The 105,019-nt window shown below is 43.8% G+C and overlaps 2 protein-coding genes across 3 annotated transcripts; both read right to left on the bottom strand.

The window, feature by feature from the left end:
• Window positions 1-12,961: 12,961 nt before the first annotated feature.
• On the bottom strand, window positions 12,962-72,342 carry Ap1s3 (adaptor related protein complex 1 subunit sigma 3). 2 transcript variants are annotated; one of them, XM_032901443.1, is made up of 6 exons: window positions 72,135-72,342; window positions 31,857-32,035; window positions 30,454-30,562; window positions 19,693-19,830; window positions 18,423-18,614; window positions 14,842-14,951 (listed from the first exon to the last, which is right to left on the bottom strand). In XM_032901443.1, exons 1-5 carry the CDS (start codon window positions 72,135-72,137, stop codon window positions 18,570-18,572), a joined length of 474 nt encoding a protein of 157 aa, XP_032757334.1. In that variant the 5' UTR covers window positions 72,138-72,342; the 3' UTR covers window positions 14,842-14,951; window positions 18,423-18,569. The 2 variants fall into 2 exon arrangements, with proteins under 2 accessions (XP_032757335.1, XP_032757334.1); XM_032901444.1 differs by lacking the exon at window positions 18,423-18,614 and having other exon boundaries at window positions 12,962-14,951; window positions 72,135-72,334.
• A 2,728-nt stretch (window positions 72,343-75,070) lies between these two features.
• Window positions 75,071-75,447, bottom strand: LOC116898240 (60S ribosomal protein L37a). The gene has a single exon (XM_032899591.1). It carries the CDS (start codon window positions 75,411-75,413, stop codon window positions 75,135-75,137), a length of 279 nt encoding a protein of 92 aa, XP_032755482.1. The 5' UTR covers window positions 75,414-75,447; the 3' UTR covers window positions 75,071-75,134.
• Between the last annotated feature and the right edge of the window lie 29,572 nt (window positions 75,448-105,019).

The following is a 105,019-nucleotide window of genomic DNA, read 5'->3' on the forward strand; positions in this document are numbered from 1 at the left end:
TAGCTATTACATAGGAATGGCGCTTATTAGCTTATAGAGTGGGGTCTCCGATACAGCAGGCATTTCATAGCGGGAGCTCAGAGGTCATCCAATCATGACACGGCTATACAGCGTGGTGTCCCTGAGGTATGTTGAGGATTTAATGCATTCATGTAGGTTCCCAATATCACATGAGAATCCTTCATGTGAGATGTTGAGGGTCCCTGCCCCAAGCTGGTTCTGATTGGCAAATAAGGTTTGTGATGGTTAATGGCTGGGCCAGGAGACAGAGGCAGGACTTTAGAATTTGTGGGCAAGGGGGTGAGGAGAAGGCAGGATAGCCATGCTTAAAAGGAATAAGACCTGGGCTTGAGAGCTGCAGGAAGAGAGACATACCAATCATGTAATATACTGGGAAGAGTGACCCCAGAGCACCATCCCAATTGGTTCTAGGATAGCAGAGATGGAATATAGATTTTAGTAAGTAATGACTCAGGAGTATCAGAGGGGAGGCGTTAGCAACATGGGAGTTTGGGAGTGGCCCAACCATTGAGGAGGTGATTAAGGCGTATTAACTATAAGGGTGTGTGTGTGTGTGTGTGTGTGTGTGAGAGAGAGAGAGAGAGAGAGAGAGAGAGAGAGAGAGAGAGAGAGAGAGAGAGAGAGAGAGAGTTTCATGGAGAATTCAGAGCATTGGGTGGGTAGCAAGGAACTCGAGCCACAGATGATGGAGAGATTAGAGTGAATTGATCAACTACTGCTGCAGAGGGATGTCTGGAAAGGGAATTCTGGCAAACAGCTGCACAACAGCAGCCGCGTCAATAAGCACAGATCTTTCCAATACAAGACCACATTTCATGTGGAATCTATGTTTTTAGCACCAAGTGGATGCTTAGTTCTCTGTTCAACCTCATCCATGATCTAATGTCTTTTTTCTCCTAACTCTGCCTCATCATCTAGAAAGAGGTGAAGCGAACAATGACTTTATACTCATTTCTTGAGGACTAACTTTGGCCTGAACTCTCTTGCCCCAAGCTGGTTGCTTTGTTAAAAGCTCATCCAGTCTTGTCTGGCAGTATGTCTCATCTCCAGTCCCTTCATATCCAAGTGAGGTCCTACTGGAGGAGACATGTCTGAACAAGCAAAGGGATGAAACGATGAATGAATGAATGAATGAATGAATGAATGAATGGTCTGTCCATCTTCCTTCAGCTTTCTACTCTGAATGTCTGAATAAAGTACCACTTAACTTTTAACTTATGGCGACACTAACCAGCTATGGTTCCAGTTAACTCTAATTTCTCTGTGCGGTATCTGGCCTGAACATAATCTCATCTCCTACAATCACGAACTTCGTTAATGCTTTGAAGATGTTTTAATTGCCATGTGTGCCACCAATAAAAGAGGAAAGGGGTAGGTTCAGCAGTGTAATGGCCAGGAGGTTTATTCCCTCCACATGATTTCTAGAGGTTTTGTCTTTCTATTATTAGAGAAAAATAAGGAAGAGAAAGAGACAAAAAGGAAAAAGAGGAGGAGAGAGCAGAGGAGGAAGAATTGGGTAACATTAATACAAACCAAACGTTGTCTGAGAAGCACAGATCTTCTAACTTGAAAAAAATCACTTCCTGGAGGATTTTCATGCTTGTCCCTTCTCTTTAAGAAAAGGACCCAAAATTGTAGATGTAAAGCAATTCAGCATAATAAATATACGTTGGTAACAACTATGGATTTACTCATTTATCCATGCATGCATTAAGACATCTGCCTCTACCATGTGCCAACCTGTGCCAGTTGTGGATACAGAAGGGCCAGGCCTTGCTTTCTGGGGCCATTTGCTGTGCAAAGTGGTCTACAGCGCCTCCAGGGATAGCAACAGCAGCTGTATAGAGACAGTGAGAGAGAAGGAGGAGGAGGAGGAGGGTCTGCCTCTACCTGGAAGGGTCAGGAGAGCAATGACGGAGGAAAGATAGTTTCAGAGCTGGTGGTTAGACATTCCCAAGAAGTACCCTAGGAGTTAAAAACACATTATCTCTGACTTCAAAAGAACAGCAACCACAAAAAGATATGGAAAATGAGACAATGTCCGGAGTTAAATAAATAGCTAATCTGCTAATAAGAAGTCAATAGGATTATTTCAGACAATGTAACTGCCATGAAGAAAATGAGACAGGCTCAGGAACGGGAGAGAAACCACGGGGATGATAGGTTGCTGTTTTATGTTGGTGACCAAGCAATGACTCTGAACGGTGATGATGGGTAAATAAGTTCAATATTATAAACAAGCAAAATTGAAGAAGCCAGCAAGCACATCCTGTGTTGGGGGGATGGACTGAATCAGCAACAGTGAGGCAGGACACATCATGAAGAGGCCAGCCTCCACACCAAGGAGTGGGGTGAGGGAGTGCTCTCTCTAAAGGAACAGATAACCACTCCTGGGTTCAGAGCCACAGACAGGATGGATCTAACTTCTCTTAGCTATGTTGCCTTCTGAGGAAATCACTGGCCAAGGGCCTGGGTTCAAAGATTCTTCTCAAACTCTTCTTCATTTGAGAGACTTGTAACAGGTAATGAGTCAACAATGTAAACTGAATCTGTATGCCTATCAACAAAATGTAATGCATATCTGATTTCATTCCTGGCCAGTGCTCAGAAACTAAGCATTAAAAAAAAGTCACAATGTGATTGGCAGTGATGTCTATGGAAAATACCTCCTAGTGCATAGCTTCCAAACATCAACAAATGGAGTATGGAGATAACCCACATACACCATGTTATGCAGAACTGCAGAACGTGGAAGAAGGAACCCTAAGGAACAGAGACACTTTCTTGACAAAGAGAAATGGGTGCTCAAAGATAAATCAAACCTCCAAGTGGACATCGCCCAGTTACATCTCTAGTAAAGTACAGGCTTCAGAAATTGTCAAGCTCTTTTAAGCAAAGGGGTCATCTTATTCCAGGATGTTTTATAACACATGGTCTAACACACAGTAGGGTGACCATAAAGTTCACGCACCATGCGTTTTAAAATGTTAAAGGATTGAGGTTTTCACTATAGAGAATTGATGCATGTTTGAGAATGTAAGTGTAGCTAGCCTGACTTCAATAATACATAAGGAATGCTTTGATAAAACATGTGATACACCGCTAATATGTACAACTTTTATGTTGCTAAGTACGTTTGAATTGATGAATCAATGAAGTAATGAAATGAGTAGTTTTTTCCACATCGACATCAGACATTGAGAGTTTGAACATGTCTGTGAGTCTAAGTGTCTGTAAGGCTTCAGGGAGAGGTGAGATACAGACTGAGACTCACAGGACTTTACCACCGTCTTTGCTAGGCATCACTTTATTGGTGGAGAAATAGCCTCTTGCATGACAAAGAACACACAATCAATTGTCCATCCTAGAAGTTTAGCTCACTCTCAGTTTTTAAATGATTATTAAAGTATTGGAAAGCCTGACCTACATCATGACATTCTAAGGATTCTCCACATTTGAGACCCCACCCCCAGGTAAAATCACAAGTCAGAAGATTAACCGTACAAGGAAGCAGAGAGTAGGAATTTCTTCCTCCTTCACCTGCATACTCCATTCTTCTCCTTCCTCGTCTATTTACCCTTTCAAAATGCACGAGCGCTCTTACCTTATAAGATAGCCATATACCTTGTTGGGGCACCAGTGGAAGGGGAAGCCCTTGGTCCTGCCAAGGTTGGACCCCCAGTGCAGGGGAATATGGGGGAGGTCAGTAAGGAGGATGTAAGGAGGGGGAATACCCATATGAGGGAGGGGGAGGGGAGGGGATGGGGGTTTATGGACAGGAAACCGGGAAGGGGAATAACATTTGAAATGTAAGTAAAGAAATATATCTAATAAAAAATTATTAAAAAAAAATACTCTCGACAGGGTAGATTTGGAACTTGGTCACAGTTGGATGACCCGAGTTAGATTCTCATCATCCCTGGCCAGCAGGTATGTTCATTTTAATGTTTTCACATATACCAACATGCTCTCCTTCAGCAACATATGTCCTTTACATCTCATAATGACTGTTATGTTTATTTCGTTTTTAGCTAATTGCTATTTTAATTTTGTTAATGACATATATATGTATGCATACATATATACACACACACATATGTGTTACTGTCAGATATATGAATATATATATTCATGTAAATTTTCTTCCATTGAAAACATGGAGATAACTTTTAGATCAAAGCACACACACACGCACACACACATACACACACACACCCCTGAAGTCTATTCATGCAAATGTTGGCCGATAGTCTTTACCTCAGTCATGTCCATTCTAGTTCCCCACATGATCCCCAGTAGAACGTGAAGCTATTGCACTCAGATTTTAGAGCGTTCTCCCAGACTCTCCCATAAATCCTTCCCCTCTTGGTTTCCCTCGTTATTTGCATTCATATACTGTGTTACTGAGCATTAGTGTCTGAGTAGGGTTGGGCGAGGGAGCGCCCAAGGCAATCTTGAGTCTCCGAAATTCATTAAAGGAGCTCAGGAGACGCTGAAGCTGTGGGAGTGAGAGTTAAACAAGGCAATGGAAGGACCGAGCTCAGAATCAGTAAAGGGTATGAGCGTGGAGGGCAGAGTCCTAGAGAAACCAGCTCCAGGGTGCTCAATGTCCACTGTCAACAGTATCCTATAAGGGTGCGTTTAATACACCAACGATGACAATAACCCAAGCTTTCTATTGCCTTTGACTCTAAAACTTAGTCGTGAAACAGTGGCTTGCAGGAGCCCACAGAGACTGATCAGCACTCACGCCTCCTTTACCATTTTCACTCTAAATTTTTATTTTACTGAATTTCCGGCAACAAACAAGATGATGAAATGGAGCATCAAGTAAACTGGGAATTTTTACATGTATCAGTATGAAATTTTATCTCTTTTACTAGTGTCCATATTTCCCCGATTGCTCAACTACTATAAATTTGAAAAGGGGAAAACAGAGACAAAGACAACACCTTTTTTGTCCCTTGTGAATAACGGCTTAGCTCCGGCTAGTGTAATCGGCAGTCAATCATTTCCATGGCAACTACCACTCCGAGCTACACTCAAGCTTCCTGTTTACAAAGGTGCTTTCCCAGGCTTTGCTGGTTTCTCACTTGCATTTGTACAGATCTCACAGGGGGTCCGAAGAGAATGCCAACTCATTTGTGCAGCCGAAAGCCAAAGGAAGACTGGTGAGAAAGAGGAACTAGCACCCCACCACTGCCCACTCTGTGACTCAGAAAACAGTAATCATACCAAAGGAGGCCCCACTTTAAAACAACGCTATCCCTGCCACAACTGTGCTAAACTCATAATCCACAGGAAGAGCTAAACACAGCAAGCGCTTTGGGAGACGTGAATTGTGTAATTTTTTTTAGGAGTTTACTCTTCCCCATATAACCAGAAACCGTCAGGGGCTCATCCATCTTGAGGACAAAAGTTGACAATGGATTTGCCACCAGGACGAATGGCTTTCTGTAAACAGTGTTGAATTAAAGCTGACCAGAAAATGTGAGATTCTAGTACTAGTATGCTTCTTTCTTTCACAAAATAAACAAATGAATAAAATAAAAATCCTTAAGGTCCCGTTTTAGTTTTGATCACTTCGCAAAATAAACAAATAAAATACAAGTTCTTAAGGGGCCGCCATTGTGTTCGATCTAGTTTTGATCCTTCCGTCACGGAGCACCCAACATTCACCTGTCACTCAGGGCTTGCTTATTAACCCTTACTGTGCCAGGGTCCGATAGGGGCAGTAAAGTCCTTTTGCAATAGGCAAAAGAGAGGGAAAAAATATCCTGGATAATAGAGTCAAAAGCACTGTCCTGAAGGTTTGAGATCCCATCATGCTTTGGGAATATAACAATGTTTTAAAGCTAAGATAAAAGATAATGAGAAGCCGTGTGACCAAAAATGACGCTGCTTGCAGTTTTTATGATCATGTTGTGCTTCCTTAAAGATGTTCAAGCCTGAAGCCAGGGGGTGGTGGTGCACACCTTTCTTCCCAGCACTTGGCAGGCAGAGGCAAGCAGATGTTGGAGCTCAAGGGCAACCAAGTCTACAAAGCGAGCCCCACGACAGTCAGGGCTACACGGGCTACACAGAGAAACCTGTCTCCAAAAAGAAAAAGGTTCCAACCTGAGAATGCTAAGAAAAACTTACTTGCTATTTATAGACCATTTATCAAAAATCTCTCTCCATTTCTTATCCCCTTTCTTTTACACACACACACACACACACACACACACACACACACAAAATCAAAACCATCTTGATTATTGTGCATGCTTTGTCATGGAACAACACATAAGATACACATTTAAAAGACATTAAAGGAGACATAGTTGAAAGGGCTTTTAGAAGGGGCAAGAAGAATGGACCAAGGAGATTTATAAAGACAGTGGCATTTAAGTTGTATATTTACGAATCTGGATGAAGAGGGCTGGCAAGATGGCTCGGTGTAGAAGGGTGCTTGCTGATAAACCCGGTGACCTAAATTTGATCCTGGGAATGCAAAGGGTAGAGGGAGAGAACCAATCCCCACAAGTTGTCCTCTGATCTCTACCCGTGTGCTGAGGCATCCGTAAGAGGACACTCACAAGTAAGTAAATAAAATATTTATGCATGTGTATACATCCAAGAAAAGTGGAACTCATGCACCAGGCATAAGAGAAAAAGATTTGTAGCCTGTTTGATCAGAAGTGGTTAAGACCAAGGCAGAGGTCCAGGGCTAGGCAAGCATGCAAACTGGTGACATGGGCAAGCACAGCGCTGGGACCCAGGACACAGTCTCTCAGTTCCACAACCTCAAAATCCCAATATTGCCAGTCATTACCATTTTCCAAAAGTCTTAAAATTATATCTAATTTTTATGTGAAACAAAACGATCTTTACAAAATGATAGGCAAAAAAAAAAAAAAAAAAAAAAAAAAAACATTGTGTGTAGGCTCAGGGCGTTCCTGGGACTCACATCCATGGTGTACAAATGACACCATAATCCCATCTTTGCTAATACAGGTTGACATCTCTATCTTAGGAGCTGTCTTAGTTCTGTCTGTATTGCTGCTGCCAAAATCCTGACAGAAATAACTTGACACAGGAAAGAATTTGGCTTGTGGTTCAGTCCATCTTGGCAGGAAAAGACTAGCAATTTCTTTCTAAAGATTTGTTTCTTTATTTTTATTTATTTATGTGACCTGTTATAAGACCTGTTACTGTAGCTGTCTTCAGACACACCAGAAGAGGGCTTTAGATTTCATTGCAGATGGTTGTGACCCACCATGTAGTTGCTGGGATTTGAACTCAGGACCTCAAGCAGCTCTTAATCACTGAGCCCTCTCTCCAGCCCATGGACTTGCAACTTTTAAGGGCCACCATGACTGAGACATGTTGTAAGGATCCTCACAGGCATGATCTGCTATGCAGAGAGAACAGGACCAGAAGCATGCAGCAGGTTAGAACCTTTAAAGGCCAACTCCTAAGTTACTGCAGCTAGGCCCTACCTCTTCAAGAATCCAGTGTCCCAAACAGTGCCATCCTCTGGGGAACAGGTGTTTAAAACATAAGCCTATGAGGGGCATGTATATTTCAACCGTAACTGTAGCTGCTTCCACAATCATGAAATAAACATTTTGGGTGGGTTCACTGTAACAGGTCTTGTAGTGTCTATGACCTGAGAAGGCACTTGAGATCCCAGTGCTGATGATTCTTCTGGTAACAGCCCAGGGTTGCTTTGTGCATTACATAGGACAGATTCAGTGTGACAAATAGCTGGAGTTCAGTGACTTCAGACAATAGAAGGTAGAAGTCCCTTTCTATCACTTAAGATAGATCAAATGGCTGGCTTTCCTGACAGCATAGTTTTAAACTCTTGACATGACTCTGCTTTCTCTAAATCATGGACTGTAACTGGGAGAAACAGAAAAGGAAAGGGCTCACATCAGAGTTCTAGGACTCAGGCTTGCAATGGGAACATTCCTTTGACCTACATTCCATTGGTAATTATTATGCCCATGAATATAACCTGACCTGCAAGAGGCTGGGGAACAAATTCTAGCAGCGCGCACGCACGCGCGCACACACACACACACACACACACACACACACACACACACACACAAGAGCACCAGGAGGAGACCTCGTACACGAACGCCAGCGCCTCTCCATCACTCTTTAAGCTTCATCGTTAGCATCCAATACTGACTCCTCAGCTCAGAACCCAAATGTGAAGTTTTCAGCCATGGTTAGCTGTAAACAAAGTTAAACTGAAGCCTTAGCTAAGTGTGGTAAGCAGTCATCAGACTCTGCTATTTCAGAGTCTTCTCTGGTGCCAGGAAAAACACATTTCCTTCCCAAACTGAAAGACCCCCGGAGTAGGGAGACCCGCACTCAAGTCTCGGGATGATGCAACTCCCCAAGAACTCACACAAGACCATCCTTGCTGTAATCACATGAGGTTTATCGATAGGAACCAGTGCACTGGGGTCGAGACTCATATCCCACGCAGGGGCAGTGGAGTTCGACCACCAGTAGCTAAGAGAAGGGGAATTTAAAGGAAGAAACCACAACCCAAGAGGGTAGGGAGGGCGTCATTGGAAAATGTCGAGAATACCAGTGAAAAATCACAAGGAGGAGCTTCCTGTTTCTCAAGATTGTTTAACTTTATGGTCCGCTAGTTCCTGGGAGAAGCTTCCTGCTTCTCAAGATTGTTCTCTAGGATTTTAATCTAACTTTATGGTCAGCTAGTCCCTAGGAGAGAGTTGTCGAACCAGCCGATGCAATTACCCATTCTATGGTCCTAGAAGAAGCTTCCTGGAACATACAATCCCAAGGCCTAACCGGTTTTTTTCTTCTACTCTGAACCTTTGTCTAGGTGGGGAGGGTGAGAACTTCCACCTGCAGAACTCACCAACACAAGAACTAGGCAGTTCACTTCTTGCTTGTATTCCAGGACAGGCTTTTTCTCTACTCCTGTACTGATGCCAGTCATTCAGAATGCAATATACTTGACCCACACCAGTTAAAGGAATGAAAACCACAGCTCTGAAAGCCATTAGCCTCTGTTGCTCACCCAGTAAAGAGGCTCATCAAATACCTTCTTATGGTAATGCCTTTGGTGAAAGGAGGGTTAATTCAACAAAGGGCTAGCACCAAGGACCCTATCAAAGTCTGAGCAATAGTGTTCTCAATTCCTTTCTTCTGGTGCATAATCAGTTGTTGGTCTGGCTCACCCGTCATCCTGTCATACTCCCATAATCTACCTCTCTAAAGAGCAAGTACATGAGTCCCATCAGTAACACTCAGGACTAGCATCGAGGTTCCCAAGTTCTAGTTTATTGTCTAAGTTCTACATTAATACAAATAGGGCTCAGAGTCTCAGGGTGCTGTGGCTTACTTGCTTTCAGAGACTGGTTTTGGGAAATCATTTGTGTGTACACGGAGATGAAAAAAAATTTAAGCTTTATTTCCTATGGCTTGAAAGTTCATAAAAATTGAAATTCTGTTTATTGGCGTTTGGATGGTGTCCTCAGAAACATTCTTAACTTCTGCACTTACACATTCAGCAAGAAGGCTAGGCTGACTCCATGACAGGCTTCAATTCGGCAGTTTAGGATCAACCAGGCAAGTCAGTTGCTAGGAAAAAAACAAAACAAAACAAAAAACCCCAAAAACCCAGGTTTCTGGCAGCTAGTCAGAAACTGCCCTGCCCTCAGAAGCTGCACCACTACCTGGCCTGAGGCAAAGACAATGGGTCAGCAGCAGTTTCCAGACTTCCTCAGCAACAGTTTCCAGACCTCAATGTCCAGCCCCCAAGACCAGGTAATGGAATGTCCCTAGAGATGGAGCAGGATATAGGTCACCTACCCCAGAATCCTCTAATGTGCTTTAAATCAGGTCTGTGCACTCACTTGGTTGTCTTTCTAGCTTGGTAATGGGAGGCCCCAGCATGCTGGACTTCTGCAAAATAAAACACTCTTTTCGCTTATATACTATTTGAGTCTGGGGTGTTATTCTTCAGTGAATCAGGGACCCTTACAACAGCATTTTAAACACGGACTCCAGGAGTACAGTGTCTTAGTCTGATTTCTATTGCTGTAGTAAAACAACATGACCAAAAGCAATTTAGGGAGGAAGCAGCATAGTTGGAGCCGATGTTCAAGGCAGGAACTGGAGCAGAGACCATGGAAGAACACTGCTTACCGACTTGTTTTTCATGGCTTGCTCAACCTGCTTTCTCATACCACCAAAGGCCACCTGCCCAGGGGTAACATGGCCCCCATGGGCTGGGCCTTCCTTTAGCAATTAAGAACCAAGAAACACTCTCATAGACTTTCCTTACAGGCCATCTGATGAACAAATTTTCTCAGCTGAAGTTCTTCACAAATAATTCTAGCTTTGTGTCAAGCTGACAAAACACCAACCAGGACACAGAGTGATGAAGGCTAATTTCTCACAGGAAGCATCCCCTAAAATCACCAGTGATTTATTATATTTTGGTTTGTTGCATATGTAAAAGGTTTGCACTTCCTTCAAGCTATGCTTTTATAATTTTAGTAAATTTTTCAACTAATAGTCTAAAATTGTTTTCTTTGTTGGTACTGTTATTACCTGTGATTACTGCTCCAAGTAAAACATGCAACTGATTTTAGTCTTTTTTTCTCATTAATTTTCCTTGGTTTGTTCATTTTTCCATCAGTTTGGTCTTAGCCTTTAATCTTACAATTACTCAAAAATCAACTAGACAAAACGCCATTGAGCATTGTTTCTTCAAAGTGCCCGTTTCTAATAATAGGAAAATGTAATTTCATTAAGTCAATTCATTATAGAAGATAAATTTTCCAAAATGTATTTAATCCCACATAATTGAAACTAATATTTATAGTTTAAGACCTTTATGGAAGCTCATTTTCTTTAACCAAAATTAATATTTCAGGCATTCAAATTTAAACTGCATTAATTGAAAATTTATCACACTTTCACTTCTCAGCTTATTTGATTCCACTCTAATGAATGCAAATGATCTAACTTTTGCTTTAATTTTTTTCCTTTTAAATAATTTATTTGAGAATTTCACAGTTTATTTATCGTATTCTTTCTCAAACCCCAACTCCTCCCATATCTTCCCCCCTCTCTAACCATTTAACTTTAGGTACTTTCTCTCTCTTAGAAAAAATAGAAAGAAAAGAAAAAAAACTAAAAAACATGGAGTCTGATTTGTTCTGGTCAACTATTCCGGCGAATGCGTTTGCCCTGGACTAAGGCTGATATATCCAATGTCACTCCCTTGAAGAACATGATGGAGTCATAAATGTATATCAAATTAATTGGCTTTTCTTACTTAAGAGAGAGATGCTCTCAGAAGAACATGTTCCAAAACACACTAGAAAGAAAAACAGTAAGTGGACAACACCCAGAACTGATGTCAGGATGGGAACAGCATATGCTATAGACAGACGCCCCATATCCAAGAGGACCCTAAGATTCAGTAAGCCTGTGAATTCACTCATAGAGAACTTACAAAAAATCCTGCAGGCCTGAACTGCATACCAAATAATTCATCAAAATGTGACTCTCAGGTAGGTGTCGTATTTTAGGCTTATAATCTCAGCAGTTTGGAGGCAGTGGCAAGAAGGTTACAAGCTGGAAGCCAGCTTGGACTACACAGTGAGATCCTGTGCAGAAAAAAAAAAAAATGAGAGTATGCTGGCTAGTTTTTTGTCAACGTGACACAAATTTGAATCACCTAGGGAGAGGGAATCTTTTGTGGGGCACTGATTAATGACTCATGTGGGCAGGGCCAGCTAATGGTAGGTAGGTAGTGCCACCCTAGGCAGACAGTCCTGAGAGGCATAAAGAAGCTATAGGAGCAAGCCAGTGTGCAGCATCCGGTATGGTCCCTGCTTTAGCTCCTGCCTCCAGCTTCCTGTCTTGAGTTCCTGCCCTGACTTTCCTTCATGATAGACTATAGGCTGAAATAAACCCATTCTTCTACAAAGTGCCTTGATGATGGTGTATTATCACAGCAATAGGAAGCTAATTAAGTCAGAGAGGTGGAGAGGAGAAAAAAAGGGGGGAAGGAAACAGGAGGAGGTATTAAGTAGGGGAGGGAAGGGAAGAGGAAGGGCAAAGAAGAAAGAAGGTGTTAGAAGGAAGAAGGGAATGGAGATGAAGGAGGAGAGAGTGGATGGGAAAGGGAAGAAAGAGGCCACTTTAATAAAGCCCTAGATGTTATTAGATGCTTCTGGTTTTAACTGTGACAAAGCAGATTGTTATTGTGCAATAACACATATTGCACAATATGTGCATATTGTCTACGTGAGTTTCATCAAACCTTTATAATAAGTCAAAAAAAAAAAAAGATTGAAACAATGTAATGGCCATCCATTTACAAATTGTTGGACACTTGTCTTTGGCTCCCTTTAAACAACCCAGAACATCTGAATGTATTGTATCAAAAACCAATGTGGAGAGGTACACTAGCATTTTCATTTATTTACGAAGCCTTGGAAAGGTGAAATTCAAGGCCATTAATCAATGATATCTTATAGGTTGATAATAAGCATCTTGGAAGAATTTTCAGGTTTCAGAGCGTGGTGTATTTGTTGAGAGCTTTACTACTATTTTAAGAGATTTCAGGATGAGAAGATTCACTCACTTTATTATTTTTTTTCACTTTATTATTTTTAAAAAAAGTCTTTACATTTGTTAAAGAAAGATTGATCGCTTTCTCAACATCTGGTAAAGAAATCTTGTTATCACACTGTGAGGGAATAGTGGAACATTTGGAGGGGGACAAGAGAGTTTCTTCTCCCAGGTGCTGCCACCTTGTGAGTTTCTCTTTATTGGCAAGTAGCAAGAAATTCCAAAGGGATTTTACCAGAAACCAAGGTTGGAATTGCAAGAATCAAAAGGTCATTGAAAAAATATGTATTACATACACAGTCATGAAAGCACACTCAAGTTCATCATTAACATATTTTTAACCTTTTATTTGGATGTTTTATACAAATTCAGTATATTTTTTCCTCTCATTTGGTACTTTTTCTTAGAATCTTATAATAAGGAAAATATATCATGATTTTTTACTAAAGCTCATGTAAGCTGTTCCCCAAGTCCCCTGTATTTACTTCAGTGTATCACATAAATATGATCTCTCTCTATGAATAGACTGACAGGAAGAATCCTTGTGCAAGCTAGACAAGATCAAATATGGAATTATCCAGAATATAAGTAGTACATTTAATGAAGCTCAAAAGATACTTTCCTTCAAAAACAATGGAAAGGAACTGGAAAACCTCTGAAGTTACAGAAAGTTCAGTTTTACAAAAATGTTTGAAAAACAACATTTTTTACCATACTTTTTTAAAAAGTTAACACACAAAACTGAAGACTGCCCAGACAAAGATGTTCAGAAAGAACAAACCTTACCAAAATTATATTAAGCTGAAGACAAATCAACTATTAAAAGCCTTGTTATTAGCTCATATGAAATCTGAATTATTGCTTTTAAATAAATGGTCATAGTAAGGAACGGGTCAGTTTGTCTATCTGTTCTTCTGCACTGGTTTTGCCATCTTCCCTTAAATATGCCTGATGAGATGAACCAAAGAGAACAACCACATTCTCTAAGGGTCCGCTGTATGAGAGCTCTCTCCGAATACAAAATCAAGTACACTATTGTCTTAGGAAAACCACAAGAGTCTGCAGCACTGTAATGCAAAGGACAGCAAACCTCGACACTAACACTGAAAACACATATGCAGAACTACAGACAGAAGACAGACATCAGGAACAAAGGCTCCAAGAAGCTTCCCACTTCACATCAGCTCAGGGCCTGGGTGCTCAGAACTTTTGTTTTGGAAGCATGAAGGTGGCATGGTCACAATAATTACAGTCAGCAGAAAATATTTTTCTGGGTAAGAGGGGGGGAAAAAAAGGAAATAGAGTCACTTCCCATGAAGGTCACAATGAAAATACATGTGAGCTAAGGAAGCCTTAAACAGTCACCCTACATTAAAATTATTTTTTAAGTCTCACAAAAAAATGAGATATCTGAAAATAAAATATCTTTAAAAAAAAAAACCCACAAGGAACACGAGATATAAAATCATAGAAGAGATCACAATTACTGCTATATAAATATTGATATAGCTCTTCCATTCAGTATTATGGTAATAACAGGAGATGCTGTAACGTTTCATCTCCAGAGCTCTAGACACCTTAATAAATAGTTCATAGAAACGATAACCTTACTGAAATGTCCCTTATATTCAATTGGAAGCAAAGTAGAAACCTTGATCTAGCACCTTCTAAAACATTAAAATCCCAATTAGTTTTATCCCAATTCTAAAAAAAAAAAAAAAAAAAGGTTGAATTCAAGACATTAAAGTCATATACATTGTATCTGACCTGAAATTATAGTAGCATTGAACATATTAAAAAAAAATACCTAGCATCATGTATGAAATCTGAGCTATGAACATAAACTTAACGTATGTACATTTTTAAACATTTAGGAAAGGCATTTATTATATAAAATATACTTTACATTGAAAATTGTATGTTATCACAAAGCAGTTGTCGGTCTACAGGTAGAAGGTCAAATGGCAACAAAAATTATCATATTGCAACTAATATTTGAAATTGCCTTTAAAAAATACTACAAGGATTTAAAGCAAGACAAGCAACTATTGCGTCTGCAGCCATTAATCGGAATTGCCTGGAGCCACCGTGGGTATTGCCACACAGTATCATACAGACATGGAGCAACAACTTGACATTTGCTAGCTAGCACAGAATCCCTTTAAGTCATTTTTGGCGTTGTGCCAGAGGCCGTGTGGAGACCGGATGCGAGGAGTTGCTTGTTTGTAGGATCACAGCATGAAGCGCTCAGAATCTTCAAGTAGGCTGTACACTTAAAATGTCGGCTTGCTCATGTATTCTTCCATTGTCTGAAAGAGAGCGGTGACTAAGAGCAGTGTTCCCTTCGAGCCACATGCATTCTGTTTTGTTCTCTTTCGCAATATTGAAATTCAAAAACATACACGGACGCAAGCTTTTGCACTCTGCAAAGTCTGAATCTCATTTGTCTCCTTGTACGCGTGGAGGTAAATATATCACTTTTAATCGAGAGAGGGCTGAGCTTGATCAGGAAGTGGATGTTTGAAAAGAGAGATGTGAAAGCAGTAACTGTGGAGAAACCAAGGCTGTGGAGAAACCATGGGTCTAAAATTGTTGTGAGGACATAGGCAGGCCTGTGTGTGCTACAGAAGCCCCAAGCATACAGTGTAACAGATACCTTGTTTCCTATACTGTGCAGAACCTCTTCCTTAAACCTACAACCCAATCAGAGGGGACAAGCATCTCATGATTCTGGAGGCTTTCTGCCATGCTTTTTGGAAGAGTTCCTCCAAAGCACCCAGACCTCTTTCAGTTCCCAGGGTTGCTAATAAACCCCAAAGTTTTCCTTTCCTGTCTTCATCTTTTCTTTAAGTGTTTTGAGTTTGTAACTCCTGGATACAAGTAGAACTCCACAGCCATAGCGGTACTGCAAGCTCCCTCCTACTGATACACATGTGTGAAGCACCATGGCCCAGGTTAAGAGGGGAAGAAGGGGGCAGCAAGTAATTCAATACCTTAAGTCTCTGTGAGTCACTCACTGTTAACCTGCTTAGCAATCAATGCTTAACTATCCACCCCAACATGTGTACCCCCTTTGAACATTCCAGGAAAGAATATCAGCATGGGCCAAAGAGATCAAGGCTAGTGGCCAACAAGACTGTCTTGAGCAGCTCAACCTGTGGGTCATGACCCTCCCAAGGATCACAGGGCCGATCTCCTACATATCACAGATTTTGATTATGATTCATAACAGTAGCAAAATTACAGTAGTGAAGTGAAATACCTTTATGGTTGAGGGGGTCACGACAACATGAGGGACTGTGTTAAAAGTCACAGCATTGGAAAGGTTGAGAACCACTGAGCTAGAGGAGGCCCAAATCAGAAATCAGGGTTTCTAACGGCATCCTGTGTCTCTTTAGAATTCCAGTGCGGTGCTGCTGAAATTACTTATGCTCAGTCAGCCACACTTCCCCCAAAGCCTGCCAGCCTCCTAACTGAGCACTGGCCAAGAAAGGCCCAGACCCCAAGGCATTTGCTCAGAATCTCCTTGGGAGCAGTCCATCCTTCTCTTTTAACTTGACTGACTGGGGTATCAAACCTGGCCCACACCTCGGTGGGTTTTGTAGGGCTGATTGAATGTGGTCCCATTTAGAAAGATCCAAAACACGTTGAGTCTAAAATTTACTTAGAGTAAGAGATTATCAATGTTAAAAATCTAGAATAGCATAATCTTCTATGTGCTATAGCCATATAGTCTTTGCAGTTGAAATGCCTTACTTTTGCGAATCTGACTAAACTGAATTGGCTGCATGAACGCATTGCCTGGCCCTTTCATGCTATTTGTCCTTTGATGAGAACGGCCAAGGGCATGAAATGGACACCTCCCGGACTCTAGGGTCCACTGGGCTCTGGTTATCTGCCCTGCGTTAGCATGAGGTGACTCAGGGCCTGAACTCTGTCCTACCTGCCCTGTCTGAGTCCTGCTATCGCTCCAGGAGCATAAGGAAGCCATGTGAGGGTTTGTTACTTTCTTGAACTTGCCACTGAAAAGGGTTGGAACCGACTTAAAACTGGGACAGCATCAGATCTTTGTCCTCCCGTGCCTTCATGAGACTTTGCCTCGAGTCAGATTGTGGGACCCACACCATGGTGTGGCATTTGTACCTTACACTCAGCCCTTTCCCACTGTACTGTAGTTTTGGTTTATGCTTTGAAGGTAGAAGTGTTGGAGCTCACCAAGCGGTACCTCATGCATCACGGATGTGTGAGATGGCCTGCTGCTGGAACTTCATTTGACCTTCCCCTCTCGACAGGGTATGGTCTATAGAGATTATCCACTAATGGCTGCCCCCCTACTGGTAATTTTGAGAATTACAATGTCTACTCTTGAGTCTATGTTTCTGTCTCTATCAGACTACCCACATTGCAGCTGCTCCCTCCCATATAAATCACCCTCATGGGATAATCAACATCTAACCTGAATACACTCAGACTAAGCTTTGAGCACCTGGGGCTTTGAGCCTATTGGGTCTTCTTAGGAAATATGTGAAAATAACTTTGGTTTTCCTCCCCTGCCCTATGAAACCTTCACTAAGTGTAATTGGGGGAAGGGGGTTCTAAGAGCTACTTCAGCTACTTTAGTTGTTCTAAACCAATATTTCTCAACTGTGGATCACAACCCTTTTAAGAGGTGGAATATCAGACATCCTGTGTATCAAATATTTAAATTATGATTCATAAGGGTAACAAAATTATAGTTATCAAGTACTAACAAAATAGTTTATTTTGTGGCTGGGGGAGGGGTGTCACCATAACATGAGGAACTGTATTTAAAGTTCACTCCATTAGGAAGCTTTCGAACCACTGTTCTAAAGGGAAGACAATGCCATAATGGCCTTCCTTGGCCTCTATGGATATGTGTTTAGGACATATTTATTCCTGAAGGTCAAGAAATAAAGGGGCCATCTTTCTCCTTTGTACAATCTTAACATTTTCTCCTATACATTTCCTACTTCCTGAAGCAGAACAGACATGTATAGTCAACTTCTCAACAAGCCCCCCCACCCTCCAAAAAAAGGTCCTTGACATCTCTGGAGGGGATCCCAGAACCCATGAGGACACTAGCAACACTCTCATTGGCTGGCTCTGTGCATTCAACAAGTGACATTTAAGGTCAGCCACAACCTTGCCTGCTCTCTGGGGCACAATGTTTAAGCCAGGGTCTCTGAGGAAACCTTTCACACTGCCCATTCAAATCACCAGGGACAGGAACGAAGCCATTAGTGCCTCACTGAAAAAGGGCTCACTCCTGAAAATGCCTGGTCCCAAGATTTAAATGTAACTTGAAACACGGATTCACTGAAATCCCGTAAAAAATCTGTTTTCTGCAGTTAGAGGACTTTGAAATAACCTAGGTATGCCTTGACCTCAGTTCATGAAGCTTTAATTACTGAAGTGCCAAAGTCCCCGTGGAAACTCTATAAGGAGTTCCCCCTTCTATAAGGAGTTTCCATCTCAAAGAGCAAGAGGAGAGCCTCAGAAACAATCCCCACTTCTTACTCCCTGCTTCCCTGCCCCAGCATATTTTAATAAATGCTCTTTTGTGGAATTTCCAAACCACTGATTTCTTCGGTACCTCATAAAATCCCACTTCTTGTGGCATTTGAAAAAGTCAAGTAATACTCAGAGAGGTTCAATATGTTTCTTTGAGGGGACAACACCTCTAGCAATAAATGCATTAGCCTAAGGAACGCAGAGCTGCTTATGAGAGCCCACCCTTCGCTTCCTTCACTTCTACTCACCTGAGGATGGAGTCCCTCCATGGGCAGAAGTAAGTAATCAGCTCACAGTACTGCCAAGACAGCTGCTGGGAAATCAGGCCTAATGTCTTATTAACTTAACCAGTCTCTTAGCTCCAAATAGCAGGAAGAATGACTTTAGCACCAGTTTTAAAAGGGTGCTTTATAATTCTTGAAATCCTCTTGACTCTTGACCTGTTATGAAAACAGGAAGATGGAAAACCCACTGAGGCCAGGGGTGGTACATGCCTGTCATCCCAGCAAAATGGGAGGTTGGCAGGAGGATCGTGAGTTCAAACCCAGCCTGGGTTACACAGTAAGACTCTGTCTTTAAAAAAAAAAAAAAAAAAAAAAGAAAAAGAAAAAAAAAAGAAAAGAAATAAAACATAGAGTGGAGGAGACAGGGAAAAGAAATGTCCCTTTTCCCACCGACATTGTTGGCCAGGTGGGACAGAATCTAGGCACGCTTGGCTTAGGACTAGTCAGAAGTTCCTCATTTTAGAAAGCAAGGGTTGGTGGAAAACCGTGATCTTTTTGACTGTCCTTGTAGACGCTGATGTAGGTTATGTTCCCCTATTAGGTCTGATTCAAATCTGGGATGCTTCTAAAAAGTCCCAGGATATTTTATGAGCAATCACGGAGTCAGAAGGAGCACCAAGCACGGGCTTCAAGACCCATTTATACTTGTGTAATCCAGCTACCAAAGCTCCTGATTTATTTATGCAAACAAGAGTGCACAGACCTAAGGCCTTCCCAAGAGAGGTAGGAAATTTCAATTAAAATGACAAATGCCATCTCCGATGACGCAGCTCTAATATTCCCAGCAAATGAAATAACTAGGTGCTGCTCTTCTCCCTTCCCAGGGCAGAGCAGGTATTTTAATGAAAGTCTTTTTATGCATCTCATAAAATTACATTTGCAAAGAATAGCACCAAGCATTTCATACACTTCAGAGGGTAAGATATTTTTCAGACCCCGAAGTTCAGCCGAACAGGGCAAGCAAAGATTCAAGACCAAACTGGGAGGGCCCAAAGCTCTGCTTCAGATTTATTAACTACAAAAACGAGCAGGACATTTCAACGCAAGTCTCTATTCGCTTGCTATAAAACAGGCTAACACCTAGTTAGAACTGCTGAGATAATTGACTAAGCTAACACAGGTATATTATTTAAAGTAGAAGCTATGCTCAGAACAAATTGTGGGTGTAGTCCCCAGTGTTAACTCTATGATAATTAGTCCTGGAATCATCCCACACACAGAAAACCATACTGACCTCTTGTAACATATCAGAGTCTTCAATGGCCTTGACCGCTGTTTTCTTGGATGTTTCCTGAATTTCTCCACCTATTATAAACTCATCAAGGATAAAATATGCCTTTTCAAAATTAAAGATAATGTCCAGCTCACAGACCTGGTAAGGGGGAAAAAAAAGTTTAGATAAATTTGTAGTAGAATCAGGAAGGCCCCTGCCACTGTCCCCCAGTTTGCCAACATGGCCACGCGATTCAGGTATATCCAAACGCAAAGCATCACATGGCATTTCAAGGGCATAAAGATGGGAGCAGGGAAATCCAGACCTTAACAAAGGTACAACCAGATCCTATTGAAGTAGCGTGTGTCTTTAAATATTAAGGTTTGTGGTGGTTCAAAAGAGAAACGTCCCCTATAGTCTCAAGTATTTGAACACTTGGTCACCCAGCAGGGGGCGCTGGGGTGGTCATGGAACATTTGGGGTTTCGGTCTTGCTGGGGCAGGCCAGCTGGGGCAGGCTTTGGGGTTTGAAGCCTCATCCCTCTTCTAGTTCACACTCTCCAGATCTCTGCTTCCTGTGTGAGACGGAGATGTGATCCGTCAGTCTCTTGCTCCTGCCACACTAGCACATCTCCCCTGCCTTTATGAACTCCTCCTCTGGAACTTTAAGTCAAAAGAAACTGCCCACAATAAGTTGCTTTTGGTCACAGTATTTCAGCATACTATGGGAGAGTTAAATGATCGATGTTTTGTGTTATAACAGAAACTATGAGACTCACTGGGGAAGGGAGACCTCTAGATGCTGTGTTTACACACAGAGAAGTGGAAGCTGGGTCCCTGCTGCTCTTTAAACACAGGTCCACAACCTCAATTCTCCTGCACTCTTGGCCATCAGGTTTGTGAACTGCCAGTTTTTGAATATTTCAAGCTCAACTGTTAAGGCTCCTAAAAATTCTTCCCACAAGCCCTGCTTCCGGAACTACTGGGCCAGTGGGCCTGGGTCAGGTCTAAACCCTATACTGCTATCCAACATGATACCGAAGCTTCCAGTTAGCAAAACTGCACATGAACTGGGGTCAAAACCAACAGAGAGGCCGATAAGGTCTCAATAAGCAAGTAAGGCCATCCGCATAATCCAGATGCTTCCACCCTGATCTTGCTGTCTTCCTCACTGCTTACTCCACACTTCACTGAAGACGACTCTTTGTGCGCCCACACCCTACGTGCCCAATTGAAGCTGCGCTCTTTAAACCACTGAAATCTCCATTCTGAAAGTCCTCCATCCTCCTTTGAGCTCACCTCAGAAGCATCTGATACCCCTGTCAATCTGCTTCTTTCTCTTTTTTTAAGATTTATTTATTTATTATGTGTAACATTAGCTATCTTCAGACACACCAGAAGAGGGCATCGGACCCCATGACAGATGGTTGTGAGCCACCATGTGGCTGCTGGGAATTGAACTCAGGACCTCTAGAAGAGTAGTCAGTGTGCTTAATTGCTGAGCCATCTCTCCGGCCCCTGTCAATGTTTCTTGATTACAAGATTTCTTCTTCCTTGCTCGCCTAGGCTTGGCTATGTCATTTAATGGTCCGCCTCTGACACTGATGATTCCTTTTCAGACCTGGATGATTCTGTCTTACTCCTCCCCCACAACCCTGTGTTTCATGGGTAAGTACTGGTGGATCAGGCAAGTTTATCAGCTCAAGAGATAAAAGTGCTTGCTGCCAATCCTGAGATTTGAGGTTGATCACCAAGAACCACAAGATGTAAGGAGAGAACCTGACCCCACAAGTTTTCCTCAGACCTCTACAAACAGGCCCTAGCAAGCATGCAATCCCCCACCAAAATCAATTAATATATGTGATTTTAATAAATGTTAAAATAATTATGCATAGCATGCTTAGGACATATCGACTTGCGGAACAGCTAATGTGTCCTCCCCATGAGGCTTTTCACTGGCCATTCATCGTCTTCAACCCTGGTGTTCTTCTGCACAGCTCCTTCTCTTCACAACACATGTCATCTTCTGGATGACTTCAGTGGGTCTCAAGGCGAGAGCTCCTTTCTCTCATTCCCTGCCATCCATTGGTTCTGCCCTGTTGATTTGGTCATCAATCCCTGTTGATTCTAGCATCCAAATACAACCCTTCCCATTGCTCCCCTTCACCAGCTGCTCCAGCCGGCAAATGGTACAACAAAACACGTGTTCTCCATCCACCCGACGTCTTCACCTGCTGACCGCATGTTTACTTGGGCATTCTTCATTCTTCGTCACTGAGTCCCAAATGGATCTCGGGTGGGCTTATGCTTTCTTCCTTTCCTCCCTAATTTTGTCTATTATTTCATCTAATTCATGTGCCAGCTCGTTAATCTTCCCCCTCTAGCATTCTTCTTGTCCTAATGAGTTTTATGTCAACTTGACATAAGCTAGAGTCATAAGGAAGGAGGAATCTTCAATTGAGAAGACACTCCAAGATTGGGCAAGCCTGTAGGGCGTTTTCTTAATTACTAATTGAGAGGGGGAGGGTCCAGCCCATTGTGGATGGTGCCATCCCTGGACTGATGGTGCTGAGTTCTGTAAGAGAGCGGGCTGAGCAAGCCAGGAGGAGCAAGCCAGTGAGCAGCACTCCTCCATGGCCTCTGCCATTAGTTTCTGCTTCCAGGTCCCTGCCCAGCTTGAGTTCCTGTCCTGATGACTTATGATATGGAAGTGTAAGACAAATAAACCCTTTCCTCCCCAACCTTCACTGTGTTTCCTCACTGTCATAGTAACCCTAAGTAAGGCACCGCTTCTTCCCTTGGTCTTTGCCTTGGTTACCAATCCTATTGATTCTTCCATCTGAACAAAACCCCAGCCTCCCATCCTTCCACTTCACAGCTGCAACCCCTCCCAGCAGGTTTACCATAATGACCTTTGCTAAGGTAATCTCCTTGCCCATTCAAAACCATAGTCGCACTTGGCTAAAATGCTCCTTTCGCCTCCTTGTATGAGGTCTAGGATTCAAGAGAGATCTTAATTCTCCCATGTGACATAGAGGGTTTCGCCATCCCAATCGCACCTCTCTGATTTCCTATGCCTGTCTTTATCACCTGCCATAGTCATACAAGCTACCTGCCACCATGTTTGATCATGCCCTTACCCTGACACACACCATCAAGAATTGAACCATTCCTCCAAATGCCTTTTATTCTCCTACTGACAAAACCATATACATTTCTCAATGCGGAAAGAATTTTCGCAAATACCTACTTAAGATAAATAAAATGTAGAAACATACTATAAAACTAGGCGTGGTGACACACACTTTTAACCCCAGCACTCAGAAGGCAGAGGAAGGTGGATCTTAAAGGTGACTTCAAGGCCAGCCTGTTCTACAAAGTGAGTTCCAGAACAACAAGAGTTCAAAGAACCAAAACAGGCAAACAAAACAAAGGCAAAATAATAAACCATTCATAGACAAAGCAAGATGGGGAAGGGTAATACATGTATAATAATAATGATAACTTCAAGAAGTCAAGAGAAAGGCAAACTGAATCCATACTCACAAGGAAATTTAGTGAAAATATCCATTGCTGGTAATGCTATGAATAAGCACATACAGCCGCTGTCAGTGGAATTTATAAACCTTGTATGCAGGTTTTGCTTGACTGGTCAAACTGCAAAAATGCTTGTACCCACATCTGGTAGAATTGGTCAACTGGTCAAGCCCATAGGAGCCTGACTATAACAGGGCCCCAGACATTTGAACAACTGCCATTCGGAGATAGAACCACCATTCAAGCCATAAACCTCAGCATGTAGACAGTACTGCCTGCCAAAATGAAAACAAAGGCCTACTCCATCACAGGCCATAGTTCTGAGAAAGCCTTGCTTTTTGGCATTTCTGTAGTTCTGCCTCTGGATAACTCTTCTTCTTAACCTAAGTATGTCAACCCAGAAAATGGTATTTGTGCTTAAAAAGCTCACCCTGACAAACCCTCAGTGCTACACTGGGATTCCAAACACCCATTGTAGTCACTGGTCAGCTAATAAAGACTTTTTAATGGCTTAAATTCATGTCTGGGTAGTTTTCTCTGGTAGATACCCTACAAGAATGACAACCTGAGTTCTAAGCCCAGAGCCCATATAAAGATAAAAGGACCTCCAAAATCGTCCTCTGACTTCCACATGTGCAATGGACCTTGCATGCACTGGTATACATACACACATACATACAAATCACAAACACACACACACATACACAGAGAGAGACAGACAGAGAGAGAGAGAGAGAGACCAGGGATATATACATTCACATAGATAATAATAATAATAAGTAATAATAATAATTACCCCTAAATATTTTTTTTTAATTCCCGAACCCAACAGTTCCATACCAGGCTCAGTTAGCCCCATGATATACTAAAATCAGTGCCCAATAAGATATAAAAGCAACAGTGGTTATAGGGGCTTCATTTATAAGAATAATTGGGAACAATCCAAAGTCTACTGATAAAGAACCATTCAAGTCATGCATGTACATCTCTACAATGGCATAAGTATTGTATGTATCTATGTACATACATACATACATACATACATACATACATAGGGTAGTTTTATATGGAAAAATGTAGAAAAATCTCTAATAGACCCGGAAGAATAATAAAGTTACAGAAAATATGCATATTGCAGTCCATTTGTTTAAGTTTAAAAGATTATATGTCTAAAAGGGCATGAAAATGCATTTTCTTATAATTCTGAACAATGCAAACAGAAAGAAATTACAGTAAATTAGACATCGTATACAAGAAAGTACCAAAAGAAATCAGTTACCAGAGGCCAGGAGAGGCAGAAGTCAGGGGTTAGAGTAGCGACAGCAGAGAAAGCTCAGCAGGTACAGACTAGAAATCCAAGCAGACAGGAGCCTTGTTAAGACGAAGCCCTGCGAGGCAACCTGACAAACATTCCCACCAATCCACTAGGAACCTCCCGTGGCCCCCTCAGAGCTCAGTCACCTGTCCCCAGACCTGAATGAAGGCTTCCTCAACAGGCATGGGACAATCAGTTCACTGCATCTAATTTCTGGGAATAAGGTGAGGAGGTGTGCAGAGTTGAATACACACAACACACACCCCTTTACAGCAAATGCTGTGAGTGAGCAAGTCCTTCGTATATGGCAACTCCAAAGTGCTACTGTACAGCCCAACTCCGTCTAAGGCTAAGTAGAGGTGACGAAGGGCTGCAAAGTGCAAGTTCTTTCAGCTATCGCTTAAATACTTCTAAATTCTACCTAAAGGTCCTGTATACAAGTATATGCAGAACTGTGTGTGTAAGGTGTGTGTGTGTGTGTGTGTGTGTGTGTACACCCATCAAGTGATATACATTATACCCTATGTAATAACCAAGAAACCTTGCCTTTTCCCATTTCTCCTCATGTATGTAGATTCTGGCATACAACTTTACAGCTTACGAATGGCAAAAAATGACGATTTCGTTTTATTTTATACTTCCTAATTTTTCGGTCTGTTTTGTTTTACTATGGTATGGCTTAAAGCTCTTCTCTTACAGCAGAATATATACTACTTGTGGTACCGTTTCTGACAGTTTGTCCACTAAATCCTTTGAGAAAAGTCTAAGAAGCTTCTGCCCTTGAACTCCTCTTTAAGTGAATACATGAAGTTTCAAGTTACACAAAGGAAATGTCTCAGCTAATAACGCTACAGTTAGATATGAAAACCAACTGCAGCATAACACAGGACCAACAATCAACAGTTTATATGCTTTTCCTGACCACTGTCCTCACCCTCACAGTAGCCCATGTATTTAGCAAAGCCAATGTTTTTATCAGCATTTTTAACGTCATATCTTCATCAGTAAGATGGAGATTGGTGAAGGTCCGAAATCTTGGGTCTGGTTACAAAGTGAGCAGACACCAGGGTCAGGACACTTAATGCCCCTCCTCTCACGATAGAAAACTTTCCTAGGTCAGATTCAAAAGCTTCTGTCCCAGGAAAGCATCCGCACACTTGAAATATATCAATCAGAATTCATGCTGCAATGCAGAATGGAAATATGGCAAATGTCTAAATCCCTTTATCTACTGTGAGACCCTGAGGCATTTCTTTTTAGCATCTGTAAATTGGGGTTAATGCTACTTACTGAAGATTGAAAGATTAACTGCTCAATCCTTGATAATCTCCTTAGAATTGAAAGGCACTATAAAATACATCACTCAAATTAGGAACTAGAGATTTCAATCTGTCTGTCTTCAAAATACAGTATTTTCAAGGTATAAGTTTCCCCTTACATAATGTAAGGGCAGAATTTAAAGAAGTCTTTGGTATTCGCATGAGAAGAAAATAAACCCAAATAGAAATATCTTATTTCTGAGATGATGTCAATTGAGGATCACTGCCAGAAGCCTTTGGTCATCACCGTTAATTAATAAGAATTGAACACCTATTGGGCATAGAGCCCTGAAGTGCTCTTAGCTTAATGAAAAATTCATTGAATGTTTTAGTGAATTAAAATTTTGATTCATGACAAAGATAGAGGTGTCCCAGAATTGGATGGAGAATCAACGCTAGAGATGCAGGAAATTATTGTGAACCTCTCTATGCTCTCTCTGGGCCTAGAGATATTTTGAAATTCTTCTAAGAACTGATGTAGTCTGAAATATCTGGTTGAATTTCAGTTAAGAGCAGAGAGATCAAAATTCAGCCTCAAGTCACATGATTACAGTTGGTTTAAACCACAGAAACAGGTCAAACCAGAGTTCAGAAATGAGGAAGAGAAGGGAACATACACAAAAGCTCAGACTTCAAGAAACACCTTCAGGCCCTTTGCAAAGACCCCGTCTGCAGTTCATTTCAAAGGGAAGCACCAAAAAAGTCAGAATGCGCTAGAATAAAAGAAAGCATGAAGTTAAATGACCCCATGTCTTAAAACATGTTACTATATATATATGGACTGCTTTGAAAAAATAAAACTTATTGAGGCAGGAAGACATGGTATTACTCTCTTATTATTCCTGAATAACAATAACTGAACTCTCCCAAGCAACATGTGATGACATCATTTACACGGGGAAGAAGAGGAAGAAAATTCACTTAGGAGCTCACCCAACACTTGTTATTGTGAAGCCTGTTGGGAAAAAAAAAGGGTGGGTGGGTGGGGGAAGCTGGCCATATTAGCACATGCCTTTAATCCCACAAGAGACAGGAGGATCTCTGAATTCAAATCCATTTCTACAACTGCCAAGGCTATACAGAGACCCTATCTCAGAAACTATCCCCCACTGTCCCCCCCCCAAAAAAAAGAGAGAAGAAAAAAGGAAAGAAAAGTAGGTAAGACCCAACCAACGATCCAATGATAAAAATGTTGCCGTTCAGTTTCAGAGAAAGAATACTAATCAGCTATTAAAAATAAGGACATCGGGGGCTGGAGAGATGGCTCAGTGGTTAAGAGCACCCAACTGCTCTTCCAGAGGTCCTGAGTTCAATTCCCAGCAACCACATGGTGGCTCACAACCATCTGTAAAGAGATCCAATGCCCTCTTCTGGTGTATCTGAAGACAGCTACAGTGGACTTATATATAATAAACGAATAAATCTTAAAAAAAAAAAAATAAGGACATCATGAATTTTTTCAGGCAAATGGATGGAACTAGAAAATATCGTCCTGAGTGAGGGTAATCGAGAAGACCCAAGATGACATGTACTCACTCTATGTATTCGCTGATAAATGGATATTAGTCATAAAGTACAGAACACCCCTGGTACGTCCCACAGACCCAAAGAAGTTAAATGAAGGAAGGCCTAAGTGAGGATACTTGAATCCCACTTAGAAGGGGGAATAAAACAGCCATAGGAGGCAGAGGAAGGGAGGGACTTGGGCAGGAGAGGGGTAAGGGGGGAAATAGTGGGGGCTGGATCAGGATCAGGTGTGGAAAGAGACAGGAGGGGAGAGTGAATGGAAATCTGCAGTTGGCAGGGGTGGCGAGTTGGGAGGAATTTCTAGAACATGCCAGAGACCTAGGATAAGGGAGGCTCTCAGGAGTCGATGCAGGTGACCTTAGCTGAGACACATAGCAGTGGGGGTATAGAACCTGAAGAGGCCACCTCCTGTGGCCATGCAGGACCCCCACTGTTGGCATAAGGACACCAACCCACTCAGAAAACTTTTGACCAGAAATTTGTCTACAAGAAATACAGGGACAGAGATGGCACAGAGACTGAGGGAATGGCCAACTAATAACTGGCCCAACTTGAGACCTATTCATGGGCAAACACCAATCTGTAACACTATTAATGGTAGTCTGTTATGCTTGCAGACAGGAGCATGTTGTCCTACGAGAGGCTCCGCCCAGCAGCTGACTCAGATTCAGATATGCAGAGCCAAACATTGGATGAAGGACAGGGACTCTCAGGGAAGAATTGGGGGGAGGACTGAAGGCCCTGAAGGGGATGGGAAACCCACAGGAAGACCAACCGAGTCAACTAGCCTGGACCCCTTGGGAGCTCTCAGAGACTGAGCCACCAACCAAAGACCAAACGCAGTCTTGAGAGAGGTCCCTGGTACATTTGTAGCAGAGGGCTACCTTGTCCTGCCTCAGAAGGAAAGATGCACCCAATCCTACAGAGACTTGATGCACCAGGGGGACACCCAGGGGAGCTCTACCCTCTCAGGGGCAAAAGGGAGAGGGATTAGAGGAGGGACTCTGGAGGGGGACCAGAAGGAAGGGACAGCGTTGGGATGTAGATGATAGATAGATAGATAGATAGATAGATAGATAGATAGATAGATAAATTAATTAATTAATTAATTAATTGAGGTAAGTATGTAGAAAGCATAAAACTCCCAATCAAAAGAAAAAAATCTCTGGAAGCAAATTCTCCCAACATCACTTGATAAACACCCATGACCAAGGGAATGTACTGAGAACATTGCTGGAGGAACCTTTTCCAGCTCTGATGGCTTTCTTTCCTGCAACAGTGTATTTTATTGGTGTCTAGAGAGCATTTGTTAAAATCTGGCCCAGATATATTAGTGAGTAGTGAGGTGTGGGCAGGCATCAAAGGTCAGGACCTCAAGGAAGGGCTGGGTTTGCATTGCACCAGCTCTTGCACCGGGTGGGATGCTGCCCTAGGTACTGCACGACCTGCAATGCAGGCAGGGACAGGAACCCAAAGGAAAGATCACAGCAAGGGTGGAGGAGTTATCCGTTATCACTGTTCTGAAAGCTTGCATTAGAGTCTAGGAGTTGTGGAGGGTTTTGGTGATGAGGAGTAACGTCCCACCTAGGTCTATGTTTTATAAAAAACCACAAGGCCAAGCGGAGAAGCCAAGGAGGGTATGGGGTAGAAAGGACCAAATAAGAAGGTAAAAGTAAAACCTCAAGTACGTCAACTACATTAGTGCGCTGCTGGTTTTGGGTCAGCTTGACACAAGATAGGGTCATCAGAGAGGAAGAAGCCTCGGTTGAGGAAATGCTTCCGTGAGATCCAGTTGTAGGGCATTTATTTTCAATTAGTGATCAATGGGGAAGGGCCCAGCCCACGGTGAGTGGTGCTATCCTTGGGCTGGTAGTCCTGGGTTGTATAAGAAAGTCGGCCAAGAAACCAGGAGCATCAGTTCCTGCCTCCTGTGTGAGTTCCTGTCCCGGCTTCCTTCAATAATGAACAGTAATATGTACATGGAAGCCTAGTAAACCCTTTCCTCTTCAATTCGTTTTTACGTCACGGTGTTTTGTTACAGCAATGGAAACCCTAAGACAGCTAATGAGAAGGAGACGAAGGAGATGAGCTCTAAGTTTAAATTGAGGTGTCAGGAAAGTCCTAGTAATGGGCAGAGAAAGGTAAAAGAACCCTATCCTTTGTGTTGAAGGATTCTGGGAAATCGCAAACTCCATCCAGCAGACGCAGGGCAGGCACAGCACTGAGCCACAGCAGGTCAGTGAAGGGCATCACCGTGTAAGCAAAGAAGCATCACTTGGCAATAGATTCTTAGAGAAAGAATCTGAGGACACACTAGGCAGGTGGAAAAAGAGGCACAGCGTTTAGAAAATGAGGAGGAGGAATGAGGGGTCGGAGTTAGGAGAAGAAAATCAAGGTGGGGCCTCCCAAAAGCAATGCCAGGGCGGGTGGGGTGGGATTTAAAGGATGACTAAACGTCCTCTGCCGCAGAGATAAGACTTAAGAACCATGAGTGGTGCATGGTGGTGTAGAGGAATCAGTGGTAACTTCAAGACCCCCTTGAAGTAGTGAGATGGGGCCCTGCTGCAAGCTGGCACGGACTGAATGAGTCTGAAAACGGGAGCAGCTGTGAGAGACCGCTGCATCTGTTACTGAAACAAATGCAAATGGGGTTTTGGAAAAGCAAAGTGACAGGATCAGGCATGTTTGTCTGTTTGGGTTGTTGTTATTGGTTGTTGTTATTGTTCCTCGTGTACTAATAACATTATAACTTTAAACAATGCCAGAGAAGGAGCAAAACATCAAACAGAAAAGAAATGGCAAAGCCAATAAGGAATAAGGGACCAGAGAGCATTCACAATTAAATTCAAGGTCCCTGAAACAAGGTCTTTTCGACGTGAAGGTAAAGACACCCACCTCTTTTGGAGTGGTTCGTATACTAAGACACACAGGTAGGGAGGAACCTGTGATTCTGAACCAAGGTGAGGTGGTGCCATCCTCAGTACAATGCGATTGATGGTTTAGACTTGAGAGAGAGAAAAGGGATACAGGAGATGAGCAAAAGCGAGAACCCAGACGGATGCTAACGGGCCAGGAGGACACTTACATTTCCAAAGTACTTATCCAGCAACTCCACATAACGATGAACAATCTCTAGTGTCAAGAGCTCATTGTCTTGGTTTTCTATTGCACAGCAAAAATATAAACTAGCATACCTTGAAAAGAAAAAAACAATAAGGAAAAGCAAAATTGAACGAGACAATAAACAAGCCAAAGTGGGTTTCCCCTAGGGGCGTGCGTCCTCCTGCTCTCTCGAGATTCTCCCCATACAAGGGTAAAAATCATTGCTCATGGCACACACTACACTCCTCAAATAGAAACCAGAGTATATAAAAAATGCTGCAGCACCTAGATGACGTCTGTTAATGGCGTCAACAGGCGCTCTCAACAGAACTTTACCTTGAAGAGCTGCAATCAGAGGCATGGTCCTTCAGCATGGTGATCAGGGTGTTTGCGTAAGCTCCTCTCCAGTTTGTAAATTGTCTCTAACATACAATCCCTCAGCGATGCTCTTGGGGGCCCATGCTCCCATATGTGGCTTCACACAGTGACTCACGCTATGTCTCTCACCCTCAGCCACAGAAGCTCTAGAGGCTGCTTTGCCAAAGCACTCCTTGGTAGCGGACTCCATTAAATACCAGTCCATCCCAGACTGGTTTTTAAAACACCCTCCATATTTCCAGTGCTCGTTTCCCATTCTGGAAACTGTAGTTTGATGTAGGACATGGGGGTCAGACTGGCACTGTCCATGTCCTAACTTAGGCATCCATTTCCTCAGTCTTCATGGAAAAGCTGGCTTTACCTCTCAAGCCTCAGATTTCTCAAATTAGGATTCCTCACTCGGACACTTCAAACAGGTGCCATCAAAGCAAATCTAGGCACTAAAGGAAGAAAGGGCTGGACTGAGCCTGGCTCTACTGATTATCACTCATCTACTGGGATGAGGTAGTAATTACTTACACTGTGCGTCCTCAGTTTACCCATCTGCGAATAGGAACAATTATAGTATGAGCAATCCACTGGAAATGGTTCTCATTTCTCTACCACATTTACTTGCATTTTCCCATAGCATTTGTAACTGTGGTTTGCTTTAAAAATGTGCTTCTTGAGGATCTGAACATAATCTGTCTCATTCACTTGCTACTGTATCTACAGCCGTTGAAAGGAGGCTGCGAATGCAACAGGTGCTCACAAAAAAAAAAAAAAAAAAAAGTTACCCAGCACCACCTGCGTGCAAATTCAGCACACAGCTTAAGCGTTCGGAATCCAGCGAACACTTGGAAACTGACACGTGCCTATGGGAGAGCCTCACCAGCAATCACTCTTTGTTACAAATATTTAGACTCTACCCATGAAAGATTTCAGAAAGCACTGAGCTTGGCATTGTGATCTAAAAACATTTGGAACTAAAAGACGGCAAAGCGATCATGAGAAGTTTGGTCCTCACACCTTTTATAAACAAGTTTCAGCTCCTTCCAGTCAATGAAACTGCTGGTCCTGTGTCCACGAGAGAGGACGGTCTGGATGATCTCCCGGGTGATCTTCTTCCTCTCTTTGTCAGGGAGCGTGGTGTACCATTTCTGCAGCCGCAGCTTCCCTTGTCGACTGAAGAGCAAGATGAAATGTATCTGGAACAAGAAGGCAAAGAGAAGCCCCCGTCTCATTCAAGCACGTCACTGCACGGAGCGGGGCGTTCCGGGAAGCCCCCGTCTCATTCAAGCATGTCACTGCACAGAGCGGGGTGTTCCGGGGCTGGGTGGGGCCAGGAATGTATAAAGCGAGGATATTAGCTGGCCTGAGAATGATCCCATCTGATAAGTTACATTTACCCACCAGGGGGCCAAACATGAACCATCACACACAATCCTTACCCCTGTTCAAGAAGACCATGCTGGAAAAAAAATGTTTCATTCCTCTCAAGGGTTCTAAGTTCCTTAAGGATCAAAAACCTGTCAAAGGAATTAGTGGGGCTCTCTGATGCAAATTTGTCCTTGGCAAGTAAAGCAAACAAAGAAAATGTTTTGAATGGTGGAAGGATTTACTTTAGAGTTACAGCCATCCACCATGGTCTGTATCGCAACTGGGAAAGCACAGGAATGGGGAGAGGACAGTGGAAAGGGAAGTGATTTAAAAAAATTAAAAAATTAAAAAAAAAAGGAGGAAGAGGAGGAGGAGAAAGCAAGGGAAAGAGCAAGAAAGAACAAAAGGACCAGGCCTACGCATGACAGCTCCACCAGCTGTGTGCGCGCACCGGTGCGCGCATGGGCTGACCCTGGCATTTCCTAGCTCAGGCCAGGGCTGCCTCCTCAGCATGGAAGATGGGTAACGATTTAGACGGTGAGTTGGCTACACTAGGAAGTCACCTCATTTTGTTACCAGGTATTTCTGTAAATTTTAAGATTTATTTATTTATTATGTATACAGCATTCTGCCTGCATGTACACTTACATGCCAGAAGAGGGCACCAGATCCCATTACAGATGGTTGTGAGCCACCATGTGGTTCCTGGGAATTGAACTCAGGACCTCTGGAAGTGCAGCCAGTGTTCTTAACCACTGAGCCATCTCTCCAGCCTCATTTTTAAAAACTTTAAGTGAAGGATGACAATCTAAGTTCAGTACCTTAAGAAAAGGGTAGACCTCATTTACAAAGACTGTCCAGTAGCCTCATCTTTTATTTTACCAAAGATCACATTTTCCCAGCCTATCATATTAGAAGATAAGAAATAAAGTCATGATTAATTTATTTATTGTTTATCAATTAAACAATAAGAGAAACGTGGAGCTGGAGAGATGGTCCAGTGATTAGGAGCACTTGTTCCTCTTGCAGAAGACCTGGGTGTGGTTTCCAAGCACCCACACGGTGGCTCACAACCATCTATAACTCTGGTTCCAGGAATGCAGTTCCCTCTTCTGAACTTCTGAGGGCATCGGGCATTCATGTGATGCACATACATACATGCAGGCAAAAGACACTTACATATAAAATAAAACTAATAAATCTAAAAATAAATTATAAGTAAAATGCATTATTACTACTTTTATTAATGCATACGCTCCATCCAAACCAAGAACAATGACAGTTAAAAAATAAAACACAACAAACCAACAGTCTGCTCTTTCTACTGAAGAGGTTTCTCCTCTAATGACATGGCACAGACCTAACAGCTCACTAGGCGGTGACATCTGAACTCAATGGACACCAGGATCTTCCTCTAGAACTTTCTCTAACCTACAGAATTTGTGGGCTTCTTTTTGTAATTAATTTTACCTATTATTGGCGTGTGTGCGTCTCTTTCTCTTTGTCCCTCTGTGTGTGAACATCTGTTTGTGAATGTGAATGTGAGTGTGTGTGTGTGTGTGTGTGTGTGTGTGTGTGTGTGTGTGTGTGTGTGTGTGTGTGTCGGGAGGCGGTTGGTGACTCCCAAAGCATGCTTATGTCAGACAAACAACTCTATGGAGTTGACTCCCTCCTACCTGTACACGGGTTTCAGGGATGGGACTTGGGTAACGGCCACCAGGTTTGTGCACCTTTGTTTTTCTTTTCGCTTTCTTTCCTTCTTTCTTTCTTTTTAAGTAAAGCAAATGTAGTTTTGCTTTGCTTTGTTTTTTAAGTGACAACAAGCTCCTGGTCTGAAGAGCAGACTTCACACACCATGAACACAACTTAAAACTCCTGCTCAGTAAACCGGGATGTTCTTCGAGCACTCGTTGTGAGGGTCAGGGAGATGGCTCAGTGAGCACCAGCACTTCCCACAACCCCAGCCATCTGGGTTCTAGCCTCAGGACTCACACGGTAGAAGGAGAGAACCAAGTTCTGAAAGTCATTCTCTGAAATGGAAGAGAACACTGCATTGCCTTAAACACTATTTTCTGTTAGATCAGTAACTCAGAAATGGACCCCGTTAGCCTTTCCCAGGAATTGTACGTTTGCCTCCCATCCTGGTTAGTTTTTATTATTAACACAACCAAGTGTCAACTGGGAGGAGGGAACCTCATTTAAAGAGTCGTCTCAGTCAGACTGGCCTATGGCCATGTCTGAAATTGTCTTGACTGATGATTGAGGAGAGCCCAGTCTACTGTGGGTGGCACCATTCCTAGAAAGGTGGGCCTGTGGTGTATAAGAAAGCTAGATGAGCGAACGAATGAACTGGTGAGCAGCATTCCTCTATGCTTCCTGCCATGTATTCCTGCCCGGACATCCCCTCAATGATGAGTTATGTACTGGAAATGTAAGGTAGAACAAACTCCTTCCTCCCTAAAGTTGGCTTTGATTAGAATGTTTTCTCATAGCGACAGAGACAATGTAGAATACCATTCTAACAGCAGAAAATCGGATGTCTCTGAAATGTAAAATAATAAATTTATTTATTTATCTATGTATTTATTCAAAGACGGCCCACAACTCAGGATGTGAAGAACAAGGATCAGTTGGGGATTACCACCAGATGACACTGTTCAATCCAAAGTCTACCAAGGGGTCGTACTTCTGTCTGCTCGAGAGATTAAATCTACAAATTCAGAGGGTGTTTGCTCCCATTGCCTATGAGAAATTACTATTTCCTTCCCCTCTAACCTAAATCTCTTCTGCTTCAACATAAACAGTTTCTCCTGATTTTATCCCAGAGCACACACAAAGACTGGCCCCTACCTTAGAGTAATAACTAACTGTTCATGCTCACATAGTTAAGACAGCCCTGCAGGTTTCCCTCGGCCATTTCCTTCCAAAGAAACACTCTGGGCTTACCGTCCATTCCTTATCTAGTGACTGGTCTCATAACTCTTACTCTAGACAGCCCCTTGGGATTTTCCATAGACTAAGTGTTACTGTCAACCCAGGTTAGCTCTGAGTTCTCTACAAGGCTGTAACTATTGGAGGGATGTCTCCCCTTTCACCTTTTCCTTGTTGAATAAATATCTCAGAATGAATCGTCGACGCTAACATGGATCGATAATCCAGAACAATGAACAGGGAGTATTTTAAAAAAAATCCATCGATGAATTCAAAGTGAAAAGGATGAAAAGAACAAGAACATGTACACACACAGAGAGTTCATGTGAAATACAAAACTATGTTCTCTGTTCAAAAGAAACAATGGATCGATTCAGGTCGACCCACAGTGCATGCCTAGCTGCAATGCGTAAGTCATGGCTAGAAGGCTCATTCCTGGCAAGTTCTGTGATTTGTGTGAGGGAACCAGTTTCCTCCTTCGATTTAACCTCAGAGGTTGGGCAAGCTAGCAGCATGAATTGTAGTGATTTTGCAAGCTTACTGCTTCCTACACTAATTTTATTTAATTTATTGATGCAGTCATTCAGGGCACATTTGGCTAATTCATTTCAAGAGGTTAATCAAATAGAGTCTTGTATTAGCATTATCTTGACCCAAGATTTAAAACAAAAAATTAAAACGAAAAATTAAAAGACAAATGAAGGGTTTCCTTTTTTTCAGGATTTGTAGAGTCAACCTGGACTTGATGCCCAAAAGAAACTTCAGCTGACTTCAGAAAGCAAGACCTAACCATACCACCACCAGTGTCACTGGGACGAAAGAAAAAAGAGAGACTAGTAACACTCTCACTACATAAAATACAATAAAGAGTGATCAGGGGTGTATATGTGACCCAATACTTAGCCTGGGTTATCCCTTCATAATCCAGAACTGTCACCTCTTCTCAAGAGGGGCCACTTTATTGGCCCATTTTAGGAGTCTAGTTTGGGCACAGATAGTCTCTCAAATGCAAAGATGAATTGTCAGATTAATTCCCTGTCCTACTAGCGTCTACTAGAGTAACACTCGACCCTATTGGGCAACCCCAGAGCTTGGATAGTTTTGGTTTTTTTCCTGTGACAGATCTGCATGCAGGGACAAAGTGCTACCCAGGCTTTGAGGGAAACACAAAGCAGACTATGCCAATCTATCTGTTCTGTGATTTTGAACCAGGGCTGTCATCTTACTTCTAAGTTCACTATGTATCTAGTTCTTCATGGTTGCAATGTTACCAACTCTTAACTTCCATTCATAAACTGGACCCATGACCAGCTTCTAAGACAAAAGGCAGCCAGGGCTTCCCCTGTCCTGGACATCTCTATGTCATGAACAGAGTCTATCCAGATTTCAGGATGCGGGCCACAAGATCAATGCTCAGAACATGTTCCTCCTAGTCAAACAACCAGACAGGCCTCTATCCTGTTGACCCAGGTCACATGGCTTATCATTTAAGCAGCACCGTTCCTCTGACCTACCTTTATAACAATGCTGCAAATTCCCAGCCCAGATCAGCCCACCCGTTCCTATCTTCCTTCTATTTGGAGATGTCAGCTACCCCTAAATAAAACCAGAAAGGACTTCTTAGATTGGTACTACCATGATTGGATAATCAGCTAACCCATGAGTCCCCAGTGGTGCTTGGAAACTATCTGGGTACTTCCTAATGTAAAGGACTTTCAAATGTCCCTCCCTCCTTCCATTTTCCATGTCAGTCATTCCAATTCATCCCCATGTCCTTCATAGTTCCTGCTTCTAGCCTCACTTCCTAAACCTGGAGAAAAAGAGAAAGACCAGTCTGAGGGTTGTCTCAGCTCCTCCCATATCCACATACCCAGCTCTAACCCAGTATGCTTCCTTCATTGCTGAGGAACACGTGTCCCTTAGTCCTTGACTTTCAATCTTTTCTTACCTCCTAGGAAGTCCGCCCCATCCTTCCTACATGGCCTGTCTTCTGGAACTCTGTACATACAGATGCTGGATAAACATACCTTTCTCTTCCTTAAAAACATAGCGTCCATTTGAGAAAATCCCCGACCTTCAGTGAAAGTGACACAGCAGTGTCAAAGCCCCGTGAGTCCACTTTTAAAAGTTCTACCTTTAAAATGTGCTTTAAAATGAGAGTAAATGAAACTGGGCAGGATGTATGCCTTCAATCCCAGCTCTCAAGTGGCAGAAACAGGAGGATCAAGAGTTTCAGGCTAGCCTCTCTTAGAAAAGCAAAAAGCAAGTGAAAAATAAGAGATAGGTGTTCAGAATTAGATGCTCACAGTACTAACACACACAGAACTGGAAAAAATACCTTAATGTCTAAAAATAGATAGTCTTGGATGATACTTATTAACCAATAATAATTCTGTTGATAAACTACAAAAACATGAAGTTGGATATGTACTGTTATAGCCAAAGGTAGATCGATTATACTTGCAAAGAAATTACCCAATGGAAACATACTAAACTATTAACAGTGGTTGTCTTGGAACAGCAGAATTATAAATGTTATTTTCCTCTCTGTACTCCATTGAGTTTATGTGTAATAAAATTTCTTAGTGGGTTCAGCAGAAAGCAGTTAGCATTCTATCCAAAGCCTAACACAGAGTGAATACTGAGGTTCTCTCTCTGCCTCCCAGCACGGCACCCCACGCAGAGCAGCGCGCCACAGTGCTGAGTTGCTGCCAGTGCACAGAGGGCGGGAGAAGCAGATATGATCTTTTGGGATAGTGAAAATGCTTGGTATGGTATCATTATTGAAGAAACCTGTCATTATATATTTGTGAAAATGGATACAATGCCCAACCCCAACATAGACCTTACTATAAACTGTGGATTTATGTCACAATTAAATATCAACAGGGGGCATAGGTGAGAGGCCCCATCACCTTGAGCTGGCTCCAAGGTCATGAGAACTGGAAGTTCAGTCCTGTCCTCACCAGCTGCAGCACTCACTCGGGAGAGCAGGTCCTGTATCTTGCCTGGCCAACACAGTGGGACTGGCTCGGGTGGAGTGGGTCCCGGTGAGTTGGCCCTGAGGGCATAAAAGCAAGCGTGGTGGCACCGGGTGGTCTAGCTGGGGCAGTCACCCTGGTGATGCAGATAAAAGCGTGCCAGAGGGCTGATCAGCTCAGCTACGACCCAAGCCCAGATCCAGGGCTTTGAGTTGGTCCACCTCAGAATCTACAACATCTGTGCTGTTGGAGTGCATGAAAGGGCCGGTCCTACTGATCAAAAGCTGCAGGACCTCCAGGACGCAGGGCAACAGAAGGATAACTGGGAAGAATCCCAGTGAGGATCCAATATTGATGGTGTGGCAGAAGCCAGAGACCTCGCACCAGATCAATGACTCAATGCAGTGAACGTTCGCCAAGTGAAGATGTGTGGACAGAGGGGTATAGTGTGGGACAGGGTGTGAACGTACAACAGCTTCCACGATGAGATGTTTTCTGTGCTTTGCTTTGTTTATGTTTTTTTGTTTGTTTGTTTATTTGGGGGGAGGAGATTGCAAGGGCGGAGGAAGGATGCAAGGAAGATGAGTGGGACTGGGGTGCACGATGTGAAACTCACAAAGACTCAATAAGAAGTCGAAAGAATCAACGAAGTTCATCGATTGTAACAGGTGTGCCATTTGGCACAGAACATTGATAACGAGGGAGGCTGTGTCTACTGGAGGATGCCTTCGTACAGCCTGCTCACCTGTGCTCTGGAGCTAAAAGTGCTGGATAATAATGTATGTTTTAAAAGAGAGAACTGTGTAACAAGATTGAATGTCTCTTAGCCACATGGCTAAGATGTAAGCTGGACATGAATAAGAAAAAGACACCAGCTAAGGTGTGCGTGTGCGGGGAAGAGGGGTCTACAAAACCCATCATTATTGCCTTATTAGCAGGAGAGACCCCTAATACTCATTCCTTTCCATTTCAAGCCAATGCTATGGAATCGTAGCAACGACGTGAAGCTGGAGAAGAAGTGAGGAGATATGTCTGACATTCATAAAAGCAGTGTTTCTACAACAGCAGGCGACAGTGCAGTAGGTTGTGAAACAAACTGAACGGGCGCATTCCCATCGCCACGGTTTAGCGAAACAGAGTGTTGTGTCTCGGCAAGGGTAAGTATAAGATCCTCGTCCCAGCTGCATATGCTTGTGTGAGTCGTGACAGAAGTGAACTTCTTGCTGTTAGCTGTGGCTTTAAAAAAGAGCCAAAGAATGAGGAATGGTATCGAACCAGGAGGGGGCAGATGGGGACACCAAGTGCTTTGGTGAGGTCATTCATGCAGTGCAGAAGCAACACAACTGTTTAAACACGAGGCTGACAGTAAGGAAAGATTAACAGAAAAGCAATTTTCACTTACTGCTAATATTTAACTCTTAGAGACTATTGAGTACCAGGAGTGTGTGTGTGTGTGTCTGTGTGTGTGTGTGTGTGTGTGTATAAAAATATACATATATATAATTTTTTTCTCAGTGTGTTGGAAGCAGCTGTTTGGGTGAGACTTGCCTCGCTCAAACCACTGCACTCCAAGAAGGGGAATATAGACAGATAGCCATGGTTCCCTGTGAAAGCACAGCTACTTCCTTTGAATGAAGAAAGATGCTCAATTCTCTTTCTTAATACCGACAAACTAAAAAAAGCAAGCAACCTGGAGAAAAAAAAAATTCCATCCTTCATCCCCAGGTGTCAGTTCAAAAGCCCTCCACCTGGCAGCCAGCCCTCATTTCCAGACTAACTGGAGACAGTCTCCAGGGAAGTAATCCCATCAATAACTAAAGTAATTGTGTTTCAGACGGACCTGTCAGCACAGATCATTAATTCATTTGGCCAGTGTTTACCAGTGCCTATGGTGTGTGAAACTAAGCACACAGATGGACATCGTACCCCGTGCCTTGGGGAGTTTATAATGGTGAAAAGAAATCCAAAGAAACTCCGGGGCCAACACTGAATTCGCCACCGACTTTTATTGCCTCTCCCTCCCAATATGCCACTAAAATGCCAGTAGCGGAAGTTTCAGAAATGTCTTAAGACCCAAAGACGAAAAGACAAATGGGGGGATAATAGCAGCCCAGAGATTTCAACCAATCTTTGAAATATGGAAAGGAGACAGAAACGTGACCTGTGGGGCATATTTAGCAAACTGGGGAAGGCCAGACAGGAAGATGAGAAACAGCAGCTAGGCCTGTGTACATATTCACGGCTGAAACTTCCTTTATGGTCCAGCACAATGACTTGACAGGTAAAGTCCGTCTTCAGAAACTAGGTCAAAAAGCCAGATGTGATGACACGGACCTTCACGAGGTACCCCAGATGAGTAGGCAGGAGGGACAGTATCACTGGGAGGCATGGAAGTCAGTTACCCTGAAGGACACATCAGGGCAGAATGAGAGCCATCGCCCCAACAAGGGGGAAGGAGAGAAGCAACTCCCAAAAGCTCTGACCTCTACACACATGCAGTGGCACACACACACACACACACACACACACACACACACACACACACACACTCACTCTCACAAGCACAACACCTCTCTCTCACATTAGTAAGGATAATGATGATGATAATAATGTAAAACTCCTTAAAAATAATATCACTTTGGGTTTTCTCTGAGGACAGTATGGTTTGGGTGGTGGTTTTCTGGTTTTTCTGTTTGTTTTTGTTTTCCTTCCTTTCTTTCCTTCTTTCTCTTTTCCTGCACCTGCTCCCCTATAAATCATAAGCCCATGACTGGGATGAATTTTCTCCAGGTGCAATGAAGTCAACTCACAGGTGTTTGCCCGCTCTCCCTATACCTTGCCAGGACTGGGGTGACAGTTCGGTGGTGGGAAGTGTAAGAGTTTCTGCAAACCCATGGATCTGGCCATCCTCTTCCTGCTAGATCAGTCGTAAAAGATGCACACAGAACTAGCCGGGGTACTTAACACTCTTGGGCTTTGTCTTAGAGTTTCTATTCCTGCACAAAACAAAAGAATCAAGTTGGGGAGGAAAGGGTTTATTCTGCTTACACTTCCACATTGCTGTTCATCACCAAAGGAAGTCAGGACAGGAACTCACACAGAGTAGGAACTTGGAGGCAGGGTGCAGGAACTTGGGTGCAGAAGCATGGAGGGGTGCTGCTTACTGGCTTGCTTCCCCTGGCTTGCTCAGTCTGCTTTCTTATAGAACCCAAGACTACCAGTGCAGGAATGGCACCACCCACAATGGGCACCTCCTTGATCACTAATTGAGCTCATAGAGGCATTTCCTCAAGGGAGGCTCCTTTCCTCTGTGATAATTCCAGCTTGTGTCACAGTTAACACACAAAACTTGGGTCAGGTCAAGCTAGGCATTTATCAACAGTCAGCACAGGCTTCAAGTTTGCATCACATGCAGGAGTGAGCCCTTGAACAACAATCCCACGTCCTTCTGTCCAATCTGAGAGTCATGTCTATCACGACGTCATCTTTGCATGTGTCTTCGACAGCATGGCACTGTCAGTTTGATCAAATGGCTCCAGCCACCTTGCCCTCCCCTAAGAGTCATTTGATATGCCTCACATGGCCTGTCCTTATTAGAGATTTTACCAGCATGCTCTGGGTGCAAATCAGATTCACCAGACTGGCTTCCCGGGCGCCATTCAGATACATCCATAAAGTGGAAGTTTATTGACAACCTGCCAGGCTCCTCACTCATTTGGCTTCTGGAATAAACGTGCTGCATCCCACAATTCAGTGTTTTAGTTCCTGTAGATTTATTACATGCCACCCAAGCAAGATTGCGTGACTCAACTGCGTTTCCTGGTTTGGCCCAAGATATGCTATGTACTTATGAACAGGCTAAACCAGAGTTGGTTCAGGCACTTATCAAACAGCCAGCCTAACTTGGGCTCAGGTCAGGCTGGGCATTTATCAACAGGCAAGGCCACATCCTTGGCCAGGGTGGGGCAGCAGGCAAAGAAAGCAGGTGGCTTACTCAATGAAAAGACATTTCGAATTCGTACCTTGAGAGTTCGCATCTGATCTTGATTCTGCAGTGTACGAGGTTAAGTAAATGAAGAAAACTCCCTGAATTGTATGGCCCTTGGTCTCCTGAACTATACAATTAATGATGCTGAGAAGATTAGAGGATGTGTACGTGTCAGCCGCTAAGTGCAGAGACACACGCAGAGCAAATTCAACACAGGCTTCCCATGTCTGATAACTCACCTAGGAGTTGGCCCCTGATTTCCCTTCCCTGTGGTGAACAAGAATAGTCTCTTCTTCCCTCTTCCAGATCTCCATCACTATGCCATGGTTTTGTTCACTAAGGTTTCCATGTTCTGATGTAAAGTACCCCTCGTATATTGAAGCCCTAACCCCCAGTGTGCTATACTTGGATACAGGGTGTTTAAGGGAATGATTAAGTTAAATGAAGCCAACAGAGTGTTGTGATGGGTTATGACTGGTGTCTTTATGAGCAGAGGAAGAGACACTAGAACTGTCTTTGGCCTAGCTTCTCCACTCCAACACGTGTGCCCAGAGGAAAGGCCATGTGAGGGCAAACTGTGGTGAGGTAATATCTGAAGCCAAGTAAATAGATACCCACCCTGCCTTTGATCTGACCCTCTGGCCTGAAGAACTGTGAAACGCAAACTTCTGTTGTCTACACAGAAAGGGAGAGAGAGAAACTCTGTCACCACTTCCTCGGGTACCCAGAGAGCTACTGTGCTGATCCTTTGGGTCAGAACACACCACCGACGTAGCCGACGACGACGTAGCCGACGCCGCCGCCGATGACGTAGATGACGACGTAGCCGGCGATGTAGCTGACGTGCTGCCTCATGCCTTCCACCGCCTCATCTTTGAGTCGCCTCTCCAAGGCTTAACTAGAAAGTCTACCAGCCTGCAGATCCCTCATTCTGAGCTCCGTTTCTCTTTAGCCTGTTGATCAGCGGCCTTCTGACTATGAATTCTGTCATTTTCTCCCGGTTCCCTACAAGGCGTCAACTGTTCCCTTCGGTTTGCTTCTCTGGGGTGTGTTTCTCTGTTTCTCATATCTTTTATCTGTAAGAGCAGTTGTTTCTGGGTCGTACCTTATATTTTTTCAGCCGATTCTTTCCTGGAACTGCACCCCTTGTGAATCATTTACTCTCCCTCACTAACAGTGGGTTAGAAGGAGCTGGACGACAACAGGTGAGGCACGCAGGGGAGTCCCAGCCCCCAACACCAACCCTGGTCATCGTCTATGAAATAGGAGAGTAAGTCACGTGTTCAAATACTTTCCAGGGGCTGGGCAGAGGCTATACTGTATCAAATGTGAGCGAAGGTTCAGTGTCATAAAACAGAAGGGGAAACACAGTAGTCAGCTCTAAATCACAAGCCTCAGAAAAGAGAGCCAACCTTTTCAGGAGCAACAATCACAATGTTACCAAGAAAAGTGTGCCGCTTACTACTGCCAAATCTTCAAGAAACCTGACATCTAGACAATTAGAGAACTGTTTTAATGTTGGTAACTAATTGCAGTCAAAACAAAAAGACACATTGTGCTAAATAAAACACATTGTGGGGGAACACAGTCTCTGAGCTGTCTTTGCCTGTGGGTCTCACTTTAGCATACTGAATAAAAATGATGACTGACGGCAGGCGAGATAGCTCAGATGGTAAAGCACTTGCTGTGCCAGCATGAGGACCTGAGTTCAAATCCCCATAGCCCATGTAATGTCGGACATGGTAGTACCCCCTAATATAAGACTAGAGGCAAATACAGAATTTACCAACCAACTAGCCTGACCTACAGAGTGGCAAACGAGAGACCTTGTGTCAAACATCGTGGGAAGTGAGACCTGATACCAGAGGTTGTCCTCTGATATCCACAGGCATGCAGAGCACACAAACACCCCACACATACACATACACATACACATACACATACACATACACATACACATACACATACACATACACATAAACATTTTTTAAGTGCTGGCTGAAGGTTCTCACTGCTACAATATAGCTTCTTTCAGATCAAAAGACCTTGCTTTTGTGATTTTAATGCTGCTCGTTTGAAGGTGTGCTTCTCTGGCTCTTGGATCCCGCTTCCACCTCTCAACCGAATATTACTGTCCAATCAGTTCTGAAACCAAGTTAATACCAGTTAATACTTATTCAACAAACCTGCTAGATTATTTCCTCAAGATTGTAAGCCAAGGTTCTGTTTTAATGTAAAAAGAAAACAAATGCACACGAACGTATAGAATCTTGGAGTCTCACTTTTTTAGCCCCTTCCCCCTTTGTCTTGAAGATGTCGAAAGGCAACCACACCGGCTAGCGTGTGCTGAGCTTTCCCGGTCCTTGCACACCATCTGGTGGCAGAGCTGTGTGCTTAGAACATGAGGAATGCTCAGAGGAGGAGGCAAATTAAGCTTGCGGAGGAAAAAAGACTGAAAATAGAAGAAGAGGCATGGGGGGGCGGGGGTTATGGGGGGGGTGATGACACAGAGGTCATTAATATGCGTCAGCTATGAGTAATAGGCAAATTGAAAGAATACCTACCAAGAATAACCTAATGGTCATTCGTGTAAAACTTTAAAGTTCTCTTCACAAAGAAATTTTCTCATGAGAGTGTTAATCATCCACCTATATGGCACAATAACATTTATTGAAAGGGAGGAACAACGGAAAGAGGAAAGTAGGTTAGGATAGGTAGCCCTTTCACCAATGCGTAGATTCAAAATCATACCACTACCACACACACACACACACACACACACACACACACACACACACACAGATACACACACAGACACACACAGACACACACACACACACACACACACATACACACACACACACAAAAGATAGAGTAGATGATTGATACACAGACAGTCAGTCAGTCAGTCAGTCGTCAGTCAGTTGGCTAAGCACAGGAGCAGATACCTGTGATCCTAGCACTTCAGAGGCCAGTGTGAGCTCTGGGGCTGGAGAGAGGGCTCATCGGTTAGGAGCCACTGACTGCTCTTCCTGAGGTCCTGAGTTCAATTCCCAGCAACTACATGGTGGCTCACAACCATCTGTAATGGTATCTGATAGTCCTTTCTAGTGTGTCTGAAGACAGCTAAGTGTGCCCACATGCATAAAATGAATGTTTTTAGAAATCTTTTTACTACAGTAAAGCTCCACAGTGTTCATAAAGTAAAAGCCATCAGCCAACAAGGAAATAAAAGAAGAAAGGGAGGGAGGGAGTCATACCAAGAGACAGGACAAGAAGCCTGTGGTGAATGGAATTATGTCACCTAACAATTCACGTTGATGTTCTAAACTAGAGAACCTCAGAATTTTATCTTATATGGAAACAAATTTGCTGCTAAGAAAAGTAGGTTACAATGAAGTCAAACTGATAAGAGTGTGGACTATCAGCACCCAGTATGACTGGACTGGTGGACTCAGAAGTTCAAACATTTTGAACCCAGGCAGAGACTGTGACAATACAGAAGGCTGCTGGCAAACCACAAAGACCTGGGCCAAGAGCACAGCACGGTTCGGCTCAGTTCCCAGAAGGATCGAACCCTCACTGACCATTCCTTCTCCCCATTCTGCAACACGAGTCAGTATTTCTGTTGCTTGTGTCACCTAGCTCATGCTTCTTGGCTACAGCAGCCCAGCAGATTAATAATCAAAGTCTGTCTCTCACTTTGAATTTTACAACTTTTTTTTCTGTTTTAAAAATCATCCCTGGGCACTGGTAGATCCCAGGACTCAGGAAGCAGAGGCAGGTGGATTGCTTGAGTTCTAGGCCAGCCTGGTCTACAGGGCAAATACCTACACACGAGGGCTACACAGAAAAAACTGTCTCGATAAAAAATGATAATAATAATAATTAATATATATATATATATGTCATTGTTTTCTAGGTTGTTATAAGTCAATATCATAAAAGCAAATTAACCTCATTCCTGGATTAAATCAATGGATTCCATTCAACTTAGCAAATACTTATTATCTACCAGACTGACATATTTTTGAATGGAATAACCACTCATTTTCCAGACTCACAAACGAAAAGAACACTTATCAGTAAGGATAAAACACCTGATTTGATACAAACCACTGCATCTTAACACTTAAGAAGTTCTCTATGAACATGAGTGTAAGGATAATCAACAAAATATTAGCAAATCAAATCTAATACAAGTGGAATTATAGCCCATGGATAAGCTAGATTTACTCCAAGGACACAAGTTTGGCTTAACAATTTTAAATCAATTCATCCATCACATGAATGGGACAGGGCATTTTTTTTTAAAGCATTATCATCTCAGTAGACACAGTGAGCTTACTTGGCAAAAATCCAGCACCACACATAGGAATGCTCAGCACATTGAGAACAGGAGGTCATGTTTTCAATCTAATAAAGACCTTGAACAGGAAAGCCAACACTAACATTATACTACAGCCAGAACTGGCAGTTTGCTCTCAATATGGGACCACGGCAAGAACGGCCTCTGTCACCGCTACCTGTCTATTCATTGCATTAGCTAGAATGCCTAACTATTGCAACAGGACAAGAACGGGAACTGAGAGGAATGCATGCTAGAAAAGAAGAAAAGTAGAGAAATGATGAGACAGAGAACTTAGGACCATACCCTAGGTGGTTTAGCAATATGCAGTAAAGTTATAAAGATCTGTGTACTCAGAGTCCAGGGCTCTTTGCGCTCAGTGCATTAGATTAGTGTTTCTTGTTCCAAAAAGGTAAAAATATTACTATTCCTCATCTCTTCTGTATGCAAATAATTATAGGCATGTCTTTTGTTAAGATCAGAGACCTACATACGGTATTTAATGACTGACATGTCTGGAGTCAATGGCAGACACTGTGTTAAGCATTTCACATGTAGAATCTCATTTAATATGACTCGAAATTGAAAGATGAGGGTGTAGTTACCCAAGTCCATTGAAAAGAAACCTGGAAACTTCAAAAGTTGAGTATATTAATGTTATTTCCATTAACTACCTCTAACTCTAAGACTCTAAAGACGGCCTTTCCCTGCAGAACCCATTTTCTAAGCAGCTCCACGTTGATCTCTGAGGCACGAGCAAAAACACATGCACTGCGCCAATCAGACAAGGCTTGCCCATTTTGAACGTCAACGTTTGATAAAGTCAATCTTTGTAAGACGGAGACAGCTCTGAAGCCTCCCTCCCGATACCAGAGATTTCTGTGCTGAATATGAAAGCATGAAGGAGAGGACAATAGACCTCAAAGGGGTTCTAGCGATTACAGAGATTAACAGAACTAAAGACACAGTGACCTTGGCCCTGATCACCCCAGGTCACAGTTACTACATACACCTCAGAAGAGACAACACGGACGGGGACATGCCATGCGAAATTTCTTGAACAACCAACTTTTTGCTAGCAGATACGAGGTCACCTACAATTGGCTAGATCTAACATAGTCCTTACTTCTCCTCACAAAGACAAGAAGAGGAGCTTGAACTTGGAGAAGAAAAGTCATGTGACCCTCTCTACCAAAGTCCTGTAAAGTTTCTGAGAAGTCATCATTTCCTCTGTGATTCAAAGATACCAAAGCAGGCTTTATCAGTGGGGCAGTCCCTGTCGCTAATGGAACTGGGGGCTGGGAGACAGCAGCAAGAGAAGTGTGCTTCCTAGTTTTCACTTTCAGCTTTTCGTGTTTTCGTCTTTCCTTCCTTCTTCCTTTCATTTATTTATTCGGCAAGCATTTACCGAATGTCTCTATACCGTGTGTACCATGCTATGAGATGAGACTACGACTAAAAACAACATAGACAAGGTTCTACTCCCAGCAAAGACTCTAATGTGAAGAGGTAAACAGTTGAGAGGTCTGAACCACATCCAAGTAGAATATGTCAAAGCAGCAGGGCAAGGAGTCATTGCAGGAGGAGGAGGCCATTCTGGAAGAGGAGATAATCCTGTAATCCTAGCTTAGATGAGAGGAGAGGAATTTCAAGCCCGACCTGGGACACCAAGGAAGTACAGAACTTCCCATCTAAGACCTGAGAGATGAAAAGGTTTAGCCAGGCAGAAAGGAAGTGGATATAAAGACCAAGTAAGGAGATTCAAAGGTACCAATGTACAGGAGAGACAGAAGGGGAAAGACACAGCTCGGGGCATCAAAGAACCGGGGAGGGCACATGACAGGCAGAGAGCAGAGGACAGAGGCTGACTCCACAAGGGTCTTGTTAGTAAGGTGTTTAGACGATGAAGAAGTTCAGGAACGGAGAAACACAGGCAGGAGCCAGTGAGGACAGTGTCTATCAGCAGGCAAGGCATCGCTCGGAATCTACGCTATGGGAGTAGCTGAACAATGGGATTTGATTGGTTGGCCACGAGTGAAAGAGTCAGAGAAAAGCCAAGAGTTCCAAGCGTGTGGCAATTTTCCTGAGTCAGGAAGCCAGGAGAGCGAACGACAAATCAAAGTCGTGGTGACGACCCTAGAGAACTGAGCAGGTGATATCTCAGAACCCTCTGGAATGTAAAGATTGTATTCTAACACAGGTTTAGAGAAGGAGGCTGACAGCCCCTCTGCAATCATTCCCTCTGAAGTCCACACCTCATCAATGTGAAAACTGAGACACACAGACGGGATGGAGAATATGTAATCGGATGTCAGGCCTAGGCATTGATTGCCATGTAGCCATGTATACCAGTCAAGGGAGAGAGTTGAACTTCTCATTTCTCCCTACCACAGTCTACAGCAAGCCTGGCCAAACTGGTGACAATCAGACCACCCTGCACCTTTAGCATTCTGAATTTTTCCAAGGGACAGCCATTTCAACATTGCAAAGAAAACAAATACAGTTATTAGATTAAGGGTTTCTCAGTCTTTTTAAAAGAAACACTCTAATCAGAAGGGTTTAAATGAAGGATCCTAACTAGTTTCCTAAACTGTGTGGGAAAATTAATATTATATGCCAGGTGTATTTCAACCGATTACATTGTATTTGAGTCATTTCTGCTCCCTTACCCATCCTCCCGGGAGTAACCCCAATAAAAACCCATTCATCCACCAAAAAAAAAAAAAAAAAAAAAAAAAAAAAAAAAGGTTTCCAACATATAAAAGTATTTCCTGATAACATACACTGTAAAAATTATCAACAGTCATTGTCTTTTTAAACTGTCAGTAATGAATTTCACCTTTAAAAAATGACTACAGCTGCAATGTCTATTAGTGGGTGGGATGTGGCATTGGATGAAAGGAATGGCAACGTTTCGGTGTCAGAACTTCACAAGCTCAAATGCAGCAAAGGCCGATCTTTATCTAGAACTTCACCTCCTCTCAGACATGTTCGCCCACAGTTTGAAGCTGTCAATAGCTCATTCATTATACCTGGAAGGAGCCTTTGTTCTGAGTTTTTGCTCTGTTACTTTGATTTTGGGATTTTGAAGAGAGTCTCCCTGCTACATTCCTCGAGTTGCATCCACATCCCCAGGGTTAGAATAAGTGTGCGTCGATGCATCCGATGTTTCTGAAATTCCTATTCCATTCCAACATTTACAATTCTCAAGGGAGGCATCTGATCCAGGCCCAACGGTAAAAAAGGCAGAATCAGGAAGATCACAACAATTAAAATCAGGCCTAGGGGGTGCAAGTCTGTAATCTCAGCTAATAACAAAGCGGAGGCAGGAGGTTGCCCAGTTCAAGGCCAGTCTGGACTCAGCGGAAGCAGCAATTTTTTTTTCCTTATAGATCTAAAAGAGGAGGGTGTTTAGTAAAAGGTAAATGTAAGAATGATCAGAAATGTAAGAAAGTTCTGGAACAGCTGGTACTACATAGGCAGACGGTGTCTCAAAACAAAAACAAAGATGAACAAAAAGAAGCAACATTCTAAAATAAATATAGTCCAGGAACAGTCTCAAGATAACATTTTTTTGCACATGCAACTGAAATAAATCTACATCTCTAACTATGTAAGCCATTATATTACAGAGTCAAAGTTAGACGACATCCCTGTTTCTATAGCCTACTTACGGATGGTTAAATTAAATTAACATAAATTTGCATATTGGCTGATAGCACAGACCCGACTGAGCTGTCGGTGACTGTCTAAACCCACTTAGAAGGAAGTTCAACCTTCTGTGATGTTGCCAAAGACAAGTAATCATATCAGCGTCAGTCAGTAAGAAATACATACTTTCAGGCTGGAGAGATGGCTCAGTGGTTAAAAGCACTGCCTGCTCTTCCTGAGGTCCTGAGTTCAATTCCCAGCAACCACAAGGTGGCTCACAACCATCTGTAATGGAATCTGATGCCCTCTTCTGGCCTGCAGGCATACATGCGGGCAGAATGCATAATAAATAACTAAATCTTTAACAAGAAAAAGAAATATATATTTTCTTGTAAGTCACTGATACTCAAAAAAGACAACCTATACCATCTCCAAGATCTCCCACACGCAACTATGTCACTGTTTCTTTATAACTCTGTTCTTTGGAAAGTTAAAGCTCAGTTTAAAATCAAATGCAGCCAAATAACTTTCTATTCACATCCAAGGTGAGTCAAGAGCATCTAACTAAAATGGCACACGAAATTAAATGATATCCGTATGGTTTCTAAAGCTTGGAATCCATGGTGTGACTTCAGTGTCACATTCTTGGGTGTCACCTCAGGTAACGATGAATGGTTTCATTCTCAACTAGCGTGGGGGTCAGCATGACGTGGTTTAAAAAATAAGTTACTCAAAATCCCAAGATTACGGATTATCTCTGGGACGGCAATTGTATGCTTAAGCTTGGAAACCACTGTGGGGAAAGTGAGGAGAGACTCGACCACGAAGGTGGTCGAAGGAGGACGTGTGAACCACGGAGGGTACTTAACAGCGAACAGTGAGCACTGAGAACAACACGCATAGCACAAAGGAGAGAGGATGGGATGCCTTCAACTTCTGAGAAACAGAATTTTAGACCATCCATACCACAGGTTTTCACTTGACAAAGGTATAGTGAGAGTCAGTAAGGAAAAGCATGTGACTCTCCCAGTTTAGGCAGCTACGTCCACTGCTGTGGGAGGTGGCTCAGTGGTGGAGTGGTCCAGTAGCATGCATGAAGCCCTGAGTTCAATCCTCAGCAGCCTTGGGAGAGAAGGAGACGACAGCAGCTAAGTCCATGATCCCACTTTTATATTCAGGTCTGTCCCTGACTCCGTCTTGGCAGAGGGACAGCTTTGCACGGTGATCGTGTTTACCCAAACCCTGCAAATCAGAGGCTGCAGACCTGGGCAATGAGCGAGCAGGAAGAACCACTAATTCGCTTCTCAGTTAAACTGCAGTCAGGAGCCCTGCCTGGAGCATCACTGCGGGAGGAGGAAGAGGAGAGTAGTTTTTGGCGAACGGAAGGGAGTTTTTAGAAAGAGAGTGAAGGAAAAATCTGAAAACTGTGTTCAGATGTCCATCTCAAGTATCTATACTTTGGAAAAGGCTTGATTTCTAAGCAGTACCGCCCGGCACAGGCCACTCTATAATAAGATGACATCAATCCAGACTAACGGCTGTTAACAGGCTTCAAGTTCATATACGTACTACAAGCCCATGAGTTAAACCGTAAGAAAGAGCTCCTGAGTGAACCACAGCAGGAACTCTATGTGTGTGTGTGTGTGTGTGTGTGTGTGTGCGCGCGCACATTCGCGCATGCATGGCGACCTGAGGCTGATGATGGCATCACCTTGATACGCTCTGTATCATACATATATATATACATACATATATATATATATATATATATACACACATAAATAATTCACTCAGTCAAACCCAGAGGCCATGATAAGACAGGTCTCCCTAGTCAACTTGTGTTGAAGATCTGTTGCCTCCGCTTTCTGAGTCTGGAATTACAGGTGGGCTCCCATGCAGAAGCCTATCATGCATTTACAAGGGGTCTGGGCATCCAAACTCTGTCTCTTGATTGAATGGTAAGAATCGCAACTATAGCGCCTTCTCCCCAGCCTGGCTTCCAGTACTTCTGCAGATGAATGGTTTTTGCCTTCATGTTTCTAACATCCATTGTTGCACTGCTGATTGTAATACAGAAGCAATCAATCTCCAACTTTATTCTTCTGGATAAATAATCCATCAGTGAATCTAGATGTTTATCCAGCATAATTATAAATGACTCTAGCCAAAAGATGTAAATGCCTCTTTGTAGTTCAGAATAAAACCTAATGTCTTATATTTTTTTAATGAATTTTGAAAATAGCTGGCATTTCTCATAGGCCAACTGTTTAACTTAAAATTATAAATTACAAGCTTGAGGAAACTGGGTTTTGGCTTTGTTTTTATTGTAACTGTGTATTGATTGTATGTAATGTATTTATCTTTCTCGGAATTTTGCAGATTACAGTGATGCCGAGGTTGAATTTGAATACTTGGTGCCTGAAGCACTCTGAACATATGAGAAACCTCCATCTCTAATGCCAGTTGGCCTCAGAGAGCATCAAACACCATTCCAAAGAGTTGGCGCTCCTTCTTACTAAACAGATTTTACCAAATTACAGAGAAATAAAGAAACCAGCCAGAAAGATCATCCAAACTGTAAACTCCAGAAAACAAGGAAATTAGAACCTGGCACTGTGGTTCACACTTGTAATCCCAGCCCTCGGGAGCCTAAGGCATGAAGGTTTTATAGAGCCAAAGCAAGCCGGCCACCGCCACGCGGGGAATCCTAAACTAACCCTGCCTACAGAGTACAAAAGCCTGTTCGGGGAAGGGATAATCGTCTTTACTTGGTAGTGTAGCTACTAGCCGGTTGTTCCACCGGAGGATTCCACCCTATAGATGGACAGTACTAACTGGACACATGGGGAGGAAAACAATAGGATATGAAACTGGAATGAGCAACTGGGAGTGGATACATTGTAGACATGTGTGACATTCTCAAAGAAGATGTGGAGGAAGAGGACGACGACTAAGACGATGAAATAATTTATTCACAACTGGGAGGGGTGATTAAAAAGTAGGTTTGGCTGGGTAGGGTGGCACACGCCTTTAATCCCATCCCTCGGGAGGCAGAGGCAGGGGGATCTTTGTGAGTCAGAGGCGGGGCTGGTCTATCGAGAGATTTCCAGAACAGCCAGCGCTGTCTCAGAAACAAAGCAAGCAAAAGACTAGCTCTGGATACAAAATAAGTTTCAGGCCAGCCTGGGCTTCCCATTGAGCTTCATCTAGAAACAAGAACAAAATATCAAATCAGACTTGGGCGAAATGCTAAAGAAACCACAGAGCCTCCTGCAGGCGCTTCTGTCAAGAGAAACAGGCAGCTTCCAACTGAAAAGGGACCACTGCCTCCGGAAGCTCTAGCCTAAGTGGCACCTCCCAGAATTTATAGGAGACTCCAAGTTCATGCTTCGGATAAGCACTGGTCACACTCGAGATGCTTCCTATTTTATTTTTTATTATCTAAACAGCATGTTGTTTTATAGCATTTTAGCTGCATACAAACTATATTCTCCCCTATACAACTTTCTTGCTTGGAGGCCTGTTCTCTGTGACAGGGTCTCATGGGGCACAGGCTGACCTAGAGTTTGCTATGAAGTGGATGACCTTGAACTCCTGAGCCTCTTGCCTCCACCTCCTGACTGCTGGCAGTACATTTGTGCACCCTTATGCCCAGCTCTCAGTCCCGCTGCCTCTACCTCCGGAGTGCGGGATTACAGTACTGCTCCCTGGTACCTGTGTGCACTGCACATTTTGCATATTCATTCTGCAGTCAACAGACAGCTGAGTGGCTTCTACTCTTTGGTTACTGTAAGCAATGTTGCTACAAATACGGGTGTGGAACCGCCTCTACCAGGCCCTTCTCTGAGTTCTTGGGAGCACATACGCAAAAATCACATGGTTTTTCTGTATTCAATTTCTGAGGATCTTCCATACTGTGTTTCATAAGTGGCTTCGCTATTTTACATGCTGCCCACACCGCACCATAGTCCTAAGCCCTTCATATGCTCACTGATGCTTCCCATTTTCTGCTTTGATAAGACACCTGTGCTACGCCATCAAATAATGACTTTGACTAATGACCGATGATGCTGGACACTCTCTTATGAGTCTACCAGTCCTTTCTATACAGTATTTGGAGAAATAGCTACTTGAGCCCTTTGCTTTTCTTCAGGGAATACAAACCAAGGAATAGACTAACATTCCATCTAAATGCAACTGCAGACTTGGCGACATTTTGAGTGTCAGTTTTGAGTTTATATTTTGGATCTCTTATGGCCTCTTAGACTATGATGGTGTAGTTCACCTATGATACCCTTCCAGTGGTGACCCTTGCTTATTTCCTGCCCATTGTAATTGGGTCACAACAATAGCACACTATAGCCTCAGACCACAGCGAGGCATCATGGTATAACCAGAGTTTATCAAGAACCGTTTCTACAAAGCCACACAAGTTGACTGACATCTCTGGAGGACCGACCCTGGGATGATTCCACAACAAAGGTAGTTCTTGGGTCAGCAAGCACCAGCCACAAACTTTATATCCCTCAGAAACCAATTATTACAGATTAGCATGAATACAGCATAAGCTCACCCAATGTTTCCCATATTTACATGTATGTGTGTAAGCCTTGGTAAAGCCTTGTGGGCCCCCTTAAAGAAGGGGCTTAAAGAAGCCGCTTCACAATTATAAAACTGAAACTCAGAGCAGCTGTGGTTAGAGGCCTTTTTTTTTTTTTTTTTTTTTGGGAAGGCACCTGGGATTCCCAGAGCCTGACATTCCGAGTGTGCACTTCCCTCACGTGACTTCGTTGTACTGTTGACCAATGAGATCAACAGTAAATGGAGCTATGGAACGAAGGATGACCAACATAGTAAACATAATGTTACTGGGCATAATCTGGAATATAACAGTCATAACTTAGTTATAACTTTGTGTTACGGTTTTAATTCCTCAATCTCCAATGTGTTCAAACACATGGTAATTATTCCCCATCTTTTTAGATGGAGTAACTGGGTTAGGGATGATGGATGAATATCAATGGTAAATTATTTGTCTACAAGGTACAAAGCCCTGCTTTGATCACCAGTGCTGAAATAAAAATGAGGTAACTATAACAGGGCCCTTCTGAGTAGGCCCCCCAGACCTTAGCACAACTGACTCCATAATGGAAGCACCATTCAGGCCATAAAACTCAGCACGTAGATAGCACCAGCAGCCAAAATGAAAACAAAGGCCCAATCTATCAGAGTCTATAGTCCTGAGAAAGTCTCTACGTGTACTAACCTTGCTTTCTGGCTTCTGTAGTTCTGCTTCTGAATAACTGTTCTTGTTAACTGAAGTGTGTCAACCCAGAACATTGTTTTTGAGCTTAAATGCCCATGCTGAGAAAGGCTTGGTGCTAATAATGACTTTCTATTGTCTAAGCAGTCTTTCCCATAACAGTAACAGATGAAGTAATCTAGCCAAAGTCATCCAACTATTAACAATAAAATTATAGCCAGGGAGATAGAAGATTCTCCAATTCTGAATATTTTAACTACTGTAGGTGTCTAGACGATAGAGCTATGCTAAATCCAGTAAAACACAATCCCACACAGCCTCTGTAAACCATTTTCCAAAATACAGACCCTAGGAACACATACAGATGGGGCAGCATACATGCAAAAATCCACAAAATGAGAAGCAGCTCTTTTAGGCTGTCTTCATATCATAAAGCTCCTGGGGGTTAGAATTGTGGCATTACCCATGTTTTCATAATTAAATCCCAATGATGCTAAAACCCAGAGACACTCTGATACCTGCACATTATTTTTTTTTTTTTTTTTTTTCCCCGGAACTGGGGACCTGAACAGGGCCTTAAGCTTCCTAGGCAAGCGCCTACCACTGAGCTAAATCCTCAGCATACCTGCACATTATAAGTGTGTGTCGAACCACCAGTCCAAGTTCCTGGCATGTGCAATGGATCCATATGCTGTTATAAATACATCGAAAAGGTTTGCAGAAGGAAACTACACAGGAGTTTGTGCATGATGCATGTCCCAACCTGTTAAGCAAAAGCTTTAAAGTGTGCTACAACGTGTACAGCCTTAAACACCTCATTTCCCACATACTAGAACCTTCGAGAAATAGAAGTGGCCTGGTCTCTCCAAGTAAAAGAGGTCTTGACTTTATCTGACTTTGAGGAGTGCGGTCACTTAACAAGGTAGAGAAAAAAAATGCCAGGAAGAGGCTGGCATAGCTGGCATTGCTGGGTGCCATGCCCTGCACCTTGTTTTTCTGTCAATCATAGGTGGTAGCTGTTCTCCGACTTTCATTCTATTCCACTCTACCTAGTTGACGATGCCCACAGTTTAATAAGGAAACAAAATATGAAGGTTGGCCTTCTCCCTCCTTGGACATCACCCATCTTGGAAACCAAACATACATGAAAGTTTAGAATCCAAACCATCTCTCAAGGCTCTGTGTTTGAGATTGGTTTACATTTTCACTGTTCGCGGGAACACCCACTGTGTTTGAGACATGTTCCTCTTCTAAGCTAGAAACCCTTAGTTCTGTTTAATCAAGAAGAGGCTTTTATGTTAAACTAAAGGATTATCATGAAGAGTAGAGTGATGCCTTAATAGTGGTGCCTGATACTCCAGCATGAGGACCTGAGTTCAAATCCCCAGCATGTATGTATAAAGCCAGGGTTGACTGAAAGTACATCTTTAATTACAGTGTTTGGGGGCCAGAAGGGCATAAATGGGAGGCTTGCTGGGCCTTCCTGTGTACCAACCTTGATCCAGGTTCAGTGAGAGGCCCTCCAGATTCACAAGAATCCTGAAGCTATATCGGGGGATTCAGGCTGACAGTAAAGGTAAGAACCTAATCATTTTTAAAATAAACACTGACAATTCTTTAAATATTTCTTGCTGAAACACTGAGGACACAGCCATCAGTCCTTGCTTGGTATGTTTTAGTCTGGACTGACAGGATGGCACACATCTACTTTGAGACAAAGAGTCTGGAGGTGCTAATTCCAGAAGGCATCAGTGGTTGACTTTGGAAACAATCCAAGAAAAGCGTAGCCTGAGGGAATTCCAGGCAGACCGAAAGACATGGTTCTTTAGAGTGTGACCCAATTCCCAAGCGAACAGGTCCTCTTCTAACTTTACGAACAGATAGTTCGTAAACAGATTCCTGAGAACTGTGGACTGTCCTATATAATGAATGTGTGTATATGTCTGTGCTGTGTAACTAATCCAACCTGTGAACCCTTTAAGAAACTTGAAGTTGGTGAGTCCTCAGTTTCTATAAAATGTAAATATCTTTAACTGCACAGGCAATAACGCAGGCCACTCTTCTCCACACAGCACCCTGCATTCCATCCAGCATAATACTATTGGGATGAACCTTATCACCCCTGGGCCACCGGATGAGTGAAGAATGCACGGAATTTGATGTAACACGCTTGATGACAAGTCTCTAATGACAGACAGCAGATGGGTGCTCCATCCAACCCTGTGCAGCTGAACACCAACAAAAACTACTCTGCACATTCATTTCTCAAAAATAAATCAAGAGATTCGAGTTTGCTTTTTTTTTTTTCCTGAGTAAAACCAGGTTCTAGGCCATGACCATACAAGGCTGCTTAGCAAAGAGTCATTTGTATCCACAACTGTTACAACCAATAGAAAGAAACAGTCGGCAGGTATAGGCAGGTTATGGGTTCTGTCAATGGACAGGTACGATGTCAAGACTGAGCTAGGAAGTGGCAGAGAGTGGTGCAACACCACAAACCCAGCGGCCTGAGGACTTTCCACCATCCTTGTACTCATACTTGCCAACAGACGAGTGTAGTCTCCACATCTGTGTGGAGGGTGTGAAAGGGCCTTCTGATCACCAACGCAAGCCTTTGAGTAGTTGTCACACACACACACACACACACACACACACACACACACACACACACACACACACACACACAGGACAGCAACTCTTATAAAAGAAAGCATTTAACTGGCGGGGAGCACAGCAGCTTGTAGGCATGGTGCTGAGTACAGGGGTACATCATGGGGAACGCCTTTATTCTGTCTGCAGAAGCTTTCATCATGGCTCAATAACTAGCCCTTCAAGAAAATCAAGAAAAATCTTAAATGCCACGATGTTTTTACTCTGAGTGCAACACATGGCTAGGCATGTGGATCTACCAATGTAACATAGGAGGAAGTACCCAGCATTAGACTGGCCATGTGTTGGGTCATCATGGGGGAGTATCTTCGTACTGGTTTCATTTCACTCAGGCAATCCCAGGACCCATTACTTGATAGTGTAGCAGGCCTCCCACCCAAATTTCATTATTTGATTCCTTTCAGGGTCTTGTTCTGCCCTTACTGCATGACGTATGTGTTGTAACTAGACCTGTTAAATACTCATATTTCAAGAAGTGTTTTCTGGGAGAAGGCTACAGATGTTGTTAGGCCCCTTTTGCTGAAAATGATCACTCTTTCCATCTCTCCATAGAAAGTATTTCTCACCTCTCTCCCTTGCCAAACACTCCAAATAGCCACTTTAAAATTCAGCAATCTAACCTAATTTTAGCAAGGTATAGTTTCAGAACACTCCGTAAAGTCATTGGCACATAAAAATCAATCTTAGCAGTTGGCAGTAAAGCTGGCGTTTAATTATCCATCTTTCAAGGGTGTTAGAAATATCTCAGTTTTCCATAGTTAACATCAAAAAAAAAAAAAAAAAAAAAAAGGAGTTCTTTCTCTGCCTGGTTGGGTTACTTTTGCTCAAAATCCTAAATTTACTTCTATATCCATGACTCTAGAATAGGACATAAATCTTAAGTTGTCAAATGTATTTGGGAGCACTCGTGTTACAAACATTTGCTACAAGCACAGCAATTACTACAGAGTCAGTGTGTTATGATCTCTCAGTTCTTATTAGTAAAATACAAGTATTTTCATGAGCTATATTTCATTATTTAATATATATATATTAATAATTTTTTTTCATGAGTAGCTCAGAAACTGTAAAACTTGTTCACTGGGTAAAACATCTTTTACTAAGCCAGAGGATGTGAACACACACACACACACACACACACACACACACACACAGAGTAAACAAATAAGTAAATAAGGTAAATAAGTTCAGGAAAAATGAAATTTAAACACTGGGGCATTTTTAAGTCTTAAAGTAACTTCAGTCAGATTTAGTACGATCTTTAAAAGACCAGAGTTCTGACCTGGAACCTATGGCATATGAGGTTGTGCTACTGTGTAAGTTTTATTTGTCTGATGCCTGCTAATCTAATTGCGCCATAATTTGTTCTCTCTCATGATTTAAAAATCATTTCTGATATCAGTGTACAGATAGGTTTTGATCCCAGACCTAAAGGGACATCTTGCAATTGATATCATAAATATCTTTTGCAAATGTCCGTGCCAGGCAACAGGATTGGAGTTTTCCTATTGAGCCCATGATGCTTTAAGACATCTCACTTTATTATTATGCTCATTTGGACTTCAATGGGGCTGGGCTGGCTGACATGTGGCCACGCAGTACATATGTATCGCCTGAATTTTCTTCCAAATTGGTTGTAGCAAAGATCAAGTTCAAACTCAGCCTCTGACCTACAGGTGTGGTCATCCGGTTACCCAGCAAAACACAAAGCAAACACCGCAACTCTGGAGCCTCAAGTCAGCAACCGCTATACATCTATGTATAACCCTCCCCGATATAACTTCTACCATGGGAAATGGTGGAACTGTAAGGAAGGACTCTGTTTAGTACTTGACTCAATCAGGATCGTCACACTGCTCATATCCCACACCTACAAAATGAGAACTCTCGAGTTGGTTTTTTTTTTTTTTAATGTTAGCCAGATCTTCTGAAATTTTACTTTCATTCACACCCAGATGGTTGCACTTTTTCTCAGGATCCAGACTTCTAGAGATATGGAAGGATTGTTCTCAGGGAGAAAACAAACCCAACCCCGGACGCACCCATGCCAACCTCCTGCCAGGCCCCAAGACATTATCTTGCTAGAATTCAGTTTATTACTTGGCTCGGCTGTCCCTCTTTATTTCTGAAAGGCACTCCTCAGCGTCGAATCTGCAGCAGCTGTGAAGACCCCGACCACAGCTTTCTGTTACATTATTCATAGATACCCACAGTTCAGGGTGATTGATCCTCCCGTCTCCACCTTAGCCCTAGGATCACAGGCGTGCCATGCCCAGCTTCGCCAATAGCATCCCTAAGCCCGGCAGCCACTGGAATTTACTTTGGCTGCTGGGCTACTGTCCAAGCTATTCCATCAGTGGGTGCTTTTCCTCCATATAGGAGAAGACTCCGTTTATTCTTATTGATAGCATTGTTTGCAATACAAGAGATGGAACCCAGGACTACACACACACACACACACACACACACACACACACACACACACAAGGACATGCACACACGTGCGCACATACACCTTACAAATATACTAACTACAGGTGGGATTTGCGTATGTGATGAGTACGCCTGCTATGGCACGTATGTGAAAGCCAGAGATCAACCTTGGGTGTTGGTCCTCACCTTCTACCTTGTCTGAAGTAAGGTTTCCCTGCTGCTTTGCTAAGCTAGCTGGCCTATGAGTCTCTTTGTCTCCACCTCTTTAAAAGAGCTGGGATTAGAGATGCTCACGGTACATGTCGGACTCCTCATACGGGTTCTTCTGGGTTAACATGTCCTTAATAAGCACACATCCTCTTTGTATTCTATTCCCCTCTTGGACACAGAGCCGACACTCTCAAACATGCATTCTTTTCTAAAACACCAAAGGATCAGCTCACCTCTCAGGGGTCAGCCCAAAGCCTTTCTTTCCCATCTCTTCCCTGAATACCTGTGATGATTAAACATGAACTTCCCACTTCAGAGGTGTTTCCCACCCCTGTACTAGTCTACCTTAGCAATGCCTATGAGTGATTCCTCCTCAACATGAGCTTCTGGTAACGAACAATCTTACACTTGCGGGCTCGTCCTAGCAACCATAGCTGTTGAGAAGAGAAGGTGAACAAAAATTCCCTGACTTGTGCTAAGCACAGTCACTCTCCAGTTAGCATTTCCCCTGGACGAGTGAGCAACTGAGTATGTTGATACATATTGGTTCTTTTTTTTTCTATTTTCTGATTAGGGTTTTTCTGGAGTTCAATGGAAAGCCAGACTTCTTTGTATGTTGTATTTTATTCAAAATTATTCAAGAGAAAGACACCAGAAATAGGAGTCAGAGGTTCAAAATTATTAGGAATTTGAATTGAGGGAAAAACATGAATCATTTGAGACCCTTTTCCTATTTCTCAATAAGGCTTATTTTATTTGATCATTCTCTCTTTAACGGTATATTTTTTTAATTGTGTCTGGGGGGGTCATGTGAGGAGCGGATAGTACGTGTATGCGAGTGCCTTTCTGCAGAGGCTGGAGGTGGAAAGTCGGGGGGACTGACATGGAGTCACAAGCGGTTGTGAGGTACTCACTCTAAGTGCTGGGAACTGAACGACTCCTCTACACGATCTGAGCCCTGTCTCCAGCCACCAGTTTAATTTTTTTTCTTATTTGGTTATTTCTAATGTGAATTTTAAAATTTGTTCAAGAGACCATGCGTAAAATTGGCTAAACTCACCACTCTATACAGTGATGTCCACTTAAATGTTTATTAAGACATTCCAGGGATGGGAAAGTGGTGCAGGAGAGCACTCTTGTAGCAGGGAAGGACCCTGGGTTCCATCTTCGGACAAAGAAACAAAAAAGAATTAACCTCATTTCTACTTGGCGCGCATCAAAAAAATGCATGCCCTGACAGAAATGCTTCCACTGCAAACGAAAGGTATGAAGAGGTGGGGAGTGTCACGTCCTTCCCACCAAAGTCCAGCAGCAACAGAGTTCAAGCTATAGCCCCGTAAGATGTCTGAGACTGCACCTGTCCATTCACTCTATCTTCTATAAGGACTTTTCAAAATGGAAGACATTGAATGTATCCTTATGGTTTGTTTTTAGAGACAGGGTCTCCCTCTGCATCCCAGGCTCACCCGGAACTCACCTTTACTCCAGGCTGTCCTGGAACATGTGACAGTCTTCCCAGTCTCAGTCTTTCAATTGCTTGGATTAGAGGCATGAGGCACCATGCCTGGCTGCGCTCCTAAGGCACTGAAAGCGTGGGTTTCTAAAGCCAGGGTTTACACACGCTCTATTTCAGCTGAGGACGTGACTGCACAGTAAAGAAACTGAACAAGTGACTCGGGCCTACCATCCCCATAACTAAGGGGGCAGGGGCTGTTGGATCAAATGTCCAAGGTGTGCACAGGCAATTTAGTGAGATGTTTCTCAAAAAAATCAAACAAAAAGAAGGCTGGGGGGCTGGAGAGATGGCTCAACGGTTAAAGAGCACTGACTGCTCTTCCAGAGATCCTCAGTTCAGTTCCCAGCAACCACAACCATCTGTAATGGGATCAGACGCCCTCCTCTGCTGTGTGTGAAGATGGCTACAGTGTACTCATATACATAAAATAAATAATTTTAAAATGGAGGAGGAGGAGGAGGCTGGGAATATATCTCAGGGGTGAGGCACTTGCTCACCATGTGCAAAGCCCTAATCCCTAGCACGGGAAGAAAGGTAGGGAAAGGGGGAAGGCGGAGGGACAGAAGGATGGAGAGGAAGAAAATAGAGCCCTGTCTGAAACATCACTCTTTTAAACTGTGATGTTCTTACAACACCTCTCCACACCACCCCATTTCTGCAACCTATCACAGTTCATCTATTTCTATTTATTCCTAAGCTTTCTTCCTTCCTTCTCTTTTTCAAGACGAGGTTTCTCTGTGCAGCTCTGGCTGTCCTGGAACTTGCTCTGTAGACCAGGTTATCCTCAAACTCAAAGAGATCTGCCTGCCTCTTCCTCCAGTACTGGGACTAAAGGTGTGTACCCATAGCACCTGGCTCTCAACGAAGTTTCTTATGAGCTATTGTAAAGTGTTTTCCCATCTCCCTTCACGGTAACCCTACCTGACTCTTTTGGAATGTGTTCCTGGTGCCAGGCACTGTACTAACAGAAACGGATAATCTCACCCAATGCTCAGGCAACTGTGAGTAGAGTGAACAAGGAACCTGAGAGCTGGGGTTACACATGGAGCAGGACTACCTACCTCACAGCAACTCCCTCTCTACCACACGGGGTCCACACCTTCCTTTAGAAGTGAACAGGCAGGAGTGTCACGAAGGCCCAGGCAAGAAGTCCCAAGCGTCACTTCCACAGGGAACATACAGCCATGTGCAAACATTCAGAAATGCTCCTTTGACAGCACGCTTTGTCATCAGATGGGACTCTGACACTTTAATAACACACGCATTTTAGTCGCCTCTCACAGCTTCTCTGCAAAGTAAAATTTGCTATCCTGATCGTGGAGGAAATGAGGAAGGGGCAATGGTTGGGGAGGCTAAACAGCAAACATGAAACCTGAAGCAGGGCAATTCAGTAACAATAATCTGAATCTGTGACTTGATCCGTGTATATGATTAAGGACATGGAATAATGACACACATTTGAAGATGCTGTGATGTGTGCATGTGTACATGCTTGTGTGTATGTACACACATGCTTAAATGTGTACATGTGTGTCTATGTGTGTTTGTGGGTATGTATGTACATGAATTTGTGCATGTATGTGTTTGTGTGTGCATGTGTGTGCATGTGTACATGCTTGTGTGTATGTACACACATACTTAAATGTGTACATGTGTGCTTATGTGTGTTTGTGTATGTATGTACATGAATTTGTACGTGTATGTATTTGTGTGTGCATGTGTCTGTGTGTGCATGTGTACATGCTTTTGTGTATATACACACATTTGTATATGTGTGCTTGCCTGTATGTGTGTGCATGTGTATATGCATGTGTCTGTGTGTGTGCTTGTGTATATGTATGTGTGCTTGTGTGCATGCATGCTTGTGTGTGATTGTGAGCCTGTGTACCATAGCTCATGTGTGGAGATCAGAGGACACCTTGGGTTTTGCTCCCCACCTGTCACTTTGCTGTTTTCCTGCTGTGCACCCAGCTAGTTGGCCTGTAAGCTTCTGGGATTGTGCTGTGTCCACCTCTCATGTCTCCTCTGTGAGCACAGGGAGTACAGGTGGCAGGCACTGGCTATGCACTGGCTTTTCATGTGTGTTCTGAGAATGGAAACCCACGTCTTCACCCTTGCATGGCCAACTGAGCCGTCTGCCTGACTCAGCAGCTCCTTTTTTTCACTTTTTCACACAATGATTTATTTTTGTTTTGTTCTTGCATTGGGGTCTCCCTATGTAACTCAACTGGCAATCCTCCTGCCTCATTCTCCCCAGTGCTGAGATTATGGACATGCAGCACCACACAGTCTTAATCTTGTAGGCATGTTCAGTCTTCTGAACACAAAGGCCAATCCCAGCAGGTCTGACAACCACCTCTGTGATTCAGGGTCATTCCTAATAGATGAGAAAGAGCATGCCTCGTTACCGCAGGTCACCAAGAAGGAAAGAGGAATAACTCTCCTTCTCTCAGCTCTCTTGAGCATCTCAAATGCAAGGTAAGAGTCCTGCAAGTCTGGCCAAGAGACCAAAAGGGTAGATAACAGAAAGTGTGTGTTCACATGCACACACCTGTACATGCGCATATACACATATGCATACATATGAGTGTGCATATGTATCTTATGGGGCCTCTTCTGCTTACCTCTCAACTGCAGACATGCCCAGGCCTAAGACAGGGAAAAGCACAGGGAAAAAAAAAAACAGCATTTTTCTAAAAATATAACATTACTTTAAACTCGTTCCTATGTAGTTTAAAATGTATTGTTTACATATAAGAGAAAGGGAAGTGTATAAAAGAATACACAATTTTAAAAATAAATATTCTAAAATGGATCCAGAAGCCATTATGTTAAACAAAATAAGCCAAACTCAGGAAGACAAGCGCTGCAATGCTTTTTCTCATATTTAAAATTATTCGTGTATTTAGATGTGAATGCTTGTAGGTCTTAAGGGGAGGCGGGGGATCATAAGAGGGGAAGAAGAGATCTTTGAGGAAGTGGAGTAGAGAAGGTAGTGGAATTCACACAGAGGGAAAACATGGCCGGGTGAGGGGAGCTGAGGAACAAAGGAAGCTGGCGGTGGAGCCCAGGAAAAGAAGCACTGAGGATATGGAATTTCCGACATTCGGAGATGCTGTGATCATACTTAGCTGCACCACGTGCTAGCCTAACAAGCTAACAAGATGATAAATTTTAAGAAAATGTAAGGTCTTTAGCTCAAAACACTGAAAAATAAACCTTTTTTTAAAAAACCACATCAAACATCTGGACCCAACTATCAGCAACAAGCACCTTCATGTTTAACCTTTCAGAACTTTCCAGTTTCAACCTAATTCTATTTGTCTCCTCTTATTTTATTCTATTTTATGAGACTAGGTCTTACTATGTAGCTCTGGCTGGCGTAGAACTCACAGAGGTCTGTCTGCCTCCGCCTCCTGAGTGCTGGGACGAGGGGTGTGCAACATCACACCTTGCGACCTCTTTATTTTACACACGTAGAGTATCCAAACACACAAATTATGCCAATTGTAGGCAACAAGTCAAACAAGGGAAGGCTGGTGAAACCCTGGCATCCCACACCCAAGGCTCACCAAAGAGACTTGATGTAGCAATCCTTCAGCAGAGAACTGAAACCAAATGCAATCTGAAACCAAATGCCAGGAGATGGAAATTGCTTCTGATACCAGAATCCAGTCAGAACCAGCTCAAGAAAAGGTCAAGAAGTAGCTAAGCCAGGTGGAGGAATGGCCCCAACCCTTCAGGCCAAGAAGGAAATAGCCACAAAAGCCAATGCTGTTCCCCTGCAAGTACCACAGCAGCATCCTCACATACACCACCTACCTGTCTCCGAAACATCAGAATGTCTCTTATATGTGACAGCAAGACCAAGCTCTCATTGTCGGGACACACAACAGTAGACTCCTCTTCTGTGTGAATGACCCAAGTCTTGGCAGAACTCAGTGACCTCCATACCAAGACCATCAGCTCCATGAGGCTACAGAGTTTCTAGCTTATCTGAGTCAGTCTCTGAAGCCTCACTCTGGGACGGCTTCTGTCGACATCGGTTACTTACTGCACAAGAGTCTACATTCAGAAGGACAAGGCACTAGGTTTAATCCTCTGCCATCACTGTGTTCAAATTCTCCAAATGCTTCGAAAAAGAAACCTTGTGGTTTTGGTGAGTGTTGAGTACCATAAATTAGGTATCATAACTTGGTCTGCCATAGAGTTGATACCCAGTGTATTTATCCATGCAAATGAGTGAATGAGCAAAAGTTGCCATAGAATGGGGTAAGGGGCTAAGGTGATGGTGGCTTAGTGGGTAAAGTGTTTGTGACACAAGCATGAGGACCTGAGTTCAGATCCCCAGAATCCATGTAAATGCTAAAAGTACCACAGCATGAGCCAGCAACCCCAAGGAGCACTGGTCAGCCAGTCTAGACAAATTGGCAAGCTACAGATTCAATGAGAGACCATCTCAAAAAAGGAGTTAGAAGGCCATACAGGAAAATACGTGTTGTCCACCTCTAACATCCACGTCGGCACACAGGGGTACACATACAACATGTGCACACATGCAGTGTAAAACAAATACAGCTCAAGAAACTACAACCTATAGCCAGAGTCTGCCCCCCCCACCTCAGCCAGCCTATTATTGAATACAACATTCTATTGGCTGCCTTGATTCGAAAAAGTTGAGCGATAGAGACTTTAGGGTCTGCCAAACCTAAATATTACCAACTAGCCTTTCCAGAGAAAGCGTGTTATCCTAGAATACTGCCTTACTTCACTGCCTCTCAGATATTCCTATAGAAAAACAAAAGGAAAAGCTGATAGCCTCGTGCAACCTGGCCTAGCTTTAAGGAACTAGTTACACACAGTCTCTGATTTGGGGCTTTATAAGCTCGTGTAGTTTTATTATCTTGATTCTAGCTATGCATCGTTAGATCCCAAAGAAACTCCAGATAAATAGTTAGCTGAGGTGCCTATTGAAATATCAAAGCAGATGCTAGTTGTCAGGGTCTCCCAGTATCACAAATACCTGTTTCAAAGTCCTAGCTGCTCGCTGCACTTACCACCACCACCCAGCCTAAACCTCTCCAGCCTAAACCTCTCCAGCTTCACTTCCTTCCCTCCCCCTCCCTCTCCCTCTCCCCCTCCCTCCCTCCTCCATTGCTTCTGATTCCTATAATACCCAGCTATCTCAGTCATATGCTCTCTCGTTCCTTCTCTCTTCTCATCCTCTCTCTGTCCTCCCCAATCCTTCCCTCCTCTCATGGCCTTGTTCAGTCTGCTGGCCATGTCTAATGTACTTCCTTCTCTCTCTGCTCTGGATCCTTCCAGACAGCTCTGGCTGAGTTCTCCTTCCTATCTACAATAAAAACTGTCTCATCAAGCATGCCTAGGAGCGGTCATGACCTTAGTGTCACTCATGCATGTGTTTTAATATAAACATTTTCTTCCAAATCTAAACAATGTGCCAAGATGACTCATGGTCATTCCTTCTGTAACAGTTGGTTCTCAACCTGGAGTTGCAAGCCCTGTGGGGGTGGGGGTGGGGTGTCAAACGACCCTTTCATAGGGGTCACATATGTCGCCTGTCAGATACCTTTCAATAGCAGATCGTTACATTACAATTCGTTAACAGTAGCAAATTGACAGTTATGGTGTAGTGACAAAAACAATCTCATGGTTGGGGGTCACCACAACATGAAGAACTTTATTAAAGGGTCACAGCATTGGGAAGGTTGAGAGCCTCTACAAGGATAAGCACACAAAGCAAATAGGCGTCTCAGTTTCCAACTCAGTTTTCGATCCTCCTTCATACACTCAGTTTGGAAGTCTCCCACAGCCTTTAAGAGACTGAACTTTGACACAAACCAATCATTTCCACTACAGCAAACCCTGCGTGAGAAGATCCAGCAAGGGCAGTAATGTGTAGACCTCTCTATGCCCTTCTTCTTGCCTGGATGTACTTTAACTCCATGCCTGATTACGCTGAATAACTAACGAATGACCATCCTCTCCCCAGGCGGTTCTTAGCAGCTATTTAAAGAGAGCAATTTTGGGAGCTGGCTCTACCTGTCAGGAAGCTTCCAGACTGGTGACTTCGTGGCAGTTTTTTTTTTTTTTTTTTTTGCAGGCCAGCTTCCTACAGCATTCCATTCACAACAGGAACCATCTACAGCATTGATCGCGCAGTGTTAGAATTCTAACTGACAGCAGCTTTGACTGTGTGTGTGTGTGTGTGTGTGTGTGTGTTAAAGGAGCCGTTTCTGCTGTTATACTAGCTCATAATGTCGTAATTTCATGAGCCCCTAAAGAACAAGCACTGACCACCCAAAGTCGCAAAAACACACCCACACCGCGCCAACTGTTTCTGTCCGGTTCTGCTGGTAAAACCCCATGCACAAATCTACAAGCAGGCGGAAATACTTAACACAAAAGGGACAGAGAAGTGATGGGGACTAAGAAGTAGCCACCATCACGGTCAAGGGTGTGTTAGTGTTAATGACGTGTGGGACAACTTGATCCCAAAGGTCATTCTCCCTACTCCTCCCAAGCCCCCCACCCCACACAAACTGCTGGCCAACAGCCCAGACCAAGCCACAGGGAAGAAAGAAACTCAGTACTCCAATGGATTCTATTCTCCTCAAACTGGGATTTTAAATTGCCAAAATATCACCAGACTTATTTCAGTGTATCTAAGTCTCAGACCATAATTGCTATACCAAGAAGGGGAGGGTGGGGGGAGAGCCTGCAATTCTGAGAATGCTTCCTCCACCTGCACAAACAGGGGCAAGTTCTTTCATAATTGGATTTGGGAGGAGGGTCCCCTCCCGCTGCTTCAAAGGAATGCCAGCCTGACAGAGAAATGGCTTCACAATTCGGTCAGCAAGCTCCCTCTTGTATTTCAGATCACAAGCACGAGTTGGGCGTGGTGACACACACACTTGGAATTCCAGCACTTAAGAGGCAGAGGTAAGATCAGTGCAGAAAGAAGCCAGCCGTGTGGTCTATACACCAAGCTCCATAGTGAAACCTTGTCCCAAGAAAAGTTGAAAAGGAGTTTCAAACCCAGAAACCTCTGAGTTGGTTCATATAAACCTATCTTACTCCGTACCATGCCAAACACGATGAACTGAGTTTACAGGAGAACTGGTCATATTTCCCAGGGGGCCTTCTTGTGGGTTTCTTTAACGGGGATGATTCCCTGTGATGCTCTCTCTTTAGGTGGCTTTAAGAGTTAGAGCAACTTTTTACAAGGACTTTTTTTTTTTTTTTTTTTTACTAAAGTTGTCCCCAAAGACTCTCAACCCTCTCTCTAGCTGAACCCATGTTATTATAAGGAAAAATAAAGCAACAATGACCACAAATCCTCCTTCTTCTTGAAAGATATTCAACAGCAAGTTCCTACTGATAATTTTTCTTCTTTAAATACAGAGGGGGTGGGGTGGGGTTTTCTTAAACACAAAAGGTTTAGCATTGCTTTCCAAGATCAAGATTTCTAACCACAGGCAAAATGAAGGCACGGATGCTTCAAAATTCAAACATCGTGATCAAGGTGCAAACAGGGCCTAACCACCTGGAGTGCACATCGCACATGAGATCAAGCCTGGAGTGGAATGGACCACTTTCTGGAAGAGTCAGAAGCAGATAGGATCTAGGAACGAGGAAGGAATCACTGGCTATCAGGAGCCAGGGCTGAGCTTACGAGCAATAGAACCAGATCCTTTTTTGCTCTGAATGCGGAGCAGAAGAGATGAAATGCTGCTGAGCACAGACGAGGGTGGAGTTCCTTAAAGCACTTGTGTGCACGCTCGTTCATGGTCCCGGGGCATCTGAATAACGACGAGTACGCCAAAGATTTGTCTGTTCACTATGCCATTGATACTTACTGCATTAGAAAACAAAACAGAAAGGAATAAACCTCAGGTATTCACTAATTCAACTGACGATAATAAAGAAAAGGGTGAGGGTAGGAGACAGAACGTTAGTGAAGTGAGGCATCACATTAAAAGAGTTTGGCATGGGCTGGAGAGATGGCTCAGTGGTTAAGAGCACTGACTGCTCTTCCAGAGGTCCTGAGTTCAAATCCCAGCGACCACATGGTGACTCACAACCATCTGTAATGGGATCTGATGTCCTCTTCTGGTGTGTCTGAAGACAGCTAAAGTGTAGTGTGTGTGTGTGTGTGTGTGTGTGTGTGTGTGTGTGTGTGTGTAGGAAAGAATTTGGCAAATTCCTCTAATCTGCCCAAGAGAAGACAGCTGAATTTGTTGGCCTATTAATATTTCAGAACACTTGGACTCAAGAAAACGTCACTACAGTCATTGAGAGAATGCAGGTTAAAAGGGCACCATAGGACCTTAGCATCCTTATGAACATGTGTTTGATCTTGTGGACCTCTAATAAACCCTTTGGGACCCTTCCAGGCTTCCAGGCCACAAATGAACACCTGTCGTTAGGAACAGTTGCTATCCCACTAAACAAATGGACAAACCCAGACAGAGGGAGGTCAAGCAGCGACAGGTAAAGGTGACCACCTGATTTGGAGGTTGCAAGGGTGGCATGAGATCATGGAGGGGAGGAGCTGGCAGTGCTAGTAACTATTTCCTCACAAGGGACAGCAAGGCACACACACAGGAGGGCAGGGACCGGAGGGAAAGCAGGAGAAACTTCCCAGATTTCTGAAGGTCATTTGACCCGGGAGGAGAAAAACAAACTCCCACCGTGTGCTGTTTAGAACTCAGGGTCCTTCCCTCAAATCCTGCCGGTTCCTACAGAAGTAAGCAGCTTTGGGCCCCATTGAAACTTGGGGGGCCCTTATTCCACCTCCACTAGGCAAATGAGCTGTCTTCCTGGGTACACTGTCGTCACCTTGTTCCTTGGGAAACCTGAGCAAGCCAAGAGAGCTGCTCCATTATTTACAGGCTCCTTTTTGCACCACCCTACATTAACCAGGAGCCCTCCACAAACAGAACTGGGCACGCTGAGAACCTCCCCGACATTCTCTGGGCTCTCTGTCCCGGTGCCTCAGCAATGAACTACTGTTCAACTCAACCTTCGGTCTAAAGTCACCCGGAGCTTCTCTCTGCTGTGCGTCCAGAGAGCGCCTTCCAGAGGTCACTTCTCTGAGGATTTGGGAAGTGTGCGCACCCAGTCCCTGTCCCCGCAGAAAGCCAGCGCGAGAGAAACCTCAAGTAATGCTTCCACCCAGAGCTGGATCTCCACTTCTGAGTGTAGCGGGTCTCCGGACTTTCATCTTGATAGGAACCCCACCCCACCCCACACATCCCAGCCCATTCTCCACCATCAAAGGGTTCATTAAGTGTAGAACGGATAAGGTCACTTTACCTGTTAAAATTCGAGCGAAACAAAAACCAAAACTCTAGTTTTTGAAGAACTGCTGCCTGGTATCTCTCCCGCCTCTCCAGTCACAACCAGGGGTTTCGTTTCTCCCCTTCACAGTAGCTAACCGCTCCAAATGTTGCGCTCTCCCCTGACCTCCCGGAGCTCAAATGTCACCTCCTCAAAAGGGCCACGGAACTAAAAGTTGCCTCTCGGGTGGGTTGCTTGAGGCTTGGGAGTTCTCCTCACTCTGGGAAGTTATTTTTATTTCACCATTCCATCACCGTCTCCTTCCCTAGGCATCCTCTCCTACGAGTGTTAAGCAACTGGTCCCCCGCGACATCCCCAGCGCTTGGCTCGGACCAAGTGATCAGGGAAAAGAGACTGAAATGAATGAAGCGCGGTGCCCGGCGTCCGTGGGACTCGCAAGGGGAAGACCCGCACTGTCCGGAGCAGCCGAGCCACCCGCGCGTTTGACTCGGCGGTACCCGGAGCCAGACTCGGCGCGTACCCCCTCCCCGGCCGCGTGTCCGGCCCTGGAGCCGCAGGTGTCACCTGGAACGTGACCGCCCCGGCTCCACCGCAATGCTCAGCCCTACTCACCATGGTGGCCGCAGCCGCCCGGGTCCCGACAGCAGCGATCGCCCGGGATGCGAGGGCCAGAAGAGACTGTAGCAGCCCGGGCGGCTGACAGGTGAGGCGCCAGCCTCAGACCATGGCTACTTCCCACAATGCCCTTGAACTGAAAGTTTGCAGACTCCTCCCCGCACCGGGCCGCTCCTCCCCTCCGCTCCTCCCACACACCTTCCTCCTGGCTTCCTCCCGCTGCCTCCTCTGCCTCTCCAAAGGCCTCCCCCTCCAGCTCCCCCTTTTACCCTTTCTCACTCCCTCCTCCTCTCCTGGTACCTCCTTTGCTCTCCAGCACCGCGGGACCCCGCAGCTCGCCCCGCCCCTCCTCACCGCTAGCCCCGCCCAGGGCGGTGCTTGCACCTGCGCGCGCACCTTCTGCGCTGGCGGCGCGGAGTACCCCGGCTTCCCGCTTGATCAAGGGTCTGCTATCCTTGTTCTGCTGCCACATTCACCAATAGGACCGGCCGCGGTGCGACTGACAAGAGATGTTTTCCTTTACACCTGAGAAAACTGTAAAAAGCAGTCTGGCCCTACACCTCGGGGAGAGAGGGTTCTCAGAGCTAGAAGTGAGGTGGAAAATGTTTTCATGCACACTCCCTTGAGTTTTGTTTTGCTTTTTACCAAAATTGCAGTTCAAGAATATGCATAGCCTTCTCCGCCTAAAGTTTTCTAGTATGTTATGGTACTGAAACTTGGGCTATTTTGTCTGGTTGACCAGTTGGTTTTGTTCCCCTTGATTTTTAGGCCTAGACTGTTTGTGTTGTTTAAATTAAAATATAATTAAACCCTTTAGTTCCCCCCACGTATAGCCACCCACACCGCCCCCGCACATTTTCTTTTGAAACCATGGCTTTTTTCTTTAGGTGTGTATGTGTGTGTGTTACTGCTCGGTCTTTTAGTGTTGCTCTTATTGGCTAAACATGAGAGAATTTTAATTGCTGTTGTAAAGAATCTCCAAGTCTCTGAGGTTTTTTGTTTTGTTTTGTTTTTTAAGATTTGTTATTTCGGGGTTGGGGATTTAGCTCAGTGGTAGAGCGCTTGCCTAGCAAGCGCAAGGCCCTGGGTTCGGTCCCCAGCTCCAAAAAAAAAAAAAAGATGTTATTTCATGTATGTGAGTACACTGTCTCTGTCTTTAGACACACCAGAAGAGGACATCGGATGCCCATTACAGATGGTTGTGAGCCACCATGTAGTTGCTGGGAATTGAACTCAGGGCCTCTGGAAGAACAGTCAGTGCTCTCAACCTGTTGAACCCATCTCTCCAGCCCAGGTCTCTTGAGTTCTAAACAGAGGGGGTTTTTTTAGCACAGATTAATTTGGGGAGAATGGACTGGTTTTGCCATATACATGAAGAGAAACAATGACCCTTAAAAGGTTAACCTTTGTCTAAATGGCTCTTAGACCCACGAGTCAACGGAAGTCCTCTCCAGGATCCATTCTGAACCTTCTGCTGAATATAGGCACCCCTCCCCCACCCCATCTAGGGACAGGAAAGCAAAGAGAGCTCCAGCTGGGCTTCCGAGTTTCTCCCACAAATGTTTATATTGTTTTCCCCACACCCAGGCTTTATGGAGGAGTCCGGTGATGGCTTAGGGGGCGCGGGTTGTCTTTTTGCTGGTGCTCCCAGTCCCCCACCGAACAATAGGTGATATTCAAATTGCGAAGAAGCACAGGAAGTGCTTAGGAGACCCCAACTGGTGGGCTAACAGGGAACAAATTAGCTACTGTAAACTACCCGGAAGCCTGGTAGACTGCCCCCTGGTGAGGTGATAAGCCGTCCAAACAGAAGCCAGAGCACTGAAGGAAAAGACAAGTGCTGGACAGACCCCAAAGGCAGCCTCAGTGGCTGAAGCGCAGTGTCCGGGAGATCTGAGGGATAGGGAGGAACGTGCCTCCAGTCGCAGGTTCCCACAAATCCCGCTACCTCCAGGTTCCCAGTTGCTATGTTCTCTAACGATCCTTTTAAGCTGGTGTTGTGACATCTTCAGGGACATAGAAGAGGACTATTTGACCAGAAGTAAAATAAACCCCAGGCTGTGGGGTAGTTTTGCCTGCTGTAAAACAGAACACCAGAAAGCTTCCTTTCTAAATTCGTGTTCTGGCCGGGCCTCCCTGCCTTTGGCTTCACCTAGCTGCAGTTGTCTCATGCCTTCTTCCATCATGGCTAGATCTATCACTCGCCTTGCTGAATCATCTGCAAGGCATTCAAAGTCTTCTGTTTTGAAGGTTTTTATCTACAGTGGGAAAGAGGTGGGATTTCTAAAGAGCACTAAAGCTAAAGAAATCTCAGTGAGTTAAGACAGAAGTCAAATACTGAACCAGGAAAGTTCCCTGAGTATGTGGCCCATGTTGTAGAGGGCGAGGTTAGACATTAACTTAAAAGTGAGTAGCCTTCTTTGCCTTCCCTCTGACCCTGCTGAGATGGGCAGGGGACACTGTGCTGGGCTTCTGATGTCTAAAGGGTTTCTCTCTAGATTCTCACGGCTTACCCAGTCATGCTAAGAAGGGCTACGGTGGGCTGAGCATTTTACATAGGTTATCAGATCAGCCATCAAAATGAGAAATGTGCCCACTGTACTGTTCAGATGAATGCCTGAGGCTCTAGGTGGCAAAGCCAGAACAGGCTCAGCTAGTAAGGGACAAAGCCATCAAGATCAAGTCTGAGTCCTGAGCCTGCATGATAACTTACAGATTCAACCGGACTTTTCTACACCGTCTTTTTTCCTTCTCTCCCTCTCTCCCTCCTTTCTTTCAGTACTACTGATTGAACCCAGGACCTCACATATGCTAGGCAAGAGCTCATATATTGAACTAAATCCTTAGCCCTCTTCTTACTACTTTGAGAAAGGATCTCACTAAGTGTCCTGGTTAGCGTACACAAGCTAGGGTCGTTTGGGTAGAGGAATCTCTTTTTTTTTGTTCTGTAAATTAGCCCATTTATTGCAGACCAGGCAAGTCTCAGAAGGTAGGCTTCTACTGGTCCTTCAGTTCCTTCAGTCTTCTGATGGCAGACTTCACTGTGACTGCAGAAGTGGTATTGTAGGTCCAGGCCCCGCCGGCCACTGTTTTCATGCAGGAACCACAATGCCAGATGCCAACGGCTCGTCTCTTCATCTTAGTCTTGCCACAGAAGGAGCAAGTGTACTTGGCGTGCTGGCTGATTTCAATCTTCTTCACCATTTTCCGGAGGGAGGCACCATAGCGGGTCCCGTATTTTCCGACGATCCCGACCTTCTTGGTGCGTTTAGCCATGTCGCCGGAACCGAAGCCCAAGCCCGAAGAGCGGGTAGAGGAATCTCAAATGATGAGAGTAAATGCCTCATTAAACTGACAAGTCTGTGGGATGTTTTCTTGATTGATGAGTAATGGTCCATTGTAGAGGGCCGCAATAACATTCGCCACCACTAGATGGCGCTGGCTTCCACTGCGCCCCACGTGGAAGGCCAGGTCAGTCAAGATGGCGTTAGCCTTTACCGCGCAAGCCGGCTCCCCTATGGGGAGATTAACTGTGTGCGCATGTGCAAGAGTGCCTTCATGCCAGGTCTTTGCCCATTTCCAGGGCGTACCTGATGAGGTCATGAGTAAGCAACCAATCAGGTGTGGGTGCACACACGGGGGATAAATAGGGTGCGCCTGGCGGCGCAAGCGGGGCTTCCACCATGAGAGAGGAATAGACAGGAATAAAGTCACTCATAGTAAGAATTTCTATGTCTCGCGTGCTTCTTGCCGGCGGAAAGTCGCGCGTGGGACATTTGGTGCCGAAACCCGGAACAAAAACATCGCCGGTGCCACGGGAAGCCTCCATTTCGTGGAACAAATTCAGAAGCTATGAGTGGGGTAAGACTCTGAGAGACCATGGCTAGCCTTGATCCGCTCCAACTCAGTCTCCTGCGGACGCGGCAGGTGCGCCAGAGTGGTTGCTCTGGCAACCCTCGGGCTTTTTCTATTGACCTTTGAGTTTCTAGCTACCGCTAAAAGGCGTCAGAGGTTGCATGGGAACTGCCTAGGTAAAACAACAAAGCGGAGAGCGTTGGAGCAAGGAAAAAGATGGTCAGAAACAGGGGGTAGTGAAAAGTTGCAACGAGAAAAGGAAACTGATCGATCTCAAGTAGCAGTCCCCTCCAATTCGGAGGTGAGAAGTTGGGAAAAGAATGCCCCGGGAGAGAATAAAAGAGGAGGTAAAAGGAACACAGTATTTTGGGAGAAAAACTTTGTCTTGGTGCTTATAAAAAAGGTATAATTAAGCTCCAGCGCTGGCTCTCGGGGCCCTTGGCGTCCGTCTTGACGCGACAGCTTTACAGAGTCATGCTGATCAGATTTGATCGAGGCAGACCGCCTGAAAATTTATTCAGGAGAATCAAACAAAAGGACATCTCAGTGCCCGTGCACAGCCTGATGGAGTTTATGTAATTGGGTTGTGAGTAAAAATATTCAGGGCTGTGTTTCACTTCCATACCATTGGCAAATGTCGGTTGTGCCGCTCAGATAATATATCTTAGTATCTTACAGGAATTGGGTTTCAACACGTTGGTGGACTAGTCCAGGAATTGAGACGATCCATCGCCCATATCAACTCCACCCGAGTGGATAGTCACCGTGAACACCATCTGGTTTTTTCCCTCTTTGTCTATTGTTTGTCTCTGGTGCACCAGGATGTCCCCGTGTCTGTCAGTTTATGTCTGTGATTTTTGTTTCTCGTTGTTTAAATGTTTTACGTTTCATGTTCAAAAGGAAAAATGGTAAAAACCTTATCTGCTGGTCGTACACACCTTGACTTGGTTTTAACTCGTTTCAAAAGGGAACAAATGAATAGAAAAAGGTTTTAATCAGGTCTTTGAAGCCCTGTGCCTAGAGCCAGGTGTCTAGATTAGCTGGAGGAGCTGCTTAGAAGCTGATTGCGTCTACACGGGCTGATCTTAAAGGTGCTAACAGCTTCTCAGCTTCTTTGGTACGAGAGTTGATAGCTGTTTCTCTTAGAAAAATCCCTGACTGGTTAATTGACTCAACAGGTGACAAGGTGCATCTCTTAAAATCATAGCTAAAAAGGTATAAATGGTGTTTGATATGTGTAGCCACTTCAATTTTGTTTCTCATTGGTTTTAAATGTATAAATATGCTCTGCTTGCCTTGGTTGTGGACTATTGGCTTTCAAGTTATTGGATATGGTTAAAAAGGTATAATATTGGTAACAGAAAGTTGGCTTAAAACTGTAATTTGGATGAAGTAATTCTAGACAACACGTGACATTGGGCCACCCTAGTGAGACAGGTCTAAATTGAGGTAATATTTTTATGGAATTCTTATGCTAGAAACCAGGCTTCTAAAAGAATTTAGGACATTGTCTCGAAAGGTATTGGAGACCGCGCCATTGTGCGTTCAAATGTAGAATTGATAGTCAAACTTTACAACATAATAGATAGACTTGTGGTGCCTTGGTGACTAGATTGTTGTTGGGGGTTGAGTTTTGCTTTCCAAAGGTGTGGCTTGCCCTGAAGTTATCTGTATTCTAATGTTAATTTCCACTGCCCAGAGAACAGCTGCCTAGTCACGTACTCAGAACTCAGGTGACCTTGTGGTGGTGGTCTGGTGTTACAAGGAGAACTTAGGATTTGATTAAGGATTGCCAGTGTTACATTGACTAACTCAAATTTATTTATAATTGAGGAAAAATCAAACAGATAGAGATTGTATTGGATAGAGATTGTTACAGGATTTACGAAGGATTGATGAGGGTTTGGAACTTGTGAGAACATTACAGCCAGTTTCCTTACTCCAAGATTTAGAGGATTGTTTTTATACAGTTTGTTTACATCCTGGCGATTGTGAGTTTTTATTTTGTGAGCTTGCTTATAATTTTAGAGAGCCCATAGAGTGATATCATTAAAAGTGGCTAATAGCCTTATATTATGTAATTTTGTTGCTTCTTCAATGTAAGAAGTTAGAACTTTGAATCTTTCAGTGTATATGGAAATTTTTACTACAAACCTTTGCTCTCAAAATGAGCTTTAATATTTGGGGAGTAGCATGTTACACTACTCCAGAAAAGAATATTTGAAGCTAATTTCAAGCTTCTAAAGATATGTTAATTGGCTAAGTACCTCCCCTTACCAGAGGACTTAGGTCTTTGTTATGCACATTGGAGATAAAACTTCAGCTGTGTTAATACAGAATTGTAGGCTAGAGTCATGGAAGTATTTTAAAAAGAAACCTGGTGAAACATATCTTAGTCCAAACAGCAATTTAATTGGTTATTACAAAATACTGATATTTGGCCTATTACATATACAAATTTCAGGCAAAATTGATAACTTTACTCCTTGCATGCTTTTGTATTTACTGTAAATTTGTGCATGCAACCCATAGAAAATGCGCTTCCACTGTTTTTTATATGTTAAAAAATCAAGCTTTCACTTCATATACTGATAGTCATTGTGTGGTTTGTGGTTTACAATTGATTTCAATCACTTAATGCTTTATTAGAGACAGGTTTTCTACTTGAAATCAGTGAGTGATTCCAGTGTAAATTGTCTGACAACTCACTGTCCTTTCAGAGCTCTGGCTCAGACAACTAAACAAAACCATAGACCCAGCTCTTTGAAAATGGTAATGGAGTTGATAACACACCCTCACGAAAAGAGGAAGACTCCATTTGCTTACTTTCAACGCCCAGCCTCACCCTGCCAACTCAGATTTCTAAATAAGGCTAAATCTGGACCTTGTTTACAGGATTTGACATTTCTAATTAATGCTTATGTTTAGGTAAATAAAGTTTGTGAGGTGCTGGAGAGATGGCTTAGTGGTTAAGAGCACTAAATACTGTTCCTTTATAGGACATTTAAGAACTCAAACTGGATTGCCTAGACTCCTTAACTAGGGAGGACAGATACCAGACAGATTAGGCCTTACATAAGAAAAATTAGTGAAAAAATCTCATTCTTTATATATCCAAAACAATAATGCTGGAGACAATAATTTGGTATACAAGTCAAATTATAAATACAAGTGCTCAGTGTCCTCAATTTAATCCTTGAGGACTTATCTTAATAAATAATATTTTAACAATTTTAATAAATAAAAGAGGGAGCTATCCCTGAATGCTAATAATGCTCCTTTTATTTCAATTTTAAAATTTGGATGCCAAGGTTTATGGCACCGTACAACTAGGCATACTTCTGCCTAGGTATATTAGAGAGATCCACATATTGACATGATCCTGTCCAGATATTTTATATGGGGAAGAGGGAATGTTTGTGTTTTTTCTACAGGATGCTACAAGAGTGTGCCAGCTGCCTGGGTGGTTGCTGAGACTTGCTGATCCTGGTTACATGAAGATTCAGCTCTCGTGGTTCGGGTCCCTAGAGTCATTCCTCTGCCCTGAAAGGAAGGCGGAAGATCCCCCTTCACCTTTTGTCATCACAGAAATCTTGCCCGTTGCTGCAGTCAGTGTTACCGCTGCGTGTGTTCCCGCCCCACTGTGGCCCCTACGCTCAGACTCTGTACACTGCTGCTTACTGATTCCAGCTGCTACCCATGTCCCTTCATTTCCCTGGTGACTCTTGCTGCCTTAACTGGTAACTGGTGTTGCCATTTTACAGACTGTAGCTTCACAGAAAGCCACCTGTGTAAAGCTACAATGACTGGAGAACTCTGTCCTGGTCATACAGATCTCAGAAATTGGTTCCATTGTCTGCTGGTTGTTCCAGAGAAAAATGACTGATCCTGAACTGTCCTGGAAAAGACCTTGACACTTTCGCTGCTATTGTAGCAGCCATTACTGCTACAGACATTGTGTCTGCAGTGTCTGAGTTATCCTCCCTATTGTTAGACAAGTACAATGGGTGAACTTTCTGGAGAAGTTACTAACAATTGGAAATTCTAAATTTCATTATAGGATTGGCTTGACCATGGCCCTTGGTGGCAACAGCTGAGGAGGACCAAATGAGGTGCCCACTACTTATCGGGAGTGGCTCTGTTTGATGCAGCCCTATGCTGTGGATCAGTATTCATACCATGGTTGGTTTGCAAACTCAGATCTCAACAGTAATGTGACAAGGCAGTTATTCACTCAAGCACTTGTGGCCATTGTACAAAGGGCCTCCACTGAAATTTGGTTATCTTGCTCAGGACTTACTCTGTATCTGAGTTCCCTGCTCCTGCACCCCAAGGACCTGTGTGTCCATTTGCACTGGGAGGAGAGGGTCTCTCTCTGTATTCTGAGTTCTCTGCTCTTGCACCCCATAGATCTGTGGATCATTGCACTGGGATTGAGAGAGACTCAGCGATTTCCTTTGATCAGCCCCTGCACATCGCCGAGGTTTCCTCATTGCACGCGATGGGGTGATCATGACTGCTATAAAATTATATATATTAAAAGGGTGAGATGTAGAGGGTCAGAATAACATTCGCCACCACTAGATGGGCTGGCTTCCACTGCGCCCCACGTGGAAGGCCAGGTCAGTCAAGATGGCGTTAGCCTTTACTGCATAAGCCCGGCTCCCCTATGGGAGATTAACTGTGCGCATGTGCAAGAGTGCCTTCATGCCAGGTCTTTGCCCATTTCCGGGCGTACCTGATGAGGTCATGAGTAAGCAACCAATCAGGTGTGGGTGCGCATACACGGGGATAAATAGGTCTGCCTGGCGCAAGCGGGCTTCCACCATGAGAGAGGAATAGACAGGAATAAAGTCACCATAGTAAGAATTTCTATGTCTCGTGCCTTTTGTCAAGCGGGAAGTCGTATGTGGGACAGTCCATTACTGTAGAAGATGCCATCCCTGGTCAGATGGTCTGGGATGTATAAGAAAGCCAACTGGGACTGAAGAGATGGCTCAGTGGTTAAGAGCACTGACTGCTCTTCCGAGAGGTCCTGAGTTCAATTCCCAGCAACCACATGGTGGCTCACAACCATCTGTAATGGGATCCAATGCTCTCTTCTGGTGTGTCTGAAGACATCTACAGTGTACTCATATAAAATACAATAAATAAATCTTTTGAGAGAGAAGAAAAGAAGAGAAAAGAAAAGAAAAGAAAAGAAAAGAAAAAAAGGCCAACTGAGCAAGCCAGGAAGTGCAAGTCAGAAAGCAGCACTCCTCCATGGCCTCTCCTTCAGTTCCTGCCTCCAAGTGTCTTTCCTGAGCTCCTGCCTAGGCTTCCCCTAATTATGGACTATAACCAGTAAGCCAAATGAACCACCCTTGCCTTCCCAGTTGCTTTTGATGATGGTATTCATCCCAGCAATAGAAACCTAAGGAGGACACTGAGTTTGCTTGGGTTTACTTTGAGCTCAGACAGTCTTGAACTCAGCCTCCTGTGCCCTGGCCTATTTTGCTCCTTTGTAAATTCCTGGTTCTACGTCAAGGCCACCAACCCCCGTGCCACATTCACCTAGAGAAGACTCAGAGTCCTGGTAGCTAGAGATTCATCCACTGCTGAGATGAGCCCCTGGTCTGGCCCCTAAGGGACACTGGGGTTCACAATCTGTTGCATGAGCCTGAAGCCATTATGATTTATGTTTTGGCTTGGGTTATTTCTGGGCATACACATGTGACCTAACACCCTGTCAGGACTTTAGACACCATGATGTAGGAGTTTCAATTCTGAGAAAAAGCAAAGGAACAGAGATAATGCAGTAGCCCTGAGTTCACAGTAGGAAAAAGAAAACACTTGGAGAGTGACAACAAAACAAAATGACAAGAGCTGAAAAATCAAAGTAGTAACACTCTAGGAAATGAGGGCCATCAAGCTCCAAGTACTAAACAGGAAGAGAAGCCTAGGAGAGGCAGCAAGCAAGCCAGCAGCAACAGGCAAGAGTACTCGGGCCCAACCCTGCTGTGCTTTGTTCTCTGCTCTGCTATTAATGTCCCGGGCAAGCACCATCCACAGAAATCCCTTTGTGGTATCAAGGATTCATCTGACCATGGTGAAACTTTCAGTTTCTGGCCTTAAGTGCTTTAGGGAGTCCCTTGACTTTGCACAACAAGCCAGTTGTAAGTGAGAAACCCTGACCCATATGTTTCTAGAGAACATATGTTTCAGAAACTGTCATTCATAAGAGCTTAAGAGGTTCTGCATTACATGGAAAGTACAAGCAATCATTCTGTTAAGATGCCACCACCCTTACTCCACCTCCAAGAAATACCAGCTCATGCAGTACCTTTTCATCCAAGTCTGTGCTCTCCACAGAAGATCAGGGGAAGAAAAGGAGATTATTTTAAAATAGGTTTTGCTTTTGAGATAGGGCCTCCCTGTGTAGCTCAGGCTATCCTTGATCTGCCAATCCCCCTCCCTCAGCTTCCTAAATACTGGGATTGCAAGCAGCACCCCATGCCTAACAAAGAGGTTTCAAAAGTCCAAACCCTATCCTTGTGGGCAGTAAAGAAACCACTGAACTGGCAACTCCATGGTTAGGAGGAAGATTTTGAGAGAGAGACAGGGAGGGAGGGAGAGAGGGAGAGAAGGAGAGAGAGAGAGGGAGAGAGAAACAGAGACAGAGATGGAGAGAGACAGAGAGAGACAGAGACAGAGAGAGAAACAGAGACAGAGACAGACAGAGAGACAGACAGACAGAGAGAACAGACAGAGGCATTTGGACAAGTCTAAAGCAGATAGGAAAAGAAACAGACTGGACATATCCAGGACTAGATAAGTAGGGGATGGAGAAACCGTGCAGGTTATAAGGTTATAAGGATCAGTAGGTAGGGGAAGGAAAGCCTGGGAACTAGAGCTGCCTTGGAGTTTAGGGTAGAAGGGCCAGGAGACCCATGTGGGCTTTGATATGAATGACAGGTACCCGTGAATAAGGACCAGAATTGTCTAGAGGCTAGCATGGGCTTTGATATGTAATTGCAGGTGTAGCCAAGGGAAGCAGCCCTTTCTAGCAGACAGAAATCCATTTCCTGGGGCCCTAAAGAACGATGCAGGTGAGCTTTTATCTCTCCTTCAGCTTGAGCTGAGCCAAGACTGGCTTTTTGGGTTCCCTTAGGACAAGGCACTATGATTTAAATGTGTCCTCCTCGGAATTGAAACTTAACTCCCCTGGAGGGAACATCAAGAGGCAGGGTCTTTAGTCAGGCATTATGCTGCATACCTGCAACCCTAGCACTTAAGAAGCTGAGGCATGGGGGTGGCAATGACTTCAAGGCCAGCCTGGGCTACCTGTTGAGCATCAGGCCAGCTAGGGCTATACAGTAAGATCCTGTATCAACAAAACAAAACAAAGAAGTAGGATCTTTGGGGATGTACTTACATCATGAGGGCTCAGTTCTTATGACAGAGCTGGTGGGAATCAGATTAGGCCCTTTGACCCTCTGTCCCATCTATTGTATAAATCCCTATCAGTCCCTCCATAGGAAAAGGCATTCAAGGCTTACCCTCTGAAATGATACTGAGCCCTCAGACAACAAAACTACTGTCATCTTGACCCTGTACTTCTGGAACTGTGAAAAATATACACCTTTGAGGTTTGTTGTCATTGTCTGTCTGTCTGTCTGTCTGTAATATCCATTATACAGTCTTGGATCATTTGTTACAGTAGCACAACTGGACCTACCATAGGTTCTTCCTTGCACTCTACTGTTTTATTTTTCAGTACCAAAGATCTTGAAGAGACATTTATTGAACATGTACTCCATACTAAGAATTGAGTTGATTTTTTTAATCACTGGATTAAAAAAAAAAAAAAAAAAAAAAAAAAAGAACGGGAGGGCTGGAGAGATGGCTCAGTGGTTAAGGACTGCTCTTCCAGAGGTCCTCAGTTCAAACAAATTCCAGCAACCACTTGGTGGCTCAGAAGCATCTGTAATGAGATCCGATGCCCTCTTCTGGTGTGTCTGAAGACAGCTACAGTGTACTCATATGTAATAAATAAATACATCTTTTAATAAAAGAAGTTAAAAAAAAAGAGTGGGAAAAGCAGACATGAACTCTCTCAAAGAGAGGGTAGTGTGTAAAGATAGTGAGATGGCTCAGGGGGTAAGGAAGCTTCTGGCCAACCCTGATGACCTCACTTTGAATTCAGGACACAGAGAGAATAAACTTGAAAGTTGTCTTCTGCCTACCACAGTCTTTCCATGACAAGTGAACATCCACTAAAGATGATAGATAGATAGATAGATAGATAGATAGATAGATAGATAGATAGATAGATAGATAGATGTTAGACAGACAGATAGATAATGCAATTTTAGGTGAGTGGTCAGTATCATGCAGGAGACACATTCAGCAAACAATGGCTTCCATGAATATGTAGTTATCTCAAATACTCCAAAAGGAAAGGAACCGGAGCTATGCAGACACTTAATAAAGAAATTCCTTCCAGATGATCCACTTGATGCTTACCTTGCCAGAGCCCAGTGGCCCATTGTCCTGTAATTCCTAGTTTGGGGTTGGGGACTCAATATACACATGAGCTTTTTTACAGATGACAGGTAACACGATTTATGTAAGTCAGTAATTTGATTTCCTACAATAATAATTATTAACCTCAAATATGCACATGCCCAGAATCAAGAAGCCCAAACTAACAAAATTAAACTCTGGGATACTGGAGGTGAGAGTTCTGCATCTTGACCTCCAGGCTGCAAGGAGAAGATTGTCTCTTCCACACTGGGTGGAGCCTAAGCATAGGAGGAGACCTCGAAGCCCACCCCCACAGTGATGCACTTCCCCCCACAAGGCCACAAGCACACAAGCCAAACCTATTCAAACCAGTACAGGGGTGTCTGGGAAGAGTAGGGAAAAGCTGGGGTGTAGACGATGGAGGTACAGTATACATCTATCCCATGACAAAGGGTAAGTAAAACATATTTTATTTTTAAAAGACTGGGTTAACTGGTAGAGACACGATCAAGCCGGATTGACATTTCCTGAGGCCAGGCTCAAACGCTAAACTTTTTGTCCACTTGAACCAGTTTGGTATACTGCTTGTCACCAAATTGATTCTGAACAAGAACTGGTCAGAAAAGATTCCCGGGAGGCCTGAGTCAAAGGTGGCCATCAAAGGCTCACATAACAGAAAATGTGTAAGGAGTTTTAGAAATACTACAAAATTATTCTTTTTTTTTTTTTTTTTTAGATTTTATTTATTCATTTTATATATGACGAGTACACTGTCACTGTCTTCAGACACACCAGAAGAGTGCATCGGATCTTGTTACAGATGGTTGTGAGCCACCATGTGGTTGCTGGGATTTGAACTCAGGACCTCTGGAAGAGCAGTCGGTGCTCTTAACCGCTGAGCCATCTCTCCAGCCCACAAAATTATTCTTTAGCAGTCACTATGTTTGATGCAGCATGGAAAGCTGAACGTCAGGGAACAAAAGGAATGATGGATGAAAAAAGATACAGGACCCTGGTCAAGAGCTCTAAATGATTTCCAGAGAAAGGTGCTGGGAGGCTATGGAAAAAAGATTATAATTTTTCATTTACTACTATGTTGTGAGAATTTCCCGTGGTCAATTTCTAATTTGAAAAATAGTATTTAGGTTGGGGATTTAGCTCAGCGGTAGAGCACTTGCCTAGGGAGCGCAAGGCCCTGGGTTCGGTCCCCAGCTCCGAAAAAAAGAAAAAAAAAAATGAAAGTGTCTTGTTAAACAAAAACAAAAAGAAAAATAGTATTTAAATGATATAAAATAGTCCATTCTTGGGCTTTTCATATCTGTTTTGGAATAATTGGGTAATATAATTTGTTATCTCTGTGGCCTTATAACTCAGCCCTGAGTGGTCCCAGTTATGTCTTCATAACTAAGGAAAGGGTTCCCGGTACTGATGGGACTCCTTTCAGTTCCTGATCATGAAACTCAGCGGCCTGAGGCTCTCTGGCACCCTCTCCTTTCCCCAGCTCCGATTCCCTTCCTCCTTCAGCATCTTCTCATCCTTCTTCCTTCCTCTTGGGCGAACAGAAGCAATCAAAAGAGCACTTTCTCATACCCAAGGTACCAAGCACCCCAACCCAGCCCTGCCTCAGTCTCTGACTCTTTCTTGTGCCATCCCCTATCACAATAACAACCAACCATCTACATGGGTCCGCCACTGAGCACGGTATTTCCCTCTCCTTCACGCAGACAAAGATCTAACTCAACAACGTCCGCTTTTATCATCACTTCCTGCTTTGAAGATTTCCTGTCCTGTTCAAACACACAGCAATCTGGGGGTGGGGTGGGGGTGGGAGGGAGAGCTTCTTTAGCCTCATAACTCCTAATGGGCACCCCGACTTTCTGCTTCCTTCTGTAGCTACCTTTACTTCCTTGCATTCTGCCCCTGACCCTCTTCCATGAGGCTTTGGTACATAGTCCTCCTTGATGGTTAGCACCCACTCTTCATGTCTTTGCATTTGAGCTGCTCCGACCAGGATGCACCACTCAGAGTAGGCACTGGATCCTGCTGCTTCCTTGCTCTGGTCCGTCAGTCCTTCTTACCATCCCGACCTCTAAGCCACACCATGTTCCAGCTGCATCTTTGTTCTACTCCTGCCTTTCCCTTCATGCCATGTGCAGGGAAGTGGGACAGTGGGTGTTCCAAAGCTGCTAGCATAGGTTTGGGCCTTTAGAGACCAGCTGAGTAACTAGACAAGCAGGATGTACTGAAGGGTGTTGAGTCAGGATAAGGATGGGAAGAGTGAGGGAGTAGGCTAAGGGATCAGTGTGTCTGGAATGAAGCTGTGCTTGAAGGTTAATGTGAGAAGACATTTGACCACAGGGCATCGACGCAAAATGATAAAAGGAACTGTTCAAGCTGTGAAGAGTCCATCTGGGGAAAGTGTAAATGTATCTTTAAGATTTGAGAAGCACCTAGCTGTCAGTTGGGAACAGGGGTCGACATATTTGTATAAGGTAATGTCTAAGCATGCATGTTCATGTAGACATCACAAATGCACACACATGCACACAGCTTTCGACAGAGGTTTGTTTCAGTTGGGTTATGCCTGTATTGTCCCTAGAAGTCAATCAACAAAGAAGGTAGTGCACGCACTCTTGAGTTGTTTTCACTTTTATATGAGTGTATTCACAACATGCTCTCCCTGCAATCAAGCCTTAGAGCTAGAGCTGTAATGGGGACTAGATAGGTCCTTGACGAAGGTGACAGAGTCAGGAAGACAGATGTTACAGGCTGATCATCATCTGGGATGTTCTCCATGGTGGATCCATTTCAGAGAAAACCCAAGACTTGGCCATTCATAAATCAGCTTTGTCCATTGTCTGTAGACAACACCAGCTCTCTTAAGACATAGCTCACACATACCACTGAGCGTGGTTCAGCCTCCCATAGTAGAGACATTGCAGACCAGTAAGAATGTGACATTATTACAGAACAGCACAATAATCCCATGTCTACCTTTATCTTTACATAAGAGGCTTAGTGGTATCTTAACTTAGTCGATCCCTTTATTTATACGGTGGTCTTTTATCACACTCTAAATGTTTGATTGTCTTTAAGAAAGAAAAACAATGCACAGCCAAAGGCAGAGAGCTATCTCTGTCTTCTGACCATTCCTGAAGCCTGATGAATTCTTACCAATAATCCTTGGAATCTTCAAATAGACTCATCTGGAGTCATCAAACAAGACTTGTTGGGAAACAAATAGGTCTTCGCTTCAGAACAGAGCCCATTGTGGGAGTCTGGTTAAAGGCTAACTCAACTGAAGACAAGCATGCCTCCTGGGGAGCAACTACTGATTCTCTCATCTGTTCAGTCTTCTTAACTACAAAGTACCTCAAAAAATGCACGCTGATGCTATCACCACTACGCCTAGAGGAGCACACTCTGTGGTACGCAGGTGCACCTTAGGAATGGCTGGCAACAGTAGCCTCAGGAAAAGAATGCACCATGCCGGGCTCAGTGGTTAAGAACACTGACTGCTCTTCCAGAGGTCCTGAGTTCAATTCCCAGCAACCGCATGGTGGCTCACAACCATCTGTAATGAGACCTGATGCCTCTTCTGGTGTGGATATAAATAAAATAAAAATATAAATCTTAAAAAAAAAAAAAAGCACCATGCCCTCTGTGGTCATGGGCACAGAGATGTAGAGCCTCTGAAATCATGGGGACACATTCCTGTGTGGGAATCCCCTTTGATTTGACATTGCAGTCAGTGCTGGGAGACTTCCCTTCTCAGCTCTAGATGTTCAGGGGATTAGCGTTGCTCCTACCTGAGGATCCCATTCTGCTCTGACTTCCGCTGACACTCCCCTCCCCCATGGCCATCCCGCTTTGGCGTTCTGAATATTCAAACAAATCCCAACCTCTTAAACACCTAGTAATTTCTGGGCAGTCGTAAAGACTACAATTTCAAGTTGTAGGGAATATGAATGAGTGTCCTAAGATGTAAAAGCTATTGGGGTCAGAATAAGGAGTACGCAGGGGAGGCAGCCTCGGCCATACATAAGGCCCTTAAGTCTGGCCTCATCCGTGTTGCCACCTTGGTGTCTGAGTTGTCAGCTGCTAAGGAATGTGTTTTATTTTGGTTTGTTTGTTTTGATATAAGGTCTTGCTAAGTGACTCAGGTTGACTTCAGATTCACAATCCTCCTGCATCTGCTTCAGTTCAAATTGCTGAGATTACAGGCATATGTCACCATGACTGGCTGGTAATATTTAAATTCAACTCAAACATAGCTGTCAGTCCTGGTAACACCCTTTGTTTGGGAAGATCAATTTCCCTAGCAATCTTACGGCCCCATAAAGGCTGGGCATGAAGTGCAGAGTCACTGGGTAAATTCATGCACTGGGAAATGGACTGAACCTCAGGGCAGTAGTTCAAAATCTAGAGCAGAGTAGGAAGAAGGTCAGAACAAAGTCACTTAGCCTCAGGTGCATTGGGACAGGGGAAAGGTTGAGAACAAATCCCTCTCTGAGATAATGCAGCTCTACATACCTGTCCTGGCTCTGAGCTGACCTCACAGGAGGCATGGTAGCCAGTTGCCTGCAGTGACCATTAGGCCTCTCCTACTAGTCAAATGATCACACAAAATACTTACCCCTCCACCTCTGTCTCCTCGTATGTAAAAGAGGGGTACTAACTCCTATATGTCTACAGACACTGGCCGCATTACGTGGTCTGTACTCAGTAATACAGAAGTGGTTACCAAGAGTAGACTGACATTAGGGGCTGATGAAGAAGCTTCCTTCGTTAGCCACAGTCTTGCCTCCCCCTTGTTTTTCTTTACATGCCACTCATTACAAGCTGAGGTTGTCCCAGATATTCTGTTTATCCTTGTGTTTGGGGGAACGGAGACTCGGAAGGGTGAAATGTGTTCCGATCTCTCACTGAGCTGAGATTGGAGGCACGTCTACACTCAGGAAGCTGAAGCAGCAGGCTTTGCTATATAGTCAGTTCAAGGACAGCCTGGGGGTGGGCGAGAGTGCCAGACCCCATCTCCAACAAACAGACGAGCAACAGTCTTCTGACAGCTTTGCTATGCTAGCTCACAGCTCTAATTCAATACTCTAGACGCTGGGGCAGGGGAATGGCAAAATTAAAAAAAAAAAAAACCTAGGTTACACAATGAGACCCTATTGCAAAACAAAACCACACACACACACACACACACACACACACACACACACACTCACACACGTGTGTATACACACACACTCACACTCTCACACACACTCACACTCTTACCACACTCATGTGCGCACACACACACACACACACACACAGGATGCAAACAATGCACATAGGAATGTGGTTTAGTGTCTCTTTCTGCCTTGGAGGTTTAGTCTATGATCCAGTAACCTCATTGCTTTGGGCCTCTGAAGAGGGTGTATAGTACAATGGACATATGCGGGACAGAGTATGAGCAAAACTGACCAAAGAGACCGTGTCCCACAATCCCTTCCGAGGGCATGCTCCCATTTCCTAGAGATTGTGTCATCTCCCAGTGTACTAAGCCTTTGACACATTCATCTTTGAGGGGCATCTACCAGGCTAATCATACCACACATGTTCCATGTTTGTGGGAGAGTTTCTGGGGAGGACGACTTGGCTTTTCCGTGGATTGAATCCAGACCCTTGAAAAGCCAGATCAGTGCACCTCCAGTCCCTTGTGAGAGAGTTCTGAAGAGGCTCACCTGTCCTGCACACTATATCCACCTTGTGGCATGGAGTTGATGTCTCATGCATAGTTACGAGTCTCTCTGACTACAAGGCAGAACTCAAACACCCTAATAAGGCTTATGAGATGCCATGAGATGTCAGTCTCTCTCCTCAGAGCCAGTGAGGCTCAAACTTTTTTTTTTTTTTTTTTTTTTTTTTTTGGTTCTTTTTTTTTTTCGGAGCTGGGGACCGAACCCAGGGCCTTGCGCTTCCTAGGCAAGCGCTCTACCACTGAGCTAAATCCCCAACCCCAGGCTCAAACTTTATAAGGAATAACTGAGGGGTCACCCAACAGCTTCACCACCCAGCTCGACTGGCCCCATAGAACACAGGTACAGGTCAGTCCAAAGGCTCACGGTGAGGTGGCAGTGGCCTCGAAGCTCCGGTTTCTGTTCTGTCTCGCTGTGTGTTGGCTCTGCCCAAGCTCTCTCATCTGTACATGGAGTCCTTAGCAGTGGCTGACTCAACATCACCGTGAGAGCTAACCACAACACACTGAGAATGCTCGATAAGACGCTAGTATCTAGACACACTAAACAAAAGTTAACAGCTCTGAGGACTGAAGAGATAGCTCAGTGATTAAGAGCACTGACCGCTTTTCCAGAGAACTCAAGATTCAATTCCGGGCACCCACACGGCAGCTCACAACTGTCTGTAACTCCAGTTCCAGCGGATCAGACACCTTCACACAGACGTGCATGCAGACAAAACACCGAGGCACATAAAAGTAACTAAATAAATCTTTTAAAAAGTTAATAGGAGGGGTTGGGGATTTAGCTCAGTGGTAGAGCGCTTTCAGCAAGCTTAAGGCCCTGGGTTCAGTCCTCAGCTCTGGGAAAAAAAAAAAAAGTTAACAGGTCGGGCTGCTACCACACTTCACGAAGCTCTCTCTGTTGCACCAGGATGTAGTCCGCACTCGGACCTGCACAGAAGTTCCATAACAGGGCTCAGGTTCTGACTTCCCTTCTCTACTTCGTGCAACAAGCTCCTATGTGAGTTAATTTCCAGTTAACTTTGTCCCAACTACCCAGTGATTTTCGTCCAATCAATCCCTGATAAGAAGGCCTGACTGGGCAGACAATAGCAGCTTCAAGGCAGGGGACATAGTTCGCTCTGACATGCCAAGGAGCATAAAGAATCTGCCTTATTAATGTGCTCCATTTTAAAGTATCAATGACTTCAGCCCTTGGATTATCTATTAATTAATAAACGGGTTAATTATTAGACTACTAGAGGTGACCTCTAGTAGTGCTCACAGGCATCCGTCGTTTATTTCCTTGCTAAGCCTGATAAAGTTCTTTCTAGTCTGTTCTCTGGTCTAGCATGGTGCAGGTCAGTCTCACGCACAGGTATGGGGTAGGGCTGGTACTTCTCCATACATATAATACAATCTAGGTGTGAAGGCAACAGGCGAGCCGTCCGTAACAGAAATAGCACCGGTAAGGTCCAGGGTTGATAAAGCCAGGGGCAGGAATAAGAAGTGTGGGAAACATACTTGTCTGGGGAATTCAAGAGGAGACTCTGAAGGACGGTATTTAACTTGACATCAGAAGGGGAGGTGAGGGGGGTGTTGGGAGGGAGGGAGGGTCTGAATGAAGACAGTTAGGGCAGGAGCACACAGAGGGCAGACGGTAGATCTTGGTCCTAGGTGAGGCTGGCCTTAATGGATGCTGGTAAAAAGCTGGGGGTCGGAGGGGAGGGCTGTAGGAGCACAAACTCCTTAACCATCTCAGAACAGCAGTTATGAAATGATTTCTTGGCCCACCCTCTCTTACCATTTACCTTTGAATTCATTGGCAAAGGAGATCCTTATGCCCGAGCCTGGTGTGGGCAGGGGCCCATCCCACAACTCAACGCACAGCATTTGGAATCCCTCTCTCTTGGGGCGTGGTTATCGGGACTGCCCCTCAGGTTTTCATTGCTTCGATCCAGTCTTCACTCAACATTGAACAAGATGGTCCTGCTTCAAATCTACACTTCCAGACAAAATTGCATCTGGATATTAGCTTAGAGTTGAATGTCTGATCAAATGAAGATCAGAAGGAAGAAGAATCGTGTTTTGGGTTTGTCTTCAATTTTAGAAGCTAGGTTCTAAGAGTTTTGAACATGGTGGTGGGGACATCTAGTGTTCATCATGAGTAATAGCAGGCAGTAATGCTTTTTTTTTTTTCCCCCTTGCTTTTTTTCCCCCCATCTTTTTTATTCTCTCCATCTCTTTTTCTCCCCCTACTCCCCAACTGACATTTTTTTCTAAAGCAAATTAAATGTGGTATGGGGTAAATATTCTTTTTTTTTTCAGACCTGGGGACCGAACCCAGGGCCTTGCGCTTGCTAGGCAAGCGCTCTACCACTGAGCTAAATCCCCAACCCGGGGTAAATATTCTTTATGTACTAGGGTTCTCAAGAACATCTTCACTGACTTTGTGAGTATATATGGTTGGTGCCTTTTCAAATCTGAGGAACAGGATTTTGTGATCTCCCCGGGGGCTTCTGATGCAATTTAATTTTTTTTCAAGACCTCATCACTGCAGTTTCTCCAGGCCTGCCATCCTGTGCAGCCCTGGTTGCGAGGCTGGGGTCACTCCCATCACAGTACGGGCTGTCCTCCAATGAAAAGGCCTATGAAAGGTGGGCGGGCAATCTGAGAAGAGCGAGCCGGTCTTGAAGCCCGAGACGTAATGTGGGTTTCGCAAGCTTCATCTCTCAGGACTGGAAACTGAATCTGGGTTCCACTTCGTACCATCCTTGCCTTGATTAGATGTCAAAGAACAAAGCCCCTGATCCCACTGCACCAATGCCTATTAGGCTATGAGTTGCTGATCTGACCCAGCCCAGCATGTAAGAATAGATTTCAAGAGAGGGTACAGGTGGCAGGCCATGCTGAAAGTATCTTATAGGCAATAGGACATTACATGTTTGCTACAGTATTCTCTGGAGGTAAGTTTTCTCCCCATCTGATAGAAGCATGATCAGAAGACACATTGCTCTAGAGAATTAACCAGAAACACACAGTCTTTGTGCCCTCTAATTTCTTCCCCAAGCCACAGCACTTGAGTGTTATTTTTTTTTGACTTTTGATTTTACCAGTGAAGACTCAGGAGCCAGAGGCTGGAGGGAAAGCCTGCTAGCTCAGAGAGCTAGAGAAAGCACCCAGCTGACCTTCCTCCTCAGTTGACCCATCCATCAGGAATGCCCTCTCTTGCCTCAAAAACCCCTCAAACTAAATGTCCCTCCCTTCTGTTTCCTGTGCATCTCTCTATCCATACTCCTGACTCCTCCTTACTATGTTTTTTTTTAAAGATTTATTTATTATATATAACTATGCCATAGCTGTATTCAGACACACCAGAAGAGGGCATCATATCCCATTGCAGATGGTTGTAAGCCACCATGTGGTTGCTGGGAATTGAACTCAGGACCTCTGGAAGAGCAGTCAGAGCTCTAAACTGCTGAGCCATCTCTCTAGCCCTCTATGTTTTTTTTTTTTCTTAATAATTCCATGTTCACTTCCTGTTAACTGGTTGCTTGCTCTGCCTCTTAATCCACAGTTGACTTTATTTAATCCTGTTTACAATATTGATGCAGAAAGCTCTTGGATTAACGGTGTGTGCTAAGATTAAGCCACACCACAACTATAAGCAAGTTTTTCTAGTAAATAACCCAATCTCAGGGTTCACAGTTTGAGCCAATATCCTGCAACATTTGTGTTCAGTGGGGACATCCTGACTGAACCAAGATGAAACTCACATCAAGACCCCTCTTGGGAGAGCCTCCAGATTGTCCCAGTACCTTGCAATGCTTCTGGGTTCTGGAAGTTCTCAATCTTACAGCTCTATCCCCTGTCTCTGGAGGGTTTCTCTCCCTTAGCATCCACTAGCTTTGGGGAGCAGCGTCTTCCAAACCCCAGCCTTCTTCAGTCTGCATGTGTCCCTTCTTCAAGAAACTAGATAAGACTCTCAAGATTTGTGTCTGAGAATTTGTGTGTGGCATTGCCCAGGGTACACCTTCTGTGAAAGCACCCTACCGTCTTCCAAGGCCATAAACAAGGGACTCAGGATGAGGCTAGACCAGACACCTCAACGCCCCTCACAAAGTGAGCTTGGTCTCCTAGTCTCCCAACCTAGGCTCTGTTTATTCCATATCCCCTTGCCAAAGCAACTTCAAATCTGAAGTCACCCCTGTCACTTCCAAGAGAAAGAAGGAAGAAGGGGAAAATAATAGACATTTTCTATAACAGATCCCAGGGCAGCCACCACAACTTAACATGTTTTAGTCTTCCTTATGTACACATTCTGCAGATGAGAATAGACAGTGTCCACAGTGGTTGCGTAGCTTGTCGCTATGGTAACATAGCCAGGGGTACCCAGAGATGGAGTTTGAAGACCGTTGAATATGGGTCCAAAGCCCAGGTTCAAGCTATTTCTGCCTTATGCCCACTTGCAGGTGTGCCTTAATGCTTCTTAGATAATTTTGCATCCCAGAATTCCTAGGAAGAGTATGAGGATACATTTTGGAGTCAGAAAAGGTAGAGTTTGAGAAATCCTTTGCTATCTGTGAAATGGGAATAGAAATAATTGCTAACTTGGAGCTTTTGTGAAAGGATTAAATAAAATAGTCCAGGCAAACAATTTAGTACTGGCATTGGAAAAGAATGACATGGCCTATTAGCAGTCCCTGCCCCCATCCTCTTCAACTCCACTCAGGTGACCCAACACTGGGCCTCACACAAAAGAAGCAGTAATAGCAAGCCATCTAAAAACTGATAGGCAACATCGTTTGTGGGGGGAAACGGTGCATCCCTCTGGACATCTACATAGATTTGCCCTCAAATATGTGGTCTCAATTCATATGCTGACAGCAAATATTTGTGCAACCTTGCATCCAGACAGGCGTGGACTCAAATTAATAAAATCTAAAATCTAGGCTGATGGCAAATATTGTTTTTGAACAGAGAGATTAGTTCAGCCCTGGTTCGAATTTTTAAGTGAACTGCCTAAAATTAAATAAAGGAATTGCAAAGGGAACTGTAGAACACTGGAAACATTGTGTATCCAAGTGAATGCCCTAATTCTTCCCCTGCGAAAGTGCAACTGTTGAATCAAGAAACAGCTACAAGAAGATACATGTTCTGTGCCTCTTAATTCTTCGGGTATAAAATACAATCCTATCAAGGCGCACAATCTCAACTTTATTTTCATGTAAACACAGTAAGGTGGAAGGGAACATTCTTCCTCAAGGTTTCTTTTTAAAGACTGTATTTATAAGGAACCAATATAAGAAGTTATATATTAGAAATGAGAAATACTGTTGCTTACATTTGCACTTCTAGAGGATCTTTGACCACAATGGGCTATGCCTAGTTTCCAAATCATATTCTTCTCTCTGCATCTTTAATACATTCTTGGGCATGTGTGTGTAAACAAGCACATAAGCAAGGCAGTCAAAATATTCATTTTGCATCACATACCTTCTCTTGAATTTTTCCTAAAATTTCTAAAAGGACTAATAATAATAAATAATAAATAATAATAATAATAATAGAAATGGGCAGGAGAGATGGCTCAGTGGTAAAGAGCACTGACTGCTCTTCCAGAGGTCCTGAGTTCAATTCCCAGCAACCACATGGTGGCTCACAACCATCTGTAATGGGATCTGGATCTGATGCCCTCTTCTGGTGTGTCTGAAGACAGCGACAGTGTACTCACATACATAATCAAAATTAAAATTTTAATTAAAAAATAAAATAAAAATAAATTTGCTCCCAGTGTATGAAAAATGAGCAAAGTACAATGACATACAAGTATGAGAATATTGTAACAAAACCTATTGTTCTGGAAGTAAAATTAAATTGGAAAAATTAAAAATAATTTTAAAAGATGAAAGTATTTTTTAAAAGGACAGTTTGTAACCACAGAAATGTAGGAGCTTTTGGTTAGCTGACGTGTGGAGATCAATGAAATCCAAAGACAGTAGTGTAGAGGACTCAGGTATCTGGGCTGAAGGTGATCTCTGAAGACTAGGGTCGAGGTGAGATTACAGTAGTGGCCAAGAGAGTGGGACTGAGAGCAGGGTCTAGAGGGTAAAGACTTGGAGATGTGGTCTGCTTTAAATTCTCTTTACCAACTGCTAGGTATATATCTTTCTACTTCTTTGTTCCATGTCATAAGAACATGGCCACTCTCCTATAACCCTAACATTAGCTGGTGTCTGTGAGATGAGTAAGGGGAGTGGATGAGAAGTAATTGGCCCTACCAACTCTCTTTTCTGTCTTAGGACTCAGAAAACAGATCCTGTACATTTCTACGTCTGGAACTGTGAGGTGCCACCTTCTTACCTGATTCATTAACTCAACCTCCAGAGACCTGGGTTTCATAAGTCCCAGACAGAGACTGGGAAACTTCTGATCCACAGACCAGGACCACTGGGAGTTCCCCAGACAGATATCCCCACAAAGTGCAGTGATGTTAGATCGGTACTGTTTTGAAATATGAGCACACAGCCAGTGTCACCCTTTCTGTGAATGACAGGCAGAAACAGGCAGGGACTGTTGAGAGGACAGATGGGAACAAAACCAAAGACAAGACAACAGGAAGCTGCCCTCTGATTCTGCAGGAAGACAGCAGGGTTTTTGCACTTGTGATCAGAGGACAGTGGATGAAGTTGTTCTGAAAATTCAGAGAATAACAAAGAGTTCTCGGAAACTGCATATCTAAAAGCAAAAACGAAATGTTCCCATTGAGAATTGTAACATAAAGCAGAAGAAATCATTCAGAAAATAGAGCCGAGGACAAAGAGATGGAAACCAGGAAATGAGGGGGAAATTGGAAGACCCATCAGAGACAAAAACACAAAGAGAACAAAGAAAATGCCCTAGAGACAGGGACACTGCCCAGAATGCAGTGTCAGTTCTGGGAATCTACTGAATGCATACTGAGGGAAAGAATTCATCTGAAGACATTCCCTTGGCAGTTTACTCTTCAGTAAAGAGAAGATCCTAATTTTTTTCTTGTAGCTGTCTTAGTTAGGGTTTTATTGCTGTGAAGAGATACCATGACACAAAAGCATTACATCTTCAAGAGATTTTTCTTTTCTTTTCTTTTTTTTTTTTCCGGAGCTGGGGACCAAACCCAGGGCCTTGCACTTGCTAGGCAAGCGCTCTACCACTGAGCTAAATCCTTAAACCCAAAAGCATTACATCTTGATTTCCGTACTGCAGCAGGAGACTGTGTATCACACTGGGTGTGGCTTTAGCATATATAACCCCAAGCCCACCTCTATAGAGACATACTTCTTCCAACAAGGCCACACCTCTTTTTTTTTTTTTTTTTTTTTTTTTTTTTGAGCTGAGGACCGGACAGGGCCGCGCTTGCTAGGCAAGCGGCTACCACTGAGCTAAATCCCCAACCCCAAGGCCACACCTCTTAATAGTGCCACTCCCTATAGCCAAACATTCAAACATCCGAGTCTATGGGGGCCATACCGATCAAACCACCACAGTGGTCATAGTAGTCATTATACGATACAATAAAAGAACATTTTACCCTTTTTTTTTTCCGGTCACCTTGACACAAACCTAGAAATATTGGGAAAGAGGGAATCCCAGTTGAGGAATTGACTCCATCAATCTGTTCTGTAGGCAAGTCTGTGAGGCATTTTCTTAGTCAATGATTGACACCGGAGGGCCCAGATGGCTATGGTAATACAAACTATGACTTCACTTTGCAATGGAATATGATAAGCTAAGATAAACAGCTTTTTTTCCAGGTTGCCTTTAGCCATAATCTTTATCACGGCAATAGAAACCAAACTAGGATAAGAATAAAGCAAAGGAGTGTGGAGGTGGTCATGCATGCATTTAATTCCAGCATTCAGGAGGCAGAGGAAGGTGGCTCTTGACTTCAAGGTCAGCCTGGTCTACAGATGGATTTCCAGGACAGCTAGGGCTACCCAGAGAAACCCTATCCTAAAGGAAGAAAGAAAAAAGTCACAAAGAAATGAATCAGAATGGATTAAGTTCTTCCTTCAAATATAAGAACCCAAAATTCAATGTTGAGTAAAAAAAAAAAAAATCCATTTGATAACAAAATGAAACTATCTTTCTAATATTAGTGAAAAAAAAAAACATTCTGATGTTCAAGATGCTATCATTCGCCCCTCAAAAACCTTTATCTCCTCTTCCCCTCACAGGATTCCAGTACTCCCCAAGTAGCAGGCAACAATTCCTTGACTCCAGGAGTATGAATAAAGTTGGGCTTTTGTTTGTTGATTGCTTTTGGCTTGCTTGCTGGCTGGCTTGCCTGCTTGCTTGCTTGAAGATAGTGTCTCACTTTGCATCCCTGGCTGGCCTGGCATTCACTGTAGAGCCTAGGCTTGCCTTGAGCTCAGAGCTCCAAGTACCAGAATTACTGTCTTGAGTCGCCATATCTGATTTTGGAATGAAGATATCTCAAAGGAATGTTTAAAACCCTTTCATTGGATAGCAGACACTAAACAAGTGCCCCCCAAATCTGGAATTTTCTAGGCATCTCATGCTGGAGAAAGGAAAACCTGAAGACTGGTGCCAGTCAGAGGAGAGCTTTTCTCTCAAAGACGTCTCACGGTTCTGAGAACTTGTCAGATTATCTTACGTGAGAGATGGGAGCCTGGACAAGGACAAGGCAGTGACGGGCGGGACCACACTCAACCAAGTCTATGTAAACCTAAACCTCATGTCAGGACCCTGAAGATGGGCTGGGGGAGGGAGGTGTTACTAGACCTCTGATTTGTTCTTTCTCCCAATATGGTCAACTACAATGGATGCTGTTTAGCCTGTCGTGGCTTGTAGAGGAATTTTTAGCCAGCAACATGGCTTCTAGAGCAAGGGATCACATCCAAAGACCTACATCTGAGTGATCCTGCTGGAATGCAGACATGACACGCACCTTTAATCCCTCTGGCTAGAATATAAACACATCCTTAGTACACACCTGTAATCTCAAACAGTGTAGGTAAGGTTAGTTTGCAGGAGGAAGCATCAGTGTTTGAAAGTGACATTGAGTTCAAGGGCAGACAAAATGACGGGTCAGAGAAAGATTTGATAGAACAAGTGAGTGATATCATATGCCCAACTATCACAAAGACAGGAAAGAGAGGCAACTTAGAAAGAGCAGTTTTACAGAGATAGGTTACAAGTGAAGACAGAAGGAGTCAGATGATTAAAACAGATTGTCAGAGCTAATTTGAGGCCAAGCAGAACAATTCAGTGAGAAGCTAGAGAAGCCATATTGGATCAGTTGGTTTGAAGAGGAGTTTTCACCAAAATAGCCGAGTTGAACCAGCCAGGCAGAGTTCAGAAAGAGCTAGAAGGGGTGGTGAGTTATTCAGCAGTAACCTCCAAGACAACAATTACACCTGGCAAATAAAAGTTATACTTACAGAGGCGAGACATGCCTTTGTACCTAAAAGCTTTGTGACCACTAGGTCAATCCTTGGAATGTACACAGGCAGGACTGACTTTCCTCCACTATGTATTAACGTAGCCCACCACTAGTATCTACCCACCAAAAGCTGAATGCCATCAGGTGGCATCTGAGGCCGTAACAGAGGTCTTCCCATGCCTCTGTTTTCAACCAATGCTATCTGAAAAAGGGTCTTAATTTCTGAGTTTCTTTGTTGTGTTATAATAAAAACTTGATCAAACTTCGGAATTGTAACTTCTTCAGGGATCTCCTGCTGGTAGAAGGGAAAAGTTGAAGGTCTGATTCCAGCCTGAGGAGAAACTTCACCCAGGAAGGTATCTCGGACAGTGCTGACAAGTTGTAAACCACCTTGGAGAGGCTTTGATGAGGATGGCTCAGATGGACAGAACCACAGCGGACTTTGACTGATTGTTATTATGAATATTCTTGCCCTCTGCCTAAATGTTGTGTCAGGACCCCGTGATGAACTTGACAGGGTCACTATTTGTTCTTCTTCCCAACATGGCAACTTTGAATAAATCTCTTTTTTGTGCTTTTCGCTATTACGCATCTCTTCGATTGGCCTGTTGATGATGGATGGCCAAGTTAGCTTGTTATGGCTGCGAGAGCCCAGGCTTTGGTCCTACAACCTTTAGTAACGAGATTCACCAACCCATTTCTGTAACACCTAATTTTCTTTCACGTCACCAGAAATGCCTATGACAGATGTTTATTTTTGCTGAATTAACTCTCATAAGACCCCTTGATACCAGAAGAAAGTAGCTAGGCTTCAAGACTTACTAGGCATAGGTGAACTGCCCATTACATCCCATTAAGCGCCAGCCTCCAGATACCAGGAGCAAGCACCAGGTAACATCTGTAATGGTGTTTGCCTTCTGAATCCACTCACCTCTGTATAGGGCTGTGCCTTGGCTTCTGAGATACTGGCAAGCGGTATAAATACTTCATGTGCTGAGCCTCCACTGCCCTCATGAAGAGAGAGCAGATCGTTTAAGTTGAAAGATGTAAGAGTAACTGAAATGACTGAACACAGAGGCAAGTTTGTGACGGGCAAGAGCATTTGTAAAACTGCAATGCATTTGCGAATTAGATGCTTAGCTGGATACTGTCATCCATGAATACAATTGAACACAGACAATGCCAGACTCCTCAGAAGGCTGTCTTCATCTACTGCCTGTTGGAAATCAGAAGAGTAAAGTTTCTTCTTCCCATCTTCCCATGAATGGTTCAAACTCACCCAACTATCATCTGCTTAATATTTGCAAGGGACATTTAAATGTTTTCTTTATAATTCTGAGAATCCATTTTGTAAGAAATAGATGGTGATCATCCATTTTCAACGGAATGTGTGCTTAGAGTTCATCAGAGTTAGACATGAGCAGGAGGTCCTCGGCACCTCTCCTGGCTGGCAGCACAGGCCAACTGTCTCGGAAGTCAGAGCAATGGAACGTTACAGGCAGTCTGCTAAGTGACAGAGCCCAAAATCAGAAGGGGAGGGCAGTCTCAAGCTCCAGATTATTTAATAAGTAATAAATAATTATCTGAGTACTAAACCAACAAGATGGAGAGTTTGGGGAAGGGGCAAGTCCCAGCCAATGGGAGGACAGGGATTGATCGCCACCAGGGCACTTTAAGACCAATCGTGCATTAAGTAAGTGGACCAGCATTTCTGCCTTTTCTCTGTGCTTGCATCCCATCCTGCAGGACTGTGTATTAAAGACTGCCATGTTCTCACCAGGCTCTTGAATCTGCTAGTTTTACTTCCAACATCATGAAATGTATCTATCTCACATTTTCAGATACCAGGCACAAATAAATTATGGTGTAATTAGAAATCTAAATTTTGTTATAATTCCACATAAAGATTGTGAAAGAAATTGAAGTATCTTTTGTTTGTTTAATTTTGTTTTCTTGAGACAGGAACACATGGTCTTCCTGGTTTGACTTCTCCCAGGCTAGGAATTAAGATAGGCACTTTGATTCTTGGCTACAATATACATTTGGTAATTTTTATTTGTTGGTTTTCACAAGTTATACTTGAAATGTGAGTTAAAAACAAAGCAAAACAAAGAGACAAAACAACACAACCCCAAACCTTCATTAAATCCATGGCGCTGACACCCAAGCTTTATGGAGACAAAAGTTTACTTAGGGGTAAGGGATAGGACTGTTTAAAAGCGGCCGTAGCAGGCTGAGGAAATGTTCCCCATAGGGAACACTGAACACTGTGCTGTTTGTGAAAGCTATGGAGCTTTAGGGAGTGGATCCCTGCTAGAGGTGGGACTGGAGAACTCTGAGCATGCTGTACTTCCTGATTCCTTGCTGCTGGAGAGAGGCTGAAGATCCGGCTCCCCCATCCGGGCCAAGCATTCAGACAGGCACTTCGTGACACACCCTGGCCGTGACAGTTAGGATTATGGGAAAAGCAACAAGTCTTGCCTCAGTTACTGTTAGTCATCGTACTTCAGCACAGCAACAGAAATGGAACTATGGTGGCACGATGTCTTCCAAGCTGTGCCCTGACCTTGTCACCATCCAGGCAGAGGCAAAGAGATTTTAAAGAGGGACAACTGTGCTGTCCAGCTGCTGCATTTCCTGACTGAACCCCTGAACCACTAAAACCTCCCGAAGAATCTCCTGTGGGGGGAAAGCACACAGGGCCGAAGCTCTCATGACAGCAAAACGACAAAGTGGCTGCCAGGAAGACTTCACACAGACCTGGATACTTCCCCGAGGATACCTTGCAGGATGAAGTGGATCAGAGATGGTGGACCAGAGACAGCTAGGACCATATCTTGACCAGGACTGCTTAAATATGCATACCTCTGGGCTCTCTTGAAACCTAAACCTCATGTTAGTGTACTGAGGTTGTACTTGGGGGTTACTAGACAACGCCCTCCTTTCCTCTGTGGTTTTGAGACAGGGTTGTAACAGCCCTGGCTGTCCCAGAACTCATTTCATAGACTGGGCCAGCCTCAAACTCAGAGCTCCACCTGCTCTGCCTTCTGAGTGCTGGGATTAAAGGTGTGTGCTAGCACACCTGGCTTTGATCCCTGTTTCTGTTCCCAAATGTGACCACAGTGAATAAGTTCATTCTCTTCTTTTGTGTGTCGTATCTCTTGTCTGGACTTTCACAGGTTCTGGAGAGGCTCCCCATCACTTCTTTGGCTATACACACTCTAGATCATTGCTTTTCTCCAGACACGCGAAGCTTGCTGTGAAGGCTTGGACCTCTTGCTCTACCCAGGTGTGTCTGGCCTTCTGACATCACATCATAACACTGTTGTAAACAAGTTCAGGCATGAGAAGTTGGCAATCAAGTGTTTTAAGTTAAAAAACAAAAGAAAGAGAAACCTTAGTGTTTTAAGCACGTTTACAACTTTGTGCTTGGTTTAATTCATAGCTCCTTGGTCACATGCAGTCTGGGGACAGACCGAACACACATGTCAGCTGTTTTCTCTTCCCTGGACCGTTTTCCTTGTTTCTGGCTTTGCTCTCTCCTTTAAAATCTTTGTACATGTGTCATTCTGACCACAGTTTAACTTGGCAAGCTGCCTCCTACCACACCTCCCATCCGCCTTCCATCTCTAGAAACCTGCTCCTTCTGTTTGCTTCCTCTCACTTATTACTTTCTGGTACACTGTACAGGTTACTTATTTGTTGAGTCACTGTTTCCCTCTGTAACAATGTAAGCTCACCACAGCCGAGCTTTGCTTTATGCTCAAGGCTTTTTCAACAAGTGAACTGCGTGTCAACAAAGACACAGGCTTAAAAGACAAGAATCACATGTAGCAGACTGCAGAAAATTCAGTGACTCAAAGCTTTTCTTTCTCACTGCTCTAATCTCCATGCATAATTTACGAACACTGTAGAACTCCAGTACCTCTATATTCTGTTAATATAATGTTTTGGTTATCCCATGCCTGTTGGTTCAAAACCGAAATCAATATGGTAAAAAAAAAAAAAAAAAAAACAAAAAAAACAAAACTTGGTCTTGGGATAGTAGAGGGAAGGAGGTGAAGGAGAGAATGGCTTCAGCTGGCCCTGGTGGAAAAGCAACTGGTTTCTGCAGCAGCCCCTCACTTGTGTTCTACCACTGTGGGCCACATCTCTTCTTTCCAGACAGCTCTGCATGCTGGGAATCTAACGAGGAACTTAGAGACTGGGGCTTTACATGTCAGGACACCACGCTGCACACTGCAAAGCACACTAACACATTTTAAGAGTCTGTTTTTTTTTTTTTTTTTTTTTGGTTCTTTTTTTTTTCGAGCTGGGGACCGAACCCAGGGCCTTGCTTCCTAGGCAAGCGCTCTACCGCTGAGCTAAATCCCCAACCCCAAGAGTCTGTTTTCTTGTCCACACTTTTGTGGGTCAGGAATCTGAGAGTAGGGTCCCACAGCAGTGCCTGTTTCTGGTGTCTCATGACGTTCCAGATGTTGCTGGCTGCATCTACGGCAACCAAAAAGCTGGGCTGCGCTGGGTGTCCAGGATGGGACACTCACAAGGCTGGATGCTTGTGCCGGCTGCCAGCTGGAGCTGTTTTCCCAGACAGATGAGAACTTCATGCCATTTTCTGACCTAGCCTCGGAATCACATGGTTTTACCTTCTACCAGTTTCTCAGAGTTACCAAGGCTGGCCTGGTGAGCCACTGAAATTCACTGAAGTGGGCTCAGTTTTAGGGGGAACATAAGAGATCACCACTTCATAGGAGGAAGGTATGAAGCTCTGTGGAAATAACTTACGAAATACGACAGCATCTACAAGAGCATAACACTGAAGGAGGGTTCTTACAGCCTCATGATAAGAAGCTCCCCACCCCCCACCAAAGTAGACTCTGCTGTTTTAGGAGGACCAACACCTCACCATGGCCTCTGTGCCTCACCAGCTTTATAGTCTGTCTTATACCCCTATCTTATACCACTTCCAGCCTTTGGTTAATGCGCCTGCCAGGGAAGGGAGGTGGTGGGAGGGTGGCTGTGAGGAAATGTCCTCCCAGGGGCCCTACTCCAGGCTCACCCTGAGCGAATTCACACCACTTGCTTTTCACTTACACATGGAGCAGCTGATTGGCACAAACTGGGCCAGCACTGATACTTTAAAGAAGATGGACTGTTATGCTTTACTGATCAACTTAAGTGGCTAAGGCATGGCCCGTGCCAAGTGTTTCTCTCCATCCACTCTGCACTGGCCAGGCAGTGCTCTACCGCTGAACCATATCCTCAAAGCATCAGCCAAGCACCATTGCTGTGCCTGACACTATGCTCATGAGGTTATCCACAAACTCCCTAGTCATAGAGGCTGGAGGG

This window comes from Rattus rattus, chromosome 4 (genome assembly GCF_011064425.1).
Source record: "Rattus rattus isolate New Zealand chromosome 4, Rrattus_CSIRO_v1, whole genome shotgun sequence".
Lineage (NCBI taxonomy): Eukaryota > Metazoa > Chordata > Mammalia > Rodentia > Muridae > Rattus > Rattus rattus.

Coding starts and splice junctions, on each gene's coding strand:
- LOC116898240 (XM_032899591.1), bottom strand. CDS start 75,413: ATGGCTAAACGCACCAAGAAGGTCGGGATCGTCGGAAAATACGGGACC.
- Ap1s3 (XM_032901443.1), bottom strand. Junction 19,831..30,453: donor TGGATAAGTACTTTGGAAAT/GTAAGTGTCCTC, acceptor CCCCCTTACCAG/GTCTGTGAGCTGGACATTAT. Junction 18,615..19,692: donor ACTCTGATATGTTACAAGAG/GTCAGTATGGTT, acceptor TTTTCATAACAG/GTCAAGAGTCAAGAGGATTT.